This window comes from Oncorhynchus nerka, linkage group LG3, assembly GCF_034236695.1.
Source record: "Oncorhynchus nerka isolate Pitt River linkage group LG3, Oner_Uvic_2.0, whole genome shotgun sequence".
Lineage (NCBI taxonomy): Eukaryota > Metazoa > Chordata > Actinopteri > Salmoniformes > Salmonidae > Oncorhynchus > Oncorhynchus nerka.
This window is the reverse complement of record NC_088398.1, coordinates 29,299,917-29,444,095: the sequence shown is the minus strand read 5'-3', so window position 1 is coordinate 29,444,095 and position 144,179 is coordinate 29,299,917. Positions and strand designations below refer to the sequence as shown.

General features: G+C 43.1%; 1 protein-coding gene across 2 annotated transcripts; it reads right to left on the bottom strand.

Annotated features, from left to right (window-relative positions):
- Window positions 1-44,516: 44,516 nt before the first annotated feature.
- Window positions 44,517-141,008, bottom strand: LOC115106398 (2-oxoisovalerate dehydrogenase subunit beta, mitochondrial-like). 2 transcript variants are annotated; one of them, XM_029629099.2, is made up of 11 exons: window positions 140,785-141,008; window positions 126,782-126,859; window positions 126,561-126,629; window positions 123,918-124,051; window positions 116,725-116,880; window positions 115,528-115,636; window positions 107,862-107,959; window positions 106,343-106,453; window positions 66,934-67,020; window positions 45,749-45,910; window positions 44,517-44,990 (listed from the first exon to the last, which is right to left on the bottom strand). In XM_029629099.2, exons 1-10 carry the CDS (start codon window positions 140,978-140,980, stop codon window positions 45,770-45,772), a joined length of 1,179 nt encoding a protein of 392 aa, XP_029484959.1. In that variant the 5' UTR covers window positions 140,981-141,008; the 3' UTR covers window positions 44,517-44,990; window positions 45,749-45,769. The 2 variants fall into 2 exon arrangements, with proteins under 2 accessions (XP_029484959.1, XP_064867147.1); XM_065011075.1 differs by lacking the exons at window positions 44,517-44,990; window positions 45,749-45,910 and adding an exon at window positions 65,317-65,763.
- Window positions 141,009-144,179: the final 3,171 nt, after the last annotated feature.

Here is a 144,179-nt window from a genome sequence, read left to right as displayed (position 1 = left end):
CAGCAACTTCACACAGCCATTGAAGAGGAGAGGGACAACATTCCACAGGTCACAATCAACAGCCTGATCAACTCTTTGCAAAGGAGATGCGCTGCATGAGGCAAATGGTGGTCACACCAGACAAGGACTGGTTTTCTGATCCACGCAACTACCTTTTTATTACATTTTTTAAAGGTATTTGTTAGATCCATAGATTAGGGCATAATTGGATTTATTTAAAGTGAGTGACTGATTTCCTAATGTGAACTGTAACTCAGTAAAACGGTTGAAATTGTCGCTGGTTGCGTTTATACTTTGGGATCAAAGCCACACACTTAATTTCAGTCAGCTGTCTCATATGTGTTTCTTCGTGCTTCACACTGTTTTACTTTGCTTTGTCAATTGCTGCCTTCTCTTCTTAATATGAATAAAAAATAATGTTGTTTATCAGAAAGATCCCATCAAAGCTGTGTTTCTGTTCGGGCGATCTTCAGCCAGACGTTTATATTAGCCACATTCCATGATGAGCTCCTCCATGCTAGCACTTTGGTGACAATGAAATAATATACAATGACAATGAAATAATATAATATAATATATAATCTGATATAATTACTGTACATTTACATTTACATTTAAGTCATTTAGCAGACATATACTCTATTATCCTGAAACAGTATTTCTGTCACGTTCTGACCTTTATTTCCTTTGTTTTGTCATTATTTAGTATGGTCAGGGCGTGAATTGGGTGGGCAGTCTATGTTTGTTTTTCTATGTTTTTAGGGTATTTCTATGTTTCGGCCTAGTATGGTTCTCAATCAGAGGCAGGTGTCATTAGTTGTCTCTGATTGAGAATCATACTTAGGTAGCCTGGGTTTCACTGTGTGTTTGTGGGTGATTGTTCCTGTCTCTGTGTTTTGCACCAGATAGGGCTGTTTTGGGTTTTCACGTTTCTTGTTTTTGTTAGTTTGTTCATGTGAAGTGATTTATTAAAACATGAATCAAAATAACCACGCTGCGCTTTGGTCCGCCTCTCCGTCAATGGAAGAAATCCCTTACAATTTCAAAGAGGGAGTTTGAGTAAATTACTGCAGCAATGTGTTTTAAAGCTTCAATTACATGGCAAAAGAAAACACGAGTCTCACTGTTTCACTACAGGACAGGACACCTCGCTTTAAATGGTTCAAAGAGATAACCCAGAAGCGTAAAACTCCAAATTCTGTCCTTCATTACACATAGAAATACATCAATAATGTCTTCAAACAACAACCTAAACAGCACATATTTTACAGGGAAAGCACAAAGTCATACATAAAATGTACACCCGTTTTTACGTACTGATGGCCAGCACTCTCAGATAAAGTTGAACTTAAATGTATTTATCACCCAGCAGTCATATTTTAATATGGGAGATGCTTTTCTGATTTGAAGTGGTTATACTGTACGTGAATCCTTGAGGGAACCAGAGAAGCATGGTCTTTCCCCTTGATCAAATTTATACCACATTGTTGTGCCACTTGAAAATGTGTTGTTTCACGGTTGGTTATGGGGATTGCGTGGTGAATTAGGACATGGGAAACAACATCCCTTTTTAACCACAGAGCACTGATCCACTACCAGCTGGGGAAGGCGTGTGTGAATGTGGTGCAGTATGGGCATTATCATGGTCCTCCATATACTCCCATAGCTGACTGACTCATTGACTTTTGTGTCTTACATCACAGACAGCACAGGGAGCTAATTACGGTTGGAAGTTATTGGCTGATCACAAATGGCACCCTATTCCCGATATAGTGCACTATTTTTGACCGGAGCCCTAAGGGCCCATGTCAAAAGTAGTACACTATATAGGGACTAGGGTGCTATTTGGGATGTGCCCGTGTTCTGGAGTTCAGAGTTTCAACTCAAGAAGTCTTCACAAAGCAATAAGCAGTTCTGGTTCCCTAGGTTGAGTTACAGCAGGCAGGTAGAAAGGGGAGGAGAGGAAGAGTAGTGAGGAGGGGGAGAAGAGATGTGGAAGCTAATGTTGAGTTTTTATTAGATGAGCAGAGCAAATGGTAATCAATGGAGGAGTGCTTGACACGCTGACAGCCAGGAAAAGTAATTGTGCTTATCCACAGCACAGATTCTCCCTCTCGCTTGCATGCAACCATCCGCAACACGCACACACATACGCGCACACACACAGCTCAGGCTGTAGAGGACTCCTGTGGCTCACTCATCACAGACCACATCACACAGGCAGGCCCTGCAGCCACAGCCTAACATACACTCAGCACCTTCACAGAGTGTACAGAGAACCTCAGCAACTCCCTAACACACACACACACACACACACACACACATCCACACACACACACACACACACACACACACACACACACACACACACACACACACACACACACGCACACACACACACACACACACACACACACACACACACACACACACACACACACACACACACACACACACACACACACACACACACACACAAACTCCACCTGCTGTTTTTCTTGTTTACAGTGGATTTTTATTTAAAGCCATGTTAACGCTCATGTAGACATACACTACATGGATGTTATGATTGTGGAAGATAGGGGCACTTTACACAGAATAAAATTGCTACTGAAACAGACTGTTTACACTTGTGTATCTCCCACTCTATTGAACCCCTCCTTTATTTTACGCTTACTTGCCCTCCTGGTGAGTCAATAGAGAAATGGGAACCCTCATGTGCATTTGATAAGTGAGATAGAAATCTGTCCATATTATGGCAAGAACAGCTCAAATAAGCAAAGAGAAATGACTTTCAGACATGAAGGTCAGTCATAATTTCAAGAACTTTGAAAATGTATTCAAATGCAGTCGTAAAAACCATCAAGCGCTATGATGAAACTGGCTCTCATGAGGGCCGCCACAGGAAAGGAAGACCCAGAGTTACCACTTCTGCAGAGGATACCATCAAGCGCTATGATGAAACTGGCTCTCATGAGCACCGCCACAGGAAAGGAAGACCCAGAGTTACCACTTCTGCAGAGGATACCATCAAGCGCTATGATGAAACTGGCTCTCATGAGGACCGCCACAGTAAAGGAAGACCCAGAGTTACCTCTGCTGCAGAGGATACGTTCATTATAGTTACCAACCTCAGAAATTGCAGCCCAGGGGAGACTGCGTGAATCAGGCTTTCATGGTCAAATTTCTGCAAAGAAACCACTACTAAAGGACACCAATAAGAAGAAGAGACTTGCTTGGGCCAAGAAACACGAGCAATGGACATTAAACTGGTGAAAATCTGTCCTTTGGTCTGATGAGCCCAAATTATTTTAGATTTTTGGTTCCAACCGCAGTGTCTTTGTGAGATACAGAGCAGGTGAATGGATGAACTCTGCAAACGTGGTTTAAACCATGAAGCATGGAGGAGGAAGTGTGATGGTGTGGGGATGTTTTGCTGGTGACACGGTCTGTGATTTATTAAGAATGGAAGGCACACTTAAACAACATGGCTACCACAGCATTCTGCAGCTATAGGCCATCCCATCTGGTTTGCGCTTAGTGTGGACTATCATTTTCAACAGGACAATGACCCAACACATCTCAAGGCTGTGTAAGGGATTTTTGACCAAGAAGGAGAGTGCTGCATCAGATGACCTGGCCTCCGCAATCACCGGACCTCAACCCAATTGAGATGTTTTGGGATGAGTTGGTCCGCAGAGTGGAGGAAAAGCAGACAAGTGCTCAGCACACTCCTTCAAGACTGTTGGAAAAGCATTTCAAGTGAAGCTGGTTGAGAGAATGCTAAGAGAGTGCAAAGCTGTCATCAAGGCAAAGGGTGGCTACTTTGAAGAATCTAAAATCTAAAACATATTTTGATTTGTTTAACACCTTTTTGGTTACTAGATGATTCCATGTGTGTTATTTCATAGTTTTGATGTTTCCTATTATTCTACAATATTGAAAAAATTACAAAAACCCTTGAATGAGTAGGTGTGTCCAAACTTTTGACTGGTACTGTACGTGACCTTCTCCTCGCTTGGTGAAATGTGTGTGCGTGTGCTTGCATGTGTGAATCTGATTACTTCGACATACAGTGCCTCCAGAAAGTATTCGTATCCCTTGACTTATTCCACATTTTATTGTGTTACAGCCTGAATTTAAAATTGATACAATACTCCACAATATCAAAGTCGAATTAGGTTTTTATAAATTGCTACAAACTAATAAAACATTTAAAGCTGAAATGTCTTGAGTCAATATGTATTAGTCATATATTCTCGGGCCGACTCTCTTCTCTGTATACATCAATGATGTCGCTCTTGCAGCTGGTGATTCTCTAATCCACCTCTACGCAGACGACACCATTCTGTATACTTCTGGCCCTTCTTTGGACACTGTGTTAACTAACCTCCAGACGTGCTTCAATGCCGTACAACTCTCCTTCCGTGGCCTCCAACTGCTCTTAAACACAAATAAAACTAAATACATGCTATTCAACGATCATTGCCCACACCTGCCCGCCCATCCAGCATCACTACTCTGGACGGCTCTCTCTTAGAATACGTGGATAACTACAAATACCTAGGTGTCTGGCTAGACTGTAAACTCTCCTTCCAGACTCACATTAAGCATCTCCAATCAAAAATTAAATTAAATTAAATTAAATCTAGAATCGGCTTCCTATTTCGCAACAAAGCTTCCTTCACTCATGCTGCCAAACATACCCTCGTAAAACTGACCATCCTACCGATCCTTGACTTCGGCGATGTCATCTATAAAATAGCCTCCAACACTCTACTCAGCAAACTGGATGTAGTCTATCACAGTGCCATCCGTTTTGTCACCAAAGCCCCACATACTACCCACCACTGCAACCTGTATGCTCTCTTGGCTGGCCATCGCTTCATACTTGTCGCCAAACCCACTGGCTACAGGTTATCTACAAGTCTCTGCTAGGTAAAGCCCCGCCCTATCTCAGCTCGCTGGTCACCATAGCAGCACCCACTCGTAGCACACGCTCCAGCAGGTATATCACACTGGTCACCCTCAAAGCCAATTCCTCCTTTGGTCGCCTTTCCTTCCAGTTCTCTGCTGCCACTGACTGGAACGAACTGCAAAAATCACTGAAGCTGGAGATTCCCATCTCCCTCACTAGCTTTAAGAACCAGCTGTCAGAGCAGCTCACAGATCACTGCACCTGTTCATAGCCCATCTGTATACAGCCCATCTATCTACCTCATCCCCATACTGTATTTATTTATTTTGCACCTTTTGCACCACAGCATCTCTACTTGCACATCCATCTTTTGCACATCTACCATTCCAGTGTTTAATTGCCACATTGTAATTACTTCGCCACCATGGCCTATTTATTGCCTTAACTCCCTTATTTGACCTTATTTGCACTCACTGTATATATTTTTTTTCTACTGTATTATTGACTGTATGTTTTGTTCATTCCATGTGTAACTCGGTGTTGTTGTATGTGTCGAACTGTTTGCTTTATCTTGGCCAGGTCGCAGTTGCAAATGAGAACTTGTTCTCAACTAGCTTACCTGGTTAAAAAAATTTTTTTTTAAACAGTCATATAATTAGTTGCATGGACTCACTTTGTGTGCAATAATAGTATTTAACATGATTTTGAATGACGACCTCATCTCTGTACCCCACACATACAATTATCTGTAAGGTCCCTCAGTCGAGCAGTGAATTTCAAACACAAAGAACAGGGAGGTTTTCCAATGCCTCACAAAGACGGACACCTATTGGTAGATGGGTAAAAACTTTAAAAGCAGACATTGAATATCCCTTTGGCCACGGTGAAGTTATTAATTACACTTTGGATGGTGAATCAATACACCAAGTCACTACAAAGATACAGGCGTCCTTCCTATCTCAGTTCGCTGAGAGGAAAGAAACCACTCAGGGATTTAACCATGAGGCCAGTGTTGACTTCAAAACTGTTACCGAGTTTAATGGCTGTGATAGGAGAAAACTGAGGATGGATCAACAACATTGTAGTTAATTGACAGAGCGAAAAGAAGAAAGCCTGTACATAATAAAATAGCAGTGATCACTTGCACAATGTGATTTTAATGTAATCTCTACTGCAATCCAGGTCATTTGACTGTGCTATTAGCACAGCGATAACAAATTAAGTTATTTAATAAATACAAAATATCTGTCATTGTATTCCCATATGCTTTTAAACGGGTGAAATGACAACTAAACCAAAAATCTGACATTGTTTTTCTATTGGAATTTGGTTGTGCTTTTAGATAGTTGAAAGCATAGTGATAGCACACTCGAAATTCAACAACGTTCTGTCCTTTTGAGTGGGTGAATAAAGGTTGACAACTCATTGATCAACATCTCAACCTCAATATTCCCAGAATTTCCACGTTGAAATGAAGTGGTGTGCCCAGTGGGATGAAGTGTTTTTTGCAGCCTGGTGACGTCGTCTAGCACCGGGTCTCTGAGCTTGATTATCACCTCAGAGATCAGAGAGAGTGGTGAGACAGGCTGATCTCTTTTAAATCTGCTATGTTGTGACCCTGCTATGCTTGGAACCTGACACACTACGACTTCTCCGCGACTCTGCTTCCTAACTATTATAAGCCTATTTTGCCCTGTTTATCAAATGTGTTGGAAAAACGTGTCCTAGGTCTCTCTTTACGTAGTGTTGTGTTGTCTCTCTTGTGATGTGTGTTTTGTTCTATATTTATATTTTATTGTATTTATTTATTTATCCCACAGGAAGCCTTTTGGTAGGACGTCATTGTAAATAAGAATTTGTTCTTAACTGACTTGCCTAGTTAAGTAAAGGTTAAATAAATATACAGACCCGAGGACACACACCTGTAAGTCATACAGCTGTGTTCCACTACCTCTGCACGCTCCAGGGCAATGCGCTCCCTTTGGGCCACATGCTTTCTACACCATGTGTGTCAGATCTGGTATGCACTTTCTCCTTTTAGCCCACAGAGGGTTGCTGTTATTGACTGTGCACACATTACTAGCAACAGATCAGAGCCATTCTGAAATGGGACTGTCAATATCCATCAGCACATATCTTGATGAGAGAGAGAGAGAGAGAGAGAGAGAGAGAGAGAGAGAGAGAGACTGGCCCAGATCAAGGTCGTGGATGGAAGACGTCACCCAGCATTAGCGAGTATGTTAAAACATACTGAATTCAATAAGATTACACAGAGGGAGAGTTATTGCTAGCATAAGATCAACATCAAAGACGTGAAGAGTACAGTAAAAATACAGCATCACAGAGGATGAAAAAGGACAGGGGGGTGGGTGGTATGGATGCCTCGAGGATACTGCAACAGAGAGGAGTAAATAGTCAGTTGTATGTACCTCGCCGTATGAAATCTAAGACCATGTGAAAGTATATGGAACTAGAGCGGGAGACGATAAACCATTACACTGAAATCTTTCATGTTTCTTTAGTCATGGATGTCCCCATGTTAGCTATACCCTTGTTGTTGGAATCAGTGTTTGTTAATGTGTATGTTTTTAATAAATAACACAGTGCACCTGGTCCATTATTTTGAGGCATAAAGCCTAAAGATAAACAGGACATTTGGACATTGACCCAATTGATGCCGAATCTATTACTGTAAGCATTTCTGTCTTTAATGTGAATTCTGAACACCAGCCCTTGCCTGAATGCATTTCCAGAAATGTGTTTTTGGATGACTCACACATTCTGAAGAGAAGAATGAAGAGAGATGCACAGAGACAATTACCAAACATCAGCCAAAAAACGGAGTTACCGTGATAGTATTGAAATCAAAGCAGAATAATGTACAATTTATTTACAAGTAGAGGACAATGTCCCTGTTCTGAATCATTTAGTCCTGCCAGTCAGATATATGACGGTAGCTGTCAGTGAAAAACTCCATCACTGTCACAAGACATCATCCAGGGTCAAAGGTTGCTCTTGAGCAGGCTCGCATGTGACCTCAGAGGCCGATGATGCTGGTAAGCAGCACCGTATGACGTCTGTCTATCTGTATGAGTCACAGTATGAGTCACAGTGCCTCACCATGTAAAGTACAGGGTAGTGTTCAGTAGGAATGAAACAAGGAGGTACTATCTATGCTTATCCAATAACATTGCTAATTTTCATTTTCCGTTGCAAAAATATTTCCACTTCGTGCCCTAATGAACACGACGCAGCACTATCTGCCTTCCTGCCAGAGCATAAGATGGAAAACCTCCTCTTGGCTGTGAGACGGCCAATAGAATCTGACATCCATCATCTCCAAATGTTTAGGTATGAGTCACCGCTCAGTGGCTTTGTCTGGATTCTAATATGCCTGTCATAGCGCAGAGACTATTGTGCGTATGATGCCCTATGATTATGGAAAGCAAGCAGTACTGTGCTGTGTTACGATTGTGATTGGGAAGACACTGATTTCCTGACTAACCAGCCAGACCCTTTGGTGTGTAAAAGTAAGACAGCATATGATCGTTGCACAGGATTTTGCATTTACTGCATTGCCTCAGATAATTATCATACAGTCTATACCAGCGGTCTGTAACATGTGGCTCTGGAGCCACAAGCGGTTCTTTAACTGCCTCTTTATGGCTACATGGCAATCTATAATTGGTCATTAAAAGTCATCAATAGACCATAATAGTAATAGAATGAACACAGATCAAATTAGCTCTACTAACACTTAAACCAAATAAAAAGTTCTTAAAAGCAGTTGAAGTGTGCTTATACCCCTTACTATTCAACACCATTTTGTTTTGCTTTATTTTGAATTGCAGGTGCGTCATTGGATCTCAGTTTATTGCCAGGTTCAACATGCTGTGATTAACGCATTGCGGCTCACAGAGCACTAGTTTTTGGTGAAAATTTAAAAATATATATATATCATGTAGATCTCTTAATTTTATTTTTTATTTCACCTTTAACCAGGTAGGCTAGTTGAGAACAAGTTCTCATTTACAACTGCGACCTGGACAAGATAAAGCAAAGCAGTGTGACACAGACAACAACACAGAGTTACACATGGAGTAAACAAGCCAATAACACAATAAACAAGTCAATGACACAGTAGAAAAACATCTCTAAGTCTATATACAGTGTGTGCAAAAGGCATGAGGAAGTAGGCACTGGAGTGATAAATGAGCAGATGATCATGTGCAAGTAGAGATACTGGTGTGCAAAAGAGCAGAAAAGTAAATAAAATAAAAAACAGTATGGGGATGAAGTAGGTAGATTGGGTGGGCTATTTACAGATGGACTATGTACAGCTGCAGTGATCGGTTAGCTGCTCAGATAGTTGATGTTTAAAGTTGGTGAGGGAAATAAAAGTCTCCAACTTCAGCGATTTTTGCAATTCGTTCCAGTCACTGGCAGCAGAGAACTGGAAGAAAAGGCGGCCAAATGAGATGTTGGCTTTTGGGGATGATCAGTTAGATATACCTGCTGGAATGTGTGCTACGGGTGGGTGTTGTTATCGTGACCAGTGAACTGAGATAAGGCAGAGCTTAACCTAGCATAGACTTATAGATGACCTGGAGCCAGTGGGTCTGGCGACGAATATGTAGCGAGGTCTGCACCATGAAATAGTTATGATGTCATGAATGAAACATCTCTCTGACCTTTAAAAAGAAAAGCATTACATGTGACCTATGTGATACCTATAAAACACCTGGCATGCCACCCAAGACTAAACAGTCATCTCTCCCCTCTGGGGATCAGTATACATTTCCGTGGATAAATATGTCATACCAGAAAATGGGCCAGAACATTGCAATGTAACATTTTGGTGAGCACACAGGGAAAAACATCAATCCTAATGATGGGTTACATGAATAGGCAAACAGATATGCTGTTTTCACTCTGATTAGAGACGCATTAATGGGAGACCCCTGTGGGCGTCTTAAATCAAATCAAATCAAATCAAATCTTATTTGTCACATACACATGGTTAGCAGATGTTAATGCAAGTGTAGCGAAATGCTTGTGCTTCTAGTTCCGACAATGCAGTAATAACCAACAAGTAATCTAACTAACAATTCCAAAACTACTGTCTTATACACACAAGTGTAAGGGGATAAAGAATATGTACATAAAGATATATGAATGAGTGATGGTACAGAGCGGCATAGGCAAGATACAGTAGATGGTATCGAGTACAGTATATACATATGAGATGAGTATGTAAACAAAGTGGCATAGTTAAAGTGGCTAGTGATACATGTATTACATAAAGATGCAGTAGATGATATAGAGTACAGTATATACGTATACATATGAGATGAATAATGTAGGGTATGTAAACATTATATTAGGTAGCATTGTTTAAAGTGGCTAGTGATATATTTTACATCATTTCCCATCAATTCCCATTATTAAAGTGGCTGGAGTTGAGTCAGTGTGTTGGCAGCAGCCACTCAATGTTAGTGGTGGCTGTTTAACAGTCTGATGGCCTCGGTCCCAGTTTTGATGCACCTGTACTGACCTCGCCTTCTGGATGATAGCGGGGTGAACAGGCAGTGGCTCGGGTGGTTGTTGTCCTTGATGATCTTTATGGCCGTCCTGTAACATCGGGTGGTGTAGGTGTCCTGGAGGGCAGGTAGTTTGCCCCCGGTGATGCGTTGTGCAGACCTCACTACCCTCTGGAGAGCCTTACGGTTGTGGGCGGAGCAGTTGCCGTACCAGGCGGTGATACAGCCCGCCAGGATGCTCTCGATTGTGCATCTGTAGAAGTTTGTGAGTGCTTTTGGTGGCAAGCCAAATTTCTTTGCCTCCTGAGGTTGAAGAGGTGCTGCTGTGCCTTCTTCACGATGCTGTCTGTGTGGGTGGACCAATTCCGTTTGTCTGTGATGTGTATGCCGAGGAACTTAAAACTTGCTACCCTCTCCACTACTGTTCCATCGATGTGGATAGGGGGGTGTTCCCTCTGCTGTTTCCTGAAGTCCACAATCATCTCCTTAGTTTTGTTGACGTTGAGTGTGAGGTTATTTTCCTGACACCACACTCCGAGGGCCCTCACCTCCTCCCTGTAGGCCGTCTCGTTGTTGTTGGTAATCAAACCTACCACTGTTGTGTCGTCCGCAAACTTGATGATTGAGTTGGAGGCGTGCATGGCCACGCAGTCGTGGGTGAACAGGGAGTACAGGAGAGGGCTCAGAACGCACCCTTGTGGGGCCCCAGTGTTGAGGATCATCGGGGTGGAGATGTTGTTGCCTACCCTCACCACCTGGGGACCGGCCCGTCAGGAAGTCCAGTACCCAGTTGCACAGGGCGGGGTCGAGACCCAGGGTCTCGAGCTTGATGACGAGCTTGGAGGGTACTATGGTGTTAAATGCCGAGCTGTAGTCGATGAACAGCATTCTCACATAGGTATTCCTCTTGTCCAAATCACAGAGAGCATACGAGAGCAATTGTCAACCTAACTCAAACAGCATGGGGCTGAGTGAACAGCAAAGGTGGTATAATGGTCTCGTCTCGTCTATTCTATAATGCCTAGGAATTGTTTAACTGCTGCCCTCACGACAAACTCCTAAAGCCATAAGGACAGGATCTGTTCTAGGGTCAGTGGTGATGATACAGGTGTGGGCAGATTTGAGGGTTGTTGGTTGATCAAATCAACATGCGCCGAATACAACAGGTGTAGACCTCACAGTGAAATGCTTACTTACTTAATTAACCAACAATGCAGTTTTAAGAAAATACCCCCCCCCCCCCCCCCCCCAAAAAAAGTAAGAGTTAAGAATAACAAATAATTAAAGAGCAGCAGTAAATAACAATAGCGAGGCTGTATACAGGGGGTACCGGTACAGAGTCAATGTGCCGGGGGCACCTGTGTCGAGGTAGTTGAGGTAATATGTACATGTAGGTAGATGGGTGGGAATGAGCAGAAACATTACCTCAGTGAGACAACACCATAAAATCTTTGAGTCATCCCATGAACTTCTTCCGAGCAGAAAGAGCCAAAGACAAGAGACAGATGTATCTCCTTTGTGCCTCTCCAGTGGTTTGAAATACAGGACTCTGGGGGAGTGTAGAATGTCTGTCTTCATCCTAACCAGCGCTGTTCGGCCTTCACACATCCACCCGTTCACCAAGGCTTCTCGTTTGACCAAATTCAAGCCGATTAAAAGAGCAATTGTCTGATTCACAATGACACAATTATTATTTTGGAGCAGACTGCCAGAATATTGTCGATGGCGAAAGTGTAAGTTGCTCTGGGTAAGAGCATCTGCTAAAATGTTTTTTTTTTTTTAAATCAAACCCAAAGGAGATCTGTAATTACATCTGTTTTGTGCCCTTTAAGAGCCTGGCGACCCTGCTACCTGTTTACAGGCCAGCAGAGGTGAGTCTGCTGTCTCCTCCTGGGGGGGAGTGCAGAGTGAGATCCTACGAGGACACACAGGTGGTCCAGGACTGGGAACTGGCACCTCTCCCAGCATAATTTGCAACAGAGGTGGGACTGCACTGGGTACTTTGAATTCACTACTATGAAATCACTGAGAATTCGGCACAAAAAACGACTTATCAGATGTCAGAGTAATTCGTTTCAGTTTGGGAATTTCGGGAAAGACACTGCCTAACAACCTGCAGGAAACATGGACAGAGCAGAGGCAGGGGATGACACTCCTCTAAGAGTGGTCTGCTCTGTCAGAGAGCTAATCCGATTTAATCCAGTGTATTGATTTAGGCATCATGGACCGTGCGTGACGACTCTTTTTCCGCAAAAGCATTTCTGTGGCTTATCAATGACAACATGTTGCATCTAGTGAGTAAGAAACTGGTATAGGAAAACACAGTAGCATGGGAAGATGGATCATATTACCTGTCGCTGCTGTTTAATCACACATCGATATATTCAAAACCTCGCTGTTGGATTGTAATACTGTTGATTTAGAATATAGTGCTTACATACAGTAAGAGCGCTTTTTACAGACAACATGACAGGAAAGAAAACATTACTATTAAAAACGAATTCAAATGTACTGGTCCTTAAGAACATAATAGATTTACCATACAAACTAACTGCATGTTAACAGTAGCCTGCACAGTACAGTATATGTCTGTGATTGGAATAATTGGAGTTCTTTCCTCTGTGAGTTACTGTTAACATCATAATGCCAAACCCCAGATGATCTCATCCTAGGACTCCCTTCAGCTGATTATCTGATTGGATGTTCTACTGGTGGATATCCAGGGGGGAAAAAATGTCTCAGTCTTTCACTCCACAGTTCTCGCTCGCACGCACGCACGCACACAGTTTTTACTATGAGAAGCTACTGTAGAAACATTGAATCTGTTTCCGCTAACACTGATAAGGTGGAAATCCAAGGCCATATAGCAGGTTCTATGATATTCCACCGAGATCCGTAGTGTGCAGCTATCAATCACTCTGGATGTGTGTATAAAATATATTTGTGTGAGTGAGTGTCTGTGGTATTTGTGCTTTAAATAATACTGTGTGTGTGTGTGTGTGTGTGTGTGTGTGTGTGTGTGTGTGTGTGTGTGTGTGTGTGTGTGTGTGTGTGTGTGTGTGTGTGTGTGTGTGTGTGTGTACAGTTGAAGTCGGAAGTTTACCTAAACCTTAACCAAATACATTTATACGTTTTTCATAATTCCTGACATTTAATCCTAGTAGAAATTCCCTGTATTAGATCAGTTAGGATCACCACTTTATTTTAAGAATGTGAAATGTCAGAATAATAGTAGAGAAAATGATTTATTTCAGCTTTTATTTATTTCATCACATTCCCAGTGGGTCAGAAGTTTACATACACTCAGTATTTGGTAGCATTACATTTAAATTGTTTGATGTGGGTCAAATGTTTTGGGTAGCCTTCCATAAGCTTCCCACAATAAGTTGGGTGAATTTTGGCCCATTCCTCCTGACAGAGCTGGTGTAACTGTCTCCTTGCTTGCACATGCTTTTTCAGTTCGGCCCACACATTTTCTATAGGATTGAGGTCAGGGCTTTGTCATGGCCACTCCAATAACTTGACTTTGTTCTCCTTAAGCCATTTTGCCACAACTTTGGAAGTGTGCTTGGGGTCATTGTCCATTTGGAAGGCTCATGTGCGACCAAGTTTTAACTTCCTGACTGATGTCTTGAGATGTTGCTTCAATATATCCACATAATGCCATCTATTTTGTGAAGTGCACCAGTCCCTCCTGCAGCAAACCACCCCCACAACATGATGCTGCCACCCCCGTGCTTCACGGTTGGGATGGTGTTCTTCGGCTTGCAAGCTTCCCCCTTTTTCCTCCAAACGTAACGATGGCTTCTTAAGCCATGACATCATTTTCTGCAATTGTCCAAGCTGTTTAAAGACACTGTCAACTTAGTGTATGTAAACTTCTGACCCACTGGAATTGTGATACAGTGAATTATAAGTGAAATAATCTGTCTGTTAACAAATGTTGGAAAAATGACTTGTGTCATGCACAAAGTAGATGTCCTAACCGACTTGCCAAAACTATAGTTTGTTAACAAGAAATTTGTGGAGTGGTTGAAAAACAAGTTTTGACTCCAACCTAAGTGTATGTAAACTTCCGACTTCAACTGTATATGTGTGTGCGTACGTTATCATGTACATATTTGCATGTATGATAGAGTGGAGTGCGGAGAGGACCTTCGGCAAACAAAAAACAATTTTTTGGAATCAACACAGCTGTTGGAAGATGACCTGAATAACCCTTTCCTCTCTTTCGCGGTTTCTCTGTAGTGTCTCTCTCTTCTTCTTTAATATATGCAATGTAAATATCCTGAAGGGAAGGAAGATTGAAGAGATACTAACGAGAGAGAGAGAGAGAGAGAGAGAGAGAGAGAGAGAGAGAGAGAGAGAGAGAAAGAGATAGGGAGAAAAAGAGAGTGAGAGAGAGAAAAAGAAAGAGAGAGAGAGAGGGAGAAAAAGAGAGTGAGAGAGAGAGAAAAAGAAAGAAGAGAGAGAGAGAGAGAGAGAGAGAGAGAGAGAGAGAGAAAAAGAGAGTGAGAGAGAGAGAGAGAGAGAGAAAGAGAGAGAGGGAGAGAGAGAGAGAGAGAGAGAGAAAGAGAGAGAGGGAGAGAGAGAGAGAGAAAAAGAGAGTGAGAGAGAGAGAGAAAGAGAAAGAGAGAGAGGGAGAGAGAGAGAGAGAGAGAGAAAGAGAGAGAGGGAGAGAGAGAGAGAGAGAGAGGCAGAAATAGAATGGTCTAAATGGAAAAATGACCTAAACATTTTGAAAGTCTCCATGCAATAATACCATCAGAAGACCTTACTGTAAACCCTCAAAATCGGCAAGAAAAACTCAGCTCCCTAGAATACACAATTAAAAACAACCAGAACCCATTGACTACCAAATTACACATGCTGAACTTTCTAAGAAAATACAAATAAATTAACCTGGAAAGGCATGTGGCCCTGACAGCATCAGGAATGAGCTGTGGGATGTCTTATTAAAACTATTCAACCTGGTTTTGGAGAGTGATTGCTTGACTGATTTTTGGAACCAGGGGCTCATAACCCCCATATATAAAAAAGGAGACAAATTACACCCTGATATCTATAGGGGAATGTGTCACTAGTAATATGGGGAAACTGTTCTGCTGTATTCTCAGTGAACAAATACAGACCTTCCTCAAACATAACGCTCTCAGCAAAAAACAAATTGTCTTTCTACCCAAACACAGAACAGAACACACATACACACATTACACACACTAATAAACCAGCATGTTCATCAGAAAAGCAGAGGAAAAGTATTTGCATGTTTTGTTCATTTTAAGAATGCTTTAAATTGCATATGGCATGATGGATTATATTACCAAACCCTCCTGTTAAATTAACCTGGAAAGGCATGTGGCCCTGACAGCATCAGGAATGAGCTGCGGGATATTATTAAAACTATTCAACCTGGTTTTGGAGAGTGATTGCTTCCCTGATTTTTGGAACCAGGGGCTCATAACCTCCATATATAAAAAAAGGTGACAAATTACACCCTGATATCTATAGGGGAATGTGTCACTAGCAAAGCATTGCCAATGGGTTGAACATGCCCAACTACCTGGGACAAAGAAATGGTGTCTGGTGGATTTGGCATGGCAGTGAATGCGCTAAAAGAAAAAGCCATTGCGGGTAAAGTATACAACATCATAAAATCTATTTACACGGTAGACTGAACAATAAAATAACATATTGTATTATATATATATATATATATATATATATATATATATATATATATATATATTCACAACGGCGAGGGGTGAGACAAGGGTGTAGTTTAAGTCCAACCCTGTTCAACGTGAGAGCGATGACACCAAATTTAACACACCTGCTCCCCATTCACACCTGAAACCTTGTAACACTAATGATGACATCGGGGAGGGAAAATGGCTAATTGGGCCCAATTTGGACATTTTCACTTAGGGGTGTACTCACTTTTGTTGCCAGCGGTTTAGACATTAATGGCTGTGTGTTGAGTTATTTTGAGGGGACAGCAAATTTACACTGTTATACAAGCTGTACACTCACTACTTAACATTGTAGCAAAGGGTCATTTCTTCAGTGTTGTCACATGAAAAGATATACTCAAATATTTACAAAAATGTGAGGGGTGTACTCACTTTTGTGATATACTGTGCATGTTTGAGAGAGGAGATGACAGAAGCGTGGAAAGTCTTCCTGCTCCCTCAATACCTGGAACGTACCAACAGCAGTTTCCCCTTATTCAGGATTTCACCATTCCTCACCTTTCTTACAACCTCCTAACAGCCACTCTGACTTCTGAGCTGGCATTGCTGGTTAGGGAGGAAGGGGGTAATGTCCAGTGTTGATAGGAACTAAGTGGTTAGCTAACACCACTTACAGCTGTATTCTCCAGAATACCACATTGCTTCCTAGAAGAACAGCATTCTCATCAAGGAAAATGGGAAAGAAGCCATCCCCCTAAATATTTACCCTGCTGGGAGATGGGCTGGTCCGGGCCAGGGTCCGGGGGTCAGGGGGTGAGGGGCTGCGTGGAGAGGGTGCGAGGGGCGTGACCATCCAGTGTCTATGCCTAGTGTAAATAGCAGGGTGAGATCAGAGCCCTAATTACCAGTATGTTTATCCCTAAACATCTGGGCTGCCCCGCTGTGCGCTGAGCGATGGCTTACATTACATTTTTATTATGGAAACTGTCACCACCAAACCAGGGGGGAAACAAATGCTACCAAGCTGTATGGCAAGGGCCCCCCTTCACATAATAATGTCAGTGGGGGAACGTGATCAGACCAAACAATTTTTTAAAAAGGGAAATTGAAGAACGTGTCTCAGCCAAGGTATCATTTAACTGCGTCTCCGCTTCTTATAGGAAATTAAAGCAAAGTGTAGGCGAGTCACATCCGTACTGCAGCTGCTTTATAATCTTGATGTAAAACCACCTCAGTCTGAGAGTGGAGACATTTATCGCCATCAGGGCTTTTTCTTTCTAAGGAGTCTGCCAAGTGAGCAAAGGGAAATGTCTCCCGGGCTCACCCAAACATCCTGCACAAGCCTGCCTTGACGGAGATAACGCCAAAACCAAATCATTATCAGGATGAAGGCATGGCTTTCTCACATCAACACCACTATAGAGGGATTCTTATTGCCTGTTCCTGTTCCAGAGCTGCTATTATCACACTGTAAACCACTGTAATCACGTTACAAACGAGGGAGAGAGAGAGTTTCACTTGGTAAATGAAGAGTTGATTACAGACAATATTCATAAAATCATTTCAATAGATTTCATTTTGAGAGGAGTTTACTGCTCTGATTCAGGGGTCTAGATATGAAAGTGTGTGGTACGTCTGGCAGCTGATAGATAATTAACAATAAACATAAAACAGCAATCAGTTTCTTTCTCCAAGGAGAGGTTGATAGCCTACATTTTAGACCTCAGATCTAGTCTGCTGAGCAGGTCTGAACGTATCGACTCAGTGGGCTAAATTTAAAAAATAAACTCTTCTACCGGCATCATTTCCTCCATTGCACTTAAATAAAAGAGTCTCCAAAAACCAAATGGTTCTAAGTATGTATTTCTGCTGTTCTAATTAGAGGCTCTCTCTCTCCGCCGGGCAACGGGCCCAGTATCAGGAAGAGCTAAATACACACAAATGAAAACAAATCTCAGCAAATTAAAATGATAAACATTCTGACCAAATAAATCACGGGCGAAACCCCAAATAAAACAAGATGGGGATCCTCTTGAATATGTGTGTCTGTAAGACAATGTGTAAGTTGCATTTTTTTCCTACTGAATTCGTTTCAGGAAGCAGTAAATGTAGTTAGACTTAGGGCGATGGAGTTGTCCTGTGCTATGTCCTCAACTGATCTATAGGTTCTGAAAACCACACTACTTTTTCTACAAACCATTGGAGCCACCAACGATGTTGTTTTCAATTGTGTTCAATTTCTTTCTCTTGTTTCACTGGCATTCGGATCTAATGATCTGAACGAACTGGGCTGAAAATGTGCAAAGGGAGCCGATAATGAGGCGCTGTATATGAATATCTGGGCATTCCGTTTTTTTGCATGTGGCTCGTACATTTTTTCAATGATGACAGTGATGAGGATGATGATTGCATTGTTGTTGATGTTATTATTATTATGTTATTACTATCATTATACCTAGTTATATGATCATGTTTATGATTAATATTAGTATTACTATTAATATTATTATTACTAATAGGTGAAGATCACAAGCGAATAATTGTTAGGATCTTGGTAGTGATTAAGGTGTAGATGGTTATTGTCATTGTCAGTATTGGTATTGATCATATTTATACCCCAACAGCACTAATGGTGATATTTTGTATTATTATCATTATTATTATTATTATTATTGTCAATGCTGTTAATGGCGAAGTACACAAGTTAATATGGTAGAATAATGGGAAGATGAGTACTGTTGTTAGATTATTGTTGGTATTTTTAATTGACAATATTATTAGTATGATTATTATAACTATTACTATTGATCTAATTAATGATTCTTATCATGGGTATTACGTTCCAGGTTTTGCTGTTATCTGGATATCTGTTTTTAGGTCATATTATCCGCAGTACTATCTAATTTATTATTGTCTTACTTCTCTCTTTCTATGTAATTTTTTATTTCCCTTTTTTTGAAACTTTTTTTTTTTATATGGCTAATTCCAAAAGAAGATGCACCTCTCACGGTCATGCAATAGGCGTATGTGGTCTATTGGAGGTCTACTTGCTGCTAGAGTCCGTTGCTGCTATAGTATGTTTAGCAGTGCATTTATTATTGCACAGATACATGGCTAGATGTCAAGCATTGATTCTGGTAGTATTGGTAAGTATGAATAAATTTGGGGTGTCTAGCAGCTTGATCATCATGGTACTGTTTGGTAGTAAGTTTACAGGCACACTGTACAGTATATTATGGTAAGCATAACTGAAACTTGTATCTCATTATGGTAATTGTAGTAATGGCTTAGCAGATTGTAAATAAAGACGATAATTCTTTAACTGGCTAAAAGATAAGGAATATAATATCTACTGTTTACAGGAAACTCACTACACAATTACAGACGAGGTTGTGTGGGGATATAACTGGGAGGGAGAAATATACTGTATTTGCCTACTTTCTTGTGTCCTTTTCGATGACACCAAAAAAACAAAAAAAAAGTGTTGATAGGAGGCAGAATGTAATCTGACCACCATCTAATTGGTATCCACATAACTCTTATCGAATTTCCACGTGGGCGGGGATATTGGACATTTAATCAAACCCTATTGGATGACAAGCTGTTCTTAGCCAAGACCAAATCATTTATAACTGACTTTTTCCTGCATAACACAGGTACAGCAGATCCCCTTATTGTATGGGATATTTTCAAATGTGTCTTCAGTGGCCATGTAATTCAATACTCCTCTTTAACACAAAAACTATTTAAGTCAAATTCAATTATTGTTCATCAAATTTTATTTTGAAAGCGGAAGCAAAATATGTTCTCTTTTCAGTGTCCTCCATCTCCGCTGAATGATGTTAACTGTAATGCCTTTTTTCCCAATAAAAAATGTAAAATGAACAACTCAATAGAAAGACTGGCGTGAAGGTCAAATTACATATGAGGAACTTCTTTGTGCAATTAAATAATATCTGTCCGGGAAAAACTCAAGGGCTTGATGGCATACCAGTTGAGTTATATCAAACCTTTTTTGATGTACTCAAAGATCCACTATTAGCATGTGTTAACTACTCCTATAAAAATGGTAGATACACAGCAAGAAGGTCTGATTTCACTATTACTGAAATTGGACCCAGGTGGTACAGTGGCTCTTCCTGGAAAAGTTGCGTCATACTGCAGCACACCTTGTGGGCTGTGGCAGAATTCTACGGCACGTTATTTAATTGTCAGCCGTTGTTGCCATTAATGCTAGTTAGTGCTAGTTTGACCACCAGAGGGCATCTTTGAGAAGCATTTGATAGTCTTCAATATTGGCTGTACTAGAGAATTTATAACCTTTTTTGTAAGAACAAAGTATATGGGAATGATTTTAAGAAATGTTGCTTATAATTCATTTGATTAATATTATGGTGTTTCTATTTCAAGAAAAAACAAAAAAAGACTAAACCCTCAGGGCCGTACAACGTGATGGTCTGGGAGTAGGCTACAGTACTAAGAGCACAACATTTCCACACCCTAATTGTAGTCTAACCAATACCCAAAGGGAGATGAAGTGAAAAACAAATCTCATTGATTTATCAAGACCAGTCTCCATGCTTGTCTCAGAACAGCACGAAGCTGTGCTGCAATAGTTGACCATATGCGGGTAGGCTATTGATTCAATTCTATTGCTTCTAACTTCAATATGCTTTTAAATAAATAAGACCTACACTTAACAGCACATTACTCAACACTAGTGAGACTCATGTCGCCTATGGTAGACCTACAGCTTATCTAAAAAGAATGTTTTCAATGAAGTGACTCTCCGCCAATAATTAGATTTAGAGGATTGGAGGATTCTAAATGAATATTTAAGGGGCATTTTTCGTTAGGGCACATCTGATCTGTGAGAATATCTAAGGGGCTTTTATGTCATTCTAAATGAATTAACTAATAACAATAATCGCTTTGTTTAAAAAATAACGTCATTTTGGAGATTATTTAGTTTTCAAATAACCGAAAGTGAGCGATTGTAATCTTAATAAAGGCCAAAATAATATTGATAAAGACCAACATTTTTATTTCTGTTTTTAGAGGGAGAGCAACCAAAGCCCATGTGCCTATTTTTTGGACAAGGACATTGCAGCCAGCAAAACACTCCCCTTACCCAGACGATTCTGTGGAAATTGTGCGCTGCACTATGGGACTCCCAATCATGGCTGGATGTGATACAGCCTGGATTAAAACCAGGGACTGTAGTGATGGCTCTTGCACTGAAATGCAGTGCCTTAGACCACTGCGCCACTTGGGAGCCATGACCAATATAACCAATATATTTTTTTTTCTAATTCTCGGACTGGAAACATTGTTTGCAGAGTTCACAATCTCATTTTCAAGTCCTTGTTTAAAAAGTAACAATATTTTGGAGATTATTTCATTTTCAAATAACCGAAAGTGAGCGAGAAAAAGGCCATTCTTGAACATGTGGTGAGACATTCTAACTCATTTGTAAATAAAGCCAGTTTGTTATTTAGAATGATTTATTTATGTTTTTATAGGGAGAGAAATCAAAAGCCCACCATCGCCTCATGGGTCGCAGCCGGGCTCGGGTATCGAACAAGCATCTGTAGCAACACAGTTTGCACTGCGATGCAGTGCCTTAGACAGCTGCGCCATTCCACAGGCCCCAAGCACACATTTTTTAAGGCTGATCAATTGCCTTGCAAAAAGTATCTTTTGTCCTGCTAAATAGCCCATAATGGCGCTGTACAACGTGACCGGTCGGGAGTAGGCTACAGTACCACAGTTAGAGCAAAATAATCTTAACTTTTCCACACCTTAACTGTAGTCTAACCAATACCCAAACGGAGAATCAATGAAAATAAAAATCGAATTGATTTATCAAGACCAATCCCCATGCTTGTCTCAGAGCAGTGCTGTCTTGACCTCTGAATGATTTATTTTCCCCCCTTCCACTTGCCCCTTCCATTAATTTTGAAAGAGTATTTTCCATTAAGCATAGTCAGTGCTCTAACTCCCCCTTGCGCTGGTCTGGAGCAGTGACGCAGTGACGCAGGGCAACGTACTAAACAACAAATTACCTCGAAATCCTTTTAGTTGAGCAACACTGTAAGTATAAAGATCCAGTCCATTTAAAAAAAAAACTGGAGGCCCCTCACACTTCAATGTCATGATCAAAAAATCCTGGCAAAATGAAAAAGGTTATTATTCATCCTGATCAGACAAGCTTTTTTAAATGGACGATACATTCGAGCCTGCAGGAAGGGTACCAAATGAGGGAGGAGGATGTCTTCCCTGTAACGCACAACTCGTCAGTGAAGAGCACTTTTTGCCAGTCCTGTCTGGTCCATCGACGGTGGGTTTGTGCCCATAGGTGACGTGGTTGCCGGTGATGTCTGCTGAGGACCTGCCTTAACAACAGACCTACAAGCCTTCAGTCCAGCCTCTCTCAGCCTATTGCGAACAATCTGAGCACTGATGGAGGGAATGTGCGTTTCTGGTGTAACTCGGGCAGTTGTTGTTGCCATCCTGTTCCTGTCCCGCAGGTGAGATGTTCGGATGTACAGATCCTGTGCAGGTGTTGTTACACGTGGTCTGCCACTGTGAGGAAGATAAGCTGTCCGTCCTGTCTCCCTGTTGCGCTGTCTTAGGCGTCTCACATTACAGACATTGCAATTTATTGCGCTGGCCACATCTGCAGTCATCATGCCTCCTTGCAGCATGCCTAAGGCACGTTCACGCAGATGAGCAGGGACCCTGGGCATCTTTCTTTAAGGTGTTTTTCAGAGTCAGTAGAAGTTTTCATAACTGTGACCATAATTGCCTACCATCTGTAAGCTGTTAGTGTCTTAACGACCGATCCAGAGGTGCATGTTCATTAATTGTTTGTGGTTCATTGAACAAGCATGGGAAACAGTGTTTAAACCCTTTACAATGAAGATCTGTGAAGTTATTTGGATTTTTACGAATTACCTTTGAAAGACAGGGTCCTGAAAAAGGGACGTTTATATATTTTCTTAGAAATATATGCAGAAAAAATATATATTTTTTGTACACATTTTCCTTTATTCTTTTTCCCTAACTCTACCACCCATCCCCTAATTGGAGTAAACTAATGGACAACAACACTTGGGCTTCTACTCCAATTTATACATACTATATACATTTTAAGGACACAGTATATTTTACAATAGTTATCTTTTGTTTGTTTTTAATGCCATCCTTCAGCTACTCTCAACCCTTCCCATCTACAGTGCATTCGGGAAAGTAATCAGACCCCTTGACTTTTTCCACATGTTGTTACGTTACAGCATTGATTAAAGACTTTTCCCCCCTCATTAATCTACACACAATACCCCATAATGACAAAGTGAAAACAGATTTTTAATAGTTTTTTTGCAAATGTGTAAAAATACAAGAACAGAAATACCAAATGTACATAATGTGCATGTGTGACATAACTCCACCAGTCCTATTGATGATATAATTTACAAAGATTATATATATTTTTTTGTTTGTTTTATTTTATATATATATTTTTCATTTTGTATATTTGAGTTTAACCATAACATTTGTTGTAATATTTTTTCTGTATTTTCTGGTGGATTAAACTGAAATTGCAACAAACCTTCTATGGCTTGTTTTAAAAATAGCAATATTTTGGAGATTATTTCATTTTGAAATAACCGAAAGTGAGAGGTTGTAAAAATGTTTTTTTTTAAAGTACTATAATGATTGAGTGTCCATATAGCTGTGTCATGGTACTGAGTAAACCTCCAATTGCGCTCCACTATTCCACCTGCTAAAACCTCCCCCCCATCCCAAGTTAGATTGACGTTCCAGTGACTGGCAGACCATCCCTGTACATCCTAGGGCCTCTTTAAAAAGAACAGAAACAGATTAACTGCCAAAAGCATTTCCAACGTCCTCTTTTCAACTGTATTGTACCAGTTATTAAAAAATATATATACACTACCGTTCAAAAGCTTGGGGTCACTTAGAAATGTCCTTGTTTTTGAAAGAAAAGCACATTTTTTGTCCATTAAAATAACATAACATTGATCATAAATACAGTGCAGACATTGTTAATGTTGTAAATTATTATTGTAGCTGGAAACGGCTGATTCTTTTATGGAATATCTACTGTGCATTGGCGTACAGAGGCCCATTATCAGCAACCATCACTGCTGTGTTCCAATGCACGTTGTGTTAGCTAATCCAAGTTTAGCATTTTAAAAGGCTAATTGATCATTAGAAAACCATTTTGCAATTATGTTAGCACAGCTGAAAACTGTTCTGATAAAAGAAGCAACAAAACTGGCCTTAACATTAGTTGAGTATCTGGAGCATCAGCATTTGTGGGTTCGATTACAGGCTCAAAATGGCTAGAAACAAAGACCTTTCTTCTGAAACTCATCAGTCTATTCTTGTTCTGAGAAATTAAGGCTATTCCATGCGAGAAATTGCCAAAAAACTGAAGATCTTGTGCAACACTGTATACTACTCCCTTCACAGAACAGCGCAAACTGGCTCTAACCAGAATAGAAAGAGGAGTGGGAGGCCCCAGTGTAAAACTGAGCAAGAGAGTGTCTAGTTTGAGAAACAGATGCCTCACAAGTCCTCAACTGGCAGCTTCATTAAATAGAACCCGCAAAACACCAGTCTCAACATCCCAGTGACTCTGGGATGCTAGCCTTCGAAGCAAAGTTCCTCTGTCCAGTGTTTGTATTATTTTGCCCATCTTAATATTCTCTTTTTATTGGCCAGTCTGAGATATCACTTTTTCTTTGCAACTCTGCCTAGACGGCCAGCATCCTGGAGTCGCCTCTTCACTGTTGAGGTTGAGACTGGTGTTTTGCGGGGAACCATGTGTTTGAAGTATTTGATGACATCCCAATTATTCTGCTCCAGCCATTACCACGAGCCAGTCCTCCCTAATTATGGTGCCACCAACCTCCTGTGGCATATACAGTTGAAGCTGTTTGAGAAGGCATGAGAAAGAATGGGAAGATTTCATTAACCAATGTCAAGTACTAGCTGATGGAGCTCAGATACACCAGACACGCTGGTCCCCCATTGTGACCATTTTACCAAGCATCTCTGTGCAGTCAGAACGTTTGATTATTTTGTGCCACCAGGGTCACAATAATTTGTTCCCTTTCTGTTAGTCCGAGTGTGACCTCCTCCCCATGTGTTACTGCAGCTAGTGTTGCCAGCAATGCCACTACCTGAGTTGGGGCTCCCCACTGAAATTCCCACCGGCTAGCTACAAAGTCATCAAGGTTCTCTTTAGCATCTTTGAGAAATTCCTTGTATATTATGCTCACCCATCCAGGGGCTTTGGCTTTGTAGGACCAACCCTGCCAGACAGGCTCAGACTCTTGTATATTATGCTCACCCATCCAGGGGCTTTGGCTTTGTAGGACCAACCCTGCCAGACAGGCTCAGACTCTTGTATATTATGCTCACCCATCCAGGGGCTTTGGCTTTGTAGGACCAACCCTGCCAGACAGGCTCAGACTCTTGAGGGGGCAGTGTTGCTTTAGTGGGTTCCTGACCGCGTTATCTTTCTGTCTTGGCTGCGTGAAGATGGTGGAATTAAGTCACGGTCAGAATATGGCTTTTATGTAGACACACCTCTGCCACACCTTAATTTCTTAGTTCTCCACCACAAATTAATAGTGGGAGAATAGCATGCTATTCTCATGCTTAAGTTCAGGGTGAGAATACGTTTATAGAGAAAAGTGCATGAAAAGGGAATTGCGTTCCTTTTACGCATGCTTAACTTGGGTTGGAATCGGGGCCAAAGTGAAAACATGTTTTTAGGCATTTTTGCACATTTATTGAAAATCAAGTACACAAATATCACATTTACATAAGTGTGTGAAGTGTGAATACACCCCTGAGTCAATACATGTTAGAATCCCCTTTGACAGCAATTACAGTAAGTATTTCTGAGTAAGTCTCTAAGAGCTTTGCACATCTGGATTGTACAATATGTATTATTTATTATACTTTGAAAAACCCTTCCAACATGTCAAGATTGTTGTTGATCATTGTTAGACAGACATTTTTTTCAAGTCTTGGCATAGCTTTTTATACAATTTAGGCCATCCAGGAACATTCAATGTCATATTGGTAAGCAACTCCAGTGTATATTTGGCCTTATGTTTTAGGTTATTGTCCTGACGAAAGGTGAATTTGTCTGTTGGAAAACAGGCTGAACCTGGTTTTACTTTAGGATTTTGCTTATGTTTAGCTCTATTCTGTTTATTTTTATCCCCAAAAACTCCCTAGTCCATGCCAATGACAAGCATACCCATAACATGATCTGGCCACCACCATACTTAAAAATATGAAAACTGGTACTATGTTGTGTTGGATTTGCCCAAACATAACACTTTGTATTCAGGATATGAAGTTAATTTCTTTGACACATTTTTGAAAATGTACTTTAATGTCTTGTTGCAAACAGAATGCATATTTTTGAATATTTTTTATTCTGTACATGCTTCCTTGTTCTCACTCTGTCATTTCGGTTAGTATTGTGGAGTAACTACAATGTTGTTGATCCATCCTCAGTTTTCTGCTATCACAGCCATTAAAACTCTGCAACTGTTTTATGGTGGAACAAATCAAGGGGTGTGAATACTTCTTAAAGGCACTAAAACAAGAAAAGTGCAGCGCCTTTAAGAAGTATTCACACCCCTTGACTTGTTCCACATGTTGCTGTGTTGCAGCCTGAATTTTAAATTGTTTAAATGGAGATGTTGTGTCACTGGCCTACACACAATACCCCATAATGTCAAAGTGGAATTATGTTTTAGGAAATTTGACTAATTCCTAAAAAAAATGTAAAGCTGAAATGTCTCAAGTCAGTAAGTGTTCAACCCCTTTGTTATGACTACCCTAAAAAAGTTCAGGAGTAAAAATTAACAAGTCACATAAGTTGCATGGACAAATTTTGTGTGCAATAATAGTTTTTAACATGATTTTTGAATGACTACCTCATCTCTGTACCCCACAAATACAACTATCTGTAAGGTCCCTTCGTCAAGCAGTGGATTTCAAACACAGAATCAACCACAAAGACCAGGGAGGTTTCCCAATGCCTCGCAAAGAAGGGCACCGATTGGAAAATGGGTCAAAATAAAAAACCATAGTGAAGTAATTAATTACACTCAATACACCCAGTCACTGCAAAGATACAGACGTCCTCAGTTGCCGGAGGGGAAGGAAACCGCTCAAGGATTTCATTATGAGGCCAATGATGACTTTAAAACAGTTACATAGTTTAATGGGTGTGAGAAGAGAAAACAGAGGATTTTTATTTATTTAACTAGGCAAGTCAGTTAAGAACAAATTCTTATTTACAACAACAGCCTACCGGGGAACAAGGTTAACTGCCTTGTTCAGGGGCAGCAAGACATATTTTTACCTTGTCAGCTCAGGGATTTGATCCAGCAACTTTTTGGTTACTGGCCCAACACTCTAACCACTAGGCTACCTGCCGCCCCAAATGGATCAACAACGTTTTAGTTACTCCACAATAATAACCTAATTGACAAAGGGAAAAGAAGGAAGCCTGTACAAAATAAAAATATTCCAAAACATGCATCCTGTTTGCAACAAGGTACTAAAGTAATACTGCAAAATATTTCACAAAGCAATTCACTTTTTGTCCTGAATACAAAGTGTTACGTTTGGGGCAAATCCAATACAACACATTACTGGGTACCACTCTCCATATTTGCAAGTTTAGTGGTGGCTGCATCATGTTATGGGTATGCTTGAAAACGTTAAGGACTGGGGAGTTATTCAGGATAAAAATCCTAGATATAAACATGGTTCAGTCTGCTTTCCACCAGACACTTAGAAATGAATTCACCTTTCAGCAGGACAATAACCTAAAACACAAGGCCAAATATACACTGAGTTGCTTACGAAGAAAGACAGTGACTGTTCCTTAGTGGCAGAGCTACAGTTTTGAGTAAATCTACTTGAAAATATATGGCAAGACCTCAAAAACAAATTGAGCAATGATCAACAACCAATTTGACACAGCTTGAAGAATTTTGAATAGAATAATGGGCAAATATTGCACAATCCAGGTGTGGAAAGCTCTTAGAGACTCACCCAGAAAGATTCACAGCTGTAATCGCTTCCAAAGGTTTTTTTTATTTTTTACAAAGTATTCACTCAGGGGTGTGAATACATACTGTATGTGAATTTGATATTTCTGCCTTTCATTTTCAATAAATTTTCAAAAATGTCTAAAAACATGTTTTCACTTTGTCATTATGGGGTACTGTGGGTTAAAATCTATTTAATCCATCTTGAATTCAGGCTGACACACAACAAAATGTGGAATAAATCAAGTGAAGGCACGTGTATATCACACGTGCAGTTAACAAAAACATATGGAAATTTTTGCTCTATCCAAAATTACAACCAACTGATTGCAGCATTACCACAAAAATGGGAGAGGCATGTGGAAGGGGGAGAAGGTAGGAAACTTGTTTGTCTGCTCTTTATTAATGACCAAAATTGGCAAAACATACCAGTTCCAGGACCAGAATGTTGTCAGCGGCACCGTACAGGTTTCAAAATAGTGGGGAAAAGTTTTTTAATATTCTGTAACACAAAACAATGCTTCATTCAATACGTTTTTTCTACAAAATTCTTGCCACCAACAGAATAATATGTATATAGGGCATACAACCATCTCAGATCTGCAGATTTTGCTGTGAAAATACAGAATCATCACAGTAGATCACTTATTCTGGTGTTTCCGCTATGTAGCTTGTGTCTGGTCACAAGTTCAGGGGACGCCGAAAAATCATAACATTTACCTGAAACTAACCCAAACAAATAGCACCGTTGGGAGGTTTGGAAAAGCCATAGCCAATCAATCAACAATTTAATAACACTCTTAGTAAAAATATTGAATTTACAATCTGTAGATAGTATGCGATTAAAAAGGTTCAGAATTGATGTAAAACATCACAGGAGCCTCTGGCCAACTCGTTGACATGTGTGACACTATTCGAAGACAATGTCCCTGACGTAATGCTACACATACTGTACTGGTGTGCTACATTCCTGTCTCATACTGTCAAGGAGTTTCCTAGTAAGAGCGTAATCCCATGCATTGGGTCTTCATTTCCATTTGTATGTGAAAGATCTTTGCAATGCATTGTCATTACTATGAGAATATTTGTCAAAGAAAACATGTTGATAGTATCGTGACCATTCAGTGCGTTATAATGTTATATTCTCATACAGATGGATCTGTATTTTGAGGGTTGTCCAGCTGGCATTGATTTCTTAAACTGATTTCCACACAGTCTACTGACAGACCTCTCCCTGACCTTGATTTGATGACTTTGTCAAATGTTGGATGATCCCTACTTAGGGCAATAAACATGTACATGTCTTAGCATCCAAACAACAGCTGTATTTGTCCCCCTGAAAATATGTACTCACTATCTCTGCCTTCTCAGAGTCTCTAAAGTTAAGCCTCTAACGTTTTTCTAAAAGAAGTTCCCTGTGTGGATATTGGCAGGGGGTGATAATGTAATTCTTCCCTCCAGCACAAATCTCCAGTCTCTTCTTGGGTCAGTCAGTTCCCATCATTCCCAGCTGTATTTGGTAACTCGGTGTCTGCCAGTATCTGATTGGAGTGTCTGTGTCTCAGTCCCCAGGAAAGTGGAATGTTTTTACTGTTCACACATTTCTCTCCTTCCCTGACCTCAGATAACTCATCACTCTCTGTTCTCCTCGCAGAAATCACGTTCCTTTGGATCCTTTCGCACCATGATCAGTAAGTTAAGTCTGACAGATCTGTGGATCGGGAGAGGATCAAGTGGTCTGTGTTTATAACAGTGTTTGAAAAGGGAAAGTACATAAGCCAGTGGCAGGAGAATGCCACAAGCCTAAACTGGCAATGTTCTGCAGTGGTGGAAATATGTGACAAAAGCGTAGAAGCAGATTGAGAACAGAGAAATACTTTATTGAATGCAGTAGAATGCATATGTAGGGTGATTTGGTATGGGGTTAAACGGGATAAAAAAATACAGTGCCTTCGGAAAGTTCACAGACCACTTGACTTTTTCCACATTTTGTTACATAGTATTCTAAAAAAGCAATCTAATCCTCAGCAATCTACACACAATACCCCATAATGACAAAGTGGAAACAGGTTTTTAGAATTTTCTGAAATGTATTGAAAATAAAAAACAGAAATAGCTTATTAACATAGGTATTCAGACCCTTGCTATTATGAGAGTCGAAATTGAGCTCAGATGCATCCTGTTTCCATTGATCATCCTTGAGATGTTTCTACAACTTGGAGTTCCACCTGTGGTAAATTCAATTGATTGGACATGATTTGGAAAGGCACACACCTGTCTATATAAGGTCCCACAGAGGTGCATGTCAGAGCAAAAATCAAGCCATGAGGTTGAAGGAATTGTCCGTCGTGCGCCGAGACAGGATTGTGTCGAGGCACAGATCTGGGGAAGGGTACCAAAAATGTTATGCAACATTTAAGGTCCTCAGGAACACAGTGGCCTCCATCACTCTTAAATGGAAGAAGTTTGGAACCACCAAGACTCTTCCTAGAGCTGGCCACCCGTCCAAACTGAACAATCGGGGGAGAAGGTGCTTGCTCAGGGAGGTGACCAAGAAACCGATGGTCACTCTGACAGAGCTCTAGAGTTCCTCTGTGGAGATGGGATAACCTTCCAGAAGGACAACCATCTCTGCAGCACTACACCAAACAGGCCTTTATGGTATAGTGGCCTGACGGAAGCCACTCCTCAGTAAAAGGCAAATGACAGCCCGCTTGGCGTTCAGACTGGGGTGAAGGTTCACCTTCCAACAGGACAATGACCCTAAGCACACAGCCAAGACAATGCAGGAGTGGCTTTGGCACATTTCAGAGGCATTTTATTGTCACCAGCACAAGGTGCACCTGTGTAGTGATCATGCTGTTTAATCAGCTTCTTGATCAGGTGGATGGATTATCTTGGCAAAGGAGAAAAGCTCACTAACAAGGATGTAAACAAATTTGTGCACAGAATATAAGAGAAATAAGCTGATTGTGTATATGGTAAATGTCTGAGATCTTTTATTTCAGGTCATGAAACATGGGACCAACACTTCACATGTTGCATTTACATTTTTGTTCAGTGTACATCTGTGCATATCAATCATATTCAGATGACTTTGGGTTTAAATTAAAACAATCCCAGTGAGCATGGCTGCAGATGGACATCAAAGCTTGGAAGGAGATGAGATAGCCTTTCTCCTCCATTTCATCGTCAACATCTCACAACATCTGACTGCTTCACTTGACTTCTAACCTCCACTTGGCCACCCTTAACACCTCTGACGCAGACTGCCGGAGTGCATCAACACTGACCATATGCTGGACACTGATGCTCTCGCTACACAATACACACACTTTGCAAGGCTTGTTCTTGTCAGGGTTTTCTGGTGAAAGAGAGGCGGACAAAAACGCAGCGTGGTGGTTATTCATGTTTCTTTAATTTAAGACACTATACATGAATAAACTAACGAAAACAATAAATGTGAGAACTCAAAACAGCCCTATCTGGTGCAAAACACAAAGACAGGAACAAACACCCACAAACACACAGTGAAACCCAGGCTACCTAAGTATGATTCTCAATCAGAGACAACTAATGACACCTGCCTCTGATTGAGAACCATACTAGGCCGAAACATAGAAATACCCAAAACCTAGAAAAACAAACATAGACTGCCCACCCAACTCACGCCCTGACCATACTAACTAAATACAAAACACAGGAAATAAAGGTCAGAACGTGACAGTACCCCCCCCCAAAGGTGTGGACTCCGGCCGCAAAACCTTGACCTATAGGGGAGGGTCTGGGTGGGCGTCTGTCCGCGGTGGCGGTTCTGGCGCGGGACGCGGACCCCACTTCACCATTGTCTTAGTCCGCCTTCTTGTCCGCCTCCGTGGCTTTCTCACCATGGCAACCCCTCTCAATGATCCCACTGGACAGAGGGGCAGCTCTGGACAGAGGGGCAGAAGCTCTGGGCCGAGGGGCAGCTCGGGACAGAGGGGAAAGGGCTCTGGCGGCGCCGGACAGGCGGGACACTCCGGCAGCGGCGCCGGACAGGCGGGACACTCCGGCAGCGGCGCCGGACAGGCGGGACACTCCGGCAGCGGCGCCGGACAGGCGGGACCACCTGGAGAGAAGGAAGGCTCTGGTAGCGCCGGAGAGGTGGGAGACTCCGGCAGCGCTGGAGAGGAGGGAGCCCCTGTAAGGATGGACCGGAGAGACAGCCTGGTACGGGGGGCTGACACCAGAGGGCTGGTGCGTGGAGGTGGTGACGGATAGACCGGGCCGTGCAGGCGCACTGGAGCTCTTGAGCACCGAGCCTGCCCAACCTTACCCGGTTGAATGGTCCCGGTCGCCCTGCCAGTGCGGCGAGGTGGAATAGCCCGCACTGGGCTATGCAGGCGAACCGGGGACACCGTGCGCAAGGCTGGTGCCATGTAAGCCGGCCCAAGGAGACGCACTGGAGACCAGATGCGTAGAGCCGGCTTCATGGCACTTGGCTCGATGCCCACTCTAGCCCAGCCGATACGCGGAGCTGGAATGTACCGCACCGGGCTGTGCACCCGCACTGGGGACACCGTGCGCTCCACAGCATAACACGGTGCCTGCCCGGTCTCTCCAGCCCCCCGGTAACCACAGGAAGTTGGCTCAGGTCTCCTACCTGGCGTAGCCATACTCCCTGTGAGCCTCCCCCAAGAATGTTTTGGGGCTGACTCTCAGACTTCCACCCACGACGCCGCGCTGCCTCCTCATACCAGCGCCTCTCCGCTTTCTCCGCCTCCAGTTCTTCCTTGGGGCGGCGATATTCTCCTGGCTGAGCCCAGGGTCCTTTACCATCCAATTCGTCCTCCCATGTCCATTTCTCCAAGTAGTGCAGCCTCTCCCACTGCTGCTGCTCCTGTTGCATCTGTTGCTTCTCATTCTGTCGCTTTTGCCGTTGCCCGTTACCACGCCGCTTGGTCCAGTTGCGGTGGGTGATTCTGTCAGGGTTTTCTGGTGAAAGAGAGGCGGACCAAAACGCAGCGTGGTGGTTATTCATGTTTCTTTAATTTAAGACACTATACATGAATAAACTAACGAAAACAATAAATGTGAGAACTCAAAAGAGCCCTATCTGGTGCCTCTGATTGAGAACCATACTAGGCCGAAACATAGAAATACCAAAATCATAGAAAAACAAACATAGACTGCCCACCCAACTCACGCCCTGACCATACTAACTAAATACAAAACACAGGAAATGAAGGTCAGAACGTGACAGTTCTGAACATACAGTTGAAGTCGGAAGTTTACATACACCTATACGCCAAATACATTTAAACTCAGTTGTTCACAATTTAATCCTAGTAAGAATTCCCTGTCTTAGGTCAGTTAGATCACCACTTTATTTTAAGAATGTGAAATGTCAGAATAATAGCAGAGAGAATGAATTCTTTTAGTTTTTATTTCTGTCATCACATTCCCAGTGGGTCAGAAGTTTACATACACTCAATTAGTATTTGGTAGCATTGCCTTTTAAAACTTGGGTCAAATGTTTGAGATAGCCTTCCACAAGCTTCCCACAATAAGATGGGTGGATTTTGGTCCATTCCTCCTGACAGAGTTGGTGTAACTGAATCAGGTTTGTAGGCCTCCTTGCTCACACATGCTTTTTCAGTTCTGCCCACAAATTTTCTATGGGATTGAGGTCAGGGCTTTGTGATGGCCACTCCAATACCTTGACTTTGTTGTCCTTAAGCCATTTTGCCACAACTTTGGAAGAATGCTTGGGTCATTGTCCATTTGGAAGAACCATTTGCGACCAAGCTTTAACTTCCTGACTGATGTCTTGAGATGTTGCTTCAATATATCCACGTAATTTTTCTTCTTCCTTCTTCATCTGTTTTGTGAAGTGCACCAGCCCCTCCTGCATCAAAGCACCCCCACAACATGATGCTGCCACCCCTGTGCTTCACGGTTGGGATGGTGTCCTTCGGCTTGCAAGCCTCCTCCTTTTTCCTCCAAACATAACAATGGTCATTATGTCCAAACAGTTCTATTTCTGTTTCATCAGACCAGAGGACATTTTTCCAAAAAGTACCATCTTGCAAACCATAGTCTGGCATTTTTATGGTGGTTTTGGAGCAGTGGCTTCTTCCTTGCTGAGCGGCCTTTCAAGTTATGTCGACATAGGACTCAATTTACTGTGGATATAGATACTTTTGTACCTGTTTCCTCCAGCATCTTCACAAGGTCCTTTGCTGTTGTTCTGGGATTGATTTGCACTTCTTGCACCAAAGTACGTTCATCTCTAGGAGACAGAACCCGTCTCCTTCCTGTGTACTAATGGTGTTTATACTTGCATACTATTGTTTGTACAGATGAACGTGGTACCTTCAGGCGTTTGGAAATGGCTCCCAAGGATGAACCAGACTTGTGGAGGTCTACAATTTTTTTTCTGAGGTCTTAGCTGATTTCTTTTGATTTTCCCATGATGTCAAGCAAAGAGGCACTGAGATTGAAGGTAGGCCTTGAAATACATCCACAGGTACACCTCCAATTGACTCAAATTATGTTAATTAGCCTATTAGAAGCTTCTAAAGCCATGACATCATGTTCTGCTATTTTCCAAGCTGTTTAAAGGCACAGTCAACTTAGTGTATGTAAACGTCTGACCTACTGGAATTGTGATACATTGAATTATAAGTGAAATAATCTGTCTGTAAACAATTGTTGGAAAAATGACTTGTGTCAATCAACTGACTTGCCAAAACTATAGTTTGTTAATTAACAATACATTTGAGGGGTTTTAATGACTCCAACCTAAGTGTATGTAAACTTCTGACTTCAATTGTACACTCCAGACAGCTGGAGAGGGATCAACATTGACTGTACACTAAACATTCCGTTCCGATCAAGAGCCTAAAACACAAGCTACAGATCTTCGTCAACTCCTGCCTCAGACAAATCTTGCGCATATGGTGGCCTGAGTGCATCACTAATATAGACCTGTGGAAGAAGCCTGCCTCGAGCACCATAAAAGAGAGGAAGTGGAGGTGGGTTGGTCACACGGAATCCACAAGGAAAGCGAAGAAGAGGACGTCCAACAATGACCTGGCGCAGGTGTAGACTCAGTATTGAAGAAGATCCGCTTGTCATGGCCTGAGGTAAAGAAAGCAGCCCAAGACCGGCAACGAAAACTTTAGTACTTATGTTCCTCCAGTAATGAGATGGATCAACTAAGTAAATAAACACAGCTAGTCTGAACACAAACTGCACACACAATACACACACCAGCTATGACCACACTCCACACAGGGATGTCCGAAAATGTACACTGTAATGCCTCAGTCCTAGTCCTAGGTCTGTGGGGTATTTTATATCATAGGCCACAGAGAGTAATGCTGCTCAGTCTGACTTTATTATGACCAGTTTCCCAAAACTTATTGAAAAGTTTGTTTTCTCACTAAAAGCATGAGTTTGTGTTTACACGGTCAACCCAGTGCTGGTGCTTCTGGCTAAACCTTTTCAAACACCGTTTCCTTCTCAGTCCCGCACAGATGGTAGGCATTGCTATTGTATCAGCTTTCATACACAATTCTCGCTCCAGGCAAAGCTAAACATTTAAAAACTTGTCCTTGGTGTAATAAGATGTTACACACACATACACACACTTTCCTCACTGCTTCAGAGCGACTGTTGGGAAACCTCACATTTCTTGTTTGCCATGGGCCTTAAGTGGGCAAGTGTAGAACACGACATGCAAGTGGCCCTCAATTAGAGTTGGAAATGATTTCATTGCCACACAAATTAGTGCCCCTTACGTCATGAGACTGAGCTGCCCTCTGTCTCAAACAGGATGTCATGGTTAGAAAAACAAAATCACACAGTCAAACGGTCAGCCAAGCCAAATGACCTTCCGCGGACAGTGTTTTTGAGTCCCCCAGCAACCATTCATCATCCCCGTCAGCCGGGCATTACAGGACGACATGCAAACGGACTAGAGCTCAAGAAAGGAAGAACACAGCAGTGGTGGAAAAAGTACCCAATTGTCATACTTGAGAAAAAAGTAAAGATACCTTATTAGAAGATGACTTGAGTAAAAATCTAAAAGTATCTGGTTTTAAATATACTTAAGTATCAGAAGTAAATGTAATTGCTAAAATATACTTAAGTATCAAAAGTATAAATTATTTCAAATTCCTTATATTAAGCAAACCAGGCGGCACAATTTAATTTAATTTAATTTAAGTGTTTCTATTTACTGATAGCCAGTGGCACACTCTAACACACAGACAAAGCATGTGTGTTTCCACCAGATCAAAGTCAGTAGGGATGTTCTCTTGATAAGTGTGTGAATTTGTAATGATCGTCGTAATGAAGGAGTGGACCAAAACGCAGCGTGATGTTCATGATAAATGTAATACTCAAAACACTCGAACAAAATAACGACGAGGGGAAACCCGAAACAGTCCTGTCAGGTGCAGACACTAAACAGAAAACAACTACCCACCAAATCCAAACGAAAAATGACAACTTATATATGATCCCCAATCAGAGACAACGATAGACAGCTGCCTCTGATTGGGAACCACACCAACATAGAAATAAAGAGACTAGAATGCCCACCCTAGTCACACCCTGGCCTCACCAAACTAGAGAATAAAAACCTCTCTATGGCCAGGGCGTGACAGAATTGGACAATGTTCCTGTCCTACTAAGCATTTAAAATGTAACGAGTACTTTTGGGCGTCAAGGAAAATGTATGTAAAAATAATAATTTTCTTTAGGAATGTAGTGAAGTAAAAGAAAAAGTTGTCAAAAATTTAACCAGTGAAGTAAAGTACAGAACCCCCCCAAAAACGACTTCAGTATTACTTTAAAGTATTTATTTCTCAGGTACTTTACACCACTGGAACACAGTAAAGAAAGAAAGACATAGACAGAAAGAGACAGACAGACATGTGTAATGCATGTATTATTAGCGTGTGTGTATTCAGTTGGGGTTTGATGATAGCAGTATGCTGCTGCTAGGAGACCTGTGTGCCCACTGAACCTCTTCTGTTGCTCTTTAAGCTCTGACATCAGTACCCTAATGGGCTGAGAGCACAACGTGTATGTGTGTGTGTGTCCGATTTCAGATAAATGTTTGATGAAGTAATGGAAGTTTAAATAATCCGGATGAGGACACACAGTAAGTCCCCTGTGACTCCAGTCAACAAAAGGAAAATGAGAGTGTGTGTGTTTTCTCCTGTCAATGCTCATTTCACTGAGTTGAAATGTATTTACAATACCTTCAACCCCAAGAGATTTCAGTCTTGGATCAACATCCTTAGCCTATTGGTCTTTAGAGGATGTACATTGGAAACTGATGTGTGGATTTAACGCTAGAGTTTAAATGATTGACCTCAAGAAAATATCTTAGTGTTCCAACAGGATCTGCAACAGCATTAGGAAGATTGAAGAAATCATGGGTTGAATGGGAATGAGGAAGCTGAAGAAAACAGCAAAACGTCTTGGTAGAGCTTTAACCAATCAGAACAGGAAAGGACTGGCATCTGTGAGTTTCCTTACTCGTTCAGCTGTAGTATGTCTGAATGCACCAACTGAAATGTGTCTTCCGCATTTAACCCAACCACTCTGAATCAGAGAGGTGCGTTAATCGACGTTATCGGCACCCGGGGAGCAGTTGATGTTGGGGGATAAGTGCCTTGCTCAATGGCAGAACGGCAGATTTCTCCACCTAGCTGGCTCAGGGATTCGAACAATCGACCTTTCAGTTAAACCACTAGGCTACCTGCCCCCAGTCACAGAGGCACCTTACTAAGGCCGAGAAATGGGGAATCAATCAACATCAAAACGCTGCCAACGGTACATGACATGTGATCATCACATTGTATCTTGAGAATACTTTCAATATTGGGCTAGAGTATCTAGCTCCGCAACATGTATTATTAACCAGCCACAATTGTGACAAATTGTCTTCTAGTTAATTATATATAATACACAGGAGAGAATATAGCAAGTGTAAAGACGTGGACATTTTTCTTGGAGGTTGAAAGTTGTAATGCAAGACAGACCTCATGACTCACGAGGCCATTGATAGCATGTGATTTCAGTGCTTTTTTCATTAGAATCTGTTGCACCACATATGTAAATAAATGCACTATTTTCTTGACTTTCTTAGTCAATTCAACTTTTCTATGCATTTGAAACACTCACCAAAACTTTGAAGTGTTTATTATGTGAATAATGACACCGTAATAATACAATATTACAGTGGTCCTTTGACTTTGAATACAGGTGGTGAAGGCAGGGAGGATTTATGTGACAGTTAAAATTTCACCAAATTTTGTCATAAGCAATTTTTTTTTTCAATGACAGAGGTCATATGACACTGTACATGAAAAGGTTGATGTTTCCCCCCTCAGTAAACACAAGTTTGAGTTGAAAAGGGACCATAGTGGATCCTTTCCCCCTTGCAGTGGAGGGATACACTGAACGGTGACCAGCCCTCCCACCGGGTGGTTTCGTGTTTCATGTAAATATAGTGCCTAATGACACAGTGTCAGTGCATAGATGCTATTATACCCTCCCAACCAGAGGTCATCTCTGCTGCCTGCCACGCCCTAGGGTGTGGCCACCTCACCACTGCGGTTACAGGCCTGGCTTTTGCCCTAACCAAAATGACAGACATTATTTTATCTTAAAAATTTCTCAGGGGTTTCGCAGTCGGGGAGTGCTGAGAATTCTCGGCGAAGCGAGCATGAGGTTGGTAGAGACTGGGTGATTAGTGGCATTGTCTCAATGGCTCAACTTTCGTTACTTTCTCCGTTTATTTGGTCGCCTTTGAAAGCCAAAGCCGCAGCTTCCTGTTGATGTGAACCGCAATAACTTTATGATAGGTGGTGTTGAATGGTTGCGGAAGAGGTCAGGCATCCATCCATCTTACTTTGAAGTGATTGTGAGAGACATCACCAACAGAGAATAAATATATTGCTCTCGGCAAAGCCCTGAATCAGTCCTAGGAACTGTAATACCTCAACTAATGTCCTTCAACTAATGTTCGACCTGCTTTTGTTAAAAAAAAAAAAAAAAAACAATAGGACATCACAGCAAGCAAAGAAAAGCAACACATTGAAAACATTTGCTCTCAACAACACGTCACTCCAATGTGTGGCCTACATTCCAAAAAACACAGAAAAAGCCAAAAGTGCACATTGACAAGTGGTCACAGTCCTCTCAGAACAACGTCCAACACCGTGTGTTTCTGATTAGGCCCACGAGACACGTCCCCGATGTCCAGATCTCCTAAGCCACGCTGTCCAGGGCATCATACGAACAAGGCAGAGCCAGCTCCGTCCGCTTCATTTGATCTCATATGGCGCTGGCCATGAGGAAAGAATTACTGTACGCCAAGTGCTTGTTAGTGCTGCTTTGATGTACGATTCACCTTTCTCCTCCAAAGCGCGCCGATGGTTTGAGTTTTACATTTAGAGAGCAAACTAATCCCCAGGATGAGGCCACGTACAGTATATTTGGCCATGGCCACAGCAGGCCACTCCCTCACGCACTTAGTCAATATGAGTAAAGGTTTCATCGTTGCAAAATTAATCCTAACAAACACACACATTTTTTTCACCCCGAAAACGTAAATCTTACATCATCTCAGGATGCTTCACACATTCCATCCCTAATCTTTCCAAAGGCTCATACTTTACGTGTAGGGGGAAGCTGGCCCTGTTATTGGGGTCATTTGTTTCATAGTGTACGTTAAAGGGATAGTTCAGAATTTTGGCAATGAGGCCATTTATCTACTTCATGGATACCATTTTTACGTACTGTATCTTTGTCCAGTATGAAGGAAGTTAAAGGTAGTTTCGCCAGCCAATACTAACTGGCTTTAGCACAAGGACTGGAATTCTACAGGAATACCTAGCAAGCTAGCTGTTCCCATAGAATTACAGTAATTGCGCAATTGCTAGAAGGAAAACTCCTTCAAACTACACACAGAAACATTAATTCTGAACTATTCCAGGGCCGGCCAGAACGAATCAGTTGGACGGGCATTTGATTTCCATAGGGCTCACAGGACCACCTACATTTTTTAAATGGGTTTTATAGTAAAGACCTGTAATTTAACTGTACAAATGTTTTACCTTTTAAAGTGGCATGAACAAGTCATGAAGTTGTCATCTCACTGTCAAACAAATCACTTCAAAAAGTAGGTTACCTTCGCACGTTTGTCCAAAAATAATTCCAGCATCCGAACAGTGCACTGTGCACCTGCCAATTTCAATTCAGTTCGCTGAAATTAATCTCACCGGAGAAAGCATCCGAGCGAGCGAAACAGTGCCCCTCTGCCCCACTATACTGTATGCTGTCTGGCAAAAAAGAAGTATGACATTCTATACTCTTTTTGTCCAGACAGCATCAGCTCCATGGGCTACACATACTGAGCCAGTAGGGCGCTGTTTCATTCACTCCGATACTTTATCTGAGATTGATGCGTCTATGTCAGTGCGCATCTTGGTCAAATCAATATTCAAATATTTTATTTGGATGGGCAAGGGGGTACGGTAGAGTGGGCCTCCCAAGGCCTGCCCATAACTCTGGCCCTGAGCCCTAGTGAACATCTAACAGACAGTGACATACTGACCTCTAATACACTTTCACTGCTCTCAACTAAGATGTAATCTGTAAACATAGTATCTACTCCACTCTAAATTGCAATTTTTTACTGAATACTTGAAACAATTTAAACCTAAGTGTAAAAAAAAGTCGTAGAAATACATAAAACATTGGGTATGCACATATTATAAATCACGTATTTTCATGTCAAGTTCAAGATTTATGAATCAGTCTTGGCATGGACTTTATTGTACGCACAATTTAAGATACAATCTGTGCATTTTATTATACTGAACAAAAATATAAATGCAACAAACAACAATTTCAAAGATTTTACTGGGTTCATATAAGGAAATCAGTCATTTGAAATAAATTCATTAGGGGCTAATCTATGGCAATTCCCATGACTGGGTCAAAGATACCTAAAAAAAAAAGTAGGGGTGTAGATCAGAAAACCAGTCAGTATCTTGTGTGACCACCATTTGTTTCATGCTGCGCGACATCTCCTTTGCATGGAGTTGATCAGGTTGTTGATTGTGGAATGTTGTCCCATTCTTCTTCAATGGCTGGAACACGCTGTTGTACACTTCAATCCAGAGCATCCCAAACATGCTCAATGGGTGACATGTCTGGTGAGTATGCAGGCCATGGAAGAACTGGGACATTTTCAGCTTCCAGGAATTCTGTACAGATCTTTGCAATATGGGGCCGTGTATGATCATGCTGAAACAGTAGGTGATGGCGTCAGATGAATGGCATTGACATTGATAAAATGCATTTGTGTTAGTTTCGGTAGCTTATGCCCGAGAGTGGCCTTATATTGTCCCCAGCACAAGGTACACATGTGTATGAACATTCTGTTTAATCAGCTTCTTGGTCAGGTGGATAGATTATCTTGGCAAAGGAGAAATGCACACAAACAAGAATGCAAACAAACTTCTGTACAAAATTTGAGGGAAATAAGCTTTTTGTGCATATGAAACATTTCTGGGATATTTTAATTCAGATCATGATACATGTCATTAACACTTTACATGTTGCGTTTATATTTTTGTTCAGTGTAGTTTCATGAATGAGGCCTCAGCTCTTTCAGATCGTATTACTCTGTGGGTGAGACAAATGAGCACTGGAGGCCCAAAGTGAAATAAGATGCAAGGTGAGGTGCTGTTGCAACATGCACCCTGATAAGGGAAAAAAGATAGAAAGGCTGAAAACTCGGACTGCATGGGAGTTAACTGTACACTAGTCTCTCTATGTGTGTGTATGTTGAAGTGTCTGACTCTGAACACCTGTGTGCAGTTACAGATTCTCAGGGTACTTAGTAGGAACACCTACAAGTCAGGGGATTCGGTAGTATTTCATCTAAGCTCAGCAAAAAAAGAAACATCCTCTCGCTGTCAACTGCATTTATTTTCAGCAAACTTAACACGTGTAAATATTTGTATGAACATAAGATTCAACAACTGAGACATAAACGGAACACATTCCACAGACATGTGACTAACAGAAATGGAATAATGTGTCCCTGAACAAATGGGGGGTCAAAATCAAAAGTAACAGTCAGTATCTGGTGTGGCCACCAGCTGCATTAAGTACTGCAGTGAATCTCCTCCTCATGGACTGCACCAGATTTTCCAGTTCTTGCTGTGAGAAGTTACCCCACTCTTCCACCAAGGCACCTGCAAGTTCCCGGACATTTCTGGGGGGAATGGCCCTAGCCCTCGCCCTCCGATCCAACAGGTCCCAGACGTGCTCAATGGGATTGAGATCCGGGTTCGTCGCTGGTAATGGCAGAACACTGACATTCCTGTCTTGCAGGTAATCAGGCACAGAATGAGCAGTTTGGCTGGTGGCATTGTCACGCCGGAGGGTCATGCCAGGATGAGCCTGCAGGAGGGGTACCACATGAGGGAGGAGGATGTCTTCCCTGTAACGCACAGCGTTGAGATTGCCTGCAATGACAACAAGCTCAGTCCGATGATGCTGTGACACACCGACCCAGACCATGACGGACCCTCCGCCTCCAAATCGATCCCGCTCCAGAGTACAGGCCTCGGTGTAACGCTCAATCCTTCAACGATTAACGCGAATCTGGCCATCACCCCTGGTGAGACAAAACCGCGACTCGTCAGTGAAGAGCACTTTTTGCCAGTCCTGTCTGGTCCATCGACGGTGGGTTTGTGCCCATAGGCGACGTTGTTGCCGGTGATGTCTGGTGAAGACCTGCCTTACAACAGGCCTACAATCCCTCAGTCTAGCCACTCTCAGCCTATTGCCGACAGTCTGAGCACTGATGGAGGGATTGTGCGTTCCCCGTGTAACTCGGCAGTTGTTGCTGCCATCTTGTACTTGTTCCCGTTACCCCAGGTGTTGTTATACGTGGTCTGCCACTGCGAGGACGATCAGCTGTCCGTCCTGTCTCCCTGTTGCCCTGGCCACATCTGCAGTCCTCATGCCTCCTTATTTTGGTGTTTTTCAGAGTCAGAAGAAAGGCCTCTTTAATTTCGTAAGTTTTCATAGCTGTGACCTTAATTGCCTACCATCTGTAAGCTGTTAGTGTCTTAATGACCATTCCACAGGTGCATGTTCATTAATTGCTTACGGTTCATTGAACAAGCATGGGAAACAGTGTTTAAACCCTTTACAATTAAGATCTGTGAAGTTATTTGGATTTTACGAATTCTCTTTGAAAGACAGGGTCCTGAAAAAGGGATATTTCTTTTTTTTGCCGAGTTCAGATACCCTAATAACGATGACATGTCTCTATCTGTGAGACTGTTCCACCATCAAAATCCCATAGGCCTCCTTGAAGCCCCATTAAAGCTCATCTCTCGTCTCAGGGTCTGAGCTGTGGTATGTTGATTAAAGTGGATCAGGCTGTCTACGCTCCCTATGAGTCTTTTTAAGGTCTCTTTTCATGTGTGCATCTGGCTGGAGGGCTGGGACATCAGAGGGAGATTGATAGGGTGCCTGAAGGCATTGGACAGAACATGTGGTGACACACACTTTGCCCCGGGATGTGATTCAGTCATCCTTTTCTGTGTTCAATCGGCCGCACTCATGTTGACTATCATTTATCAGGGTTGTGTTCATTAGGCACCAAGTGTAAGAACATGGATTGAAACAGGGAGGGACTGTTTGGACTTTGCCCTAATGAGCACAACGCAGATGAGGTATTCCACAACAGATTCAGTAGAGCTTACTCAAATATTCTCAAAGGTCACCTTCATAGCTTCATCATAAAGGTGAATGACCAGTATATAAAGATTTCACCATCTCAGCTATGAAAACCATCAAGACATTAAACAGTGGCAATGAGCAGGTGAAACACTCCCCGCCACTGTTTTGCCAAAAGGCTGAGGGATGGGGTGGGGAAATGTAACCACTCAAATTCATAGAGCTATGGATGCAAGGACCATTATATAAAAATTATAGTAACCATGTTGAGTCTATACAGTGTTTGTTTACATTGACTGTGTTTACAAACATTGGAGTAAAATAAGCTTATATTGTGGGTTTTGATGGGTTATGACAGTTGAATAAGATATATTTATAAGATATATTCTTCAAGAATCAAATGGGTACATATCATTAATTTATAAGTTTAAAAAAATGGATGTAGTTACTTCAGATTGCCCCTTTAAAGTACTGTCAAATATAATGAGGCCAAAAGTCAATTAGTTTATTTTCATTTAAAAAAAACACAGGTCCATTATTTTTTAGTACAGTCAACTTGATGTCAAACAAAACTAAGATTAGAAAGGCAAAGAGTCATTCAAAGAGTAAAATTAAAACGGGGAAGACTGAGGCAGACACACATTCAACTATTCTAACAGTCAGTTCCTATAGAATAACAATTACTGGTACTCACACTAGTGTTTGTGAAACTGTCAGTGTGGATCTGTTTTACCATGGAAGCTAAGAGGACCAAGAGGACACCTATTCCCCATTTACAGAAAACGTTCACTAAACCAGAAGTAACAGTCTGTGCTTGCACAGGGAGGGCCAAGAGCTCCGTCTGGATGCTGCTTCCTGATTGGATGGCTGACAACGTGTATTTTTCTGCATGATGTCCATTGGTGAGAACAATGGAGAGAGAGAGCTCGGAGTCTTGGTCCTCCGAGAGGTGGCTCTGGGAAGAATAATGAGAAGAGAAAGGTTCAGTACGTCAGTCCGGATATCTTACTTGACATAGCAGAGGGAGAGAGAGTGAGAGAAAGGCGGGGGTTGACCACTGTCGAATTCAATTTACCATCCCTTTATTGACTTCTTTCCAGGCTCGTTTTTACAACATGGTGCTCAAAACGACACAGGCAATTAAAAAAAGGATTAAACACAGCCGATCGAGGCGAATGACAACAGCGCTCTCCATTTCAAAGTGAATTACTCATCAATTCTGCCACATGTATAGATAATCGTTTGCAATACACAAACTATAAAATAACAGCATGGAGCTACACAAGTTAAATCGGAGACATGAACCATAATCATTAAACCTAGATGGGTTGTCGGTCAGCCATAGTGAGATGTTTGAGGACAATTGCAAGGAGCACAGAGATCAGGATTGCGTTCAGTGGGGTGTAATGTTTGATTTTTCAGATAGAAATATATCATGCAGAACAGGCGTGTTCCTCAGTCGTGTCAAAAATGGAATCATGTCAGCTCTACAAAATACATTTCTATTGGCAACGTTCTAGAACATTGCGACTCCTGAACACATAACTGATAAGGCTTCTGATATGATCTTCATTATTCTTTATCAATCCATGTTAAAAAATGGTTGGAGGTGAACATATGGTCTTGAATTTTGATCAGATAAAAATAAAAAAAATAAAAAAGCTGCACAGTTAAAAACTACAAACCCCAGAGAACTTCAAACATGGTACTCACCTGGGGATCAATAGTTGGAGATCAGTAGCTGATCAACTTCTTGACAGCATCAAAGCATTTCCACTTGTCTGGGATGTAGAAGGGTTCGAAGATGTGAGGGAAGGGAGTGTCGTAGCCGCAGACTCTAGCGATGGGCGCCTCTAGGTTGAGGAAGCACTCCTCCTGTAGACACACAACAGGGACGTGGTCAGTTTCACTCTCTCTCAGCAGTCACATTTACATCCCTCTTGACATGGACGACAGGCTCTGCAGGTGTGTGGGTAATCGCAACAAGTCGTGTTCAATAGGGCATACGTCGGAAAAATGTAGCAAGAGGAAATTCAGAAGTATTTCTAGTCAGACAAGTTGAAATAGTACGTCCCCGTTTTACTAGGTTTCTATCCTTCTTGTGCCTAAACATGACCCAGTAAATGCAACTCTTTACCTGACTTTGCGGTACACACGAGGCCAGAGTTTTTCATGACCACATTCTCTATGTTCTAGACCTCAGCTGAATCTGGTAATGAATTGTGTGGCTGTTGAACAAGTTGAGGAGACCAAATATCTTGACGTTACCTTAGATTGGAAACTATCATGGTCAAAACATAAAAGATGGGGAGAGGTCTGTCCGTAATAAAGAGATGCTCTGTTTTTTTGACACCACACTCCAAAAAGCAAGTTCTGCAGGCTCTAGTTTGGTCTAATCTTGATTGTTGTCCAGTCGTGTGGTCCAGTGCTGCAAGGAAAGACCTACAGTTGAAGTCGGAAGTTTACATACACCGTAACCAAATACATTTAAACTCCGTTTTTCACAGTTCCTGACATTTAATCCCAGTAAAAGTTCCCTGTTTTAGGTCAGTTAGGATCACCACTTTATTTTAAGAATGTGAAATGTCAGAATAATAGTAGAGAATGATTTATTTCAGCTTTTATTTCTTTCATCACATTCCCAACGGGTCAGAAGTTTACATACACTCAATTAGTATTTGGTAGCATTGCCTTTAAATTCAAACGTCAAACTGGTCAAATGTTTTGGGTAGCCTTCCACAAGCTTCCCAAAATAAGTTCGGTGAATTTTGTCCCATTCCTCCTGACAGAGCTGGTGTAACTGAGTCAGGTTTGTAGGCCTCCTTACTTGCACACACTTTTTCAGTTCTGCACACACATTTTATATAGGGCTTTGTGATGGCCACTCCAATACCTTGACTTTGTTGTCCTTAAGCCATTTTGCCACAACTTTGGAAGTATGCTTGGGGTCATTGTCCATTAGGAAGACGCATTTGCAACCAAGCTTTAACTTCCTGACTTCCTTGAGATGTTGCTTCAATATATCCACGTAATTTTTCTGCTTCATTATGCCATCTTTAAAAAAAAAAGTACCTCCTGCAGCAAAGCACCCCCAAAACATGATGCTGTCACCCCCGTGCTTCATGGTTGGGATGGTGTTCTTTGGCTTGCAAGCCTCCCCTTTTTTCCTCCAAACATAACAATGGTCATTATGGCCAAACAGTACATTTTTTGTTTCATCAGACCAGAGGACATTTCTCCAAAAAGTACGTTTTTTGTCTCCATGTGCAGTTGCAAACCGTAGTCGGTCTTTTTTATGGCGGTTTTGGAGCAGTGGCTTCTTTTTTGCTGAGCGGCCTTTAAGGTTATGTCGATATAGGACTCGTTTTACTGTGGATATAGATACTTTTGAACCCGTTTCGTCCGGGATCTTGACAAGATCCTTTGCTGTTGTTCTGGGATTGATTTGTACTTTTCGCACAAAAGCACGTTCCTCTCTAGGAGACAGAACGTATCTCCTTCCTGAGCGGTATGATGACTGCGTGGTCACATGGTGTTTATACTTGCGTACTATTGTTTGTACACATGAACATGGTACCTTCAGGTGTTTGGAAATTGCTCCTAAGGATGAACCAGACTTGTGGTCTACAATTGTTTTTCTGAGGTCTTGGCTGATTTCTTTTGCTTTCCCCATGATGTCAAGCAAAGAGGCGCTGAGTTTGAAGGTAGGCCTAGAAATACATCCACAGGTGCACCTCCAATTGACTGAAACAATGTCAATTAGTCTATCCGAAGCTTCTAAAGCCATGACATTTTCTGGAATTGTCCAAACTGTTTAAAGGCACAGTCAACTTAGTTTATGTAAACTTCCTACCCACTGGAATTGTGATACAGTGAATTATAAGTGAAATAATCTGTCTGTAAACAAAAATTACTTGTGTCATGCACAAAGTAGATGTCCTAAACGACTTGCCAAAACTATAGTTTGTTAACAAGAAATTTGCGGAGTGGTTGAAAAACGAGTTTTAATGACTCCAACCTAAGTGTATGTAAATTTCCGACTTCAACTGTAGTTAAGCTGCAGCCGGCCCAGAACAGAGCCCAGCAAAGCTGGTTTCAAAAACAGATAAAGCAACACCTCACGGCACAACGCCTCTCCCCTGTTTGACCTAGACAGTTTGTGTATGCACTGTTACATAGGTTACGTGTGCCTTTCCAAGAAAAAATTTATGTAGTTGTGTCCTTGTCTATTAATGCTCTGCATTATCTAGTGTTTCATGTTTAGTGTCGACCCCAGGAAGAGTAGCTGCTGCTTTTGCAACAGCTAATGGGGATCCTGATAAAATACCTAACACCAGGAAAAACTCCAGGCCCCTGCTCTTGTGCTTGACAGAGGACAGTGGAGGGGAATCAGTTTCACTCTCATGGCAGTAGCCACAGTAAGACTGGAAATGATTCACTGGAACATTACTACCAGCTTCACGACCACCATCCTTAAAAGTTGGAGACAAATGGCTTATTTCAAATCACAGCTCAGAGCTGGCCAACGCGCAAAGCTTTGTGTTTTGGCAGCGTTGGAAAACAAGCCATCGCTTATGTCTCTATTGGCTTTTGACCTCCTCCCACAGCATCTGAAAGCAATGGAGGGGCCAATAGCTTCCACAGGAGAGGAGAGCCATCGCTGAGCCAAATTAACCATAGGGTCTTAGTAACTAGCATTCACACACACACAGAGACAGACACACCACACATTCACACACCCTCTTAAAATGTGTATGTGATGTGTGCTCACAGCCCACCCAATCAAACCTACACAAGACAAAAATCAGTCACAAACGTGAAAACTGAGACAAAGACGAGTAGGGAGTCGTTGAGCTTTTAGAACAGATTCTGCAGACCCCTAGCTAAACTAAGGCTAGCTCTACTCTGTGGACATCGTGTTGTGTTTGCATCTTTCTGCAGTAATATGTTGTTCCATCTCCTCCAAAACATCTGGCAGGGTTCAGAAGAAAGTCAGGCTCCATGAGAAAGCCTTTGTGTGTCTCCTTATTTCATGGGCTGTAAAAACAACAGAGAGCCTGTAGATGCGTGTCGGCTCCACGTCCCCAGTATCATGCCAGGCCCGCCGGGTCTAATTTACAGATATAGCTTTAGCATTGCCAGCAGCGGCATGTCTCAGGTTGCTTTGATATGTTAAAAAGGAATTGGCAGGCGGACAAAAGGGTCCTCTGGGTCATTAGAGTTTACTGTACCACGCGACGGGAATACATACGCAGTATACATTATTACCACAGTGGTACAACAAAGGTCATACATCAGTGTTACAAGCAATTTTACATGTTTACAACGTACAGGGAAAACTATGGGCTCGTGTGTAAGGCTTATGGCCCACTGTAGTGTATCAAAGGGGGGTTGGGGGTGTCATTACACAGCCCACTACAGGCAGCCCCGCTCTGCCTCGCTAATTAGTGGTGATTAGCTTTAAAAGGATGCCAGCAGTTAGTGCCAGCCAGCATCCCCTCCCCATCCAACCCCACCCCGCCTGCCACTCCATGGCCAAGTGGGCCAAACGGTTTCCGTGGAGAACTCCTTCTGTCCTCTCCAACAGTCTAGGGCAGAGCTGGGAGACTGGACATGATGCATTGTATGTAGAAGACCATAAGTTCACATATTCTATAGTCAAATATCTCTATTCCCCCTATTGCACCTAGTTGAGGCAAGAACATGAATCAATTTAGCCTCTAAGGTCAAAATCTTATAAGTACAAAATTACAGTTTTCACAGTCCTAAAGAACTTGAATAGCTCTTCAACACTTGGAAGGTGGTTGACTTCCTTGATGCAGAACTCTCAGAAAGGACACTCACAATGTCTGGCAGTGGCTAAGGAAAATAAAAAACATTGAGCTGCGACTAATTATATTCTTTGACCAGGTTTCCTTGTCTTGTTGCTCAGTGGGGGCTACGAGTGTAACAGGCAGACACTCGTGTGGCAGCTGGAGGGGGCCTGCAGTGGACTTCAGTGACAGGATTGACAGCACACTTAATCACGGAGATAAAACTTAAAACAAATTAGATGAGTCTGGTCAGGCCTGCATTTTTGTAGAGTTACATCAGAAGTGTGATAAATCCTGTCAGACTTTTTGAAAGAATGGAAACATTTAGCATAGGCCATGTAGCCTAGTCCATCTCTCCCAATTTACTGTCACGATAGAGGACCCTCCGTGTCTCTAGAGTGCACACAGCATTAAGGGAGAACGTCTCATGAGACAGTCTATGATCCACAGGCAGACAGAAAGACAGTACGAAAGGATTTTTCCCCTGTAAGATTCCTAACTGTAATCTCCTCGAAATACATTTACTTACTGGAAGCAGGAAGAAAGCAGTCTGGTTGCTTGTCACCACAGCTAAATGGTGATGTGCCACAGAACTCCGATTTCAATCAAATCGCTGTTTATCTTTAGAGAAAACACATCATTATACGCAATCTGACTTAAATGTCTGCATAGAAATATGAGAAAATGGCAGAATAAACTATGGACTGCATCTCCCGAGGAGGCAATATAGAAACATTTAAAAATACCAACCGGCGGAGGTTTAGATTTGCAGTTGCGCATTTTTGTCTCCTGTCACACAGAAAAAGTTTGTCAGCGACAGCCACAGATTGGGGAATTCAGTCACTATTGGATAATTCCAATATTACCAAATAGGACGGCCAACAATGACAAATCACACACTGCCCTCTGGGCACACACTAGCTGAATCCGTATTGTGACTTGGAATCAACGTGGAAAATACATTGGATTTGAAATAAGTAATCAACCAGTTCTGTTTTGATCTCATTTGAACCAGCATTGTATACATTGAAATTAGGGTAAAACTTTCACTTAAATAAATTGACTTAACAACCTGTTAGTCAAGTTACATTAATCTAATTTCAACATAATCATCAGAATCATAGTTGAAGTGTTCATAATCAGTCATAAGGTGAATGCTTTGTATGCTCTGGATAAGAGCTGAAATGACTTAAATGTAAATGTAAATGTACTGAAATTGCATTGAAAGTTCCATGTAGAAACATAAAACATATTATTCATCCTATATTAAATTGGGTGGTTGAAATTATGTTGAATTTCATATGTACTCTGGACATTTTTAGGACTGACCTTCATTAGTAGACTGGTCAATTTTCTGATTGATAGGCTGTCGGTCAACCAATTTTTTTTTTTAGTTGAGCATCACAAATATCGTATTCAGACCCCTGGACTTTTTCTACATTTTGTTACGTTACAGCCTTATTCTAAATGGATAAAATAAATAAAAAATCCTCAGCAATCTAAACACAATACCCCATAGACAAAAGCGAAAACAGGCTTTTAGAAATGCTTGCACATTTATTAAATCTAAAAAACAAATACCTTATGTTTAAGGGTCAGAATGCTTATGTAGATGAGACTCGACATTGAGCTCAGGTGCATCCGGTTTCCATTGATCATCCTTGAGATGTTTCTACAACTTGATTGGAGTCCACCTGTGGTAAATTCAATTGATTGGACACGACTGGGAAAGGCACACACCTGTCTATATAAGGTCCCACAATTGACAGCGCATGTCAGAGCAAAAACCAAACCACGAGGTCGAAGGAATTGTCCGTAGAGCTCAGAGACAGGATTGTGTTGTGGCACAGATTTGGGGAAGGCTACCAGAGCTGTCCGGCCAAACTGAGCAATCGGGGGAGAAGGGGCTTGGTCAGGGAGGTGACCAAGAACTCGATGGTCACTCTGACAGAGTTCTAGAGTTCCTCAGTGGAGATGGGAGAACCTTCTAGAAAGACAACCATCTCTGCAGCACTCCACCAGCCAGGCCTTTAATGGTAGTGTCCAGACAGAAGCCACTCCTCAGTAAAAAAAAAAAAGGCACATGAGAGCCAGCTTGAAGTTTGCCAAAAGGCACCCAAAGATTCTGACCATGAGGAACAAGATTTTCTGGTCTGATGAAACCAAGATTGAACTGTATACCAAGCGTCACGTCCGGAGGAAACCTGGCACCACCCCTACGGTGAAGCACGGTGGTGGCAGCATCATGCTGTGGGGATGTTTTTCAGTGGCAGGGAATGGGAGACTAGCAAGGATTGAGGCAAAGATGAACAGAGCAAAGTACAGAGTACCTTGATGAAAACCTGCTCCAGAGCGCTCAGAACAACGACCCTATGCACACAGCCAAGACAACGCAGGAGTGGCTTCGGGACATGTCTCTGTCCTTGAGACAAGTCCCCCCCACCTTTATTTAACCAAGTAGGCCAGTTGAGAACAAGTTCTCATTTACAACTGCGAACTAGCCAAGATAAAGCAAAGCAGTGCGACAAAAACAACCCAGAGTTATACATGGGATAAACAAACAGTCAATAACAGTGTCCTTGAGTGGCCCAGACTTGAATCCAATCAAACATTTCTGGAGAGACCTGAAAATAGCTGTGCAGTGACGCTCCCCATCCAACTTGACAGAGCTTGAGAGGATCTGCAGAGAAGAATGGCAGAAACTCCCCAAATACAGGTGTGCCAGGCTTGTAGCGTTATACCCAAGAAGGCTGGCTGTAATCGCTGCCAAAGGTGCAAACAAAGCACTGAGTAAAGGGTGTGAATACTTATGAAAATGTCATATTTCAGTTTTATTTTTGATAAATTTGCACTAAATTTGCACAAAAAACAACAACAACTGTCTTTGATTGTCATTATGGGGTATTGTGTGTAGATTGATGAAAAATATATATATATATATATATATTTAATACGGCTGTTACATAAAATGTGGAAAAAGTCAAGGGGTTTGACTATTTTCCAAATGCACTGTATATGTGTGTGTGTAATATCTCTATATATATATTTCTAATGGCACACAAGACACCTTGTCTGATTCACACCTGTCTAAGTGGACTAATCCATTGCAGAGGCCGTGGGGATTGCACACCAGTAGTAAGCCTACATTTACAGTAAATTCCCATAATTTCTAATCTACAATGTTTGTTTGGTTATGGTCATTTCTGTTAATGCACTCAATATATTACGACAGTCGTACTGTTCTCATTGTAGGAGTGGACACTGTTTGCAGCGAGCACAACCTAGGCTACACTTGTGATTAATAGGTTTTGGTTCATTTCATTCCATTTATGACTTATCAATTTATTAATCGTCTTTTGTTTGGTGCGCTCCTGTCAATCTTGAGAAAGGAAACGCACCTGACTACGTATAGAAGTAGGCCACGGCTACCTTGCCTGGAAGCAAATGTAGGCCTATAAATGTGCCCAGATCTGGGGATCTGACACCATTTCTGATTGTCTTAACTCACCATCACCGTGAGGCTTCTCAAAGTAATTTTTTCTCCACCTCTAACAGCAAGTAAACAAAGTCTGTTTTTACATCCATTGAGAATGACAATAGTTCCTCAATGAAGCCTATTTGAAAAATCTTTCCAGGGCTCTCCCTTTTGATAACCACTCAGCATGAAAGGGGAAGAAAATGTCATGCTCTGATCGATGGAAACTTCATAAAATAGGCCTACCTGATTACTTCTTATCGCTTGCGCAAATAGCCCACAGCTGTGTGTCAGGAGCTCACTGGCGTGGGAAACTGAGCGCCCAGAACATTTTATATCATGTTGTAAGTTTGCTAGCACAAGCTTCGGGCTGGACCAAGTTAATAGTTGATACAACGTTTCAAGTTCCTTGCAGACAGACCATGTGTAGCCAATATGATTTATAGGATATTTCTTTTTATCAGGATATTGGCAGTGGTGGAAATAGAATGCAATTTTCATATGAGTAAAAGTAAAGATACCTTAAAATATAATAACTCAAGTAAAAGTAAGTCACCCAGTAAAATACTACTTGCATAAAAGTCTAAAAGTATTGGGTTTTAAATGTACTTAAGTATCAAAAGTAAAAGTATAAATCATTTAAAATATCTTCTATTACGCAAACAAGACAAAACATTTTTTTTTAAGGCTAGCCAGGGTCACAGTACAACACTCATAATAATAATTCACAAACAAAAATCTAAGTTAAAGAATAGCACTAAATCAAATCAAACTTTAAATGCACTTTAAAAAAAGTTTGATTTAATTTAGTCTTATTCTTCAACTTCGATTTTTGGTTGAGATGGAGGCATGAATCCAACATAGTAATAACTTGTAGACTACCTTTGAAATCAATCAACCATCCTGCAAATACAAGACAATATCCAAAAGTGTTTTATTAATATCATGAATTTGGCATCCTAATTATAGGGCTAATGGTACATTACTAAAAGTATGTGGACATCTGCTCGTCAAACATCTCATTCCAAAATCATGGCATTAATATGGAGTTGGTCCCCCATTTGCTACTATATTAGCCTCCACTCTTCTGGGAAGGCTTTCCACTAGATGTTGGAACTTTTCTGGAGGGATTCACCTACAAGAGCATTAGTGAGGTCTGGCACTGATGTTGGGAGATTAGGCCTGGCTCACAGTCGGTGTTCCAATTAATCCCAAAGGTGTTTGATGGGGTTGAGGTCAGGGCTCTGTGCAGGCCAGTCAGATTCTTCCACACCGATCTCGACCTCTTTCTGTGCACTGGGATATTGTCATGCTGAAACAGGAAAGGGCCACCCCAAATGTTGCCACAAATTTGGAAGCACAAAATTGTCTAGAATGTCATTGAATGCTGTAGCGTTAAGATTTCCCTTCACTGGAACTAAGGGGTCTTGCCCAAACCATGAAAAACAGCCCCAGATCATTATTCCACCTCCACCAAACTTTACAGTTGTCACGATACATTGGGGCAGGTAGCATTTGCCTGGCATCCGCCAAACCCAGATTTGTCCGTTGGATTGCTCGATGGTGAAGAGTGATTCACTCCAGAGAACGCGTTTCCACTGCTCCAGAGTCCAATGGCGGCAAGCTTTACACCACTCCAGCCGAAAATAGGCATTGCGCATGATGATCTTAGGCTTGTGTGCGGCTGCTGGGCCATGGAAACCTATTTCATGAAGCTCCCGACGAACAGTTATTGTGCTGACGTTGCTTCCAGAGGCAGTTTCGAACTTGGTAGTGAGTGTTGCAACCAAGGATTGAATACTGTATTTTTTAAAATACATTTCCAAACATTTCTTAAAACCTGTTTTTGTTTTGTCATTATGGGGTATTGTGTGTAGATTGATGTTGTTGGGGGGAGGGACAATGAAATCCATTTTACGATAAGGCTGTAATGTAACAAAAAGTTGAAAAAGTCACAGGGTCTGAATACTTTCAGAATGCACTGTGTGGAGCAGTACATAAGAAAGCAACAGTGAGATCTCACTGCTGGGGTACTTTCCTCTGCCTAGTCTCTCAGCAACGTTTAAACTGTATCTTTGTCAGTCTTACATAGGCCATTTCAACACCGCTCTGATGTTGACAGCAGTCCATAGATTTTTATTTTACTGAGTTTACAAGTAATACATGGTGTGGTCTATTTTTTTTTTTTTTAAGACATCTTGGAAAATCCATTTTGATCTTAAAAGTATTTGTTTATTTGCTTCCATGGTTCCCCGATGAACAAAGGTTTCAGAGGGTTCAAAGACAGCCGCAGTTAGTGGGTTCATCAACACTGGAGGCTTTTAGAGACTGATTAGAAGAGTTAATTATAGACTTCCTGTGTACTGGTACTTAAATATATTACTTACTAAGCACCGTCTTGGAAGGAAAAATTAATCACACATTCTCTGATCATCCTGTTGAAGGTCAAATTTAGGGGAATTCCTTGCAATTTAGATTCAAATCTACCTCTGCAGGTAAAGGATGGACCAGTATGGATGAATTAATACCCAAACTGGCCAAAGAGGGTTTCATGCTAGAATGTGGCCATTCAACCCATCAACTGGCAGAGGAGAACATGGAGCTTGGAGCGATACCTCATGTCCATACTCTACCACAGCCTGTATACTATACAATTTTACTTTCCTCAGTGTGTGTGAAGCTTAACAGGGCTCTTCCATAAACACATCCCTCTGAAGGCGATTGGTATATCCTGTGAGGGAGAGAGACAGAGGGTATCCAGCCATGGTTTTACAGTGGAAGAAGGTGCAGGAAAACAGGGCCTGAGGAAACAAACCAGCTATCTTTTTTTCTTTTTTTTAACCAGGAAGGGCTGATTGAGTTTTGAAATCTCTTTTTCAAGAGCGTCCTGGACTCGTTAAATGACCTGACAGGCATACAAGGGTTCTGCTTCTGATTCCGAAGGCAATTATGTCAGAGAACCGCAGGCTTTCAACTTTGACCAACCTCAACTGGGCCGGAATGGAAGACGGTCATCTTTGATGTGAGGCCCGGACCAGTAGTACCACAACTCAGCGATGTGCGTTGGGTTGGAGTTTGATGCGGGACTCCGCGCCATTCCCATTACACAAATAAAGGAAGGAACTCGGCAGAGCAACCAGTGTGGATGATTCCAACGCGTCTGAAAGCTGTGGTAGGTCAACAGCAAAGGTTACGGGACCAAAGGCAGTGTATAATTAAAAAGATAAGGCCCGAGGGTGTGTGGTATATACCACAGCTAAGGGCTGTTCTTAAGCAAGACATAACTATTGCTATTATCAACTGGTTACCAACTTAATTAGAGAAGTAAAAATATATGTTTTTTCATACCTGTGGTATACAATCTGATATAGCACGGCAGTCAGCCAATCAGCATTCAGGGCTCGAACCACCCAATTTATAATCTGGGATTGGTGTTTGCAGTGACTGGGGAGATGCAGCATCAACTGTAGGTACTCAATAAAAAATAAAAATGGACGTTCTAGTTTTGCTTGTGTATCTCAAGTAACGCTAAGTGTACTTCCGTCTATAGCGTGAAACAGAGACTTAAAGCCTCAGTGTTGCTTGTAAGCACAGCCTCTACTGCACGATCCAATCCCAGGGGTCTAGCCTATAAATACTATATACTACCGGTCAAAAGTTAGGACACCTACTCATTCAAGGGATTTTCTTTATTTTTACTATTTTCTACATTGTAGAATAATAGTGAAGACATCAAAACTATCAAATTACACATATGGAATCATGTAGTAACCAAAAACAAGTGTTAAACAAATCAAAATATATTTTCCATTCTTCAAAGTAGCCACCCTTTGCCTTGATGACAGCTTTCCACACCCTTGGCATTCTCTCAACCAGCTTCATGAGGTAGTCACCTGGAATGCATTCCAATGAACAGGTGTGCATTGTTAAAAGTTAAATGCCATAAATGTTAATGCATTTGAGCCAATCAGTTTCGTTGTGACAAGGTAGGGGTGGTATAAAGAAGATAGCCCTATTTGGAACATTTCAAGAACTTTGAAAGTTTCATCAAGTGCCGTCGCAAAATCCATCAAGCGCTATGATGATACTGGCTCTCATGAGGACCACCACAGGAAAGGAAGACCCAGAGTTACCTCTGCTGCAGAGGATACGTTCATTAGAGTTACCAGCCTCAGCCCAAATAAATGCTTCAGAGTTCAAGTGACAAACAACTCAACATCAACTGTTCAGAGGAGATAGCGTGAATCGGGCCTTCATGGTCGAATTGCTGGAAATCTGTCCTTTGGTCTGATAAGTCCAAATTTGAGATTTATGGTTCCAACCGCCATGTCTTTGTGAGACGCAGAGTAGGTGAACGGATGATCTCAGCATGTGTGGTTCCCACCGTTAAGCACGGAGGAAGAGGTGTGATGGTGTGGGGTGCTTTGCTGGTGACGCTGTCAGTGATTTATTTAGAATTCAAGGCACACAACAGCATAGCTACCACAGCATTCTGCAGTGATACGCTTAGTGGGACTATCAGTTGTTTTTCAACAGGACAATGACCCAACACACCTCCAGGCGGTGTAAGGGCTATTTAACCAAGGAGAGTGATGGAGTGCTGCATCAGATGACGTGGCCTCCACAATCACCCGACCTCAACCCAAGTGAGATGGTTTGGGACAACAAGTGCTCAGCATATGTGGGAACTCCTTCAAGACTGTTGGAAAAGCATTCCTCGTGAAGCTGGTTGAGAGAATGCCATGAGTGTGCAAAGCTGTCATCAAGGCAAAGGGTGGCTACATTGAAGAATGGAAAATATATTTTGATTTGTTTAACACTTTTTGTTTGGTACTACATGATTCCATACTTTTGACTGGTACTGTGTGTAGCCCAGCGAGGTCCATGTGTTAATTATCACAAAGCTGTACGCACAGTAGTATGGGAGAGGCTGCTCAAGTTTACCATGGCCCTCTTTGTATCCCTGAGGTCCATTGTAAGTCAGCAGAGAAGCACTGATCTGAGTCGAGGTCAGCCAATGACAACACCTTTAACGAGGTGCAGCTAATCCACCGAATGGAAACTTTCAAACCCTTAACGCCGCTGTTCCAAATTTGAAAGAAAGTCTAACTAATCCATAATTGAACCGTGCTTTCACTGCCCTGAGGCAGTTGGCTTTGAACCGATTATCGTTCAACTTCACCCTGCTGTCCAGACATAATACATTGACAAAAGCCTTTATGTATAGCCACTCCTGGAGTCACTAACACGTGGAAAGGGGTGGAAAGAGTTGGAACATGCCAGATAACAAAACAGCTGAACATTTGCTAAGACAAAACAGCTGAACGTCGGGATAAGCCTACTGACGGCCTGATTTCAATTATTTATTCTTCAACAAACCAAATTAAACAACAAGCTCCAGGGTGGGTAAATCAAGGCATACTCCCAACCCTGTCACTTCAAAGAAAATCTATTTGTACATTGTTCAAAGTATATTTCACAAAAAGAATAGAAGAAAAGTTGAGTCCTGGACTCTGACAGCTGAGCATGCATTTCGTCAATTGTAATAGTAACCCATACCAAACCATAAGCCATTAGTATCACAGGCCTTCATTTCCGCCATGTGCCCCTGAATGGGATATTCCAGGCCGAGTCTTGCCTTTGACCCTGGTGGTAAGGTGTGGTGCAGGTCTCGCTCTCTGCTTCTGACTGGTTGTGAGGTGTGGTGCAGGTCTCGCTCTCTGCTTCTGACTGGTTGTGAGGTGTGGTGCAGGTCTCGCTCTCTGCTTCTGACTGGTTGTGAGGTGTGGTGCAGGTCTCGCTCTCTGCTTCTGACTGGTTGTGAGGTGTGGTGCAGGTCTCGCTCTCTGCTTCTGACTGGTTGTGAGGTGTGGTGCAGGTCTCGCTCTCTGCTTCTGACTGGTTGTGAGGTGTGGTGCAGGTCTCCTCTCTGCTTCTGACTGGTTGTGAGGTGTGGTGCAGGTCTCGCTCTCTGCTTCTGACTGGTTGTGAGGTGTGGTGCAGGTCTCGCTCTCTGCTTCTGACTGGTTGTGAGGTGTGGTGCAGGTCTCGCTCTCTGCTTCTGACTGGTTGTGAGGTGTGGTGCAGGTCTCCCTCTCTGCTTCTGACTGGTTGTGAGGTGTGGTGCAGGTCTCTCTCTCTGCTTCTAACTGGTTGTGAGGTGTGGTGCAGGTCTCGCTCTCTGCTTCTGACTGGTTGTGAGGTGTGGTGCAGGTCTCCCTCTCTGCTTCTGACTGGTTGTGAGGTGTGGTGCAGGTCTCCCTCTCTGCTTCTGACTGGTTGTGAGGTGTGGTGCAGGTCTCCCATCTCTGCTGTTGACCCTGGTTGTGAGGTGTGGTGCAGGTCTCCCTCTCTGCTTCTGACTGGTGGTGAGGTGTGGTGCAGGTCTCCCTCTCTGCTTCTGACTGGTGGTGAGGTGTGGTGCAGGTCTCCCTCTCTGTTTCTGACTGGTGGTGAGGTGTGGTGCAAGTCTCCCTTTCTGCTTTTGACTGGTGGTGAGGTGTGGTGCAAGTCTCCCTTTCTGCTTTTGACTGGTGGTGATGTGTGGTGCAAGTCTCCCTCTCTGCTTTTGACTGGTGGTGAGGTGTGGTGCAGGTCTCCCTCTCTGCTGTTGACCCTGGTTGTGAGGTGTGGTGCAGGTCTCTCTCTCTGCTGTTGACCCTGGTTGTGAGGTGTGGTGTAGGTCTCCCTTTCTGCTGTTGACCCTGGTTGTGAGGTGTGGTGCAGGTCTCCCTCTCTGCTTCTGACTGGTGGTGAGGTGTGGTGCAGGTCTCCCTTTCTGCTGTTGACCCTGGTTGTGAGGTGTGGTGCAGGTCTCCCTCTCTGCTTCTGACTGGTGGTGAGGTGTGGTGCAAGTCTCCCTCTCTGCTTTTGACTGGTGGTGAGGTGTGGTGCAAGTCTCCCTCTCTGCTTTTGACTGGTGGTGAGGTGTGGTGCAAGTCTCCCTCTCTGCTTTTGACTGGTGGTGATGTGTGGTGCAAGTCTCCCTTTCTGCTTTTGACTGGTGGTGAGGTGTGGTGCAAGTCTCCCTCTCTGCTTTTGACTGGTGGTGAGGTGTGGTGCAAGTCTCCCTCTCTGCTTTTGACTGGTGGTGAGGTGTGGTGCAAGTCTCCCTCTCTGCTTTTGACTGGTGGTGAGGTGTGGTGCAAGTCTCCCTCTCTACTTTTGACTGGTGGTGATGTGTGGTGCAAGTCTCCCTCTCTGCTTTTGACTGGTGGTGAGGTGTGGTGCAGGTCTCCCTCTCTGCTGTTGACCCTGGTTGTGAGGTGTGGTGTAGGTCTCCCTTTCTGCTTTTGACCCTGGTGGTGAGGTGTGGTGCAGGTCTCCCTTTCTGCTGTTGACCCTGGTGGTGAGGTGTGGTGCAGGTCTCCCTCTCTGCTTCTGACTGGTGGTGAGGTGTGGTGCAGGTCTCCCTTTCTGCTTTTGACTGGTGGTGAGGTGTGGTGCAAGTCTCCCTCTCTACTTTTGACTGGTGGTGATGTGTGGTGCAAGTCTCCCTCTCTGCATTTGACTGGTGGTGAGGTGTGGTGCAGGTCTCCCTCTCTGCTGTTGACCCTGGTTGTGAGGTGTGGTGCAGGTCTCTCTCTCTGCTGTTGACCCTGGTTGTGAGGTGTGGTGTAGGTCTCCCTTTCTGCTTTTGACCCTGGTGGTGAGGTGTGGTGCAGGTCTCCCTCTCTGCTTCTGACTGGTGGTGAGGTGTGGTGCAGGTCTCCCTTTCTGCTTCTGACTGGTGGTGAGGTGTGGTGCAGGTCTCCCTTTCTGCTTTTGACTGGTGGTGAGGTGTGGTGCAGGTCTCCCTCTCTGCTTCTGACTGGTGGTGAGGTGTGGTGCAGGTCTCCCTTTCTGCTTTTGACTGGTGGTGAGGTGTGGTGCAAGTCTCCCTCTCTACTTTTGACTGGTGGTGATGTGTGGTGCAAGTCTCCCTCTCTGCATTTGACTGGTGGTGAGGTGTGGTGCAGGTCTCCCTCTCTGCTGTTGACCCTGGTTGTGAGGTGTGGTGCAGGTCTCTCTCTGCTGTTGACCCTGGTTGTGAGGTGTGGTGTAGGTCTCCCTTTGACCCTGGTGGTGAGGTGTGGTGCAGGTCTCCCTCTCTGCTTCTGACTGGTGGTGAGGTGTGGTGCAGGTCTCCCTTTCTGCTGTTGACCCTGGTGGTGAGGTGTGGTGCAGGTCTCCCTCTCTGCTTCTGACTGGTGGTGAGGTGTGGTGCAGGTCTCCCTTTCTGCTTTTGACTGGTGGTGAGGTGTGGTGCAGGTCTCCTCTCTGCTTCTGACTGGTGGTGAGGTGTGGTGCAGGTCTCCCTTTCTGCTTTTGACTGGTGGTGAGGTGTGGTGCAAGTCTCCCTCTCTGCTTTTGACTGGTGGTGAGGTGTGGTGCAAGTCTCCCTCTCTGCTTTTGACTGGTGGTGATGTGTGGTGCAAGTCTCCCTTTCTGCTTTTGACTGGTGTTGAGGTGTGGTGCAAGTCTCCCTCTCTGCTTTTGACTGGTGGTGAGGTGGTGAGGCTTTTGACTGGTGGTGAGGTGTGGTGCAAGTCTCCTCTCTGCTTTTGACTGGTGGTGAGGTGTGGTGCAAGTTTCCCTCTCTGCTTTTGACTGGTGGTGAGGTGTGGTGCAAGTCTCCCTCTCTGCTTTTGACTGGTGGTGAGGTGTGGTGCAGGTCTCCCTCTCTGCTTCTGACTGGTGGTGAGGTGTGGTGCAGGTCTCCCTCTCTGTTTCTGACTGGTGGTGAGGTGTGGTGCAAGTCTCCCTTTCTGCTTTTGACTGGTGGTGAGGTGTGGTGCAAGTCTCCCTCTCTGCTTTTGACTGGTGGTGAGGTGTGGTGCAAGTCTCCCTCTCTGCTTTTGACTGGTGGTGAGGTGTGGTGCAAGTCTCCCTCTCTACTTTTGACTGGTGGTGATGTGTGGTGCAAGTCTCCCTCTCTGCTTTTGACTGGTGGTGAGGTGTGGTGCAGGTCTCCCTCTCTGCTGTTGACCCTGGTTGTGAGGTGTGGTGTAGGTCTCCCTTTCTGCTTTTGACCCTGGTGGTGAGGTGTGGTGCAGGTCTCCCTTTCTGCTGTTGACCCTGGTGGTGAGGTGTGGTGCAGGTCTCCCTCTCTGCTTCTGACTGGTGGTGAGGTGTGGTGCAGGTCTCCCTTTCTGCTTTTGACTGGTGGTGAGGTGTGGTGCAAGTCTCCCTCTCTACTTTTGACTGGTGGTGATGTGTGGTGCAAGTCTCCCTCTCTGCATTTGACTGGTGGTGAGGTGTGGTGCAGGTCTCCCTCTCTGCTGTTGACCCTGGTTGTGAGGTGTGGTGCAGGTCTCTCTCTCTGCTGTTGACCCTGGTTGTGAGGTGTGGTGTAGGTCTCCCTTTCTGCTTTTGACCCTGGTGGTGAGGTGTGGTGCAGGTCTCCCTCTCTGCTTCTGACTGGTGGTGAGGTGTGGTGCAGGTCTCCCTTTCTGCTGTTGACCCTGGTGGTGAGGTGTGGTGCAGGTCTCCCTCTCTGCTTCTGACTGGTGGTGAGGTGTGGTGCAGGTCTCCCTTTCTGCTTTTGACTGGTGGTGAGGTGTGGTGCAGGTCTCCCTCTCTGCTTCTGACTGGTGGTGAGGTGTGGTGCAAGTCTCCCTTTCTGCTTTTGACTGGTGGTGAGGTGTGGTGCAAGTCTCCCTCTCTGCTTTTGACTGGTGGTGAGGTGTGGTGCAAGTCTCCCTCTCTGCTTTTGACTGGTGGTGATGTGTGGTGCAAGTCTCCCTTTCTGCTTTTGACTGGTGTTGAGGTGTGGTGCAAGTCTCCCTCTCTGCTTTTGACTGGTGGTGAGGTGTGGTGCAAGTCTCCCTCTCTGCTTTTGACTGGTGGTGAGGTGTGGTGCAAGTCTCCCTCTCTACTTTTGACTGGTGGTGATGTGTGGTGCAAGTCTCCCTCTCTGCTTTTGACTGGTGGTGAGGTGTGGTGCAGGTCTCCCTCTCTGCTGTTGACCCTGGTTGTGAGGTGTGGTGCAGGTCTCTCTCTCTGCTGTTGACCCTGGTTGTGAGGTGTGGTGTAGGTCTCCCTTTCTGCTTTTGACCCTGGTGGTGAGGTGTGGTGCAGGTCTCCCTCTCTGCTTCTGACTGGTGGTGAGGTGTGGTGCAGGTCTCCCTTTCTGCTGTTGACCCTGGTTGTGAGGTGTGGTGCAGGTATCCCTCTCTGCTTTTGACTGGTGGTGAGGTGTGGTGCAAGTCTCCCTCTCTGCTTTTGACTGGTGGTGATGTGTGGTGCAAGTCTCCCTCTCTGCTTTTGACTGGTGGTGAGGTGTGGTGCAAGTCTCCCTCTCTGCTTTTGACTGGTGGTGAGGTGTGGTGCAAGTCTCCCTCTCTGCTTTTGACTGGTGGTGAGGTGTGGTGCAAGTTTCCCTCTCTGCTTTTGACTGGTGGTGAGGTGTGGTGCAAGTCTCCCTCTCTGCTTTTGACTGGTGGTGAGGTGTGGTGCAGGTCTCCCTCTCTGCTGTTGACCCTGGTTGTGAGGTGTGGTGCAGGTCTCCCTCTCTGCTGTTGACCCTGGTTGTGAGGCGTGGTGCAGGTCTCCCTCTCTGCTGTTGACCCTGGTTGTGAGGCGTGGTGCAGGTCTCCCTCTCTGCTGTTGACCCTGGTTGTGAGGCGTGGTGCAGGTCTCCCTCTCTGCTGTTGACCCTGGTTGTGAGGCGTGGTGCAGTTCTCCCTCTCTGCTGTTGACCCTGGTTGTGAGGCGTGGTGCAGGTCTCCCTCTCTGCTTCTGACTGGTGGTGAGGTGTGGTGCAGGTCTCCCTCTCTGCTCTCGACTCTTGTTAAGTAATGGAACGACCCTTTCTGGTCGTTCCACTGAGAGCACTTGATACATTGTTGTTGAAGTTCCCAGAGGCTTGACCCAGGTCCGATAGCTCAGCACCTTCCTACTAAAAGCTCTATTTTTAGCACTATTTTCCGTTTCATGGCATTATCAGCGTGGAACCCACGCCACATCCCCGTTGTTAGCGAGTGAGTCACCACAGTCCGGCGAGTCGCAGTACTGACCACCACCCTTGGCCATCTGTACAGGCTGCAAGTGGGCCCTCCGGAGCCAGCGAGGTCACGTTGCCAAGGGAACTTGGCCCACGAGAGTGTGTGTGTGTGTGTGTGCCCTGCTCTAGAGGGGGGACAACGTGGCATGTGGCCGCAACACCTGGAAACACTTAGACATGAGGTGCAAGTGCGTGTGATCATGTATTCTGTCAGTAGTGGTTGAGGATTCATTTGGCGCAAGATGAAAGCAGTCTCAACAATTCCTCATCATACACAAAGCTCATAAAGCTAATTGCTATGCACAATAAATTCTATAAACCGTTCTATTCACCATATGCTTTCTCACAATCAACAGTGGAGCATGGCGGTCCATTTAAAACCTTGGTTCATGACTAAAAATACTGCTGGTTACCTCGGGACACAAAACATGTGAAAACATGGCTATGACTCATAGACCAATAATCCTACCAATAAGCAGGTCTGGGGATAACAACAACATGAGTGACAGCCAGGGAGATGAGAAGGTCCAATTCGAGGGCCCTCAGCGCCACACCAAAGCTGATGCAGACACACAGGGCATCATCCACTTGAGGTAATGCCTACACTGAATAGCATGCCATTAACCGGATTCCTTTGATTGTGGTCTAAGGGGGGGGAATCTAAATAATAATTTAGAAAAAAACACCCTGCCGACAAGGGTCATAATCATAACTCAGGAATAGCTCAAGGAGGTGAAACTATGGCTCAAACCCTCTCACGTTCTCCCTGAAATGAACACAGAATCAAAAACTTTGATCATGCCCTCACCAGGCCAGAGCAGAGTCTTCATTAGACAGAGGGCGGGAGGGAGGGAAAGGGAATACACCCCCAGTACATTCCATGAGCAGAAAATTATCCACAGACAAGGTTGAGTATTAGTTTCAACTGGCTTGGTCCAATATATATTACTCATTTCAACTGACAAAGTTTAGCAAGTTTCAGTATGACATATCTGACACACTACAGGTCAACTGTTTTAGAACACCTACTCATTCAAGGGATGTTCTTTATTTTTAATTTTTTACTATTTTCTAGATTGTAGAATAATAGTGGAGACATCAAACGATGAAATAACACATATGGGATCATGTAGTAAACCAAAAAAGTGTTAACAATTTTTACATTTGAGATCCTTCAAATAGGCACCATTTGCCTTGACAGCTTTGCACACTCATGGCATTCTCTCAACCAGCTTCACCTGGAATGCTTTTCCAACAGTTTTGAAGGTGTTCCCTCATATGCTGAGCACTTGTTGGCTGCTTTTCCTTTACTCTGCGATCCGACTTATCCCAAACTATCTTAATTTGGTTGAGGTCAGGAAATTGTAGAGGCCAGGTCATCTGCTGCAGCACTCCATCACTCTCCTTCTTGGTCAAATAGCTCTTACATAGCCTGGAGGTGTTTTGGGTCATTGTCCTGTTGAAAAATAAATGATAGTCCCACTAAGAGCAAACCAGATGGGATGGCGTATCGCTGCAGAATGCTGTGGAAGCTATGCAGGTTAAGTGAGCCTTGAATTCTAAATAAATCAGACCGTGTCACCAGCAAAGCACTCCCACATCATAACACCTCCTCCTCCGTGCTTTACAGTGGGAAATACACATAAAGAGACCATCCGTTCACCCACAATGCGTCTCACAAAGACACGGCGGTTGGAACCAAAAATCTCCAATTTGGACTCCAGACCAAAGGACAAATTTCCACCGGTCTAATGTCCATTAATCGTGTTTCTTGGCCAAAGCAAGTCACTTCTTCTTATTGTTGTTCTTTAGTAGTGGTTTCTTTGCAGCAATTCAACCATGAAGGCCTGGTTCACGCAGTCTCCTCTGAACAATTGATGTTGAAATGTGTCTGTTACTATTACTCTGTGAAGCATTTATTTGGGTTGCAATTTCTGAGGCTGGTAAATCTAATGAATATATCCTCTGAAGCAGAGGTAACTCTGGGTTTTTCATTCCTATAGCAGTCCTCATGAAAGCCAGTATCATCAGAGCGCTTGATGGTTTTTGTGACTGCACTTGAAGAAACTATAAAAGTTATTGAAATGTTGACTGTCGTTTCTCTTTGCTTATTTGAGCTGTTCTTGCCATAATATGGACTTGGTATTTTACCAAATCTTCTGTATACCACCCCTACCTTGTGACAACACAACTGAGGGTGGCTATTTGAAGAATCGCAAATATAAAATATATTTTGATTTGTTTAACACTTTTTTGGTTACTACATGATTCCATATGTGTTATTTCATAGTTTTTATGGCTTCACTATTACTTTACAATGTAGAAAATAGTTCAAATAAAATAAAAACCCTTGAACGAGTAGGTGTTTTAAAACTTTAGACCGGTATAGTGTGTCTGTCCGTGCCTCTTAAACTCAGATTTATTGCCTGACCCTGAGGACACCCACTGACAGACATTTGAACTTCATTTCACATTTCAAACAGAGAAAGCCCAACCCAAACCCCCATCCACACAGATATAGATACCCTACTGTCCATGTGCAATCCGTCCCACATCTCACCTCTGAAGGCCCCCTGGGATTCCAATAGAACCCTCTGCATGCATGACCACACACAAACACACTTACTTGCACTGTGGAGCTGATCTCGGCAGCAAAGCCTCCGGTGATTGGAGCCTCGTGACTGATAAGCAGCCGTCCGGTCTTGGCCACCGACTGAAAAACACAACACACACAGTCTGATCAATACAGTGTGACACATCACCCATTGACAAAATCCATGGTTACTGTAGACATAATGTCTCTCCTTAGCCTGCCTGTGGTGTTGAAGGCAAGCATGTGGCAGGCATTGAGACCAGCATTGTATTATGGTACCATGACAAATGTACAACGAGGTAGAGGGTGAACATGATTTGAGTACGCAAATACAGTTTGTAGCAACCTTTGTAACAACCCCCCCCCCCCCCCCCCCCGAGGGACCCCCATCTCACATTTGATACATTGTAGTACAGTTAGTTCAGTCAGCACATGAGTAACAATTCATCACACTATGAATAGCCCCCGGAGATAATAAATACGCAAACTCACACAAATCCCATTCTAACAGCATTTGTGTAGCATGTGTGTGTGTGTGCGCACAAACGAGTGCAGTATTTTCCATAAGCACTGGCTACTTTTTCCACTTAATTAACTAGGCTTCTTTCATTCAAACGTTTCAATTCACTAGCCAGAAAAGTCTGTATAGCCTTCTCCCAATAGAATGAACTAAACTCCGCAAAAAGGAAATGTCCTCTCACTGTGAACTGCGTTTATTTTCAGCGAACTTAACATGTGCAAATATTTGAATGAACATAACAAGATTCAACAACAGACATAAACTGAACAAGTTCCACAGACATGTGACAGTATCTTGTGTTAAGTACTGCAGTGCATCTCCTCCTCATGGACTGGCGTGAATGGCCCTAGCCCTCACCCTCCGATCCAACATGTGCCTAAGGTTCTCAATGGGATTGCGATCCGGGCTCGTCGCTGGCCATGGAAGAACACTGACATTCCTGTCTTGCAAGAAATCACACACAGAACGAGCAGTATGGCTGGTGGCATTGTCATGCTGGAAGGTCATGTCAGGATGAGCCTGCAGGAAGGGTACCACATGAGGGAGGAGGATGTCTTCCCTGTAACACACAGCATTGAGAGTGCCTGCAATGACAACAAGCTCAGTCCAATGACGCTGTGACACACCGCCCCAGACCATGACAGAACCTCCACGTCCAAATAGATCCCACTCCAGAGTACAGGCCTCGGTGTAACGCTCATTCCTTCGACAATAAAAGCGAATCCAACGATCACCCCTGGTGAGACAAAACCGCGACTCGTCAGTGAAGAGCACTTTTTGCCAGCCCTGTCTGGGCCAATGACGGTGGGTTTGTGCCCATAGGCGACGTTGTTGCCGGTGATGTCTGGTGAGGACCTGCCTTAGAACAGGCCTACAAGCCCTCAGTCCAGCCTCTCTCAGCCTATTGTGAACAGTCGGAGCACTGATGGAGGGATTGTGCGTTCCCGGTGTAACTCGGGCAGTTGTTGTTGCCATCCTTTACCTGTCCCGCAGATGTGACATTCGGCTGTACCGATCCTGTGCAGGTGTTGTTACACGTGGTCTGCCACTGTGAGTGCGATCAGCTGTCCATCCTGTCTCCCTGTAGCGCTGTCTTAGGCATCTCACAGTACAGACATTGCAATTTATTGCCCTGGCCACATCTGCAGTCCTCATGCCTCCTTGCAGCATGCCTAAGCATGCCACATACACACAGATGAGCAGGGACTCTGGGCATCTTTCTTTTGGTGTTTTTCAGAGTCAGAAGAAAAGGCCTCTTTAGTGTCCTAAGTTTTCATAACTGTGACCTTAATTGCCTACCGTCTGTAAAGAGGAGACTAGATTTAGTATAGGTCTGGAACCCTACCAACTCTGACTCAAACATCCTGCCCCCTCCCCTGATAATCCCACCCACAGTGATTGATTGACAAACAGTTAAAGGGACAGTTCACCTAAATTACAAAAAGACACATTGTTTCCTTATTTTATTTTTGTTTCACCTTTATTTAACCAGGTAACTTGTTCTCAACTAGCCTTTCATTTACAACTGCGACCTGGCCAAGATAAAGCAAAGCAGTGCGACAAAAACAACAGAGTTACACATGGAATAAACAAACGTACAGTCAATAACACAATAGGAAAATCTGTGTACAGTGTGTGCAAATGAAGTAAAGAGGTAAGGCAATAGGCCAATAGTGGCGAAATAATTACAATTTACACTGGAGTGATACATGTGCAGATGAGGATGTGCAAGTAGAAATACTGGTGTGCAAAAGAGCAGAAAAACAAAAACAAATATGGGGATGAGGTATGTAGTTGGTTGGATGGGCTATTTAAAGATGGGCTGTAGCAATTGGTAAGCTGCTCTGACAGCTGATGTTTAAAGTTAGTGAGGGAGATATTAGTCTCCAACTTCAGTGATTTTTGCAATTTGTTCCAGTCATTGGCAGCAGAGAACTGGAAGGAAAGGCGGCCAAAGGAGGTGTTGGTTTTGGGGATGACCAGTGAAATATACCTGCTGGAGCTTATGCTACGGGTGGGTGTTGCTACTGTGACTAGTGAGCTGAGATAAGGCGGAGCTATGACCTGGAGCCAGTGGGTTTGGCGACGTATATGTAGCAAGGACCAGCCAACGAGAGCATACAGGTCGCTGTGGTGGGTAGTATATGCCGAGTGTCCACAGCAGTAGAGCCAATACTATACATATTTGAAGAACAAACATCATTGTGGCAATTCATATATTGCAGGACAACTGTAAATGTGACTAATCTTAAGAGAAGACGAGATTAATGTTAAAAAATGTTATTTTATTTAGGAAATAGTCATAAGCCCAGGCGATATCCAAAACAACAATTTCAATTTTAAAGTCTTTCTACTCAATACGACAACTCATTTTAACGAATCTGGGAGGTAAAGTTGTTAAAGTATCCAATAATGTAGCTGTGTATTTCAGATGGAATCAAGGCATTAGAATGTACCAGAGGCCACCAAAAAAGAACTCGTACGGCAAAAGAAATTCACTCGGGGGAAATTCAACCCCCCCAGCCCAGAACTCCCTTGCTACGCCATGTACTTAGGGAAAACACTGACCGTGTGTGGTGGAGTTAGTGGTGAAGGGCTGAAGGTGCTCTGTAAGGGAAGTGTGCGTATCACATACCACTGCTCTGCCATATCACTGTTCACAAGGGGGAATGAGACAGGGGTCTTAGACAGGGGGCTACTTATGTGATTATGGGGTGACATCACTGTGTAGACTAGTGTGAAACTCTATGCTATGGAAACATACAGGCTAGCTAAGTGGCGCTTTCCTACTCCTAACTTTAAGACTTTCTTGTGCTTTCTTTCAGGGGCACTCGTCAATTGTTTCCATAAATTCATCAATCAAATAATTGTTCCTCATCAGAAACTGGGTCAGATCATATATTACAATTTAATTATCTAATTGACTAGATAAGATACAACCATTCAAAAACACATGGTCCAAAGTATTGTGCAAATAATACAAAGCTCAACAAAAAGGACAATATCAGGGGTTGGAACATTTTCAGGGAACAGAAACTAAAACAAGAAGCTCCCACGCTGAGGTCTGTCCAACGCTGTTCCGACCAAGCTGACTCCACACTCCAAGACTGCTTCCATCACGTGGACTGGGATATGTTTCGTATTGCGTCAAATAACAACATTGACGAATACGCTGATTCGGTGTGCAAGTTCATTAGAACGTGCGTTGAAGATGTCGTTCCCAAAGCAACGATTAAAACATTCCCTAACCAGAAACCGTGGATTGATGGCAGCATTCGCGTGAAACTGAAAGCTCGAACCACTGCTTTTAATCAGGGCAAGGTGACTGGTAACATGACCGAATACAAACAGTGCAACTATTCCCTCCGCAAGGCTATCAAACAAGCTAAGCGTCAGTATAGAGACAAAGTAGAATCTCAATTCAACGGCTCAGACACAAGAGGTATGTGGCAGGGTCTACAGTCAATCACGGACTACAAGAAGAAAACCAGCCCAGTCACGGACCAGGATATCTTGCTCCCAGGCAGACTAAATAACTTTTTTGCCCGCTTTGAGGACAATACAGTGCCACTGACACGGCCTGCAACGAAAACATGCGGACTCTCCTTCACTGCAGCCGAGGTGAGTAAGAAATTTAAACGTGTTAACCCTCGCAAGGCTGCAGGCCCAGACGGCATCCCCAGCCGTGCCCTCAGAGCATGCGCAGACCAGCTGGCCGGTGTGTTTACGGACATATTCAATCAATCCCTATACCAGTCTGCTGTTCCCACATGCTTCAAGAGGGCCACCATTGTTCCTGTTCCCAAGAAAGCTAAGGTAACTGAGCTAAACGACTACCGCCCCGTAGCACTCACTTCCGTCATCATGAAGTGCTTTGAGAGACTAGTCAAGGACCATATCACCTCCACCCTACCTGACACCCTAGACCCACTCCAATTTGCTTACCGCCCAAATAGGTCCACAGATGCAATCTCAACCACACTGCACACTGCCCTAACCCATCTGGACAAGAGGAATACCTATGTGAGAATGCTGTTCATCGACTACAGCTCGGCATTCAACACCATAGTACCCTCCAAGCTCGTCATCAAGCTCGAGACCCTGGGTCTCGACCCTGCCCTGTGCAACTGGGTACTGGACTTCCTGACGGGCCGCCCCCAGGTGGTGAGGGTAGGCAACAACATCTCCACCCCGCTGATCCTCAACACTGGGGCCCCACAAGGGTGCGTTCTGAGCCTTCTCCTGTACTCCCTGTTCACCCACGACTGCGTGGCCACGCACGCCTCCAACTCGATCATCAAGTTTGCGGACGACACAACAGTGGTAGGCTTGATTACCAACAACGACGAGTCGGTCTACAGGGAGGTGGTGAGGGCCCTCGGAGTGTGGTGTCAGGAAAATAACCTCACACTCAACGTCAACAAAACTAAGGAGATGATTGTGGACTTCAGGAAACAGCAGGGAACACCCCCCTATCCACATCGATGGAACAGTAGTGGAGAGGGTAGTAAGTTAAGTTCCTCGGCATACACATCACAGACAAACTGAATTGGTCCACTCACACAGACAGCATCGTGAAGAAGGCGCAGCAGCGCCTCTTCAACCTCAGGAGGCTGAAGAAATTCGGCTTGTCACCAAAAGCACTCACACACTTCTACAGATGCACAATCGAGAGCATCCTGGCGGGCTGTATCACCGCCTGGTACGGCAACTGCTCCGCCCACAACCGTAAGGCTCTCCAGAGGGTAGTGAGGTCTGCACAACGCATCACCGGGGGCAAACTACCTGCCCTCTAGGACACCTACACCACCCGATGTTACAGGAAGGCCATAAAGATCATCAAGGACAACAACCACCCGAGCCACTGCCTGTTCACCCCGCTATCATCCAGAAGGCGAGGTCAGTACAGGTGCATCAAAGCTGGGACCGAGAGACTGAAAAACAGCTTCTATCTCAAGGCCATCAGACTGTTAAACAGCCACCACTAACATTGAGTGGCTGCTGCCAACACACTGACTCAACTCCAGCCACTTTAATAATGGGAATTGATGGGAAATGATGTAAAATATATCACTAGCCACTTTAAACAATGCTACCTAATATAATGTTTACATACCCTACATTATTCATCTCATATGCATACGTATATACTGTACTCTATATCATCTACTGCATCCTTACGTAATACATGTATCACTAGCCACTTTAACTATGCCACTTTGTTTACATACTCATCTGATATGTATATACTGTACTCGATACCATCTACTGTATCTTGCCTATGCTGCTCTGTACCATCACTCATTCATATATCTTTATGTACATATTCTTTATCCCCTTACACTGTGTATAAGACAGTAGTTTTGGAATTGTTAGTTAGATTACTTGTTGGTTTTTACTGCATTGTCGGAACTAGAAGCACAAGCATTTCGCTACACTCGCATTAACATCTGCTAACCATGTGTATGTGACAAATAACATTTGATTTGATTTGAACCAAAAAACTTAAAATATATATATATTTTTCAAGGAACAGAAACAGATCCTGGAACGAAAGTGATCCATACCGTTCCAGAACAGAACCTTTATTGTAAAAGCTTGGGAACCTGGTAATACTGTTATTTTACGTGCCAGAACAAGGTTTCCAGTCCCACAAAAAAAGCAGCAAAGTGCCTACGCAAAGCCCTCACTCTGTCACTCAGAACCTTATTCAAGGGTCTGCCTGCAAGCTGAAATTCTTGCAAGTATGTGCGCGTGCGTTCAGGCTACCTGACCCCCCCCGAAGCATAGGCTACTGTACTGATGTACAAGCATGATTCAGAAGATATAAGCCGCTCCTCCTAGACAGAATTCTGTGGACCTAATTCAAATAATGCATGTCATAACAAGATGCCCAGGGCTTCAAGCCTCCTCAACTCTCTTCCGCCACCCGCAAAATTTCTGTTGCATCTTGCTCCATAGTATACACTTGTCTGTCCAGCATGCATGTAAACAACCAGCTTGCCTGCTCTATCCGCACTGATTGGTAAAGTAATTTAATTAGCTAAATGTAAAAAATAAATAATAATAATTCACAAGTTAATTCACAATGCTATAAACCGTTACTTTTTTTGCGGTTCGAACTGATTCCGAACTTTATTTTGCTGGTTGTAACAGTGGAACGGAACGAACAGTATGTTTGCATGGCCAGGCTTTGTGTGATATGGATGTTGGAGAGCAGTAGGATGTGTTCTTTTGAAATGTTATTGTTTTTTTTTACTTAGGCTGGTAGACAACGAGCTGGGTGACATGCTGAGAGAGCAGGATGATCATAGAGATCTATTCTCTCAGGCTGTTCATCTGGCTTTACTGTGAACCCTACTTTAAAAGCAGCAGCAGCAGCAGGACAAAGAATAGGTTGCGGAGGAGGAAGATGCAACAGACCACAACGTATAACTATCACTGTCGTATAGTCTGATCTCATCCAAACCTCGTCCGTCTCTCAACTCCATCTCTGATCCGTCGTCTCCAAGTCTCCTAATCACATCGCTCTATCCTCAATAGATTATTTCCCTACTCTTGATTAGGAGACAAATAACAGTATAGCAATTATACTTGACGTAAGTACAGTTAGCTACTCCATCAATCCGGTCTGTAAAAACCTGCTAGTGTTGTGTGGTAGTAATGGACTGATTCAGCTGAAGTGATTCTATTGGATCGTGCAGCCCTGAGCTGTGAGTGGAGAGAAATTCCTCCTCCGGTTTGGAATGAGAATATTGTTTCCACAGAGATGATGCACTATACAGACAAAGCCGTGATTCTCCCATTGCCCTATACAAGACGGTCTACTGCAGGCATGTGACACACTGCAACTAGAACAGACAGGAAAGCAAATGATCACCTGGCTCCTCCACCTTCTAAACCACTTGGCAAGTGAAGTCCCAATGTATCACAACATGCCCTATCTGCAATACTGCAGCTTATATAACTTGGTGTGGGGACTCCTGACCTCACTCAAAACATACCCGAGAAATACGCAACACATGGATATAGAAAAAAGACAAAAACATAGCTTAATTTGTTTACACCAAAAGGACCACAGATACAGTATCAGAACCAAAAGTGTTCTGGGCATCTCTGATGTTAAAGAGGTTGGTTGAGTGTTTGTTGACGTTGCTGAGGTCCCTGGTTTGGTTGCAACACACTGACTCGGTCAGAGACCACATACTAATATGGGGATCTCACCATGACAGTCTCCAGAGTCAACTTATTGGAAGAATGCCTGCTTTGACAGCCATGACATTTCTAGGTATGGACCTCCGGTTGGGAGTAGGACTGTCCGATATATATATATATTTTTATACCATCCCTTTAAAATAATAAATTGCCATTAGATTTGTATCCCTGTCTACTGAGCATGAGTAACTGGCTTTAGATCTGGAAATTGGGAGAACAAGAGGGTAATGGTGAAAGAGGTAAAGCAGAGAGCAAAATCAGGCAAGGGGTGAAAGAGGGCACCAATATCATGCTGTGAAATGTTACGGAATATGACTCACAGGTAGTGAATAAGTCAGGCTACCGCCCAATTCCCTGCAGCTAAATTGACCCCATTCCTCCTGCTTGTTGTCACACACACACACACACACACACACGAGAGAGATTGTGTTTAAATAAGCATTGCACTTCACTATCTCTAGTGCCAGGAGTGGAGCTGCACACCATACTCCAACACAAGCACAATCTTCAAATGCTTCTAACACAAAAAGGCAGCAGCGCTGTTATTTCAATTTCGTGAGATAGCATTTCACCCCCCGGGGGGCCTGGGAATCGAATGACCCATTTAGTAATCACACTCCAAATGCCTTCTGGATTTCCGCAGTACTAGGTGGGACGGTGGTCTGGGAAAGTCTCTCCCTAGGCCGACGAGTATTCTGATGTGTGATTGTGATGCCTCACCCAGGGGACAGGGATGGGCCAGACACTTTTCTTGGACACACAATCTCTAACAGTGGTGTACTCATTTACTCAAAACATAGTAATTGAGGTCGGACCTTTAACCCTGACTCTTCCGAGGAGCCAGTGACCCTTTCTCAGAAGCACACTACCGATTTATTTCACTCATCAAAACCAATCATAGTGGTGAACATGGTCCCAATGTCGTAATGTCAATTTGCCTTATATAGACAGTGGTGGAGCAACAGCAGAGGGCCCAAATATGAGCAGTAGGATTTATGTGCATGAGAATTATACGCTTGGAGCAATGAGAGCACACAGACATACCATGAATCTCACTGTACACTCCAGCCAGACAAAGACAGGCATGCATACTGACAGGAGGCTTTTAAATTGCTACGATTTTACTCCTTGGACAGTGGCCTGATGAATCAGTGCGTGTGTGTGTGTAATGTGTGTGTGTGTGTGTGTGTGTGAGACAGAAGGAAAGGGAGATGAGGAGAGGAAGAGTGTGTGATCCGTGTAATCAAGACTCAAGTAGAGCTTTCAAAAAACCTCTGAAACGATGAGTACGGAGCTAGGAGGCTACGCGATAAATCTCTCCTCCGCCTCCGATATGAAAGAGTAAAGCATGAGAAGAAGAAGACCAGAAGGTAGAGGGGGATATGTGGGGAAATTAAAATAAGAGGAAAGGAAGAGTGAAAGAGGAGAGGGAAAAGGAAGGGAAATCTGAGAGAAGCGATGAAAGGCAGAGGAGTGTAGAAGGTCGGCAGAGTTGGGTGGAAGGTAAGAACCCAGATTCAGTCGGGTGGATGGGTGGAAAGCAGAAAGGAGGAGAGCACAGAGAGAGAGTCAGAGTGGTGTATGGTGGGAGAGGTTAATGTCCTCTCTGGAAAATATGGAAGACTTAAAAGAAAGGGTTGAAAGGGAAGAGAGAAAAGGAAGGGAAGGCAGAAAGAGGGCAACAAAATAGAGCGTGAGAAAATAGAAATGGATTTGAATGGATGTCCATTGTAGTCCTATTTCAATACGTGGGACAAAGGGGTTAATGTCCACCCTGGGTCTGTCGAGTCGCAGTCCCGGCGGTAGGGTGGCGACAGTGGTGACTGCACTTTACGGCTCATTGTGCTGCAGGGCTTTCATTAACCCGGGCCCGCTCGCCGGAGAGGGAATGTCATGTTTACAGGCGTTCCCATACACACCCAACATAACGAGCAGAGCTCAGCTTCACTCTACTCTGCCTTGGAGTCCCAGGCCATGCAGCCTACGCTCCGGTCCCAACCACACTACCACCAACCAACATGCAGCCAGCTAACCCAGTAGCACAGCCTTCAGGCTTGACCCACTCAGTCCAACTCTGCCTCCGGGCCACTGGATCCACTCATACGGACACGGTTCAAGGCTAAAATCCCTCAGCCGAACAGAAACTTGCCAGGAAATCAATTGAAGTTGAACCTCGACTGATTGACAGTTCTATTATCGCCCAAGACCTGCCAACATTGCAATTCTGATGGCAGTTCAATAGATTTTCCTGGCTGCTTTGAAAATCTTCAGAAGCCAATATTGATGTCTCCGGGAAAGCAGAATGAAAGAGAGACACAAAGTACAAACACAAACTGATCATGGACTCTCACTCTGTAGGACTGTGTGCAGTCAGAGAAGCGAACAAACACTGCGGTTGAGTGGTACAGAAGAAATCAATGTGTTTCATATTGGCAAGTCCAACACAAGAAGTTTTAAATGAGGAGAAACATTTTATAAAATGCACATGTGAGATCTAGCCTATACTTCACATGGCTAATTTGGTCCAACTCTTTCCAAGAAAAAAAACAAATAGCAGGGTTCACAAAAACAAAATCCAGCACACACGCTACACACACAAAAACATCCCGGGAGAGTCGCCAGAGCACCTGCAAGAAGAAGCTCCCAGCGTTTTCCCCAACCCTCCGTTTCCACAGGGCACTACGTCAAAAACCCCGGGACAGGAAGTGAAGACAGTGAACCCTGCCGCCAGCGAGGAGTCGTGGCCCCGTTGGGCTTTGAGTCGCCCTACCCACCCTGTAATCGCCGCCGCTGGGTCCTAATTCACACCGCCGCCTTGAGATCTCAATGACAAAATGGTAGTCGCGGCGCAGCTTGACTCGTTACACAGCCCTTTTAAGTGGCGCTGCACAATTAGCGAGAGGGGTGAGTGCCTGGTGAATGGGAGGCCAGTTAAAGCACCGGGTGTGGGAGGAAACACACACAGTCTCAGCACTGGGCCCTTAGCCAAGCCTGTCTACAAAGAGAGGAGTCAGGACGCCTGGGGAGACCTCAGAGAGAAATAACTCCCGACATGCCATAAAGGCCCAATAAAACCAATTCAAATCAAGTACACTACCTTTCTGCCCTTAAACCATACTGCCATCAACAACTCGGAGCGCAGACCACAGGACGAACAGGCGTGAGCAGCGGTCTGTAAATGTATGAAAGGGGGAGGTAAACTTGTGTCATATGATCTCGTTCTTTTTATTTGACCTTTATTTAACTAGGCAAGTCAGTTAAGAACAAATTCTTATTTTCAATGACGGCCTACCGAGGAACAGTGGGTTAACAGCCTTGTTCAGGGCCACAATGACAGATTTTTACCTTGTCAGCTCGGGGATTTGATCTTGCAACCTTTCGGTTACTAGTCCAACGCTCTAACCACTAGGCTACCCTGCCGTTCTTTGTAGCTAATGTGAATAGGACCTTGAAACAGGCTAACATACTCAAGGCTGCAGGGACAGACAGGTTACCAGGATGCGTGCTCAGAGCATGTGCTGACCAGCTGGCAAGTGTCTTCAATAAAATTTTCAAGATCTCTCGGACCCAGACTGTAATACCTACGTACTTCAAGCAAACCACCATAGTCTGTGTGCCTAAGAATGCCAAGGTAACCACCAACTACCACGCCATGGCACTCACATCTGTAGCCACCAAATGCTTTGAAAGGCTGGTCATTGCTCACATCAACACAGTCATCCCAGAAACCCCAGACCCACAGATGACGCAATCTCTATCGCAATCTCTACTCCCTGATGACCGCCCCCAGGTGGTGAGGGTAGGTAACACATCCACCACACTGACCCGCAACACTTGGGCCCCTCGGGGGTGCTCAGTCACCTCCTGTACTCCCTGTTCACCCAAGACCGCGTGGGCACGCACAACATCAACACCATCATTAAGTTGGCCGATGACACGACGGTGGTAGGTCTGATCACTGACGACGATGAGACAGCCTATAGGGAGGAAGTCAGAGACCTGGCAGTGTGGTGCCAGGACAACAAACTCTCTCTCTCTCAATGTGGGCAAGACAAAGGAGATTATTGTTGTGGACTACAGGAAACGGAGGGCCGAACAGTGGAGCGGGTCGTTGCTTCAAATTCCTCGGTGTCCAGATCACTAAGTACCTATCATGGTCCAAACACACCAACAAAATCGTGCCTCTTCCCCTTCATGAGGCTTAAAAGCTATATAGCTGCACCATTGAGAGCATCACTGCTTGGTATGGCAACTGCTCAGCATCTGACCACAAGGCCATAAACATTTTCAAAGACTTCAGCCACAGTCTAAATGACTATCAACCCGTAGCACTCACTTCTGTATTCATGAAGTGCTTTGAAAGGCTGGTAATGGCTCACATCAACACCATTATCCCAGAAACCCTATACCCACTCCAATTTTCATACCGCCCCAACAGATCCACAGATGTTGCAATATCTATTGCACTTCACACTGTCCTTTCCTACCAGGACAAAAGGCACACCTACGTGATAATTCTATTCATTGACGACAGCTCAGCATTCAACAACAGTTACCTCAAAGCTCATCACTAAGCTAAGGACCCTGGGACTAAACAGCTCCCTCTGCAACTGGATCCTGGACTTCCTGACAGGCCACCCCCGGGTGGTAAGGGTAGGTAACAACACACCTGCCACGCTGATCCTCAACCCAGGGGGCCCTCAGGGGTGCGTGCCCAGTCCACTCCTGTACTCCCTGTTCACCCATGACTGCATGGCCCAGCACGACTCCAACACCATCATTAAGTTTGTCGACCACACAACAGTGGTAGGGCTGATCACCAACAACGATGAGACAGCCTATAGGGAGGAGGTCAGAGACCTGGTAGTGTGGTGATCAAGACATAGTTGAAGATTGTGGACTACAGGAAAGGGAGGACCGAGCACACCATCATTCTCATTGACAGGGCTGTAGTGGAGCAGGTTGAGAGCTTCAAAGTTCCTTGGTGTCCACATCACCAATTTACTATCATGGTCCAAACACTCCAAGACAGTCGTGAAGAAGGCACGACAAAGCCTATTCCCCATCACGAAACGAAAAAGACTCCTGAACAGCTAATCAAATGGCTACCTGGACTATTTGCATTGTTCTCTCACGTCACCCCGCTCCTCCGCTCTCTCCACTGGCTTCCAGTTGAAGCTCGCATCCGCTACAAGACCATGGTGCTTGCCTACGGAGCTGTGAGGGGAACGGCACCTCAGTACCTCCAGGCTCTGATCAGGCCCTACACCCAAACAAGGGCACTGCGTTCATCCACCTCTGGCCTGCTCGCCTCCCTACCACTGAGGAAGTACAGTTCCCGCTCAGCCCAGTCAAAACTGTTCGCTGCTCTGGCCCCCCAATGGTGGAACAAACTCCCTCACGACGCCAGGACAGCGGAGTCAATCACCACCTTCCGGAGACACCTGAAACCCCACCTCTTTAAGGAATACCTAGGATAGGATAAAGTAATCCTTCTCCCCCCCCTCCCTCCCCCTTAAAAGACCTAGATGCACTATTGTAAAATGGCTGTTCCACTGGATGTCATAAGGTGAAAGCACCAATTTGTAAGTCGCTCTGGATAAGAGCGTCTGCTAAATGACTTAAATGTAAATGTAAATGTTCTCACCCACTTTACACTGCTGTTACTCTCTGTTTATTATCTATGCATAGTCACTTTACCTCTATATACATACTACCTCGACTAACCTGGTCCCCCTGCACATCGACTCTGTACATAGCCTTCGCTACTTCTAATGTTATAGTTGCTCTTTAAGTAAATACTTTAAGTTACTTTTCTTAAAACTGTATTGTTGGTTAAGTGCTTATAAGTAAGCACTTCACTCTAAGGTCTCTCTCTTTCTCTCTCAGCCCCTGCTGGTTGTGCCAACTTATGAAAACAAAAACAGGGATAACACAGCAGTTGAGTGTTATGGGGAATTGATGGCTCATTATCGACTAGGCCTATTCTCCATCACTGTGTGTGTGCGCACATCTTTGCCAATGTGTGTGTGTGTATCTGTAAGGTGCCAATGGGTGTGCATCACTCACTTGTATACAGTAGGGTTGTCTCACAGCACCAACACTGACTGTATGTCAACCCTGACCGTAAGCTTCCTCAGTGGCCAGTTAGACCACTTTAGATTCAATGTGTACCACACATCCCTGAATCCCTCCAGGAAAAAGCACCTCCAAAAAGGATAAAGAGCTCCTTGTTCTCACCCTTCTTTAAATGCCTCTGTGTGGATTTAGCAAATGTAAGCCTGGCCTCCGCTAGAAGGTGACACAGAGAGGAATTCTAGAAATCTCCAGTGTCGAGGAATGTGGAACGCGGGCTGCAGCCTGAAAAGTCAAGGGGAAAGCAGTGTGAGTGAGTGAGTGATAGGAGGAAAAGGCGATGAGAGAGAGCCTGAATGAAGAGATGGAGATCAAGAGACACCATATTAAAATCTCAGTGTTGAAGCAAAGGCAGTAAAAATCTAATCAACAATGGGCTTAATAAATCCCTGTAGTCTGAAAAGCTCCTCACCAATCGACCACAGTGTTAGCCTCTGGTAGTGTCGGGTTACACACCATACTTTCACCAGGCAGCAAGCGATAGAGCGGGGGGGTGGAGCTACCACCAAAAAACAACCATGAGTCATTTTCCACTGATATAACCGCCGAAACATCACCACAGTAAGGACACATGACAAGGTTATGACATACTGGCCAATAAGCACGCAACCCCACTGGGCCAGACCAGAGTACTGTGTTAATATTGTAATTACAGACATCGGCTACAACAATAAATATGTAGGAGCCAGCCCCAAAACCACTGGGCTCTTTCTTCGTGAGACATTTGAGGGATTGTTTCCAGTGCCTTTCGGCCTACAGCGGACTAAAGATATTATTGAATAAGTGTGACCCAGGAAGCAGACACAGGCTCTATCCTTGAACAAAAATTAAAAATGAAAACACTTGAATGAGTAGGTGTGTCCAAACTTTTGACTGGTACTGTGTGTGTAACACTGCTTGCACCCGGCCAGTCGCCTGTAATAACCGGTATTCTGAACTCAGACTGAGGTGCTTGCTGAGGACATCTACAGTGCATTCAGAAAGTATATTTACCCTTTTACATATTCCATATTTTGTTGTGTTAAAGCCTGAATTTAAAATATATGAAATATTGGTTTCTCATCCATCTACACACAATACCCCATAATGACAAAGTGAAAACATGTTTTTAGAATTTTTGAAAATACAGAAATATAATTTATAGGGATGCACGAGATATATATATTTGTTTAAATCAGAATCTGTCGATATTAGCTAAAAATGCCGACATTGGTATCAGCTAGTTTGACGCCAATATTAAAACTGATGTCAAAGCTACCGTGCGTACCTATAGAACGTAGGTACTTTACCCACGTAACGTCTTGCACGTGCAACACAGCATTCCTAACCTAGCCCACATAATGTCTGCTGTGTGGATCGAGCAGTCAACAAGTGAGCAGTCATTTGAAAAACAACATTTCAGCGAGACAACTCAAAGGCGAAATCCGTTAAAGCCAAGATAATGGAATTCATTGCCCTTGACAATCAACCGTTCTCTGTCGTGGGTGATGTTGCAATAGTGTCACTGCTATTAGCTTCACGACACACATACTACTAGACAACCATTCTCAGGTCTAGCCATAGATTTCCAAGTAGATTTAAGTCAAAACTGTAACTCGGCCACTCAGGAACATTCACTGTATTTTTCTGTAAAAATCTACCGTGTAGATTTTGCCTTGTGTTTTAGGTTATTGTCCTGTTGAAAGGGAAGTTCAGACTGAACCAGATTTTCTTCTAGGACTTTGCCTGTGCTTAGCTCCATTCTGTTTATTTTTTTCTCATGAAAAACTCCCCAGGCCTTAACGATCACAGGCATACCGATAACATGATCCAGCCACCAATATGCTTAAACATATGGAGAGTGGTATTCAGTAATGTGCTGTATTGGATTTGTCCCAAACCCAGCACTTTGTGTTCAGGACAAAAAGTGAATAGCTTTGCCAATATTACTTAAGTGCCTTGTTGCAAACAGGATGCATGTTTTGGAATATATTTATTTCTGTACACACTTCTTTTCACTTTGTCAATTAGGTTACTATTGTGGAGTAACTACAATGTTGTTGATCCATCCTCAATTTTCCCCTCTCACACCCATTAAACTATGTAATTGAAATCCCTGAGCAGCTTCCTTCCTCTCAGCGAACTGAGTTAGGAAGGACGCCTGTATCTTTGTAGTGACTGGGTCTATTGATACACCATCCAAAGTGTAATTAATAACATCCCCATGCTCAAAGGGATATTCAATGTCTGCTTTTAAAGTTTGTACCCATCTACCAATAGGTGTCTGTCTTTGTGAATCATTGGAAAACCTCCCTGGTCTTTGTGGTTGAATCTGTGTTTGAAATTCACTGCTCGACTGAGGGACCTTACAGATAATGGTATGTGTGGGGTACAGAGATGAGGTCGTCATTCAAAAATCATGTTAAAACACTATTATTGTACACAGAGTCCATACAACTTGTGACTTGCGCATATTTTTACTACTGAACTTATTTAGGTTGCCATAACAAAGGGTTTGAAAAATGATTGACTCAAGATATTTTAGCTTTTCATTCATTTGCAAAAAATGTGTACTTTTACATTATGGGGTATTGTGTGTAGGCCCGTGACACCATAATAATTTAACCAATTTTAAATTCGGGCTGTAATGTGGAAAGTGTAAATGGGTGTGAATACGGTATTATTAAATATATTGATATAAGCCTATTAACTTGATCAAAGTGTCGAAACTGCAGTAGTCAACTGTGTGCGTTCCGTGTAACAAAGCCCGTCGCAATTGAATCTATTTTAAATTCTAGCTGTAACAACAAAATGTGGAAAAAAGTAAACGGGTGTGAATTCTTTCTGAACTCACTGGGTTCAGTAAAAGGTTAAGTATAGAACAGGGGGTAAAGTCTCGACCCCTTTCCAGAACCAGGAAATACCGGCTGTACCAGCCGTCCTGGATCCGACATAGAAACCACTCTGATTGCCCACACCTTCAGACGGGAGATATTACCTGCCTCAAAACGGGCACCGAATCCTCGGGGACAGTTGAGGTGATGACCCTGCAGAAGCGTGGGGGGACGCGCAACAAATTGTAGCCGGTACCCCCAATCAAAGTTTAGTCGCGTACAAAGATTTGCAGATGTTATCGCAAAGGGGCATTGAAATGCTTGTGTTTCTAGCTCCAACAGTGCATTAATACAATACACACAACATTCAAAAAGTTAAAAAGAAAGAAATCAGAATGAGCAATGTCTGAAATATAAATATATTGTACCCAGGCTGCCACCCCAAACCTTGTCATTGTAATATTGTTGTTGTGTTTATATTGCATATTTTAACATTGTATTTTATTAAGTGTTTTGCTAGTTCAGGATTTTACTATTTGATCATTATATATGATGTTATGATTGTAAATTGGTTAACAATTCAGTCTGACTGAGAAACCAATAAAACCTTCTACTACTAGAACTTACAACAGATCTTCCAGAACATTCTCTATTGATCCCCCACCTACATCACTTATGGAGGAAGATTTTAACCCACTTAACCCCAAAAGACCCTACTTCTATAGTCATTTCTGAAGAATATTTATTTTGTGTGATGAGTGATACATGTACATTTGTCCTTCATTTTAGGTTGAAACCTGCACACTGAACACTTGTTTTAATATGGTGAAACTATTCCTTGTTAAAATATTTTTTCAAAAGAAACATTGAACATTAATAGTCAAATCATAGTGTGAAAGCAGGTGAGCTGGTTCTGCTCTTTTTGGTGATTTTCTGGGGTTTGGTGGTAGAAAACAGAGTGTAACCCATATAGATAGGTTGGCTAGGCACGTTTTAACAAGTAACCTTTTTGTTAAGCTTGCATTAAATTGCCCCTCCCTGTTGCACACAACATGCTTTCATTCCCTGTCACTTGGGGAGTTATGGCTGATTTAAGATAAAATCGTCAACCCTTTTACAGTCAACCCGGTTACTTTAATTGGCACTTTTCTTAAATTTGAGCTCTTGAAATGGGAAAACATGATTTATGAAGTGGAATGTGCTCTTTATAGCAGAATATTAAAATTTGGTTAAATATATATATTTTTTACAGCCTTGCACTACCCAAAATGCGCACTTTCGTGGAACAACCCATAAATAAAGGATTAATAAAATATTTTAAGAACTCATTGAACTTCATTTACTGGAAAGTATAGTCTTCTGTTGGAGCAGGCTCGTCATAAATCTACTTTAATTGAAAAGTGATGTCCCTGACACAATACTGGGGCCATGTTCCATGTTTGTTATTGTTTGTTTGAAGTCATCTTTTTCGATGCATATGTAAATTAATGAGAGATGGGTTCCTGCCAGTGAGTGGAGAGATGCTTAGACAAGTCAGCCTCCTTTAGCGCTCAACAACTTAACTCAAGCCTGCTGTGTCCCAGTCTCCCACTATGCAGTCTCTGTCTCGGCCATAAACACATGCTCCCGCCGTCACCCTCGCAACCTTACGACAGTTCAATGAATTCATATATTAGTGTTCTGCGATGCCGTTTGCCAACTGACTCGCTTCGACACATCCCTGTGGCCGCTCAAGGACCTGGTGTTTGGATGCAGTCCATGGTATGTTCATACCTGAACAGAATCACAAAAGAAACATGGTTCGGTCCCTGAGACCCCAATGGAACTGGGCAAGCAGTCAGACAGCAGTACAGCCGGCTTAAAATGAAATGGAACTCGCATTCTAAATCCAAAAAGGCTTTCAGGATCAGTTTTACAGTTCAACATATTTTGGGGGTATTTAAGGAGCTAACATCATTCCGCCAGTACTCATCCTGTACAGGCCAAGACCCTTCTATCAAACGTGTACTTTTTAAGTAATGATAAAAGGGAAGCAGCACAGCCCTAAATCAACAGAACAAATTGAGGTTACTAAAATAGTTCTGGTTCTAAAGGTCCAGTGTCCACAAGGTTTCTCTTCGAACTTCTCTTCTAGAAAGAAGTATAACGCTAACTAGGGCTGGGCGATATGGCCAAAATCTCATATCCCGATATAGGTAATTTCATATCCCGATAACGATACATAGCACATTTTCTGTAAATTCAATGAATAAATAGTTTACATAAAATGACTACATGTAAAGGCCTATTTCTTAACACATTTTGAATTATACTCAACAAATAAAAGGTACTTACTCATATTTGATTATTTCTCCTTTTACTTAGAACCTTTGCGCAAATGGTGAATTAAGCATGTGGCGAGATATAAAATATGGATGTATAAAATCTAAAAAGGTAAATAGAAAACACTTCAACTGTAGTTGCAAACATAAATAAATATTTATTTAAGGGGCTTGCCTGTTTTGCATGTTGTTATTTTCGCATTAATACGTGTTACATATCAATTTGTATTTGGTACCTTTGGTCGAGTGTTCGCACCAACTCATGAAACCCACGTTTCTGGACCGTGTAAAAACCCTGTCTTTGCAGATGTAAGTTGTAACGGCAGCTTTTTTCTCCTTCCGTCTTCATGATTCTTTGCCATATGGTGTGCCGCGGGCAGAAGCCTCTTGCAACGTCTGAGTCGGGGATCTGTTTTGAGCACTCGACTGTACTTTTTTGAGTCTCATCCGTAGACTCTCTATGTACTGTTTCACATGATTCTTGCTTAGGTGGTAAAAAAAAAAGAAGAGGTCAGTGGTGTTTGAGCCTGATGTCGGGACCGGTCTGCGGCATATTTAGCAGAGGACGGTTTTCTGGTCTGTGTCAGACTTTTCATACCCAAACCACGTCCATGCAACCGAAGTAGCCCCTCTTTGTACGAGCTCCATGTCTCCGTGCTCTGTGTCACGTTCACTCTCTTCCACGTTTGTTTGTGTTGCAAATTTCCTTCCACATGCAAAGCGTTATCCAAACGAAGAAAAAATATTGCCGTAAAGAGTGTGATTTGCGACACAACAAAATAAACGATACAGCATAATACGTTTTTTTCTATTGTCACGCGATATATATCGTCATATTGCCCAGCCCTAGTGCTAACCTGAAGGAAATTCTGCCCATTGATGTTCTGATTAATTAGAGTTGAAAATAATAAATACAAAAGTATGTGGACACCCCTTCAAATTAGTGGATTTGACTATTTCAGCCACACCTATGCTGACAGGTGTATAAAATCTAGCAAACAAGCATGCAATCTCCATAGACAAACATTGGCAGTAGAATGGCCTTACTGAAGAGAACAGTGACTTCCAACGTGGCACTGACATCGGATGCCATATTAACAACTCAGTTTGTCAAATTTCTGACCGGTCAACTGTTAGTGCTGTTGTTATTGTGAAGTGAAAAAGTTTAGGAGCAACAACGGCTCAGCAGCGAAGTGGTAGGCCACACAAGCTTAGAACGGGACTGCAGAGTGCTGAAGAGCGAGAAAATTGCCTGTCCTCGGTTGCAACACTCACGACTGAGTTCCGAACTGCCTCTGGAAGCAATGTCACCGCAATAACTGTTCAGCAGCAGCTGTTCAGCAGCTGAGGATGGCTTTCACTTCAGCAGTAATAAATTCATGAACTTCTTTGAGGAAAAGGTTATGATTATTAGAAAGCAAATTACGGACTCTTATTTAAATCTGCATATTCCTTCAAAGCTCAGTTGTCCTGAGTCTGCACAACTCTGCCAGGACCTAGGATCAAGAGAGACACTCAAGTGTTTTAGTACTATATCTCTTGACACAATGATGAAAATAATCATGGCCTCTAAACCTTCAAGCTGCATACTGGACCCTATTCCAACTAAACTACTGAAAGAGCTGCTTCCTGTGCTTGGCCCTCCTATGTTGAACATAATAAATGGCTCTCTATCCACCGGATGTGTACCAAACTCACTAGAAGTGGCAGTAATAAAACCTCTCTTGGAAAAGCCAAACCTTGACCCAGAAAATATAAAAAACTAAATCGGCCTATATCGAATCTTCCATTCCTCTCAAACATTTTAGAAAATGCTGTTGAGCAGCAACTCACTGCCTTCCTGAAGACAAACCATGTATACAAAATGCTTTTTTAGACCCCATCATAGCACCGAGACAGCACATGTGAAGGTGGTAAATTACCTTTTAATGGCATCAGACCGAGGCTCTGCATCTGTCCTCGTGCTCCTAGACCTTAGTGCTGCTTTTGATACCATCGATCGCCACATTCTTTTGGAGAGATTGGAAACCCAAATTGGTCTACACGGACAAGTTCTGGCCTGGTTTAGATCTTATCTGTCGGAAAGATATCAGTTTGTCTCTGTGAATGGTTTGTCCTCTGACAAATACATTTCGGTGTTCCTCAAGGTTCCGTTTTAGGAACACTATTGTTTTCACTATATATTTTACATCTTGGGGATGTCATTCGAAAACATAATGTTAACTTTCACTGCTATGCGGATGACACACAGCTGTACATTTCAATGAAACATGGTGAAGCCCCAAGATTGCCCTCGCTAGTAGTCTGTGTTTCAGACATAAGGAAACTTTCTACTTTTAAACTCGGACAAAACAGAGATGCCTTGTTCTAGGTCCCAAGAAACAAAGAGATCTTCTGTTGAATCTGACAATTAATCTTAATGGTTGTACAGTCGTCTCAAATAAAACTGTGAAGGACCTTGGCGTTACTCTGATCTGGACCCTGATCTCTCTTGACTAACATATCAAGACTGTTTCAAGGACAGCTTTTTTCCATCTACGTAACATTGCAAAAATCAGAAACTTTGTCCAAAAATGATGCAGAAAAATGTATCCATGCTTTGGTTACTTCTAGGTTAGACTACTGCAATGCTCTACTTTCCGGCTACCAGGATAAAGCACTAAATAAACTTCAGTTAGTGCTAAATACGGCTGCTAGAATCCTGACTAGAACCAAAAAATTTGATCATATTACTCCATTGCTAGCCTCCCTACACTGGCTTCCTGTTAAGGCAAGTGCTGATTTCAAGGTTTTACTGATAACCTACAAAGCATTACATGTGCTTGCTCCTACCTATCTCTCCTGCCGTACATACCTACACGTACGCTACGGTCACAAGATGGAGGCCTCCTAATTGTCCCTAGAATTTGGAGGCAGGGCTTTCTAGCTGACTTGCTGCAACCTCAACAACTACTGTGATTATTATTATTTGACCATGCTGGTCATTTATGAACATTTGAACATCTTGGCCATGTTCTGTTATAATCTCCACCCGGCACAGCCAGAAGAGGACTGGCCACCCCTCATAGCCTGGTTCCTCTCTAGGTTTCTTCCTAGGTGTTGGCCTTTCTAGGAGCCACCGTGCTTCTACACCTGCATTGCTTGCTGTTTGGGGTATTAGGTTGGGTTTCTGTACAGCACTTTGAGATATCAGCTGATTTGATTTGATCAGGGGCTTCATGAAATTGGTTTCCGTGGCCGAGAACCCGCACACAAGCCTATGATCACCATGCGCAATGCCAAGTGTCGACTGGAGTGGTGTAAAGTTCGCCGCCATTGGACTCTGGAGCAGGGGAAATGCGTTCTCTGAAATTATGAATCACGCTTCACCATCTAGCAGACGCAAATCAGGGTTATGCATAGTTCCAACTGTAAAGTTTGGTGGAATAGTCTGGGGCTGTTTTTCATGGTTTGGGCTAGGCCCCTTAGTTCCAGTGAAGGGAAATCTTAATGTACAACATACAATGACATTCTAAACAATACTATGCTTCCAACTTTGTGGCAATATTTTGGGGAAGGCCCTTTCCTGTTTCAGCATGACAATACCCCCATGCACAAAGCGAGGTTCATACAGAAATAGTTTGTCGAGATTGGTTTGAAAGAACTTAACTGGCCTGCACAGGGCCCAGTACTCAACCCCATCGAACACCTTTGGGATTAATTGGAAGACAGTCTGCGAGTCAGGCCTAACGTCAGTGCCAAACTCACTAATGCTCGTGGCTAAATGGAATCAAGTCCCGCAGCATGTTCCAACATCTAGTGGAACGCCTTCCCAGAACAGTGGAGGCTGTTATAGCAGCAAAAGGGTGGACGAACTCCAGATTAATGCCCATGATTTTGGAATGAGAACGTTCGACGAGCAGGTGTCCAGATACTTTTGGTTATGTAGTGTAGATTTGTTTCATTGTGGGGTATTTACTGAAAGATTAACTTATTAAGCAAAAAATACGAGGTCATGGCTTGGAAGTTTGAAACGCAGCGTGGAGGCTTCTTGTTTACCTCACCATCATAATATGGTTTCCTTCTAAACTGTCAAAAAAATCAGTTGTACAAACATGATACAATGCAAATAGCCCGGGTAGCCATTTCATTATGTTCAGGAGTCTAATGGCATGGGTGTAAAAGCTGTTGAGAAGCATTTTGGTCCTAGACTTGATGCTCCAGTACCGCTTAACATGCGGTAGCAGAGAGAACAGTCTATGACTGGGGTGGCTGGGGTCTTTAAAAAGTGTTAGGGCCTTCCTCTGACACCGCCTGGTAGAGAGGTCCTGGTTGACAGGAAGCTTGGCCCCAGTGATGTACTGGGCCATTTTCACTACCCTCTGTAGTGCATTGCGGTCAGAGGCATTTCAGTTGCCGTACTAGGCAGTGATGCAACCAGTTAAGATGCTCTCGATGGTGCAGCTGTAGAAACTTTTGAGGATCTGAGGACCCATGCCAAATATTTTCAGGCTCCTGAGAGGGAATAGGCGTTGTAGTGTCCTCTCCACGACTGTCTTGGAGTGTTTGGACCATTCTAGTTTATTGGTGATGTGGACACCAAGGATCTTGAAGCTCTCAACCTGCTCCACTGCAGCCCCGTCGATGGAAATGGGGACGTGCTCGGTCCTCCTTTACCTGTAGTCCACAATAACCTCCTTTGTCTTGATTATGTTGAGGGATAGATTGTTATTCTGGCATCACCCAGCCAGGTCTCTGACCTCCTCTCGTCATTGATCAGGCCTACCACTGTTGTGTCATCGGCAATTTTAATGATGGTGTTGGAGTTGTGGCTGGCTGTGCAGTCATGAGTGAACAGGGAGCACAGGAGGGGACTGAGCACGCAACACCGAGGGGCCCCTGTGTTGAGGATCATTGTGGCAGATGTACTGCTACCTACCCTCACCACCTGGGGGCGGCCCGTCAGGAAGTCCAGGTTCTAGTTGCAGAGGGAGGTGTTTAGTTTAGTGGATAATGGTGTTAATGTGAGCCATGACCAGCCTTTCAAAGCACTTCATGGCTCCGGATGTGAGTGCAACGGGTCTGTAGTCATTTAGGCAGGTTACCTTAGTTCTCTTGGGCACAAGGAATATGGTGGTCTGCTTGAAGCATGTTGGTTTTACAGACTCAATCAGGGATGTTGACATGTTGAAAATGCCAGTGAAGACACCTGCCAGTTGGTCAGCACATGCCCGGAGCACACGTCCTGGTAATCCATCTGGCCCAGCGGCCTTGTGAATGTTGACCTGTTTAAAGGTCTTACTCACATCGGCTGCAGAGAGCGTGATCACACAGTCATCCTGAACAGTTGATGCTCTCATGCATGCATGCATGCATGCATGCCTGCCTCAGTGTCTGGATAAGAGTGTCTGCTAAATGACTTAAATGTAATGTAAATGTGTTGCATGCCCGCACCTTGAAAGTGGCAGCTCTACCATTTAGCTCAGTGCGAATGTTCCCTGTAATCCATGGCTTCTGGTTGGGGTATGTACTTATAGTCACTGTGGGGATGACGTCCTCGATGCACTTATTGATAAAGCCAGTGACTGATGTGGTGTACTCCTCAAGTTTGCAATAAAGGCATTTCACTGTACTTGGGCATGTGACGTTAAAAGCCCATTTTGAAAGACAACACAAGTAAAACAGTCAAAGTAAAAATGTATTCAAAAGTTTTTTTTAAAGTACTACTCAAAAACTACAATACCACTACACCCACAGCCATAGACTGAGGAAAAGCCTGTTACTTGTGACATTGTATCCAAAACACTCCATCTATCTTAAAAACAGTGTTTGAGGCCTCCCGGGTGGCGCAGTGGTTAAGGGCGCTGTACTGCAGCGCCAGCTGTGCCACCAGAGACTCTGGTTTCGCGCCCAGGCTCTGTCGCAACCGGCCGTGACCGGGAGGTCCGTGGGGCGACGCACAATTGGCCTAGCATCGTCCGGGTTAGGGAGGGCTTGGCCAGTAGGGATATTCTTGTCTCATCGCGCACCAGCGACTCCTGTGGCGGGCCGGGCGCAGTGCACGCTAACCAAAGTTGCCAGGTGCACAGTGTTTCCTCTGACACATTGGTGCGGCTGGCTTCCGGATTGGATGCGCGCTGTGTTAAAAAGCAGTGCGGCTTGGTTGGGTTGTGTATCGGAGGACACATGACTTTCAACCTTCGTCTCTCCTGAGCCCGTACGGGATTTGTAGCGATGAGATAAGATAGTAACTACTAAACAATTGGATACCACGAAATTGGGGAGGAAAAAGGGGAAAAAAAAATTTTTTATAAATAAAGTGTTTGCATTTCGCATTGCTTCCATCCCAGTTCATGACAAACAAACAAAGTCTGAACACTCCGTTCCACTGCCGGTACAGTATATTTGCTAGATTTCTTTGAGTAAGACGGCACTTAGTGGGCCAGATTGGTAAGTCTTAGCAAGTGAACAAGCTCTAGAGCTCCCAATACAGTCAGAAACATAGTCTTGGAAAAAAGACCACGCTGCCGATATTGCATCTATGTCCCTCCGATCTCATACCATCACCTATTTCTCTCTCACTGGCACTGACGAGAGACTAATCTTCATTTAGCAGAGAGATCGGTGGGTGCAAACACACAGATCTAGTCCTTAGATTACTCTTGCCTCTTATGGGTTCAGCCAATGGGTTGCGTCACCTCGAGGGACTAACTGAAGGTATGACCTTTTCACGCCATCGTACCAAAAAGGGTAGGCCCATACTCGTGTCACCAGTGGACCCATAGGCAGACAGACCTCTCCACTGTGCATTATTGATAACGTATACAAGTCTATGTGAGGGATGTGCTAAAATGTCAATTCTAGGCCGATACTGATTTAAGTGATATTTTCTTGGTCAGGATTTGGCCAAAAACCATACGAAGAGTCTTCCATTCACTGCTACAAATAAATCAACAGACAAATGGAATGACAGATGCTAACCCACTATGGATAATATACAGTTTCTGTAGTGACAATCACACCTTTCATATCCACGCCTTTAAGTACCCATGCAACCCTGGGGCTTTTAAAAAGAAAAAATGTTCCACTCCCTGTGAACTTTGAATAAACGAATGAAACTGCCAGCCAGCACCTGCCCACCTGCCACCTGCCAACACATCTGTGTTACCATGGCAAGTGTTAGCCTTCAGTGTGAAGTGCCGACTGCCGGGAACACCAGCCCCACGGGTAACCAAGTTCAGCAAGCATGCTATGCCCACACCACTCACTCAGAGCAGATAGGGAGAACATGTCACTGGCCGTTTCATGTTTACACATACCTTTCTACTTGTCAAATAGGACACACCAGCAGCTATCTGTGGCAGTTGTGCTTGAATGTAGCAGAGGATAGGAGTTTCCTTCTTCATGTTGGGGAAAGTCACAGTGATCTGTAAAGCCTTTGCTCTCCTTTACTTTTTGCTCTGCTACAGTGGGTGTTCTGGCTTTTCTTTGGCAAAGTCGTACATATTTCTGGAGAGGAGGAAGGAGGAGAAGTGAGCACACACACATTTCCTGGGGTCATTAAGGGACACCATATGATGTGGCATGTGTGCTGAGGCTGGGGAAATGGGAACGTTGTGTTTTATGGGAGCAGATAGGACTTGCAGATTTCCAAACCAGAATGGACTTGCTGCCTGTGAGGAGGACAAACGCCAAACGAAGAAATATTGTGTGCGATGACAATAGCAAATGTTGAGAGAGGGGAAAGTAAGCAAGTGAGGTCAAGAGAGGTAAAAGTAGTCAAGGGGATATCGATGACCAAGAGAAAGTTAACAAGACCATGACCAAGTGTGTGGAGAGATGGGAGACAGAGAGATATCTAAAATAGCATTTCCCAGCCGTGACCTAAGGGTGTGAGATCAATCCCAGGTGAAATAAGCTAATCTTGACAGTTCATCGTGAAACAACGTATTTCATCAGTGCCATGGTGACCTTAAAATGAGCCTGAGAAGAAGTCTTTGAAACATCTTTAAACCCACTAACTGAAGGCAATGAGGACACAATCAAATGAAACAGTACATGACCTCTGCCGTCCCGGATACTAAAGGACAGTGCGTGAACCCTCCAGATGCCAACCACACGGATCTGGGTACAAAACGCCTTTACAAGTCTCACTGCAAAATCAAACAAACACATCAATTCACCGTGAATTGTCTCAAATTCATTTTATAGGGGACATGCGCGCATGGAGCTTGGAACCTCAAAGCATAAGCACGAGTCACATCTTGATCACGTTAGCCAGTTTCTTTGCTTTGGAAAGACCCCGTCTGGAAGGGTATTGTGTGTCATGGGAGGTCGAAGCAGTCAAAATAGCTATTTTGGAGAGAGCTGAAGCTATGGGTGGAAAGTAATAAGAGATTCATTGTAGGGAGAGGGCCTGAGCTCCTCAAGGTCTTCCAGGTCCAAGGCCTTTCGGCTGACGGGTCTGGTTTGTGAGGCATGAGAAGTGCCATCTCCAATCACTGCTAACTGATCCACCACTCTATTACTGACTGCACACCCTCAACAAACGGTTTCACACTGGCCAGATCGTAGTCTGACCAGGACTGGAAAATACCTCTGAATCACTGACTAGGCACTAATATGAATCTGGACTAGTTTTGAATATTGACGAGGAGCCATACGATGCGATAGAAATCTCTGATCAAAATTAGATTGTACAAGAGCCAGCTCAAGAGCACTTAAGATGTAGGCCACTGAAAACAACAACAGACTGAAGGTCTGTCAAAGAGGATGATATGGGTTTTTATATAAATTACCACACTGGCTTTTGACCCAGGAGCAAGAGAGAGGGAGACTTTCCACATTATATCATTTGAGCCTGGTGGTCTGGCAGGGCCAAACCAGCCATTTTGTTTATCCCTTAAATGAACGACTATTACATTTACTGGACTGCCGCAGACAGCGGCACAAAATACAGTTTTTCCCTCCATTTCTACTGCAATTTCTGTCTATTCCCTTTGTCAACAAGAGACTTGACTGTATATTTAGATCCCTGTGTCGCCGCCGGTTACCACCGGGGTGGATGGCTCCGGATGGAGGGAACAGGAAACCCAGAGCTATCGTGCTAATGATCACATGTACTAAGAGACACACGTCTATAAAGACCCACCGGGATCAAACAGATAAGAACTGATTGAACTGACTCATATGGACAATCTGGGCATGGATGTCCGCTGTTCAAAGACTGAGGAGAGATGCAGGAGCCGACTGTGACTCATAGATTTATATGAAGTCCTAATTGGACTCCCGTGTTCGGATGTGGGTCCATGGACCAACAAGCTGAGCGTGTGTGTACTCACTCACTCACTCACGGGCCCATCAACCCATTTAATGCAAGACGATGTTAGCGCAGGTAGGCATTCCTAAAAACGCTGGAGATCAAGCGAACAACCACTGAATTAAAAAACAGACTGAATTCTTTCTGACATGTACTTGAGGCCAAGAACAGCACTGACAGTTGAAATCAATGGATTGGAGAATAATACTATTTACTATCCTCTGATGGCGCCAATTGTGCCAGCGATTTTTCTTTCCTTATGTCAGCATATAGACTGGCACAATTGGAGAAAGCCAACTCAGATGGAACAGGATAAAGATTGGAGGTTACAATGCTCTGTGAGTTATTCCTCTGAGCAATCGTTTGATGAAATGTCACATCTCCCCTTTAGTAGCAAAAGATCTAAGGCTCTGAGGCCAGAGAGGGCTGTGTGACTTGGGTAATTCTGGCCACAGTCGTCCTCTGTAAATCCAAAATAGCTAGTGAGTCAGAGAGCTCGGCGGGAGGGTGAGTCAAGAGAAGGAAAGAAGAGGTTTGTGACAACTGTGCCGGCTGACCGGCCCTACATGTGTAGGACTAGTTTCAACAAAATGCAAAATGTAAATTCATGTGGAAATTCCTGAAATAGCTGCCTTGTGTGAATGACCCCGTGTCTGAAAAAGGCTCAGCATCAGCAGAAGTTCTAGCCACAGAGCCAGGGCAGGCGGGCAGGGAGCACCCAGGGCTAGCCCCCAGTCAGTCAGGGTGACCAGGGGCACCAGGGTTTGACCTCACTCTTCACCTAACCTTTGAATATTAGGCCTACTTTAGGATTGGAAGTGGAGGATTCTGGGTAGTCAGAGGGGTGACAGAAGGAGTTGCGTAAGCACACATAAGGGGTCTGTTTCACATTAGAGATTAAGCAGGGACGTGGACTAGATTGCACTTTTAGGTAGGATGAATGATAATTTTGTTTCATAGACATATTCCTGGACAGCAGTTCATTTGATTTAAAATGGTTCCACTCACACTCAATAGTTCTGGGCCGGTGTCTGATTTCCCAGTTACATCAATGCTAATGAAATAACATTTTTAGTTCTCCGTTACTCCTGGATTTACTCAATATGGGTTAGTGAAACCAACCATAAAAGTGAAACATTTCCCCTATCGTCAGGCAGCTATGCCCCCTAAATTGCTGTGCAATGCGAGTACAATCAATCTAGCTCTTCAAATGCAGATATGGAAAGGTAGACTAGTTTCAAAGGCGACCTTTATGTGCTATACATTGTAGCACCTAAGGGGACCTACACTGGTAAAAACCTGTAATTCAACAACTCAGCAGCCAGCACTTCCCAACTAAGACGACAGGAGTATTTCACACAAGAAATCCATTATGGCACTCAGTGGATGAATACCTATGTCTAGTCTTGTCTAGTCTTCACTCTAACACACCCCCCATTGCAGAGGCAGACCATTGGCCACAGGTGGGAAAATAAAGTATACACTCAGACAGGGCAGACCATTTGCAATGATGATACTGAACCATGGGGGATTTGGTTTTCTGTGCGTTGTGACCAAAACAGGCACTGCCAAGACAGACAAATAAAAAATAAAAAACCACAGTATTTCAGCATAGCCATTTCTGGGTTACCGAACCCATTTACCCGTCTACGAACCCACCTTTCGTGCATAAAGGAGCCAATATTCTATTCCATGTCAGGGTTGTTTTCATTAGCTGGCCCCACTGTCTGAAAACATAAAAGGGATTCTCTGCTTTCACTTTGAGAGGAATCAGTAGTCTTACGTAAGCTTTTTTTTTTTTTTTTTTTTTTTAAACAGACACCCGCATTTGTTCCTAATTTAAATCTGGACCATGAAGTTTTTTTATGATTCAGATTTATTAAAAGATAAAACAAAATATTTTAACGTTGCATTCATGGCATATCGGGTACAAAGAACATGGCGATTATTTAGCCTGTGGTTAATTCATCCTCTCCAGTTAATTGCGTGATTTAAAAAGGTTCTCTACTCATCCACAACCACCAAATAATGCCACATGGGGCATATAGGGCAACACACAGAGACTGCTGCACAACAACACATTCCCTGGCAGTGTTGTCGGCTTTTGAATTTCACGGCTATAGGGCTGAGTGAGGACATAATATCTTACCAAGAGAAAACAGAATAATATGTAATAAGAGAATGAGACAAGGAAATGGGGGAAGTAAAAAGGAATGAGGGTGGACAATCCACAACACTTTTAGCTGAAGGAGAAGAGAGAGGAGAAAACAGTGGAGAGGAAGACAAGTGTTGTTGGCAAGGTGAAGACGGGGGCCTTGCCCCCGAGAACCATAAGCGGTGTATAAACACACTATTCAATTTCATAGAGCTGGTTTAATGGGGGCGGCCATTGCTGAAAATCACCCCGTTTATTTGAGAAAATAGTCTCTGAACAAACGGCCCATAACAGACTGTTGCTGACTTCATTTGAAGCATCCCGTTGCCAAGATATTAACAATACATGCCATCGATTCCAATTGGGCTCGCTATTAAATTTCTGGTCTGAGACCACAATTTTGATCTTGTGCCTTAACTGTCAGTTATAAGATTTACTTGGCAGCGGCAGGCCTCGCAGAGCTTACCAACTGTGTCATGTGCTGCACCAGAGGGACTTTAAAACTGCATGATAAAACAGGCAATATAAAAATCCATCCGGCACTTTTGCCAGAGTGCAGTGTCCCCAGCGGTTTGCCACGTTCACAACAAAACACAATGTGGCGGCACGTTTGAAGTGGACCATTTAAAATGCGTGGCATTGGCACATCTCGGGAGGAGACAAAATACAGTGCCTTCAGAAAGTATTCGTACCTCTTGACTTATTCCACATTTTGTTGTGTTACAGCCTGAATTCAAAATGTATTACATATATTTATTTCTCACCCATCTGCTGGTGAAGTCATCTCCCAGTGTCTGGTGGAAAGCAGACTGAGTCAGGTTTTCCTCTAAGATTTTGCCAGTGCTTAGCTCTTTTCCGTTTATTTTTTTGCCTGAATAACTCCCCAGTCCTTAACAATTACAAGCATACCCATAACATGATGCAGCCACCACTATACTTGAAAATATGGAGAGTGGTACTCCGTAATGTATTATATTGAATTTTTCCCAAACATAACACTTTGTATTCAGGACAAAGGTAAAAAATGTGGCAAAGCAACTCAGATATAGCCCTTGGTTCTCTCCAGACCTGACTGCCCTTAACCAACACAAAAACATCCTATGGCGTTCTGCATTAGCATCAAACAGCCCCCGTGATATGCAACTTTTCAGGGAAGTTAGAAACCAATATACACAGACAGTTAGAAAAGCCACGGCTAGCTTTTTCAAGCAGAAATTTGCTTCCTGCAACACAAACTCAAAAAGGTTCTGGGACACTGTAAAGTCCATGGAGAACAAGAACACCTCCTCCCAGCTGCCCACCGCACTGAGGATAGGAAACTGTCACCACCAATAAATCCACCATAATTGAGAATTTCAAAAAGCATTTTTCTACGGCTGGCCATGCTTTCCATCTGGCTACCCCTACCCCGGTCAACAACCTGCACCCCCCACAGCAACTCGCCCAAGCCTTCCCCATTTCTCCTTCTCCCAAATCCAGTCAGCTGATGTTCTGAAAGAGCTGCAAAATCTGGACCCCTACAAATCAGCCGGGCTAGACAATCTGGACCCCAATCTGAGCCGAAATTATTGCAACCCCTATTACTAGCCTGTTCAACCTCTTTCGTGTCGTCTGAGATTCCGAAAGATTGGAAAGCTGCCGCGGTCAAATCAAATCAAATGTTATTTGTCACATACACATGGTTAGCAGATGTTAATGCAAGTGTAGCGAAATGCTTGTGCTTCTAGTTCCGACAATGCAGTAATAACCAACGAGTAATCTAACTAACAATTCCAAAACTACTACCTTATACACACAAGTGTAAAGGGACAAAGAATATGTACATAAAGATATATGAATGAGTGGGGTGACACTCTAGACCCAAACTGCTACAGACCTATATCTATCCTACCCTGCCTTTCTAAGGTCTTCGAAAACCAAGTCAACAAACTTGATTACCGACCATTTCGAATCCCACCGTACCTTCTCCGCTATGCAATCTGGTTTCAGAGCTGGTCATGGGTGCACCTCAGCCACGCTCAAGGTCCTAAACGATATCTTAACTGCCATCAATAAGAAACAATACTGTGCAGCCATATTCATTGACCTGGCCAAGGCTTTCGACTCTGTCAATCACCACATCCTCATCGACAGACTCGATAGCATTGGTTTCTCAAATGATTGCATCGCCTGGTTCACCAACTACTTATCAGACAGAGTTCAGTGTGTCATATTGGAGGGCCTGTTGTCCGGACCTCTGGCAGTCTCTATGGGGGTCCACAGGGTTCAATTCTTGGGCCGACTCTTCTCTGTATACATCAATGATGTCGCTCTTGCTGCTGGTGAGTCTCTGATCCACCTCTACGCAGATGACACCATTCTGTATACTTCTGGCCCTTCTTTGGACACTGTGTTAACAACCCTCCAGACGAGCTTCAATGCCATAAAACTCTCCTTCCGTGGCCTCCAACTGCTCTTAAATACAAGTAAAACTAAATGCATGCTTTTCAACCGATCACTGCCTGCACCTGCCCGCCCGTCCAGGATCACTACTCTAAATGGTTGACTTAGAATATGTGGACAACTACAAATACCTAGGTGTCTGGTTAGACTGTAAACTCTCCTTCCAGACTCACATTAAGAATCTCCCGTCCAAGGTTAAATCTAGAATTGGCTTCCTATTTCGTAACAAAGCATCCTTCACTCATGCTGCAAAACATACCCTCGTAAAACTGACCATCCTACCGATCCTCGACTTGCGACTTGGCGATGTCATTTACAAAATAGCCTCCAATACCGTACTCAATAAATTGGATGCAGTCTATCACAGTGCCATCCGTTTTGTCACCAAAGCCCCATATACTACCCACCACTGCGACCTGTACGCTCTCGTTGGCTGGCCCTCGCTTCATACCCGTCGCCAAACCCACTGGCTCCAGGTTATCTACAAGACCCTGCTAGGTAAAGCTCCCCCTTATCTCAGCTCGCTGGTCACCATAGCAGCCAGCATCCACCTGTAGCACGCGCTCGAGCAGGTATATCTCTCTGGACACCCCCAAAACCAATTCCTCCTTTGGCTGCCTCTCCTTCCAGTTCTCTGTTGTCAATGACTGGAACGAACTACAAAAATCTCTGTAACTGGAAACACTTATCTCCCTCACTAACTTTAAGCACCATCTGTCAGAGCAGCTCACAGATTACTGCACCTGTACATAGCCCATCTATAATCCTCATTTGCTCACATTGTATATAGACTTATTTTCTATTGTATTATTGACAGTATTTTTGTTTTACTCCATGTGTAACTCTGTGTTGTTGTATGTGTCGAACTGCTTTGCTTCATCTTGGCCAGGTCGCAATTGTAAATTAGAACTTGTTTCGAAGAGCCCTTACTGCTGCTCGATCATCGTATTTTTCCAACTTAATTGAGGAAAATAAGAACAATCCGAAATTCCTTTTTGATACTGTCGCAAAGCTAACTAAAAAGCAGCATTCCCCAAGAGAGGATGGCTTTCACTTCAGCAGTAATAAATTCATGAACTTCTTTGAGGAAAAGATCATGATTATTAGAAAGCAAATTACGGACTCCTCTTTAAATCTGCGTATTCCTTCAAAGTTCAGTTGTCCTGAGTCTGCACAACTCTGCCAGGACCTAGGATCAAGAGAGACACTCAAGTGTTTTAGTACTATATCTCTTGACACAATGATGAAAATAATCATGGCCTCTAAAACCTTCAAGCTGCATACTGGACCCTATTCCAACTAAACTACTGAAAGAGCTGCTTCCTGTGCTTGGCCCTCCTATGTTGAACATAATAAATGGCTCTCTATCCACCAGATGTGTACCAAACTCACTAAAAGTGGCAGTAATAAAGCCTCTCTTGGGAAAGCCAAACCTTGACCCAGAAAATATAAAAAACTATCGGCCTATATCGAATCTTCCATTCCTCTCAACAATTTTAGAAAAGGCTGTTGAGCAGCAACTCACTGCCTTCCTGAAGACAAACAATGTATACGAAATGCTTCAATCTGGTTTTAGACCCCATCATAGCACTGAGACAGCACTTGTGAAGGTGGTAAAAACCTTTCAATGGCGTCAGACCGAGGCTCTACATCTGTCTTCGTGCTCTTAGACCTTAGTGCTGCTTTTGATACCATCGATCACCACATTCTTTTGGAGAGATTGGAAACCCAAATTGGTCTACACGGACAAGTTCTGGCCTGGTTTAGATCTTATCTGTCGGAAAGATATCAGTTTGTCTCTGTGAATGGTTTGTCCTCTGACAAATCAACTGGAAATTTCGGTGTTCCTCAAGGTTCCGTTTTAGGAACACTATTGTTTTCACTATATTCGACCTCTTGGGGATGTCATTCGAAAACATAATGTTAACTTTCACTGCTAGGCGGATGACACACAGCTGTACATTTCAATGAAACATGCTGAAGCCCCAAAATTGCCCTCGCTAGAAGCATGTGTTTCAGACATAAGGAAGTGGATGGCTGCAAAATTTCTACTTTTAAACTCGGACAAAACAGAGATGCTTGTTCTAGGTCCCAAGAAACAAAGAGATCTTCTGTTGAATCTGACAATTAATCTAAATGGTTGTACAGTCGTCTCAAATAAAACTGTGGAGGACCTTGACGTGACTCTGATCTCTCTTTTGAAGAACATATCAAGACTGTTTCAAGGACAGCTTTTTTCCATCTACGTAACATTGCAAAAATCAGAAACTTTCTGTCCAAAAATGATGCAGAAAAATTAATCCATGCTTTTGTCACTTCTAAGTTAGACTACTGCAATGCTCTACTTTCCGGCTACCCGGATAAAGCACTAAATAAACTTCAGTTAGTGCTAAATACGTCTGCTAGAATCCTGACTAGAACCCCAAAAAAATATCATATTACTCCAGTGCTAGCCTCCCTACACTGGCTTCCTGTCAAGGCAAGGGCTGATTTCAAGGTTTTACTGCTAACCTACAAAGCATTACATGGGCTTGCTCCTACCTATCTCTCTGATTTGGTCCTGCCGTACATACCTACACGTACGCTACGGTCACAAGACTCAGGCCTCCTAATTGTCCCTAGAATTTCTAAGCAAACAGCTGGAGGCAGGGCTTTCTCCTATAGAGCTCCATTTCTATGGAATGGTCTGCCTACCCATGTGAGAGACGCAAACTCTGTCTCAACCTTTAAGTCTTCACTGAAGACTCATCTCTTCAGTGGGTCATATGATTGAGTGTAGTCTGGCCCAGGAGTGTGAAGGTGAACGGAAAGGCTCTGGAGCAACGAACTGCCCTTGCTGTCTCTGCCTGGCCGTTTCCCCTCTTTCCACTGGGATTCTCTGCCTCTAACCCTATTACAGGGGCTGAGTCACTGGCTTACTAGGGCTCTTTCATACCATCCCTAGGAGGGGAGCGTCACTTGAGTGGGTTGAGTCACTTATGTGATCTTCTTGTCTGAGTTGGCGCCCCCCCTTGGGTTGTGCCGTGGCGGAGATCTTTGTGGGCTATACTCGGCCTTGTCTCAGGATGGTAAGTTGGTGGTTGAAGATATCCTTCTAGTGGTGTGGGGGCTGTGCATTGGCAAAGTGGGTGGGGTTATATCCTTCCGGTTTGGCCCTGTCCGGGGGTGTCATCGGATGGGGCCACAGTGTCTCCTGACCCCTCCTGTCTCAGCCTCCATTATTTATGTTGCAGTAGTTTGTGTCGGGGGGCTAGGGTCAGTTTGTTATATCTGGAGTACATCTCCCGTCTTTTCCGGTGTCCTGTGTGAATTTAAGTATGCTCTCTCTAATTCTCTCTTTCTTTCTCTCTCTCAGAGGACCTGAGCCCTAGGACCATGCTTCGGGACTACCTGACATGATGACTCCTTGCTGTCCCCAGTCCACCTGGCTGTGCTGCTGCTCCAGTTTCAACTGTTCTGCCTTATTATTATTTGACCATGCTGGTCATTTATGAACATTTGAACATCTTGGCCATGTTCTGTTCTAATCTCCACCTGGCACAGCCAGAAGAGGACTGGCCACCCCACATAGCCTGGTTCCTCTCTAGGTTTCTTCCTAGGTTTTGGCCTTTCTAGGGAGTTTTCTACACCTGCATTGCTTGCTGTTTGGGGTTTTAGGCTGAGTTTCTGTACAGCACTTTGAGATATCAGCTGATGTACGAAGGGCTATATAAATCAATTTGATTTGTTCTCAACTTGCCTACCTGGTTAAATAAAGGTGAAATAAATCAAAATAAAATAAAAAGTCACCATTGGCCTCATAGTGAAATCCCTGAGCGGTTTCCTTCCTTTCCAGCAACTGAGTTAGGAAGGACGCCTGTATCTCTGTAGTGACTGGGTGTATTGATACACCATCCAAAGTGTAAAGGGATATTCAATGTCTGCTTTATTTTTTCCATCTACCAACAGGTGCCCTTCTTTGCAAGGCATTGGAAAACCTACCTGGTCTTTGTTGTTGAATCTGTGTGGTTGAATTTGAAATCCACTGCGGGACCTTACAGATAATTGTATGTGTGGGGTACAGAGATGAGGTAGTCATAAAAACATTTTTTTATGTCCATGCAACTTATCAAGGGACTTGTTTAGCAAATCTTTACTCCTGAAGTTATTTTGGCTTGCCATAACAGGGGATGAATACTTATTGACTGAAGACTTTCAGCTTTTCATGGTTTTATGAATTCAAATAAAATACACAGGCCTCGCTCACCTCCTCTCCTACAGTTACTTTAAATTGTACGACATAGAAATACAGCCCTAAGTTAGAATTCAATCAATCACGAATGGCAGAACTGCACTGTAGAGAAAAATAACATGGTTTCTGTGCCACATTGAAGGGCAATTTAAGTGCAAAATTAGACAGTCTACTGCAGGGATTATCAACTACACTGAACAAAAATAAACGCAACATGCAACAATTTCAAAGATTTTACTGAGTTACAGTTCAAATATGGAAATCAGTCAATTGAAATAAATAAATTAGGCACTAATCTATGGATTTCACATGACTGGGCAGGGGTGCAGCCAAGAGTGTGCCTGGGAGGGCATAGTCCCAGCCACTGGGGAGCCAGGCCCAGCCACTGGGGAGCCAGGCCCAGCCAATCAGCAAGAGTTTTCCCCCACAAGAGGGCTTTAATTAGACAGAAATAGTAGTCAGCAATTAATTTTTTCAAGTTTAAGTCTGACCGTAAATCAGAGATCACTATGATGACACACCAAATGCGTTTGATGGATCGCAGGAATAGGATTTTGAAGCCTACAGTCCAAGCAATGTCTTCCAACAGTGCAACAGCTGTAGGCATCCAAGGATTATCCAACCTAAATAAACGCTAAGGGTAAGGACGATAGCAGTGATGTAGCCTACGAGCCACATATTATTTATATCTACATAGCGCATTGATGTAAATCACACTGCTGCCCTCTCATTTAGCCATTTGCGCCTTACGGATTGTGGTCGTTGTGGATGGCTATTCACGATTGGATATGTGTAACACAATAATGGTTGCATTTAAGATGTTTAAGCTGCCTATCAATCAGTGGACAGGCTGTGAAAAATGCTCTCTTGCAACAGCTGCATAGTGTGGATCCCAGCCTATGGAATAAAAGTTGAAAAGATTTGACATGGGATCTCAGATCCTCAAAACAGCTAGAGCCTTGAGAGCATCTTGACTGGCTTCAGTACCGCTTGCTATGGCAACTTCTCAGCATCCGACCACAAGGCAGTACAGAGGGCAGTGCGTAGGACCCAGTACATCACTGGGGCCGAGCTCCCTACCATCCAGGACCTCTATACCAGGCGGTGTGAGAAGGCCCTAAACATTTTCAAAGACTCCAGCCACCCAAGACACAGACCAAGTCTGGAACCAACAGGACCCTAAAACAGCTTCTACCCCCAAGCCATAATACTAATCAATAGCTGCACAGACAATCTGCATTGACCCTCTTTGCACTCTTTTGCATTGACCCTCTTTGAACTCTTTTGACTCGTCACATATGATGCTGCTACCAGCGTTTATTATCTATTCTGTTGCCTAGTCATTTTACCTCTACCTACACTACCGTTCAAAAGCTTGGGGTCACTTCGAAATGTCCTTGTTTGTGAAAGAAAAGCTATTTTTTTATCCATTAAAATATCAAATTGATCAGAAATACAGTGTAGACATCGCTAAATGTTGTAAATGACTATTGTAGCTGGAAACTGCAGATTTGTTTATGGAATATCTCCATAGCCGTACAGAGGCCCATTATCAGCAACCATCACTCCTGTGTTCCAATGGCACGTTGTTAGCTAATCCAAGTTTATCATTTTAAAAGGCTAATTGATCATTAGAACACCATTTTGCAATAATGTTAGCACAGCTGAAAACTCTTCTGATTAAAGAAGCAATAAAACTGTCCTTCTTTAGACTAGTTGAGTATATGGAGCATCAGCATTTGCGTGTTCGATTACAGGCTCAAAATGACCAGAAACAAAAAACTTCTGAAACTCGTCAGTCTATTCTTGTTCTGAGAAATGAAGGCTATTCCATGCGAGAAATTGACAAGAAACTGAAAATCTTGTACAACGCTGTGTATTACTCCCTTTGCAAAACAGCGCAAACTGGCTCTAACCAGAATAGAAAGAGGAGTGAGAGGCCCCGGTGCACAACTGATCAAGAGGACAAGTATATTAGAGTATCTAGTTTGAGAAACAGATGCCTCACAAGTCCTCAACTGGCAGCTTCATTGAATAGTACCCGCAAAACACCAGTCTCAACGTCAACAGTGAAGAGGCGACACCGGGATGCTGGCCTTCAATTGGGAATTCATTTTTGTCTTCTTATGCCTTAAGGGGAAAGCAATCTAAAAGTAATCAGATTACGTTACTGAGTTTGGGTAATCCAAAAGTTAAACTACTGCTAACAATTTCTGCTAACGACTAGTAACTAACGTATTACATTTAGAAAGTAACCTACCCAATCCTGAGTGTGTGTGTACACAAATTATATAGCCTAGCATGTGTCTTACCTTGCAAACGGTCTCAGTGTCCCAAGGCAAGATGGTCTGTAGATCTATGAGTTCGCAGGACACACCCAGTTTCTCCTGAGCCATGTTGGCCACTTCCCTCAGCACATGGATCTGTAAGGCAGGAGTCAGCAATCAAGACCGTGCATTCCATTCTAATCCACAATGGATATTAGAACATTTTATAATACCATCAAGAACCCTTTTAGAATCAGCAGAAAACCACTACACAGTACCCCTTATTAACTTTCAAGTCAGTTTGGACTAATGAAGGAAGTTGCTTGGATAGACTACATGTTTATTGGCAGATTAGAAAGCTGTATGTTTCCAGATAATGACTGCTGTGCCTGTGAATCATCGGCAATCTAACAGCAGGACATACTGGCTCCATCGTTATTATCCCCAAGCCGTGCATCAGGGCTTTGAGTGTGTCTATGAATGTGTGTGAGGGTTAATGAACTAAATCTACTCATGTGTGTGTCTTGGGTGATAGTCATGAGTCATAACCAGACAGCCAATTGATAAAAAAGAAACACAGCAATCTATAAACTTCTAACCCATTTAGACAAGATTCGACAACAGGCATATTAAAAATATAAATATTCTGGTTTTAGTCAACCATGCTAGAAATGAGTACTAATACACTGAATATTGCTGAAGAAACGACAGAGCCTAGTACTTCTGTCAAGACATGAACAGGTTTAAAGTGTGCAATAAAATGAAACTTTACAATATAAACAGTAGGACTAGCAAAATGAACCCCTCTGTTTCGTCCATTAGCAGGCCTTCAATGCAGGTTCCAGGCGCAGTTCCGACTGCTCCACTCGCTGGGAGTTGTTTTCTTTTCACTCGTCCATGGAGGGCTGATGGATTACCGGAGTAATGGGGTGGCATTTTAAAAAGCCCCGATTTCGACTACTTGGGTGTCTTTTTCATCTTTGCAAAGTGACAGCTTTGATGGAGATGATTTCCCAGTCATTCCCGGCCCTCAGGATTAGACCCCCCCTCTGCTTTTCAGCTGTACCTACATGAGTCTATTTTTCTGGGTGGGTTAAGCCCGTTAAGTGGGCAAGCAGAATCTTTGTAAGGGGCAACGACACCAAGAGCGCTATAGAGACCATAATCCTCTCCTGAGGAAAATAAATCAGGGGGACAGGAGTTGAAGACAACGGAAGGCCTTGTGTAGACGTGGACTGTTAACACCGTGGAGCAGCGTCTGTCCAACGGAGACGTCAGTGTCGACACGATAAACCACAAACCCCTGGTGAGAAAACCCCTGTTGAGAGGCGTGGGTTTGTGATGGAGCTAGGAGTTAATCCATGGCTCGTCCCTGTCGGCTTAAAAATGTCAAAGACCGAAGACGTAACGCGGATGTCCCTACCTCTGCCCACCTCCAAACCATAAACAATGACTTCTGGCTAAGGTCATGACTCATGCACAGTCATAGATGGATATATAGCTCCATCTCCTCTATGGCTCGAGTACGTAGAATCAACCCATGGCTCCTTCTTCCACGTCTCACCTGTGTTCCCCACGCGACCAGAGTGACGTCACTTCCTTCCTGTATAACCTCGGCCTGCGAAAGTGGGATGGTGTAGGCCTCTGTAGGGACCTGCTCCACTGCAAAACAAACAAAGAAAAAAAACAAACACAACCTTTATCTCAATTGTTTCAAAACCGGTACTCTCATCTCCTCCCCTTCATTTGCACAGATTGTAAATGACTTGACCGGTGAAAACCCTATGGTGGAAGTTAATCTTGCAAATTCTTGTAGATCAGTCCAGTGAAGGAGAATATCTTAAAATGTACGGCCAACATGACCTGATACACATATGCAACGACAGTACTACACACGACAGGAATATGATTGGGGGGGGGGTCAATCCCGAACACACATCAATCACTCTGTTATGGCCAACTGTGGTTGCTCTGTCAAACGATGGTCCATAACCACCCGTAGAGCTCAATGATGGAGAGGGTGACAAGGGAAACGACCGGCACACTCACAAATGAAAGCCTACAATCTGTGCTTCCAGTTAGGAACAAAGTCTCTGGCCCATTTGAGATGCTTTTTCCAGACCTCAATCAATCACGCGGAGCCTTGTGTGCGCCTCGCCTATGGTCCTCTGTACCCCCAATCCATCAAATGTATGCACACATGACTAAGTCGCTTTGGATAACAGCGTCTGCTGAATGGCAAATATTATTACTATTACTTGCATTATTAATTATTATAATAATAAATAATACAATCAATTATTGCACTAACAATCAATGATCAATGTGGACAAGATAGTTCAAATTGTGTTCCACACACAAGGGACATTATATTCATGCATCGGACTTTCTCTTGGATCCTTTCCCAAAGAGACTAACCCTTTGGCACCCTGTTTGTAGAAATCTTGGAGTTCATAAACACTTGGTGGCAAAACACCGGAGGCACCAACATGGCCTATTATGTAGTTATGTGGTAACAACATTACACAGGTCTTTGGTGCTCATCATACACACGCTTCAGAAAGTGTGTGTGTGTGTGTGTTAAGTGGGGAGACGGGTGCTCTTTAAAAAGTCTCTTGCATGGTAACACATTAACTGCAACGGTCTTTGGGCGTACTATTGATACTCAAGGGTTTTCCAACTCCACAATATACTTCCCAGAACAGTCGGAATGACTTCCACCCATTCTCCCTCTAGAGGTTAAGAAACAGGCTGTCGACTTCAAGTTTCGGGAAGGAATTTCAATTGAGTGAAAAGAGGCTCTTGCAAGCCTTTCACAACCCAACTCTGAAGTCAGTGTGTGTGCTGGTACATGGTTCAAATGAATCATGGATTGAATGGAGTGTGAATGATAGATTCACCTTTAGGCCACATGGGACATTTATTTACAATTAAATGTCTTCCAGATTTAAGTGATGTCAGCGATGGGAGGGCGTTTATTTTTGGTTAATCAGTATCTCTCAGAGCAAGTCATCTAATCATCAGGGTGATTCAGAAAGATGTGGAATTGGAAAAATAAAAAAATGCACTCTTTCAAAATAAAAATAAACTCCAGAGACGGAATTTCAAACGATCCCTCTCTCTCGGAACATCTTGAGATGCTTATAATACGTAAGCATACAAGAAGCTGAAATTCATAGGTTTTTTCCAGAATCTACTAAATTAAGCTTACACAGAAAGCAACAACAAGCATCAAGTAAAACCCCTGCCACCATCGAACAAACGAGTGAACTGCTGGTGACTGGATTCAGGGATCTTTATATAGTGGAATTTCATCAACCTCCTCTGCTGTACACAGCTTCCCCGTTTCAGGCCGTGACACAGCAGTCATTTTACAGTAGTTGTGACCAATCTTACTCAAGAAGACCAATGTCAGGCGGTGATTGTCTTTTTCAGAATAAAGTTCCCAATTCACTTAAAGGAAGTCCACTCAACAACCAGCTGTGAGATCATGAGATCACGTGACAACGGTGATGTATAAGTCTTCATAAAATATTATATTGGCACTCTGTCACTAACTAACCTACATTTACAGTTGAAGTTTACATACACCTGAGCAAAATACATTTAAACTCCGTTTTTCACAATTCCTGACATTTAATCCTACTAAAAATTCCCTGTCTTGGGATCACCACTTTATTTTAAGAATATGAAATATCAAATTTTCTATAGGATTGAGGTCAGGGCTTTGTGATGGCCACTCCAATACCTTGACTGTGTTGTCCTTAAGCCATTTTGCCACAATTTTGGAAGTATGCTTGGGGTCATTGTCCATTTGGAAGACCCATTTGCGACCAAGCTTTAGCTTTAACTGATGTTTTGAGATGTTGCTTCAATATATCCACATCATTTTCCCCCCTCATGATGCCATCTATTTTGTGAAGTGCAGCAGTCCCTCCTGTAGCAAAGCACCCCCACAACACGATGCTGCCACCCCCGTGCTTCACGGTTGGGACGGTGTTCTTCGGCTTGCAAGCCTCCTCCTTTTTCCTCCAAACATAACGATGGTCATTATGGCCAAACAGTTCTATTCTTGTTTCATCGGACCAGTGGACATTTCACCAAAAAAGTATGATCTTTGTCCTCATGTGCAGTTGCAAACAGTCTGGCTTTTTTATGGTGGTTTAGGAGCAGTGGCCGCTTCCTTGCTGAGCGGCCTTTCAGGTTACATCAATATAGGACTCGTTCTACTGTGGATATAGATACATTTTGTGACTTTTGTACGTCACAAGGTCCTTTGCTGTTGTTCTGGAATTAATTTGCACTTTTCGCACCAAAGTGCGTTGATCTCTAGGAGACAGAACGCGTCTCCTTCCTGAGCGGTATGACAGCTGTGTGGTCTCATGGTGTTTATACTTGTGTACTATTGTTTGTACAGATGAACGTGGTACCTTCAGGCTTTTGGCAATTGCTCCCAAGGATGAACCAGACTTGTGGAGATCTACAATTGTTTTTCTGAGGTCTTGGCTGATTTTGGGGGGATTTTCCCATGATGTCAAGCAAAGAGACACTGAGTTTTAAGGTAGGCCTTGAAATACATCCACAGGTACACCTCCAATTGACTCAAATTACGTCAATTAGCCTATCAGAAGCTTCTAAAGCCATGACATCATTTTCTGGAATTTTCCAAGCTGTTTAAAGGCACAGTCAACTTAGTGTATGTAAACTTCTGACCCACTGGAATTGTGATACAGTGAATTATAAGTGAAATAATCTGTCTGTAAACAATTGTTGGAAAAATGACTTGCACAAAGTAGATGTCCTAACCGACTTGCCAAAACTATAGTTTGTTAACAAGAAATGTGTGGAGTGGTTGAAGAAAATAGTTTTAATGACTCCAACCCAAGTGTAGGTAAACTTCCGACTTCAACTGCAACTACGGTCCTGATGAAGCCAGTCCTTGTGGTTCCATCCCCTCTGGCGGGTAAGAAAATAAAATGACTGCTTCAACGAAAAACATTACATGACCTCATCATCCAAACAAGCATCGCTCAGAGGGATTAGGACTCGGCACGAGGTAGTGTTTTCTGCACTTTTCAGAAATTAAAGTCATTCCCTAACTGCTACCAGTTCTGAGAGCCCTGTGGGAAACAGACGAGCGATTGTTGGGGGGGTGAATGTAGTCATTTCGCTATGGGAAACATAGCTAGAAGATATTTTGAGAAGAGGAAAGGAGATAAATATCCATTAGGTGGTATACCATGGAACTATTTCAGTCAGACAAGAGTGAGTCTTTCTCCTCACAGAAACACACAGAATCTCTCCCTCTCTGACGTAGTTTGATTGTCTCACTGAGCCATAGACAATTTACACAATGTGGACCTGCATACCCCACTGTACTTCCAAGTAACTGGGTTTAGTCCATCTGAAAATGAAACAACAAACCCTACAGAAAAAAAAGATTTAAGGTTTTGTTGAGGGATATAACTGGCGTTACTTCATTCACATTTTGAGAGACAGACAGTAAGTGTCATGACTCATGATTTACTCTGCAGTAGGAAAGAAAGGCTGCTCTTGACTTCCTGAGAAGCATCAAACACAATTTGACATCCAAAATAAAGATAAGGAGTGGAAAAATAAATGTGGCAACTGATTTTCTGTGCCAAGAACATTGCAAAACTGAAACATCATATCCTTGCAGGCCCTAAAGAGGTGGAATTCAACTTGATTGTTAAACCATATTACTGTGACTAACAGTTCACCTCGCCATTTTACTGTCTGACTAGAGGTGGGTTTTCCAATAGACTGCCCACAGGCCAAATTTGACCCTTGGGTGAATTTGACCTCCCCCCCTTAATTTAGGAAGTTCACGACTATTCCCATGCATAAATACAGAGGCATATGTGATCGTATCGCAATGTAATCAAGGTTGGAAATCATTCTGTTTCTGTCAAATACTATATCTGTTTGGGATTCTTGCGGTCAATTTGCAGTGGAGACATTATTTAAAACTATATTCTCACCCTCCGACCATCCCCTCAAGGAAATAGCATACCTGGGTTGAATGTAATTGGAGACCCCTGCACTTGAGGCAATAACACTTCAGACATGCATAGAAATGGCAGAGGTGCAAAATGAGTCAACACGGCCACATATCCTATATTCTACAGCTTGGAAGCATATGCTCACGCTAACCTAATGACTACATCATAAACTGCACATTGATGACAGCATAGCTATACGCATTTAGCAGAATGTTGCATAGTGTTCTGTATATATCAATGATGTCGCTCTTGCTGCTGGTGATTCTCTGACCCACCTCAATGCAGACGACACCATTCTGAATACTTCAGGCCCTTCTTTGGCCACTGTGTTAACAAACCTCCAGACGAGCTTCAATTCCATGCAACACTCCTATTTCGCAACAAAGCCTCCTTCACTTATGCTGCTTAACATACCCTCGTAAAACTGACTATCCTACCGATCCTGACTTCGGCGGTGTAATTTACAAAATAGCCTCCAACACTCTACTTAGCAAACTGGATGCAGTCTGTCACTAAAGCCCCATATACTACCCACCACTGCGACCTGTATGCTCTCGTTGGCTGACTCCCGCTACATATTCATCGCCAAACCCACTGGCTCCAGGTCATCTATAAGTCTTTGCAAGGTAAAGCACCGCCTTATCTCAACTTACTGGTCACCATAGCAACACTCAGCCGTAGCACACACTCCAGCAGGTACATTTCACTGGTCATCCCCAAAGCCAACACCTCCTTTGACCTTCCAGTTCTCTGGTGCCAATGACTGGAACGAACTGCAAAAGTCTCCCTCACTAACTTCAAGCATCAGCTGTCAGAGCAGCTTACCGATCATTCCACCTGTAACTAGCCCACCTCATCCCCATATAATTTTACTACATTTCCACACACTGTATATAGATTTTTTTTTCTATTCTGTTATTGACTGTACATTGATTTATCCCATGTGTAACTCTGTGTTGTTGTTTGTGTGCTTTATCTTGGCCAGGTCGCAGTTGTAAATGAGAACTTGTTCTCAACTGGCCTACCTGGTTAAATAAAGGTGAAATTAAAATTGTAAAAATTAAAAGTGTTACAAATTCCCTAACAGTGCCTCTTATCAGCACCTCACAACCCTTTCAAATTGCACACTCCACTCTCCATCCAACCAGCAGTGGTGTCTGAAAGTCTATGGGTACCATAAACTGACCTCTCAAACTCTCTGACCCGGCCCTGATTGGTTGCCAACCAAGTAGCTAGGTCAGTTGCTAGGGGGCCGGACACCCTTCTGACTCTCCAGGTCTCACACTACACATTCTCCTTCAAGCAAGCTCCTGCACCTCAGCCCTGCCCAACACAACTGGACTCCTCCATATATCTCCGTGGACTTGTGTGATGGTGTGCGTGCACCAAGTGAGTTGCGTGACGTGTACACTGTTCTTCATAGTTAGTCATATAACTACTGCCTATTGTGTGTTGCCTCTCGGTTTACTTTGTTACGCCATCTTGGATTGGGCTATGTCAACCTTTGTCCTATCGTGACTATGTACATGATACACGATGGCGTCGCTCCCTATTGCCCACCTCAGATTAAAACCACCATTGGGCTACAGTGTGAAATCACATGCTACAACTGGACGAATCATGACGAAAGATAATCAAATCAAATCTATTTATATAGCCCTTCTTACATCAGCTGATATCTCAAAGTGCTGTGCAGAAACCCAGCCTAAAACCCCAAACAGCAAGCAATACAGGTGTAGAAGCACGGTGGCTAGGAAAAACTACCTAGAAAGGCCAAAACCTAGGAAGAAACCTAGAGAAGAACCAGACTATGAGGGGTGGCCAGTCCTCTTCTGGCTGTGCCGGGTGGAGATTATAACAGAACATGGCCAAGATGTTCAAATGTTCATAAATGACCAGCATGGTCAAATAATAATAATCACAGTAGTTGTCGAGGGTGCAGCAAGTCAGCACCTCAGGAGTAAATGTCAGTTGGCTTTTCATAGCCGATCATTAAGAGTATCTCTACCACTCCTGCGGTCTCTAGAGAGTTGAAAACAGCAGGTCTGGGACAGGTAGCACGTCCGGTGAACAGGTCAGGGTAATACTGTTGAAAACCTGGGCAGAGGCTAAGTAAAGGGAAATCTTTTCTAAAATTAATTTCTGGTGGAGCTTCATCATGGAACCGGTTTGTTTTGTTTGTTTCTGTCTGTGTCTGTGTGTCGTGCATACCATGATGGAGCAAAGTCTTAGTAACACAGGCTGTCTTGCCATATTCATTCTGTGAGCTGCTTTACACGACTACCAGTTGAGAGCTGCATGCTCTTACTACCAGACAGATTACTCCGCTAGGCTGTGTGTGGCTTGCATGTCATAAATAAATCGACATAATGAAGTAACAGCTTCGGGATATGTGTCCGATTCTTCATCAATTGTGTCGATTGAAAATATCATTTTTTACAATATTTCTTTCACTGGCCCACTGACGTAGATGATTGACTGGCCCGGACGGTCTCCAAAACTTCCTAGGCCAGCGGGCAGCCCTGTATGTAGAGCCCTGTATGGTAAAGGAAGATTTGATTAAACAGAGTTTAACACAATCCCAGAAGAGACGGAGGGAAAGACTGACATTAGGCTTGTTTGCACAGAGTGGTTTCAATACCGGAGATGAAAAATAATGTTCTGGGCATAATCACTTTCTAATGCCTTAATCAAAACAGTCTCTCAAAAAGTCAGCTAGATTATCTCACAACTTCATTTATTTGACTCTTATCACCCAAAGCTATCAATGTGTGGAAATTAGAGGCTTGGTTGAGAGGGTTAATAAGAAGCCATTCAGTTGTGAAGGCCATCTATCCCTACTCTAAAGGTCGAAAAAAAACGATGTAGGCCAGAGGCAGACGCCCGAGGCCAGAGAGGACAGCCAACCAGAGGACAGGGCACAGGCTGTCAGCAGGTTATGGCCCATTTGGACCAGCTGGTTCACACTTGCGATTGAATCTGGTGAACTCACTCACACTCAGTCCAGAGCCAAGCGGACAGGGCATAGTTTGTTTGCCGTGTTCTGTTCTCAAACAAAAAATAACAAGCCGTGTGTCACCAAGGAGACGAAAAGGCTGACAAAAGGCCATTGAGAATGCTTGAGGAAACTGAGCATAGACGTGTTGTTGTAAACACACCTCGCCTACAAACACACATCACCTGGGTCAGATGGGCTCTTTAACTCACCCGCTGCTCTGTAGAGGATCTTGGGCTCGAAGAATATGCAGGGGTTCTGATCTGCGATGCACGACAGCAGCAGTCCCTTACACTGGACCGGACCTCTGGGTATTACAACCTGGAGTGAAACACATAGTACATTACCCTTTCACACCATCGTGCCAACCTGAACTGTACTGCTCGGACATTTTCCTATAACGTTGTCCTTTTTCAGCACGTTTCCAGCGACTATTAAGGGAGTGTACCCAGGACAACAGTACAGCATGCCTCGACTTAGTAGTGCAAATAGGGGGTTTCTGTACCCACACAGACCATATTATTCAACTGGTACGCAAACAAACAACCCAGATGATGTGCAATTGGGTGGAAAGCAGAAGCCGGCTTCCTCTACATCCGAGCTAGACATTTGAGCCTTCTCGGACCCCTTGCAGTGTTTATTACCTTGACCTTTGAAAAAGACAACGAAGGATGTTTACTGTACTGACAATAGCTGTAAAGCGCCAACTGCTGCTGTGGTGCTTGGCTGCGTAGGAGAACTTTAGACTTTTATTCCTTTCATGGTGGTGGGGGGGTGAATCATATTTGACATTTTTAGCACGCACTCGTTTCCCTCCGAGCGTACGTGCATTAAATGCCAGCTTAATTCACACACGCTCACAGATCAGCCGGTTGAACCCCAGGTGACCGCCCAGGGTGTACAGTGAGTCAGGTATTGATTTGAGAGTCCATGTGCATCATTTCCCTGTCATTGCTGTGGACGTAAAGCAATACGCAGCAGCCGCCGGGGTTTGGAAATTAAGGGAGGGGGGTGCATGAATAGGTCAATAGCAATTTGAGGTAGATCTTTTTCTACCCTCATCAAATCAACAATCCAAACAGACCAGTGGGTGTTTAAGCAAAGGTACATACACGGAGATAGACTACGCCAAAATATGTGCAACAAAGTGCAGCGCAGTGAAGCGAAGAGAGAGGTTGGCTAACTGATACAGGGGAAAAGATGCGTGTGCCTTAGATCATAAAGACAGGCTCGTTTAGGAAGGGGCAAGCAGAGCAGAAGTAAATAGGTTATAAGGTGCTTTAAGAGTACCGAGTACAGGTGAGGTGGAGAAGTGAGTGAGTGGAGGACGGGATGGGGGAGGGGGGGCGATAGGGATTTACATTTACATTTAAGTCATTTAGCAGACGCTCTTATCCAGAGCGACTTACCTTGATGCCTGGGCAATGGGCGAAGAAGGCCTCTGGACTCTGGGAATGGTAGAGCGAGCCGTGGCCCACGCAGCCCCACGGCGCCCGGATGGTGAGGTTCCCACAGTCAAATAGGTTGCCGGAGCGATAGCGGTACTTGGCTGCTTCGTTTACAATCTGAAGACAGACAGACCGTGATACATGAATAATAATAGTCAGAGCGAGACATTCATAACAATACCTCAGTCTCTAGACATTCCTAACAATAGCTCAGGCTCCCACAACATTAAGACGACACGATTGTGTAGGCTCGGCCCTAATTTATGGCTCTCTGTCACCTTCGGCTGCATGGCAAATGGCTCAGCAAAACACAAAAAGACCATGCCCGAGGACCAGTACACCCTTCCCACCTAAGAGGGGCCAAACCTCTCCAACAGAAACCAGAGAATTGACTACAGAAATGTGTGTAAGGTACCAAACATGGTTGCAATAGTGTTATTCTATATTCAACTGAGATGACATCTACATGGATGTCTGATCTCTATGGTTACTTGTAGTTGCTCAGAATGACCTCTGTCGACACTGTATTAAATTGTCCTTGCCAGCCCACCCCCTCAGGTCATCACACATAGACCCACTTCCTAGAGGATGTTGGCTGGTTTGATGCGATATCTTAGTTTTACTACCATTGGTTGAGTCTGCGGGTTGGTCAACAATTGAGTTTTGAATAGATCTGGTAATAAATGGGATGAAGGTCTGTTGTTCTTGCTCTTCTCCTGTTTCCTGCCCATGGGAATAGGTTGTATGGACATTTTTATTTTGTGAACTCCCAAGGCCAATGCCCTGAGTAGGTCTGATTAGTTCACGCTTTGTCTCGTAAGTTAGTTAACCTTAAGATGTATATTGTTAATGTCAGTACTGCCTTGTATGTGAATCTATTCATTTTAAAAAGCTATTAAATAATACTTGCTTTCATATTTCGCTTATCATGAGTTCAGGACCATTCCATAATACTTGATTTCACAATAAATGTTAAACGGAGACAGATAAAGACTTGAATTAGGCCAATAGCATTGTCTTAATACGGGTCACATGTGAAGTAAACATTGAGAACACCTGCTCTTTCCATGAAAGACTGACAAAGTGAATACAGGTGAAAGCTATGATCGACCCCTTATTGATGTCACTTGTTAAAGTCCACTTCCAAATCAGTGTAGATGAAGGGGACAAGTTAAAAACATATTTTTAAGCCTTGAGACATGAATTGTTTGTGTGCGCCATTCAGAGGGTGAATGGGCAAGACAAAGTATTTAAGTGCCTCTGAACGCGGTATGGTAGTAATTGCCAGGTGCATCGGTTTGTGTCAAGAACTGCAACGCTGATGGGTTTTTCATGCTCAACAGCTTCCAGTGTGTATCAAGAATAGTCCACCACCAAAAAGGACATCCGGCCAACTTGGCAACTGTGGGAAGCATTGGAGTCAACATGGGCCAGCATCCCTGTGGAATTCTTTTGTCACCTTGTAGATTCCATGCCTCGACAAATTGAGTCTGTTCTGAGGGCAACTCAATATAAGGTGTTCTTAATGTTTTGTACACTGAGTATATTCACAATGCATTCAGAAAGTATTCAGACCCATTGACTGTCTCCACATTTTGTTACGCTACAGCCTTATTCTAAAATATATTAAAATACCCCCCCCTCATCGATCTCAAATCAAATTGTATTGTCACGTGCGCCGAACATACAGGTGTAGACCTCACCGTGAAATGCAAGCCCTTAACCAACAACGCAGTTGAAAAAAAAAAGAGTCAAGAAAATATTCTCTAAATAAACTAAAGTAAAGAATAAAAAGTTTCAACAAAATAAAGAGGCTATACACAGGGGATACTGGTACTGAGTCAATGTGGGGGTAAAGGTTAGTTGAGGTCATTTGTACATTTAGGTAGGGGTAAAGTAACTATTTATAGATAATAAACAGTAAGTAGTAGCAGTGTAAAAACAAAGGGGGGTCAATGTAAGTAGTCTGGGTGGCAATGTGACACACAATATCCCATAACAACAAAGCAACAATATGCCTTTTTTTTTTGCAAATGTATTAAAACATTAATATCACATTTATGTAAGTATTCAGTATTCCCTTTACTCAGTACTTTGTTGAAGCACCTTTGGCAGCGATTACAGCCAGCCTTCTTGGGTATGACGCTACAAGCTTGACACACCCCTGTATTTGGGGAGTTTCTGCCATTCTTCTCTGCAGATCCTCTCAAGCTCTGTCAGGTTGGATGGGGAGCGTTGCTGCACAGCTATTTTCAGGTCTCTCCAGATGTTCGATTGGGTTCAAGTCCGAGCTCTGACTGGGCCACTCAAAGACATTCACAGACTCGTCCCGAAGCCACTCCTGCATTGTCTTGGCTATGTACTTAGGGTTGTTGTACTGTTGGAAGGTGAACCGTCGCCGCAGCCTAAGCTCCTGAGCAGGTTTTCATCAAGGTTCTCTCTGTACTTTGCTTCGTTCATCTTTCGGTCGATCCAGACTAGTTTCCCAGTCCCTGCCGCTGAAAAACATCCCTACAGCATGATGCTGACAACACCATGCTTCACCGTAGGGATGGTGCCAGGTTTCCTCCAGAGGTGACACTTGGCATTCAGGCCAAAGAGTTAAATTTTGGTTTCATCAAACCATAGAATCTTATTTCTCATAGTCGGAGTCCTTTAGGTGCATTTTGGCAAACTGCAAGCGGGCTGTCATGTTCCTTTTACTAAGGAGTGGCTTCCGTCTGGACACTCTACCATAAAGGCCTGATTGTTGGAGTACTACAGAGATGGTTGTCCTTCTGGAAGGTTCTCCCATGCTCAGTTTGGCCGGGCAGCCAGCTCTAAGAATGATTTAAGAATGATGGAGGCCATTGTGTTCTTGGGGACCTTCAATGGTGCAGACATTTTTTGGTACCCTTTCCCAGAAAGCTCGGAACTCTACGGACAATTCCTTCGACATCATGGCTTGGTTTTTGCTCTGACATGCGCTGTCAACTGTGGGACCTTATATAGACAGGTGTGTGTGCGCCTTTCCAAATCATGTCCAATCAATTGAATTTACCACAAGTGGACTCCAATCAAGTTGTTAAAAGAGCTCAAGGATGACCAATGGAAACAGGGTGCATTTGTGCACAATTTTGAGTCTCATAGCAAAGGGCATGAATACTAATGTATATAATGTATTTATGTTTTTTTTTAATACGTTTGCAAAAATGTCTAAAGGCGTGTTTTTGCTTTGTCATTATGGGGTATTGTGTGTAGATTGATGAGGAAAAATATATATTTTATCCATTTTATAATAAGGCTGCAACATAAAATGTGGAAAAAGGTGAAGGGGTCTGAATACTTTCCAAATGCACAGCAAATACTAGAGGTCAACCGATTAATCGGCATGGCCGGGCTTTCATAACAATCGTAAATCGGCCTTTATGGAAGCCGATTATGGCCGATTACATTGCAATCCTCAAGGAGACTGCGTGGCAGGCTGACTACCTGTTACGTGAGTGCAGCATCAAAAGAACCTTGTGGCTGCAAGGAGCCAAGGTAAGTTGCTAGCTAGCATTAAACTAGCTAGCATTAAACTTATTTTATAAAAAACAATCAATCTTCACCTAATCACTAGTGAACTACACATGGTTGATGATATTACTAGGTTAACTCGCTTGTCCTGCGTTGCAGATAATCAAAGAGGTGCCTGTTAATTTATCATCGAATCACAGCCTACTTCAACTTTTCCAAAAGGTGGGGATGATTTAACAAAAGCACATTCGCGAAAAAACTATCGTTGCACAAATGTACCTAACCATAAACATCAATGCCTTTCTTAAAATCAATACACAGAAGTTTATTTAAACCTGCATATTTAGTTAAAAGAAATTTGATAGCAGGCAATATTTACTAGGGAAATTGTGTCACTTCTCTTGCGTTCAGTGCAAGCAGAGTCAGGGTATACGCAGCAGTTTGGGCGGCTGGCTTGTTGAGAACTGTGTGAAGACCATTTCTTCCTAACAAAGACCAATTCATTTGCCAAAACTTTACAAAATTATGACATAACATTGAAGGTTGTGCAATGTAACAGCAATATTTAGACTTACGGTTGCCACCCGTTCGATAAAATACGTAACAGTTCCGTATTTCACTGAAATAATCAACTTTTTCCTTTTCGGAATGATAGTTTCCGGATTTGACCGTATTAATGACCAAAAGGCTCGTATTTCTGTGTGTTAATTATATTATAACTAAGTCCATGATTTGATAGAGCAGTAGCAGGGCCGTAAGCATTCATTCAAACAGCACTTTACTGCGTTTGCCAGCAGCTCTTAGCAATGCTTGCTGCACAGCGCTGTTTATGACTTCAAGCCTATCAATTCCCAAGATTAGGCTGGCAATACTAAAGTGCCTATAAGAACATCCAATAGTCAAAGATATATGAAATACAAATGGTATAGAGAGAAATAGTCGACGCGTCATAATTCCTATAATAACTACAACCTAAAACTTCTTAACTGGGAATATTGAAGACTCATGTTAGAGGAACCATCAACTTCATATGTTCTCATGTTCTGAGCAAGGAACTTAGACATTAGCTTTTTTACATGCACATATTGCACTTTTACTTTATTCTCCAACACAGTGTTATTGCATTATTTAAACCAAATGGAACAAGTTTCATTATTTATTTGAGACTAAATTGAATTTATTTATGTATGTATCAAATAAAATTGTTCATTGTTCATTCAGTATTGTCATAATTGTCATTATTACAAATATATCGATCTATATAAAAATTTGCAGATTAATCGGTATTTGATTTTTTTTGGTCCTCCAATTATCGATATTGAAAAATAATGCAAATCGGTCGACCTCTAGTAAATACTTACAGTGGGGCAAAAAACTATTTAGTCAGCCACCAATTGTGCAAGTTCTCCCACTTAAAAAGATGAGGCCTGTAATTTTCATCATAGGCACACTTCAACTATGACAGACAAAATTGGAGGAGAAAAAAAAATCCTGAAAATCACATTGTAGGATTTTTCATGAATTTATTTGCAAATTATGGTGGAAAATAAGTATTTGGTCACCTACAAACAAGCAAGATTTCTGGCTCTCACAGACCTGTAACAACTTCTTTAAGGGGCTCCTCTGTCCTCCACTCGTTACCTGTATTAATGGCACCTGTTTGAATTTGTTATCAGTATAAAAAGACACCTGTCCACAACCTCAAACAGTCACACTCCAAACTCCACTATGGCCAAGACCAAAGAGCTGTCAAAGGACACCAGAAACAAAATTGTAGACCTACACCAGGCTGGGAAGACTGAATCTGCAATAGGTAAGCAGCTTTTTTTGAAGAAATCAACAGTGGGAGCAATTATTAGGAAATGGAAGACATACAAGACCACTGATAATCTCCCTCGATCTGGGGCTCCACGCAAGATCTCACCCCGTGGGGTCAAAATGATCACAAGAACGGTGAGCAAAAATCCCAGAACCACACGGGGGACCTAGTGAATGACCTGCAGAGAGCTGGGACCAAAGTAACAAAGCCTACCATCAGTAACACACTACGCCGCCAGGGACTCAGAAGAAGATTGGGAGAATGTCATATGGTCAGATGAAACCAAAATATATATTTTTTTGTAAAAACTCAACTCGTCGTGTTTGGAGGACAAAGAATGCTGAGTTGCATCCAAAGAACACCATACCTACTGTGAAGCATGTAGGTGGAAACATCATGCTTTGGGGCTGTTTTTCTGCAAAGGGACCAGGACGACTGATCCGTGTAAAGGAAAGAATGAATGGGGCCATGTATCGTGAGATTTTGAGTGAAAACCTCCTTCCATCAGCAAGGGCATTGAAGATGAAACGTGGCTGGGTCTTTCAGCATGACAATGATCCCAAACACACCGCCCGGGCAACGAAGGAGTGGCTTCGTAAGAAGCATTTCAAGGTCCTGGAGTGGCCTAGCCAGTCTCCAGATCTCAACCCCATAGAAAATCTTTGGAGGGAGTTGAAAGTCTGTTGCCCAGCAACAGCCCCAAAACATCACTGCTCTAGAGATCTGCATGGAGGAATGGGCCAAAATACCAGCAACAGTGTGTGAAAACCTTGTGAAGACTTACAGAAAACGTTTGACCTCTGTCATTGCCAACAAAGGGTATATAACAAAGTATTGAGATAAGTATTTGGTCAATAACAAAAGTTTATTTTCCACCATAATTTGCAAATTAAAAATAAATAATTAAATAATAATAATAAATTAAAAATCCTATAAAAGTGATTTTCTGGATTTTTTTTTCATTTTGTCTGTCATAGTTGAAGTGTACCTATGATGAAAATTACAGGCCTCTCATCTTTTTAAGTGGGAGACCTGCACAATTGGTGGCTGACTAAATACTTTTTTGCTCCACTGTATATCAAATATTACCACACAACAGTTGACCTTACCCACCACGAAAAACTATTAAAGACCATAGGTTCCGAGGAGTCTTTTTGGTCTGTAGTTAATATATTACTTGCCAATACATTCCGACGATCATATAAAGTACCTCGGAACCGGATTTCAGAACCTTTTTCCACTTACGTATTCACGGTTGACAGAACCTGACCCTTCCACTGATGGTGTCCAAGGCTCTATTTCATCCAATATTCAGGTTGACAATTCTTTCTTGATTTTATGCATCTCTGGGGGGCATTTTGGAAAGAGAGAGAGGAGAGTAGTATGTGTGTGTGTGTGTGTGTGTGTGCGTGTATTTATAGCAGAAATGCGTCAGCAGAGAGTGTTAAAAGCTAATGTGTGGTTGGCATCTGGCCAAATTGCACCTCAATTATAAATGTTTTGCTTTTTTTGACAGCGTTTGATTACAGCTTGATTGTGTGGAAGCCTAATCACATATGAGCAGAGAACTCACTAGAGAAAATATTATATTTACACTAATAACACAAGATTGACATGGATGCAAATGAGGCAGGTGTTTGTTGGTGGGTGAAAACACCTATGAACGAGAGAAGCAGAAATGGGAAATGGATTCCAGTAGTCCCTGATCAAATCTGTTCCCGTCACACGAGAGGCGGGGCTATGATGACAACAAATAAAACCATCTGTGTAATCAAACAGGCAAACAAGTGACTGAGAAATGACACTTTATGCACAGAGAGCAGACAGACTGGCTCACCTGGTCGAAGGCAGGGTAAATGTAGTCGGCAAACTGGATCTCAGCGATGGCCGTGGCGCCGGCAACCGCCGCACCGATTCCAAATCCTACAATGCCTTGCTCACACAGAGGAGTGTTGAACACACGGTCTTTACCTGGAGAGAGAAAGAGGAGGGGAGAGGGTTACTCAGCTATCATCTACCAAGGAGGCTGATGACGACAAATAAGAGCACACACATATCAACCAACAGAGAGAGTTTGTGCTGTGTATTTCTGACTAATTTCTTCAAAAACATCCACTCATTCATTTTCAATGAGGGATGAAATCCAAGCAAAACACAGTGTAATAGGGCCAGGGCACATGGTGGATGACAAGGTGTGTCAGTCACCCCCCACCTAACCAACACTTGCTTCATAAGTGTGTTTAATCATTGCAGTGTCTCCTTAAAATAGCATCTGGACTTATAATAAGTGAAATGACACACAGAGACAGAGGATTCCTCCTCAACTGGAGCAAAGTCGGCTGTGACGCACTAAAAAGCCCTAGTCTGAAAAATAAACACAAAAAATATTTTTCCATCCTCCACTCTATAATCTTGACAGCGAGCCGCAGGACTGGGGCTCTACATTTGGGGAGGAATGTTATTTTGGTTCTCTTGCTTTGTTTAATTGCTAAGAAGCAAGTATTTTCTGTCTTTGATCCCTCCGAACCTCGTTTCTGTCCCGTCCAGGGAGACCTGACCTCAAGCGCCCTCCTCTCACCACAGACCGGACACCATTTGAGCACCACAAGCCCTCAGAAATGAATAATTAGGCCAAACCATCACAGTCCAATCAGAATCTTGTGTACTTGTAAAACACAGCCAGAGTAAACAAATACATCGGGTGGTCAACGAGTGACACAGTGAGCTCCAAACGTATTGGGACAGTGACAATTGTTTTGTTGTTTTGGCTCTGTACTCCAGAACGTTGGCTTTGAAATGATACAATGACTATGTTGAAGTGTAGACTGTCAGCTTTAATTTGAGTGTCTTTTCATCCGTATCGGGTGAACCGTTTAGAAATTACAGCACTTTTACAGCCTCCCTATTTTAGGGGCCCACTATTTCACTTGTGTATTAAAGTAGTTCAAAGTTGAGTATTTGATCCTATACTCCGAGCACGCAATGACCAACATCAAAGCTTGTGACTCTGCAAAGTGGTTGGATTGCATTTTCTGTTGGTTTTTGGTTGCGTTACAGATGCTGTATGATGTCATTCCGGAGTCACTTCTACGTGAATGTGGATGCTACCATGATTACGGATGGGCCTGAGTGAATCGTGAATAAGGATGAGTGAGAATGTTACAGACGCACAAATATATCATACCCACCACACATGCTAACCTATCACGATTACAATAAGAGCTAAACTTTTTTTTGTGGGGTATGATATTTTTTCATCTGTAACATTCTCACTCATTTTAACGTGGAAGTGTTCAAACATTCTATTCTTACAATTTATAAAATTTAAAAAGTTAATCCAAAATGACACAATACATGATTTACCATTCATTTCAATTGGGCATAAACTAATCTGAAACACAAGCAAAACAAAAACAGCAAATGTAGGAGTCACAAGCTTGATTTAATCATTGTGTGCGAGGAATATGGGACCAAATACAACATCTTTTGACTACTTTAAAACACATAGGTGAATTTGTCCCAATACTTTTGGTTCCACAAATAGTGTCAATGTCCCTATACTTTTGGAGCTCACATTAGATGAATATGCACTGACCTCGCACGCGTTTGAGGCATCTATTGGCTACTCATTCATGACGGACTAATTTTCATTTAGGAGAAATAGAAAGACCGAGGTCGAAGTGGCTAGTCGTTTCCAGGTGGACGGCGCAGGAGACACTTCCTGTGCGCACGCTACTCAGTGGCGGACTAATGCATCACTGGGGTGAATGAGTCAGCCACACAAATAGAGATTAGCATACTTCCCATAAAGCTGCATGTGGTATAATGGTAGAGAGAGAGGGGGATAACAAAAGAAATCCCTCTCCGCCATCTACCTACCTAGATGAGATTAAAAATAATGATCCCTAGCAGAAGGTCAACCCATCTGACGTCAAATACAACAAAAGAAAGCACAAAGAGGGAGATGCGCTTTGGCTTTTCGAAAATCTAATCATATATTTACACCTAGCCAGGGGTGAATCACGACTGGTGTCCACATTATGGAAATGAGGGTAAAGAATTCTACATTATCAGGAGGCAGCACACAAAATACATCATGGCCATTTCAAAACCTGCACATTTGTAACAGCAGTACACCCGCACTAGTTAATCCACTCTAAAAAATTATTTCATATTAGGATAATAAAAGGAGGAATTCAAGTGTGCAAGAATGATTACTACTATATGAAAAAATGACACGATTATTATTAAAATCAAGTTTCTATCGAAAATGTGTCTCCTTGCAATCAACATTTGTAAGCAAGCATAGCTATAGCAGGACTATCACACACAATTTTGGAGTTTTGACCAATAGGTGTATGCATGAAAATGGTTCTCTGCTGCCATCTGGTGGTATCACAATGTCATTAATATTAAAATCAGCAAAAACATACTGATACATTTGTCCAAAATGGTAAGGGGAAAGTATTTAGCCTCTTACCATATTTGTCTCGGAGACCCACGGTGCAACGAAATACTCCACCAAAGGCGACATCTTCCCCAAAGATGACTGAAGGACAGATACAGGTACATCTCATATTGATTGACACAGTAACACATAGGCATAACATTTCTAAATGGCATGTCTTATTCACGGATATCCTCCAAAACATTGATGAATACATGAACACATTAAATGACAATCCAGAACAGTTTTATTACCTGCGGTGGGGTCGCTGGCGAGAGTGTTGTCCAAGGCACTGGTCACAGACTGAAACAAGTTCATCTTTGTAGTGGGGCCTACAAGAAGTTGGGAGAATTTTATGGAGCGATTAAAGTGTCAACAGAAATGATTTGAAATCCACATTTTTTTTAATTTGTATATAGATATTGAATTTGTAATGAACAGATGGATTGGTTTAATTCATAAATGTAACTTATTTTCATTTGAAACTGAATTGAATAAATATTGCATTCAGATTTCAAATTAGGTCCATATTTAAATTCTATATCAGTTTCAAAATTATAAATAATGGAATTCTTTGCATATGTATCAAGTCTACAAACTATAATTCCCAGTTTTAGCAAAGAGAGGTACACACACACACACACACAGAAGTTTATATACACTAGGTTGGAGTCATTAGAACTTTTTCAACCACTCCACAAATTTCTTACCAAAACTATATTTTGTTGACAAGTCGGTTAGGACATCTACTTTGTGCATGACACAAGTAATTTGTCCAACAATTGTTTACAGACTATGTAAAAATTCCCTGACTTAGGTCAGTTAGCATCACCACTATACTTTAAGAATGTGAAATGTCAGAATAATAGTAGAGAGAATGATTTATTTCAGATTTTAGTTCTTTCATCACATTCCCAGTTGGTCACAAGTTTATATACTCAATTAGAATTTGGTAGCATTTCCTTTAAATTGTTTAACTTGGGTCAAACATTTCAGATAGCCTTCCACAAGCTTCACACAATACGTTGGGTAAATTATGGCCCATTCCTCCTGACAGAGCTGGTGTAACTGAGTCAGGTTTGTAGGCCTCCTTGCTCACACACACTTTTTCAGTTCTGTCTACACATTTTCTATAGGATTGAGGTCAGGGCTTTGTGATGGCAACTCCAGTACCTTGACTTTGTTGTCCTTAAGCCATTTTGCCACAACTTTGGAAGTATGCTTGGGGTAATTGTCCATTTGGGGTCATTGTCCATTCTTCTTTGCTCAGTGGCCTTTCGGGTTATGTCGATATAGGACTTGTTTTACTGTAGATATAGATACTTTTGTACCGGTTTCCTCCAGCATCTTCACGTGGTCCTTTGCTGCTGTTCTGGAATTAAATTTGTACTTTTCGCACCAAAGTACGTTCATCTCTAGGAGACAGAACACGTCGCCTTCCTGGGCGGTATGACGGCTGCGTGGTCACATGATGTTTATACTTGCGTACTATTGTTTGTACAGATGAACGTGGTACCTTCAGGCATTTGGAAGTTGCTCCCAAGGATGAACCAGACTTGTGGAGGTCTACAATTGTTGGCTGATTTCTTTTGATTTTTCCATGATGTCAAGCAAAGAGGCACTGAGTTTGAAGGTAGGCCTTGAAATACATCCACAGGTACACCTCCAATTGACTCAAATTATGTCAATTAGCCTATCAGAAGCTTCCAAAGCCATGACATCATTTTCTGGAATTTTCCAAGCTGTTTAAAGGCACAGTCAACTTAGTGTATGTAAACTTCTGACCCACTAGAATTGTGATACAGTGAATCATAAGTGAAATAATCTGTCTGTAAACAATTTTGGGAAAAATTTTTTTGGAAAACTTTTCATGCACAAAGTAGATGTCCTAACCGGCTTGCCAAAACTATAGTTTGTTAACAATTAATTTGTGGAGTGGTTGAAAAACAAGTTTTAATGACTCCAACCTAAGTGTATGTAAACTTTCAACTTCAACTGTAAGTTTTAGATCTCAGCTGAATCAGGTAATGAATGGTGTGGCTGTTGAAAAGGAGACAAAATTCATTGGTGTTACCTTAGATTGTAAACTGTCGTGGTCAAAACATAGATTCAAAGATTGTAAAGATGGGGAGAGGTCTGTCCAATAATAAAGAGATGCTCCGCTTTTTTGACAGCAGACTCCACAATGCAATTCCTGCACGCTCTAGTTTTATCTTATCTTGATTATTGTCCAGTCATATGATCAAGTGCTGCAAAGAAAGACCTAGTTAAGCTGCAGCTGGCGCAGAACAGAGCCGCATGTCTTGCGCCGCATTGTAATCCGAGGGCTAATATTAACACTATGCATGCCAGTCTCGCTTGGCTACGAGTTGAGGAAAGACTGACCGCGTCACTTCTTGTTATTATAAGAAACATTTTTGGAAAATTCCAAAAATTGTTTGCATAGTCAACTTACACACTCACACTTTACCCACCAGACATGCCACCAATGGTCTTTTCGCGGTCCCCAGGTCCAGAACAAATTCACGGAAACGTACAGTATTATACAGAGCCATGAATGCATGAAACTACCTTCCATCGTATATAGCGCCAGTGAACAGCAAACCTGGTCTTAAAAAAATACAGCAACACCTCACGGCACAACACCTCTCCCCCATGTGACCTACTTGTTGTGTGTATGTACTGACATGTACGTGTAACAGATAATTGCGCGTACACACACACACACACGTTAATGTTTTAAATGTAAATTGTTAAGATATGCTATTTGGCCCCATAACAATTCCTCATGTCATCTGACCACAGCACCAGTTTCAATCCAATGTCGTTAATCAAATGCTATGTATTTACATTTGTTGGATGACATGAAAATATTGGCCACGCACACCAGTGGTGAGTTATGCGTCAAAATAGAAGATTACAGTAGGTATAAGGTTAAGTATGGTGGTGGATCTGATTTTAGAATGGGGCCATTTTACTTCCACTGGTCCTGCGGCCCTGGTTAAGGTCAACAGCATCATGAACTTTACCTAGTACCCTGATATTTTTGCCAAAAAACCTGGTTGCCTCTGCAAGGAGGCTGAAACTAGGTCGGAGGTGGACCTTCCAGCAAGTCAATAATCCCAAGTGACCCAAAATCCAAAGAAATTGTTAATTGACCACAAAAAATCTACATGTTGCAATGGCCATGTCAGAATATCAAGGATCTGGAAATATTATGTATAGAGTTCTCCATTCTCATAAAACATTTTAGAAAAAGGCTCAGTGCCGTTATCCTCACAAGGTGGGTTCAAACTCAAGCCTACTGCACAACAACACTTTCTATGGCAAACAGAAGCAGAAGGTTCTGTGTAACCCAATGAGACTGCAACAGAGGTGGATTAGTGATCTATGCACGTGATGAGCAACATTATTACCTTCAACCTGAAGACATTAGTTTGACTGATGGGGTTTTAACCCAAGTCTCCTGTGCACCACACAATGTAACTTTTCAGGTCTCTAACCAGTTACTCATCACGCAAGCGTCACAAGTCACAGAATCAATGCCTAGGCCTTAGCTCCGCAGGCTAACAAAGTCTTAACCCAGTCAGTCATGTTTTTTGAAAAAACATTTAACCTTTATTTAACTAGGCACGTTAGTTAAGAACAAATTCTTATTTACAATGACGGCCTACCGAGGAACAGTGGGTTAACTGCCTTGTTCAGGGGCAGAATGACAGATTTTTACCTTGTCAGCTCAGGGAATCGACAAGTACCCTTGACAGAGACATGAAACTAAAGTAGTCAGCATGCTTCAGTTTGGCTGGCGGCTAGCCAAACCGAATGAGTGTGCTCGAATACTCCCTTAAAATACCTTTGCTTGGCCTTATGAGGGGCGCAGCGGACTAAGACACTGCATTGCAATGCTGAGCAGTCACTACAGCCTCGGGTTCGATCCCAGGCTGTGTTACAGCCAGCCGGGCCCGGGAGAGCCATGAGGCGGCACCCAATTGGACCAGTGTCATCCGGGGTAGTGGAGGGTTTGACCGGATGGGTTTTCCTTGTCTCATCATACTCTAGTGACTCCTTGTGGTGGGCTGAGCGTCTGCAACCTGACTTCGGTCATCATTTGGACAGTGTTTCCTCTGACACATTTGTGTGGCTGGCTTCTGAACCCAGCAAGCAGTGTGGGTTAAGGGTTAAGCAGGCAGGGTCATATTTCGGAGGACGCATGGCTCTCGACCTTCGCGTCTCCTGAGTCCGTAGGGGAGTTGCAGCAATGTGACAAGACTAAATTGGATACCACAAAATCGGGGCAAAAAAGTAATAATAAACAATAATAAATGCTGCTTGAAAAAATTCTTTAAAAAAAAAAAAAAACAACGCAATAGTGCAGATTGTCCATTTTGAGACGCTGTAGCCAGTAAGCACTTCCTCAAATAGTCAGAATTCTAACGCAAGATATCTGTCATTCATTTTGATGTTTTTGCAAAGGAGGTCTTAGTCACGCAATTTTACATCCAACTAAGATGTTTGGTGCAGTATTTCTCAATTAAAATGTCCTCAAACAGCTGAAAAATGAACAAAAACAAGAACATTTTGTCATAATATAGTATATGCACAAAATGTTTCGGCTGGGAAGCATGCGGACACCATAACATGTCAAACTAACACGTCTTCAGGTCTCAGGCAAGGTTCTCATTGCATAAGCATGGGTCACCAAACCGCATTCTTTTGATGAGTAACCTTGCTGGATCTTGATGACTTAGTATTAGTGTAGCAGATGGGGATTTGTGAAACTCACTCCTCAGCCTGAAGCGTCGCCCCTTTAAAGGCCTGTTGTAGCCCTTTTCTGCAGTCAAATTACCTCGTGGCCTCATGGGTGGAATGTATGGGGGGGGAATCTAATGTTTCTATGTCAAACAATTGCGTCATAATTCTTATAATACAAACTCAATTTACTACATTTCAACAATTTACTACATTACAGGTGTCTTTTTTTTAAGAACAAAACCATGTGTGTGAGGTGTATACTTTTGTTTCAAAGTAGATTTGTTTAAGACTACCAAGAAACACTCTGTGTGACCCTGATTGAAGTAAAATACTAATAGCCTGATGAGATGGAAAGCTTCAAATGTTTTGTATATTTTATTGTATGGGCAGTCACGTGTTTGAGGTCCTGAGTTCAACTTTCGATATAAGCGGAATTAGGGGGAAGCGGTAATCGATAAGCGGTACATCATCCTTTACATTAACTTCCTCATCTCATCCATATGGGCTTTAGCTAAGTGGGTTAACAGTCTTGTGATCTCCAGGATATATTCCATTCAATCTTCTACCCAGACTTCAGCAGAAATGTAGAGAAGCATATTTCTTTTTTTCTCTTCTTTTTTTTAAAAGAACCACCAGTCAGGAAGATAGACAGCTGATACTAAAAAACTGATTTTTGCTCTGTGTAGTTAGTTGGATTTTTTTTTTTAAATGTTCCAAATGCACAAAAAGCTAAGTTATCTTACATTTTGCGCAGAAATGTGTTTTACGTCCCTGTTACAGAGCATTTCTCCTTTGCCAATATAATCTACCTGCCAGGAGTGGCATATAAACATCATGATCATTACACAGTTGCCACTTATGCTGGGGATAATAAAAATCCACTTAAAAATGTGCAGTTTTGTCACAGCATATTGCCACAGATGCCTCAAGTTGAGGGAGCATGCAATTGGCATGCTGACTGCAGGAATGTCCACCAGAGCTGTTGCCAGAGAATTTAATGTTAATTTCTCTACCATATGCTGCCTGCAACGTAGTTTTATAGAATTTGGCAGTATGTCCAACCAGCCTCACAAACACAGACCACATGTAACCACGCCAGCCCAGGACCTTCACACCCGGCGTCTTCACCTGCGGATCATCTGAGGGGATGTGGGGGGTGCCGAGGAATATTTATGTCTAATGATGCCCTTTGTGGGGGGAAAACTAATTCTGATTGGCTGGGCCTGGGCCTGGCTCCCCAGTGGGTGGGTCTGGCTGACAGGTGAGTGGACCTATGCCCTCCAAGGCCCACCCATGGCAGCAACCCTGCCCAGTCATGTGAAATCCATAGTTTTGGGCCTCATGCATTTATTTCAATTGACTGATTTCCTTATTTCCTCATCTTTGAAATTGCATTTATATTTTTGTTCAGTATATACAGTATACACCAGCGTGGCAGTTGTACTAAACTCCTAAAGGCATAAATGTTGTAAAATAATCAATGTGCATCATTAATAAAAAATTACAATTGAATGCTTAGATAACCTATGCAGAAAAATGTATAATATGGAGAGCACTGCGATTGCGGGCGGTGCAGTTGCCGTACCAGGCGGTGGTACAGCCCAACAGGATGCTTTAAATTGTGCATCTGTAAAAGTTTGTGAGGGTCGTAGGGGACAAGCCGAATTTCCTTCAGCTTCCTGAGGTTGAAGAGGCGCTGCTGTGCCTTCTTAATCACACTGTGTGTGGAGGACCATTTCAGATTGTCAGTGATGTGTACGCCATGGAACTTAAAGCTTTTCTCCACTGCGGTGTGTGGTGGACCTACAGCACGACACCTGAGGCATTGGTTGGATGTTTAATTCCACACAGATTTGCACAGGTGTAAATTGGACACACCCACGGCACCCTATCAGGCTGATCAGACAGGTCTGGGTAGCTGGTGATCTGCTGGAAACAGTGAAAGGATATATTTACATGACTACTACTCACTCCCTTGCTTCATTCCAGTGCAACCACTGACTAACTATAGCTAGGGCATATCTAGCAAAAAAAGTGTCGCGTTAGAAAGGGTGGGAAATGAGGAAATTATGGACGGGCAATGAGGCACGGCTGAGTCAAATAGGAATCGCGACTTAATGAAGTGGTGATTAAAGAGCTCAGCCAAGTGCTTCTTGTCAGTAACAACCACATCATCAACATTAAGAGACATGGACAGCTATGAGGAGGAGGGTTTATTCTCCAGGTCTTTAACCGTTTTCCAGAACTTCTTGGGGTTAGACCCACAGAGAGAGAACGGCTCCTTAGCCTTCCGGATAGCCTGAGTGCACTTACTTCTCATTTGCCTGAACGAGAGCCAGTCAGCCTGAGTATGCGTGTGCCGAGGCTTTCGCCAAATGCAATTCTTGAGGTGGAGTAACTCTGCAACATCGCGGTCGAACCAGTGGCTGAACCTGTTTTTAATTCTCATTTTCTTTATGGGGGCGTGTTTGTTAACAATACCACTGAAACTATCAAAAAAGAAGGTCCAAGCGTCTTCGACAGAAGGGATCAAGCTGATTCTATACCATTTTACAGAAAACAACTATTATGTAGAATTATTGAAAAACCCTGTTCATGACAGTATCGATTTGTGTAATCATATTAAAGTACATCTTTGTGTTTGAAGCATTGAATTTCTGCAATCAATTAATTCAATGTGTGCCCATGAACTGTTCACACCGTAACATAGGGATACACGAAATGTCACATGGTTACAGTACACTTCTGAGGTCTCCGTACAAAAGCGAATCACAGCAATATCCAGGAATTTCCCAGGATCAATGTCAATGTATAAATACATTATTAAATGCTTAGTGCATGATCAACAACAAACAGTATCATAAATGTAGGAAAGAAAGGTTGCGTTTTAATGTCACACGATTTTTGCCAAATCTGTGAAGACTCCAAGCACGAGAAAGGTGTTGATTAAACTCATGAATAACTAGCTGTAATGAATATATCTATGGCCCCCCTTTATATCTTAATGTATTCACATGAAGAAAGAAAAAAAAGAGAAAAAAGGATCATTTTGAATTACTTTGTTAGAAAGTTTGCAACAGCTCCAAACAGCTGTCCATGACAAGAAACGCTCACTGGTACCCTAGAACAGCGGTCCCTAAACACCAGGACGCGGCCCATTCGCTACCGGGCCACACAAAGGATAAATCATTATTTATTTATTTAAAAATTGGTAAAATAAAGTAATTGTATACAATTATAGGCCATTTGTGCAGTAATTTCATTGGTGCAGTCTGTTGGTCCTTTTCTCACCACTCTAATATCTCGGTCACGCCCACAACAGTTTACAGATTTTGAACTTGAGTAATGAGCGTTCATCACGGTCTGCGTGAGCTGTGTTGCCCGCCAACTTTGTACTAGCTAGCTACGTTAGCTGACATGAATAAAAACAACCATCGCTGGAGAGCTTCTTCTGAAGAGAGATAAAAAGACCCAACGACGATGTCGATAACGCAGAGACAGCAGAGCCAGAAAACGCAAAAGAAAATTAGGCCTCATTCAATATTAAATATGATGAGTCCAACCTAAAATATGGCTTTGTTGCGACAGGTGACTTGAATGCTCCAAGTCCCCTGTGCGTAGTATGTGGAGATGCTTTGGCAAAGCAAACTGCTTTGGCAAAGCGAATCCAAGCATCCGGCACTGAAAGACAAACCTGTTGAATTCTTTAAGCAAAGAAAGCGTGAACAAGGACAGAAGCAAGTCTTGAAAGACACCGCATCAACAAACGTGGCTGCACTGAGAGCGTCACACTTAATGGCTAGCCGTATTGCTAAGGCCAAGAAGCCTTTCACGATTGGCGAGGAGTTGATTCAACCCACTGCTAAGGACATTTGCCGTGAACTCTTAGGAGAGGCTGCAGCTAAAAAGACAGGCGAAAGAGGAACCTTTGCTATCACAGTCAGTTGGCTAATTAATGAAATAGCAAAGGATGTTGAGGCACAATTGTTTAGAGGCTTAAAGAGTCACTGTGGTATGCAATCCAGGTTGACAAATCTACCGATTAGGACAACAAGGCAATACTGCGCCGAATACAACCCTACAGTGAAATGCTTACTTACGAGCCCCTAACCAACAATGCAGTTTGAAAAAATATGGATAAGAATAAGACATAAAAGTAACAAGTACTTAAAGAGCAGCAGTAAAACAACAATAGCGAGACTATATATAGGGGAGTACCGGTACAGAGTCAATGTGCTGGATAACCGGTTAGTTGAGGTAATATGTACATGTAGGTTGAGTTATTAAAGTGACTATGCATAGTGTAAGAGGGGGGCAATGCAAATAGTCTGGGTAGCCATTTGATTAGCTGTTCAGGAGTCTTATGGCTTGGTGTAAAAGCTGTTTAGAAGACTCTTGGACCTAGACTTGGAGCTCCGGTACTGCTTGCCGTGCGGTAGTAGAGGGAACAGTATATGACTAGGGTGGCTGGAGTCTTGGACAATTTTTAGGGCCTTCCTCTGACACCACCTGGTAGAGAGGTCCTGGATGGCAGGCAGCTTGGCCCCAGTGATGTACTGGGCCATTCACACTACCATCTGTAGTGCCTTGCAGTTTGAGGCCGAGCAGTTGGGATACCAGGCAGTGATGCAACCAGTCAGGATGCTCCCGATGGTGCAGCCAAAGAACTGATCTGAGGACACATGCCAAATCTTTTTAGTCTCCTGAGGGGGAATAGGTTTTGTCATGCCCTCTTCATGACTTCATGTCTTGGTGTGCTTGGACCATGTTAGTTTGTTGGTGACGTGGACACCAATTAACTTGAAGCTCTCAACTTGCTCCACTGCAGCCTCGTCGATGAGAATGGGGGCGTGCTTGGTCTTATTTTTCCTACAGTCCGCGATCATCTCCTTTGTCTTGATCACGTTGAGGGAAAGCTTGTTGTCCTGGCACCACATGGCCAGGTCTCTGACCTCCTCCCAATAGGTTGTCTCGTCGTTGTCGGTGATCAGGCTGTTGTGTCATCTGCAAACTTAATGATGGTGTTGGAGTCGAGCCTGTCCATGCAGTCATGAGTGAACAGGGAGTACAGGAGGGGACTGAGCAGGGGCCCCTGTGTTGAGGATCAGCATGGCGGATGGGCTGTTACACACCCTTACCACCTGAGGGACGGCCCATCAGGAAGTCCAGGATCCAGTTGCAGAGGGAGGTGTTAAGTCCCAGGGTCCTTAGCTTATTGATGAGCTTTTGAGGGCACTATGGTGTTGAACGCTGAGCTGTAATCAATGAACAGCATTCTCACATAGGTGTTCCTTTTGTCCAGGTGGGAAAGGGCAGTGTGCAGTGCATTAGAGACGGATCTGTGGATCTGTTGGGGCAGTATGCAAATTGGAGTGGGTCTTGGGGTTCTGGGATAATGGTGTTGATGTGAGCCATGACCAGCCTTTCAAAGCACTTCATGGCTACAGACGTGAATGCTACAGGTCAGAAGTCCTTTAAGCAAGTTACAATAGTGTTCTTGGGCACAGGGACTATGGTGGTCTACTTGAAACATGTTGGAATTACAGACTCGGTTAGGGACAGATTGAAAATGTCAATAAAGACACTTGCCATTATGTCAGCGCATGCTCGGAGTACACGTCATGGTAATCCATCTGGCCCTGCGGCGTTGTGAATGTTGGCCTGTTTAAAGGTCTTACTCGCATCGGCTGCAAAGAGTGTGATCACACAGTCTTCCAGAACAGCTGGTGCTCTTATGCATGTTTCAGTGTCATTTGCATCGAAGCGAGCATAAGTAGTTTAGCTCATCTGATAGGCTTGTGTCACTGGACAGCTCTCAGCTGTGCTTCCCTTTGTAGTCTGTAATGGTTTGCAAGCCCTGCCACATCCGACGAGCGTCAGAGCCGGTGTAGTACGATTCGATCTTAGTCCTGTATTGACGCTTTGCCTGTTTGATGGTTCGTCGGAGGGCATAGCAGGATTTCTTATGAGCTTCCGGGTTAGAGTCGGGCTCCTTGAAAGCGGCAGCTCTAGCCTTTAGCTAAGTGCGGATGTTGCCTGTAATCCATTGCTTCTCGTTGGGGTATGTACGTACGGTCACTGTGGGGACGACGTCATCGATGCGCTTATTGATGAAGTCAATGACTGATGTGGTGTACTCCTCAATGCCATCGGAAGAATCCCGGAACATATTCCAGTCTGTGCTAGCAAAACAGTCCTGTAGATTAGCATCTGCTTCATCTGACCACTTTTTTATTGATCTAGTCACTGGTTCTTCCTGCTTTAATTTTTGCTTGTAAGCAGGAATCAGGAGGATAGGACGATTGTCAGATATGCCAAATGGAGGGCGAGGGAGAGCTTTGTATGCGTCTCTGTGTGTGGAGTGAAGGTGGTCCAGAAATTTTTCCCTCTGGTTGCACATTTAACATGCTGATAGAAATTTGGTAAAACGGAGTTAAGATACCCTGCATTAAAGTCCCCGGCTACTAGGAGCGCCGCCTCTGCGTGAGCGTTTTCTTATGGCGAAATACAGCTCATTCACTGCTGTCCTTGTGCCAGCCTCTGACTGTGGTGGTGTGTAAACAGCTATGAAAAATACAGATGAAAACTCTATAGGTAGGTAGTGTGGTCTACAGCTTATCATGAGAAACTCTACCTCAGGCAAGCAATAGCTCGAGACTTCCTTAGATATCGTGCACCAGCTGTTATTTACAAAAATACATAGTCCGTCGCTCCCAGATGCCGCTCTTCTATCCTGCCGGTGCAGCGTATAACCAGCCAGCTGTATGTTGATAGTGTCGCCGTTCAGCCACATCTCCGTGAAGCATAAGATATTACAGTTTTGAATTTCCCGTTGGTAGTTTAATCTTCTGCATAGGTCATATACAGTTGTAATAGGAAGCTTACATACATTTAAACTCTGTTTTTCACAATTCCTGACATTTAATCCTAAAACAAAATCCCTGTTTTAGGTCAGTTAGGATCACCATTTTATTTTAAGAATGTGAAATGTCAGAATAATAGTAGAGAGAATTATTTATTTCAGCTTTTATTTCTTTCATCACATTCCCAGTGTGTCAGAAGTTTACATACACTCAATTAGTATTTGGTAGCATTGCCTTTAAATATTTTAACTTGGGTCAAACGTTTTGGGTAGTCTTCCACAAGCTTCCCACAATAGGTTGGGTGGATTTTGGCACATTCCTCCTGACAGAGCTGGTGATACTGAGTCAGGTTTGAATGCTTCCTTGCTCGCACACGCTTTTTAAGTTATGCCCACAACTTTTCTATAGGATTGAGGTCAGGGGTTTGTGATGGCCACAATACCTTGACTGTGTTGTCCTTAAGCCATTTTGCCACAACTTTGGAAGTATGCTTGGGGTCATTGTCCATTAGGAAGACATATTTGCAACCAAGCTTTAACTTCCTGACTGATGTCTTGAGATGTTGCTTCAATATATCCACATTATTTTTCTTCCTCCTGAGGCCATCTATTTTGTGAAGTGCACCAGTCCCTCCTGCAGCAAAGCACCCCCACAACATGATGCTGCCACCCCCGTGCTTCACGGTTGGGATGGTGTTCTTCAGCTTGCAAGTCTCCCCCTTTTTCCTCACAACATAATGGTCATTGTTTCATCAGACCAGAGTGCATTTCTCCAAAAAGTACGATCTTTGTCCCCATGTGCAGTTTTAAACTCTATTCTGGCTTTTTTTAATGGTGGTTTTGAAGTAGTGGCTTCTTCCCTGCTGAGCGGCCTTTCAGGTTGTCGTTTTATTGTGGATATAGATTTTTTTACCTGTTCCCTCCAGCATCTTCACAAGGTCAATGCTTTGCTGTTGCTCTGAGATTGACTTGCACTTTTTGCACCAAAACACGTTCAACTCTAGGAGACAGAACGTGTCTCCTTCCTGAGTGGTATGACGGCAGCATGTTCCCATGGTGTTTATACTTGCGTACTATTGTTTGTACAGATGAATGAGATACCTTCAGGCGTTTAGAAATTGATCCCAAGGATGAAACAGACTTGTGAAGGTCTACAATTTTTTTTCTGAGGCCTTGGCTGATTTCTTTTGATTTTCCCATAATGTCAAGCAAAGACACTGAGTTTGAAATACATCCACAGATACACCTCCAATTGACTCAAATTATGTCAATTTGCCTATCAGAAGCTTTAAAGGCATGACATAATTTTCTGGATTTTTCCATGCCGTTTAAAAGGCACAGTCAACTTAGTGTATGTAAACTTCTGACCCACTGGAATTGTGATACAGTGAATTATAAGTGAAATAATCTGTCTGTAAACAATTGTTGGAAAAATGTATTGTGTCATGCACAAAGCAGATGTCCTAACTGACTTGCCAAAACTATAGTTTGTTAACAAGAAATTTGTGGAGTAGTTGAAAAACAAGTTTTAATGACTCCAACCTAAGTGTAAGTAAACTTCCGACTTTATCTGTATTTTATTGTCCAAAGATTACACATTTGCTAGCAGGATGGAAGGAAATGGAGGTTTAGAAATTCTCAGAAGGCGGCCCGCCGTCCGGCACCTTTTTTCTCCACCTCGTCTTCACGCAAATCACAGGGATCTGGGCTTTTCTTGAGAAAGCAGTATATCGTTCAAGTCGGGCTCGTCAGACTCGTTATAGGGGAAAAAAGGATTCTGCCAGTCCGTGGTGGGTAATCTCAGTCCTGATGTCCAAAAGTTATTGTCGGTCATAAAGACAGTAGCGGCAACAATATGTACAAAATAAGTTTAAAAATATAAGTTACAAACAACGCAAATAAACGAACAAAAAAAACATCAGTTGGAGGCACTTGAAACGTCTGCCTTCTTCTCCAGCGCCATCTTACATGTCCAGCCTTACGGAGAAGGCTGGACATAAGGAACACCCTTCAGGTGTCACGGTCTCCCATCACCCCTTGATGGGTCGGTCTTCCTTGATGGGACGGTCTTGTTGCCGCGAAACAAGCTCAGCAACATGGTGAGTTGTAATGTTTTTATTATATGGTCATTAAAAAATATGTGCATTATAATTATAATGTTTTTATAACAATCACGTTAGACCTATTAAACTAAAATGTTATGAAAAAGTGGCTATACTAAACTTATAGGCCTAATTGATATTCCTTTCGTGTTTTGACCCCCCCCCCCAAAAAAAAAAAAAAAAAAAAATATATATATATAATAATAATCTATATGAGACCTATCCATGGTGCAAAAAAAGGTTGGGGGCCACTGCCCTAGAAAGACTAATGCAGACAGCCAACGACAGAAGAAAAAAAGCTAAGCATGAAAAAAAACATCAAAATATAGAAAATGTTAAACAGAAAAAACAAAGCATGAATGCAGCTGGAATAACGTTAAGTAGTTAGCTAATTTTATCATGCTAGTTAGAAAGCTAGCTAACTCATTTAGAAAAAAAATGTAGACCACGAATTGAAGATATTGTCAAATGAGCTTTACCTTTCAGCAAAGATAGTTGTCTGTATGACAAATTATTTGAGAATGCAAGGGCATTCACTTACCATACTCTGTGGGGACAGGGTCAGGGTGGTAGGTGAAGTGCGCAGCATTCCTTCTTTGTGTTTTTGTTTGGGATGAGCAATTCGGGGATAACCTCAGCAGAGTAATCCCAAACAAGCTCTGATCACCAATATTTACATTCGCGATGGAGGCTTTCGAGCCTGCACCTCTGAGCAGAAACCGTGCAGCAGCCGCCATTGCTGTTGTGAGTGGACTGAACAGGAAGAAGAGAATGATGACAGAGTCCCCTTTTAGTCGAAAGCGGCTGTGATTGGTTGAAACAGTGGGTGGTGTCAGTGGGTTCAGCCTCTTGTCCAATCGCCCTACATCGACCCTGAATTACTTGAGGGAGTTATTTTACGCTGGCCCGCGTTGACGTGTTCGTCACGTCGTCTGGCGAAAGCGGGAAGGGAGTTGCGCCCTTCTCAAATCGAAGAGTAATCTGCGCCCCTCGGTCATGTTATCATCAAAGCAGCATGGCATCGTCCAGAAAAGTACAACAGATATTTTCCATAAAATAAATGTTTTATATGTGTTTTATTGGGGAGGCAGATAAAGCAATCACTTTTGCATGGGAAAACACAGAATCATACTCATTACTTCAAGTGCTAATTACATCACTTGTATTTTGAAACTACTTCGCTGTCGGACAGAGCGGGCACCCGACTCAAGTGCGGGAGGCAGCAATTAACTTTCAGCCGATAGAAAACACGCCTACACGGGCGCCTGAGCGAGATTAATCGAACTCCCTGCTTGACTTTTGTCACGTTCGACATTGCAGCCCACTAATTAAAGCGAGTCGAGACTGACAGATCTACAAATGACCTTGCATCCTAAATAACTACTCAATATTATTTGTAGATCAGTCAGTCAGTCACAATTTACCCATGATACCATCACAGTTTTGACGCTCTCGAACACAGCCATTGACTCAGGTAAAGAAATTGTGCCAAAGATTATGGATATACTGACAAAATAATCTCTCGCCCTAACACTTGGAATCGTTGTCCACAAAGTGGCACCGCGGGCTGTCTAGCCCCCGCCCATCCTTTATTTGGATTGGTGGATTTACATGTCATTATTGTAAATCTGTTTTTGAATATTCGATGAGGGTTGTTGACGTCAACCATACAAATGTTTTTTTGACCAAATTCGACACTCTCTAATTGACCTTCATACAAAAACCTTTGCTTGGTCGGTGAAATGGGGGGAGACAGCTTTTCCTCCGAGTTGGGCCTCTCCCTCTTTCTGGTTGTGCCTCTCCCTCTTTCTGGTTGTGCCAAACATGAAAAAATGAACGACTTTTTATTGTGGGATGATGAAACTGTGTTGTCACTAGTTACCACAGCCACAAAGTCATACATCGCGCCCATTCATGCATTTTATCTACTTCAATTTTTATTTTAAACCAATGGCATCGGCATAAATCCATTGTCGAAAGGGAGGGCAAAATGAGGTCCAAAATGTAGGCACTCAAACCATCATTAAATTATAATACAAACCTACCCTATACCCTACAGTAATCGATCACAAACCACAACCCATCGAACGTGATTTCGCATTATAGACCAAATAATCTTGTAGTCCTATGTAAATCCATGACTCTTGCATTTAACATGCTACTAGACCTACACATAATAAACTATAGGCAGGGCCTAATAATAAAGACTTAATTTAACTGTAAAAACAAATGACCTTTTAATTTGGCATGAACACAACCAGTCATGATGTTTTCATCTGATAGTCAAACAAATCACTTCAAAAAGTAGGCTACCTGTGCATTACGTCGTGGAAATTCTTACACAGGGACACTCAAAGTCAATCTTAAATGAATCATCCTTTATTTGTCAGCACGCTGGAGAGGTTCCAACCAACTCAATGCACCATAGTACACATGCCAATCAGGAGCTGTGCCTGGGCAGTCCCAGCAGTTGTCTTATATACAGCTATACACAGACAAGTTATATTTGCATGATTTAGCATAATTCATGAATCATTACCATTTTGTTTCATTCATGTGACCGACCAATACTGGTTAATAACATGTGACCAATACCTCAGGCTTCTTCTCTCTAAGCTGAGACCATGAAACTGAGATATCTTTTGTTTGTTCTCAAAACAAGGTCTGGGCTTACTGCCAAATTGCAGCTACTGATAGTGAGGATTTGTTCAGTCAGCCACTTGCATGAACAGAGAGATTGGTTCATAGAACAGCACATGAATACAGCACAGAAATTAGTTACCTAAAGACAAGATCAAATTGACAAGAGTCTGATGGGTGAGAATAGTATCAATTGTTTCTATTCTATATGAAGAGTCTGATTAACAACACAACTTGGAATTGACACTGAGGCAGGGAAATGAAACCGAGTGCCATAAAGTGACTTTTGAAAATTCTCCTACACAAGCACTGCCTTCAGAAAGTTTTCACACCCTTTGACTTCTTTCACATTTTGTTGCATTTACAGCCCGAATTTAAAATTGATTAAATTGAGATTTTGTGTCACTGGCCTACACAAAATCCCATCATGTTAAAGTTTAAATGTGTTTTTAGAATGTTTTACAAATTAATAAAAAATGTAAAGCTAATATGTCTTGAGTAAATAAGTATTCAACCCGTTTGTTATGGTAAGCCTAAATAAGTTCAGGAGTAAAAACGGTCAACAAAAATTCTGAGATTTCCATACCCAACTACAACATTTTCCATCAAGATAGAACTGCCAAAGTGGGAGGAGTTGCAATCTACCGCAGAGATAGCTTGCAAAGTTCTGTCATACTTTCCAGGTCTATGCCCAAACAGTTAGAGCTTCTAATTTAAAAAATGTATCTCTCTTAAGAAATAAGTCTCTCACTGTTGCTACCTGTTATAGACCCCCCCCCAGCCCTCAGCTGTGCCCTGGACACCATATATTAATTTATTGCCAAACGCTCCCTAAAACACTTCTGCGAGCAGGCCTTTCTAATCGACCTGGCCCGGGTGATGACAGGATATTGACCTCATCCCGTCAGTCGAGGATGCCTGGTCAATCTTTAAAAGTTATTTCCTCACCATCTTAAATAAGCATGCCCCTTTCAAAAAAATTAGAATTAAGAACAGATATAGCCCTTGGTTCACTCCAGACCTGACTGCCCTTGACCAGCACAAAAACATCCTGTGGCGATATGCAACTGTTCAGGGAAGTCATGCACCAATACACACAATCAGTCAGGAAGGCAAAGGCTAGATTTTTTAAACAGAAATTAGTATCCTGTAGCTCTAAATCCCAAAAGGTTTGAGACACTGTAAATCCAAGGAGAACAAGAGCACCTCCTCCCGATAAATCCATGATAATCTAAAATTTCAATAACATTTCTCTTCGGCTGGCTATGCTTTCCTCCTGGCAACCCCAACCCCAAC

Coding starts and splice junctions, on each gene's coding strand:
- LOC115106398 (XM_029629099.2), bottom strand. CDS start 140,980: ATGGCGGCTGCTGCACGGTTTCTGCTCAGAGGTGCAGGCTCGAAAGCC. Junction 124,052..126,560: donor GGGTCTCCGAGACAAATATG/GTAAGAGGCTAA, acceptor TTCTCTCTCCAG/GTAAAGACCGTGTGTTCAAC. Junction 45,911..66,933: donor AGATCAGCTCCACAGTGCAA/GTAAGTGTGTTT, acceptor GTGTGTCTACAG/GAGGAGTGCTTCCTCAACCT.